Source organism: Mytilus californianus, unplaced genomic scaffold, assembly GCF_021869535.1.
Source record: "Mytilus californianus isolate M0D057914Y unplaced genomic scaffold, xbMytCali1.0.p SCAF_9, whole genome shotgun sequence".
NCBI classification, from domain to species: domain Eukaryota; kingdom Metazoa; phylum Mollusca; class Bivalvia; order Mytilida; family Mytilidae; genus Mytilus; species Mytilus californianus.
The window spans coordinates 19,248,513-19,352,251 of NW_026262745.1; the positions used below are offsets into that span (position 1 = coordinate 19,248,513).

General features: G+C 31.9%; 2 protein-coding genes and 1 long non-coding RNA gene across 3 annotated transcripts; 1 reads left to right on the plus strand and 2 right to left on the minus strand.

Annotated features, from left to right (window-relative positions):
* The first annotated feature begins 3,371 nt into the window (after nucleotides 1–3,371).
* Nucleotides 3,372–49,565, plus strand: LOC127715799 (myb-like protein X). The gene is made up of 26 exons (XM_052221938.1): nucleotides 3,372–3,785; nucleotides 7,868–8,066; nucleotides 8,244–8,356; nucleotides 10,302–10,322; nucleotides 19,940–20,071; nucleotides 21,139–21,297; nucleotides 25,083–25,198; nucleotides 29,012–29,144; nucleotides 30,426–30,434; nucleotides 31,594–31,991; nucleotides 36,375–36,401; nucleotides 36,876–37,505; nucleotides 38,037–38,128; nucleotides 38,730–38,757; nucleotides 39,300–39,416; nucleotides 39,725–40,060; nucleotides 40,314–40,700; nucleotides 41,111–41,233; nucleotides 41,685–41,798; nucleotides 42,390–42,494; nucleotides 43,147–43,233; nucleotides 43,600–43,840; nucleotides 44,057–44,139; nucleotides 44,723–44,812; nucleotides 45,048–45,342; nucleotides 48,978–49,565. Exons 1-26 carry the CDS (start codon nucleotides 3,734–3,736, stop codon nucleotides 49,268–49,270), a joined length of 4,380 nt encoding a protein of 1,459 aa, XP_052077898.1. The 5' UTR covers nucleotides 3,372–3,733; the 3' UTR covers nucleotides 49,271–49,565.
* Nucleotides 49,566–82,188: 32,623 nt separating this feature from the next.
* LOC127715503 (uncharacterized) lies at nucleotides 82,189–84,456 on the minus strand. Its single transcript, XR_007988453.1, has 3 exons — nucleotides 84,447–84,456; nucleotides 83,058–83,351; nucleotides 82,189–82,458 (listed from the first exon to the last, which is right to left on the minus strand). It is a non-coding gene; the product is annotated as an uncharacterized LOC127715503 (long non-coding RNA).
* A 666-nt stretch (nucleotides 84,457–85,122) lies between these two features.
* On the minus strand, nucleotides 85,123–95,717 carry LOC127715800 (uncharacterized). Its single transcript, XM_052221939.1, has 7 exons — nucleotides 95,553–95,717; nucleotides 93,337–93,511; nucleotides 91,962–92,065; nucleotides 89,275–89,409; nucleotides 88,286–88,486; nucleotides 86,663–86,766; nucleotides 85,123–85,311 (listed from the first exon to the last, which is right to left on the minus strand). The coding sequence occupies exons 1-7, from the start codon at nucleotides 95,611–95,613 to the stop codon at nucleotides 85,123–85,125; spliced, it is 969 nt and encodes a 322-aa protein (XP_052077899.1). The 5' UTR covers nucleotides 95,614–95,717.
* Nucleotides 95,718–103,739: the final 8,022 nt, after the last annotated feature.

Consider the following 103,739-nt stretch of genomic DNA (forward strand, 5'->3'; position numbering starts at 1 on the left):
CATGATGACGACCGTAGAAATCTATTTTCATTACATGTTTTATGACAGCTATATTTTGGTTGTTTTAAATTTTATCATAAAGTTTTTCTAATTGTCAGTCAATAGTGCTTTTCCTTGTCAAATCATAACAAAATATGAGCATCATGCTTTCTAAGTTGACCTTAGATGGATTTGGCTCTTACTTTTATGTTCCGTTTTGTCCTATAACTATTCACGTGTTTCGGTACTTATATAAACTGCATTTTAGCAAACTTAAAAGATTCAACCAGTTTTTGCTTATACTATCAATCTTCTTTAATTACTTCAACAGTTTCTATATAAATAATTGGTACTTACTCCTCGGGGGACAAAAAAAGATCATAAATCGAAGAAAATACACAGGTTAATAATATAATAAAAGAAAAATTCACGGAAAAAAACTGAATACCAAAAACCTTATTATGAAATCGACTTAGAACGTTTTCCAAAAGTATTTGTAGCGTTTGGTTAGATTTGAATAAGGAAAGGAAGACATTATATAGAGGCTTCGACAAATTTCTCTCCACGAGAACCACCCATCATCTCCTAACTCCGTTGTGTTTGGTGATTATTGAAGATCAAGGAAAGGACAACAAGGATGTATTGGTGGCAGATTTCCTTAAAAGACAAACAAATCATAATTAATTCTTTTGTACCTGTACAACTTTCGGTTGTTTTACATTAACTTCACCAATACATACACTTAGCAGAATAGTTTGTTGTACGCAGCAACCTGTTTTGATGGAAATTGTTAAAGAAAAAAAGTACTGTGCATGTATATCGTATCAACTTGGAGATAAAAACTGAATGTTCTAATCAAAAAGGGGTTTGTTCGAAAAACAAAGTAAACAGACTTTGAATAAGTGAAATCGACACATAAATATCTATTTCGAAGCGTAAAGATAAGGATAGTGCTATAATAGCTTCTTTCCAATCCTGTTGAAAAGCACTATGATACAAATAAAGGAATAAATCTGCAAGAAGATGGGTATATTTAGTTCCAAGAAATAATTTTGTTTTTGGTAGATTTCAATTAACTGTCAGTTTTATATAGATATAAAAATAAAACATAAAAAAACCAATGTTATAATTTTCCCTCAAGTGTTCATCCAGACAAGTGTACGAAGTTCCATGCTCATTTTAGGTGTATCAGTACTATCACTTTTATATATTTGATTTGTAAGCTGATTATATATATTTTTCATCTTGAGTGATTTGAAATCAAATGTTTTTTTTAGAGTTTTGCAAAGAAACTGTATAATTAATTCATAATATCAGCGTAAACATTCCCAACAAAGAAGGCAGACCCAAGCGGAAAATCTTCTCAATGGAATATATTGTATGGTAAAAAAGATTAAGAGGTATTTGATTTAAAAGGAATACACAGCCTTTTATTGCAAAAAAACCGAATGGATGCACATGTCAGTATTTACAAATGCATTTAAATAAGTGCAGATGCTCATGTATAATGTATGTCGCATTTTAATATAATTTGAAGAGGTTTGTTCAGTTTAAAAGGATTTACTGTACATGTGGGACCTATCTTCAAACATATATTAGCAATACAATACAAGTGGCACCTTAAAGATCTTGTTGAAAATACAAGCGTAATAGATGTTATAAAAATGACCATCAGTTCTAAAAATGACCGAAATGAAACTGTGATACATTTTGACCCCAGACAACGAACTAGGGAAAGCAAACTTACACTGTACTTAAGCATAAATATATTCATAAAAATGAAATATAATACTTTAAATAAGATACTTAAAACATATTTCCTTTTGTCCTTTAATTTTGTATAAGGTATTAGTCAGTACTTTAATGGCCCTATTGATACACGAACTTCTCCCCCAGACGCTTGTTGTTGTAATATATTGTAAATATTTTCAATATTTGTAGAACAGATAATTTTTCTGTACTATTATGGTAATGGCCTGTTGACCCTTCATGTCTGGTGCATAACCGAGCTTACATAGCTAGTGATACCGCCGGTAGTTCCTTCGTACATTGTAGACCTCTTGATATTAGATTGTTATCTTATTGTAATTATTCCATTAGTTAAAACTGTTTTTGTAATGCACGTATGCAACAATTGCCTAATAACAATAAAACAACCTCATAAATGTAGAACCTGAACCTCATTTTGCCTTATAAACTTAGCTTGACACTTAATTCATATTATTAAATTCAATGTCATAATTTAGAAGATAATGAATTTCAAGATCAATGGCTAATAATAACATTGTCACAAAGAAAGTACATGCTACATTGTACCTGAATAAGTCGTCACATGACAAATATTACTTTGTAAGAAGTGTAAACGGGGGAGGAAGTCGATAATTAACAATAGTAATGGATTTTTTTAGCTTAAACAATTAAGAAAAATAAACCCAAATATGTCAAGTCTTCCAAGGAAGAATGTAAATAAAATAAGTCCAGTATGACAAACAATGTTCAAGCTCTTATCGGATTTCCAGCTGAAAAGTAAATTTCATTGAGAAACCAATTATGGAATCAATAGCAATTAAATGAAATTGTATTACACTTTCTGCTGATAAAACACTTGTACAAATTAGCGGAAATATATATTTATTTTCAAGCTTATTTACCATGGTTTAAATTGATCATGCATTGGGTAGCTTTAAATACACGAGTTTTCTCCCTTCGTCTAGTAAAAAATGAGACTTTCACATTTGTATTTTTCTTTGGATGATCCGAAAACATTTTATATTAAACTAAGCATATGTATGTAAGATGTAGTATGGCAGTATTCAGAAGTATAAACATTGAATAAATAGAAAGTACATACAAAAGTGAAATTTTCTTTATTGAACCTCATTTCTTTCTTATTTTTGTAGGTCTAGAACGGAATTTGTGAAAACTATCTCTTTGTATGAATAAAGTTTCCACATCTTTTTTTTCAACTAAGATATCAAATTCATAAAAAAAAGACATTAAAGAGTGTATTAATTTAATTGTTAATTAAAATGTTTTCTATTAGATTTATTTTTAAAAAGTGATAAATAAAAATAAATATCTAGCTTGAGAATTGATATCAAAATCGATGAATGTTAAACTATTTATCTAATGTGGAATACGTTCTTTGTAAAGTGGATAAAAGCTTTTCTTTTCCATTCTTCCACAATTTTAAAAGATCTTTTAAAGTCTTTAATCACGATCCTATGTGAATATAAATATGCATATTTGTAAGGACAATAGGGAGAATTATGTAGACCACATGAACTTATTTGGTGACTAAAATAAATAATTATTATCTTTGACTTTTCTTTCCGATGAATTTCAATTAAATAGCGCTCAAATGCATTCAAACGGAGAATCACTCTTAACTTTGAATGATTTACATTAGTCGAAACTGAACCCCGACTTTTCCATACGGTAAAATCAATGTGCGTGAACTTTCGATCAGTATTGGGTTCTATGTGTATTCCCGTCGTGTTTACTGTAACAAAGGAGTAGATCAAAAAAATAGTAATACAATACTATTATGATTGACTTGTCAAAACAAAAATGTTTTCAATTTGATACTAACTTAACGACACAAAAGAAATTAAAACAATAGGATATGAATTAAACATGGCTCCAAGGAATAATAATAAATATTAGCAATTCTGTTTTACATTTTGGATTATGCTACTATAAAAAATAAAATGATAAAATAAACAAATTGGAATACACCAGCTTTTAGACAGTAATGGTTTGGATTTTCGTTATATGTGTAATCTTTACGAGGATAGCTGTAATTGGTAAGTATTGAATGCATACATATTCCAATTGTTGGTTAGTTTATTATATAAACAAGTATTAGCACGCAAAACATAATTCTATATGCACATTGAGCTTTAAGTTATAGTTCCGAAGAGTTGCAGTTTAGCTATATGTATCTATGCCGACACAAACTCGATGTTTATCAATTTGTCCTTAGAGCTATATAAACTATCCGTACATTTTATCTTACCATCTCTTACTGTTTTAATCACAAGGGCAGTTAATATGAAAGACAAAAACGGCAATTGTTTTTAGCCCCCGTCATATATCAAAGCAGGGTAAAGAAGAAAGAAATGTGTCCGTTCTTTCGTTAGTCCGTTGGTATTTCGTATCAGTTATTCCTAATAAACCAGTAGATTGTCTTGAACGTTTGGGAAAATATGCGGCTCCTAATAGTACTATGCACTGCCTGTTTTATGTTTTGAATAGTTACATTTTTTGATGTTCCATAACAAAACATGTACTTAATAATATTTGCGAACATGCCAATGGAGTAGGTTTTTTTGTATCCCCAATTCGCCTAGACAAATATTCGGATTGCTATGTACCATTGAACAATCGTTATTACATTACACCAATGTGCATCTCCAAAATATGCTTTTGATATTATTTATATACACAAAATAACATTGAATTAACCATATCAAACATGATTTATGTTGGTAGGTATTTGCCATTTGATTTTCAGCCAGTGTATCAGATTCATGTATGTATATACACATATGTAGCGGTTGTGATTTTATCATCTACATGTATACTGAGTCTCGTAGTTTTTCCTATTATTCTTGGAATATAGCTTTTCACATAGAATATGTCTCTGGCACTTATGAGATGTAAACATACCAAGTTGAACTCTTGTAAGATTGGAGATGTTCATGAATTAGAACTCAATAATACTGTCTAGCATGTGATAGGAGACAAGGTAACATAATCTGTATTTGAGGTGTCCTTATGACTAGGTAACATAATCTCTATTTGAGGTGTCCTTATGACTAGGTAACATAATCTCTATTTGAGGTGTCCTTATGACTAGGTAACATAATCTGTATTTGAGGTGTCCTTATGACTAGGTAACATAATCTGTATTTGAGGTGTCCTTATGACTAGGTAACATAATCTCTATTTGAGGTGTCCTTATGACTAGGTAACATAATCTGTATTTGAGGTGTCCTTATGACTAGGTAACATAATCTCTATTTGAGGTGTCCTTATGACTAGGTAACATAATCTGTATTTGAGGTGTCCTTATGACTAGGTAACATAATCTCTATTTGAGGTGTCCTTATGTTACATAGTGATCGGTATCATTTGATATTTACCATTATAAGAACCGAAGTCAATATTGTCCCTTCATTTTCCTTCCCTTCATCGTTTCATGAATTACGAATTGATCTTTCCCCAACCTATATCAAAGATGAGGATGAAATTAAAGTAAACTTCACTTTTGCTACGTTCGAATGCGAAATTGTTGGTTAAGATGTCTATATTATTCAACAAAGAAATGGACTTCCATAACATAGCGAATTCCATCTAAATATAAAAGTAAGAAGATGTGGTATGATTGCCAATGAAACAACTTCTACCAGAGACCAAATGACATAAAAAAGTTAGCAACTGTAGTTCACCGTACAGCCTTAAACAATGAACAAAACCCATACCGCATAGCAAGCAAAAAAAGGGGGATCCGACATAACAAATGTAAAACAATGCAAACGAGAAACGGCCTGAATATTGTCCAAAACAATAAACGAAAAATCAATATTAAAACAGCAACAAAAGACAATCACTAAATTACATACTCTTGACTTGAAACAGAAGTGTCAGAGTTAAACATGTTTAAGTCTATTTTATCAGTAAATTTGATATTTATAGATAAATGCATGCCTTTTTCAATCTAACCAGTTAATTCCCGAGATCTTGATATCTGTCAGAGAGCTTAAGCTCGAGGGGGGCAGATATATTTTATAAATCATAATAGCTATCGATAGAATAGTTATTCAGATTATAATATTATATATTATGTGCTTTTATCATCAAACCCACAATTTTGTCACCAATCTGCAGGACTATATACAATGTAGCAGATGAGGAAAAATGTATCATACATTTAAGACTGTACTGTAAAAGGGATATAACAACTTGCACATACGTCCTCCTGTTATATCCTATACTAATGTTTTGTTATGGTAACTGATGTCTTGATTGTGATTTCAATATGCTTTAATTCGTTAAGAAATTATGCCCATGACCTTAGGAATATAAGATAATAGGAAAAGTCACAAACGTGGTATCATAACACTTTTAATTTTATTTGTGCAAAATTATGACAGTAGATATCCTGCGATTGTGAATGCTAAAATATATATGTTGCGTCCTTACTTTTGTATGGTCTCTAAACTGTGTATTTGCTGTTGCGTTCTGTTAAGGTGGAGGGGGGGGGGGGGGTCTTAATTAAAATCCATAGAATTCTTTAATAATTTGTCAAAATGTAGTTTTTATCATGCATTTTTCCAAAATATAGTAAAAAATATGGGTCACAGGACTTTTTTTCACGCTACAGGTTGTGCAAAATTGTCAGATTTTGTATAGATTATGCATGGAAAATCTAATTTTGTGTGATAAAAAGAAAACTGCACCATAGAATTTTGAGATAAAATGTGAGAATATAGCTCTTATAACATGCTTTCAGATAAGAAAAAAAATGGGGTCACCGGACTTGTTTTCTTGCTACATATTAAAATAGGTAAATTCACAACACTTTCTATTATAAAAATTACTTTATCTGAGTTATCTCCCCTACTATTTGAGTTAACTCCCCTTATTTGGCAAAGTTGAAAAAAAATGAATCAAACAAAAATATTGTGTTTTTTTTACAGACGTAAATATGATAAAATACATAATTTTCTATATTAACATGAAAAGTTTTACACATGAATTACATACTACTCTCAAAATTTGCACATTTCATTAAAGATATATCCCAATTGTTAACTGCTTCTTCAAAATCTAAGATGGAGGAAGACACCCCAGCCACGTTAATTGGTCTTTATAGTTTGATCCGTCGTTTAAAATTGCGCTGATATCAATTATTTTATTCATAACCGTCAACTTACTTATCGTCTTTCACATAAATATTATAGAAATATATAAAAGATATGTCACTTTTCTCAATACTCATCCATTTCATAATATCGTTATATATCATGTGTATGCATATTGATGTAGATATATGTACTAATAGAATTAATCAGATGACAATGTTATGTTATAAATGATGGTCTAAACAAGGAACACACTGGGAACAAGATGGAAATCTAAAGTTAATACACTTTCACTCTTCTGAAGTTGTTTGATTCCTTAAAACCCAATTTAAACTCCTTCAAAAGTGATAAAATTGACGCAATAATTATGACCCATACAAAATTATGTATGATAGATAAGTAAATAGTCACCGTTTTATCGAATAAGATTAACAAAAGGAAATTAAACAGACGAATAGAAAAGAAAAGTTAATAAAATTATTTGTCTGTGAAGTGTCTTCGTTTTTCATGTTGTTTCTTTTGGTTAAAGTATTGTCAACCCTTGTTCATTTGTCTTATTGATATCTTCCTACTTTTAAGTTATATATACGTTTGTAATCATTATCATAAAGAAGAAAACACATCATAATAAAGTAAAAATAAAACTATCTACTTGAAAGCTAAGGACCATATCCATATCAAAATTAGTTTTTTTTTTAACAGCAGAAATATGATTAATGAAGAATATTGAAGATGTTGTCTTCTAGCTGTCTTTTGATTGCTATCTCGTTGACGTAAACCTCACGTTTTTGATTGGTCAGTGGTAACCTCATGATACGCTGTATTTAAAACCTATCAAATACGTTCTTTCTTTGAAGACAGTAAACAAAAGCCCGCCATTCCCCTACCCATCCACTCCAACCGTTTCCTGTATTTGCACATCGCATATTTTAATCTTCTCTAAGTATGTATTAAATAAGTACATTGCAATAAAATGAGCATTAGTTTTCGGCTTTATTTATGATTAAATTCCTTTACAGAGCCAGCATGTTCTAATACATTACCGTTTCCTGCATCATCAACTTGGAGAACAAGTAGCCGAGGAACATGGACAATTTCTGCAGATCAGTTACAAATAAACAATTTTGAAGTTACAACAAGTAGTACGGCTGGACCTTTCAAAACCACAATGAATTGTGAAGATGATACTACAGATACTGATGGATACACTTTACTTAAGTCAGTATACTAATTTATAGATGTCTGAAATGTGTAGTAACACTGATATCATTTATTATCATAGATTTTTTTACTCAGTTAAAGTTAATTTTATTAATAATACGATATAAAGAATCTAATTTAGTTGTATTTTTTTGGATGTGGTCTCATATTGCACTTTGTTGTATTTTTATTTAGATCTTCAGCGACATACACTCTGTTTGGCGGAGCTAAATATATCTATTTATGCGTGAAATTTGAACAGAAAGATGCATCGTCAACGGACTCGTACTTGTATTACTTTGGATCAGGTATGTGATTGTCTAGATGCTGTTGTTTTATTGCCTTTTTAGCTCACCTGATTCACAGGGTCAAGTGAGCTTTTCTCATTACTTGGCGTCCGTCGTCCGTCTTCGTCGTCGTTAACTTTTACAAAAATCATCTCCTCTGAAACCACTAGGCCAAATTAAACCAAACTTGGCCTTAATCATCTTTAGGGTATCTAGTTTAAAAATGTATCCAATGACCCCGCCAAAAAATCAAGATGGCCGCCATGGCTAAAAATAGAACATAGGGGTAAAATGCAGTTTTTGGCTTATATCTCTGAAACTAAAGCATTTAGAGCAAATCTTATATGGGGTACAATTGTTCATCAGGTCCAGATCTATCTGCTTGTAATTTTAAGACGAATCAAACAACCCGTTGTTGGGTTGCTACCCTAAATTGGTAATTTTAAGGAAATTTTGCAGTTTTTGGTTATTATCTTGAATATTATAATAGAAAGAGATAAACTGTTAACTGCATAAATGTTCAGCAAAGTAATATCTACAAACAAGTCAACATGACCAAAATTGTCAAATGACCCCTTAAAGAATTATTGCCCTTTAAAGTCAAATGTTCACAATTTTTCATAAATTTGTGTTATCTTCTCCTCTGAAATTACTGGGCCAAGTTAAACCAAACCATCCTTAGGGTATCTAGTTTAAAAAAAAATGTATCCGATGACCCTGCCCACCAAGCAAGATGGCCGCCATGGCTAAAAATAGAACATGGGGTAAAATGCAGTTTTTTGCTTAATATCTTTCTGAAACTAAAGCATTTAGAGCAAATCTCAATTTTATTATTTTCCAGGGGGTGCAAATTTTTCCGGGAGGGGGGGGGGGGCGGTGCTAATAATTTCTCCTTGATATGTTCCATTTTCAGTGTTACTTTTTCTATAAACCATTATTATATCTTTTCTTTCAGCATACTTATGTTGGGTGAATGCCCCCCCCCCCCCCCCCCATCCCCCCCCACTCGGCGGGTTAGTCGGGGTCAGGGAACCCCTGCCCAAATTTGTTTGAAAGGTGTTCCATACAGACATTTAAAGGAATTTTCAGCATTATACAGGCCCTGGTTGAAATAAATTTTGGAAACGGAGGGAAGGAAATTTTTTATTTTTTGTTAAATATCTTGAATATCATCATAGATTGAGATATACTGTAAACAGCAAAAATATCAAGCAAAGAAAGATCTACAAATAAGTTAACATGACCAATAGGCAATTGACATCTTATTGTCCTTTAACTTAAAGTTATTTTCTGCAATTTATTGGTAATTTTTGTAAATCTTCTGCTTTTAATTTAACAACTGGGCGAAATTAAACCAAAATTGGCCTCAATCATTATAAGGGTATCTATATAATGTTAACCTTATTTTACATGAATTTCAAAACCACAGTAGATACAGGTGAGCGACACAGGCTCTTGAGAGCCTCTAGTTAAATGTTTTGCTGTTTTTTGTTAATATTAATGATGTAAAATGAATGCAAAAGATATTTCTGTATCAAGCAAAGGAGGTGTTGGGTCCAGATGAATAATCACTGTTCCTATACAGTATGTGTGAATGTTATATTTTTTTAACACTAAAGTGGTCTTTAAATTAAGGCATATTGTATTAAAATTATACAAAACAGCCACGAAAACTGACACATTATATGGTTTCAAATTCAGTTATTTTATCAGTTATTATTTCAAGTACTTTCTTTGATATAATTTTATTAAATAAAACAAGTTGGTCCATTAATCAGTTTTATTTAACTCAATTGCTTCTCATTACTGTTAACTTAGGATCTTACTTCGTTTCGGTATTTTTTATAAACATTTCCTATCTTTTAATTTTACATTTTTTATATTTCTCATTGCATCTTGGTTCTTTATCAACTTTTCCTCAATTACAACTGATGGAAATTAAGTCATTGAATTATTTTCGTCTTAGGACTGACATTCGATGTACAAGGTAAACTGCAGCAAAACGTTCTTGATATATTAACAAAGCTATTGGTGCAGCAATTTTTTTTTTTTAATTTATAACAATCTTAAAGTTGCATTTGTATGTTTGATTTAGAAGTGATTTTTCTTCTTCTTCAATTTCATATTAACTTGTGCAATTAGCTTCTAATAAAAACTCATTAGCCTTATTAATCACACTATATAGCGTTGTAGGTTCTAACGGAATGTATCTCTCAAAATTTCTAAAATTGAAAAATACAATGTTGAACTGAAATTGCAGCATAGCAATGAAAAGATGACTTTAGCCGATCCTATCACAAAAAAATAATGAAATCATTTAACATGTTTCAAAAGAAATCTGTTCGTGTTCACAGACATTTATAGCTTTATAAACGCCTATCCATTTTTCGAAGACTGCTTTTTGCTCGCATAAGGGGTTTTGGTTATTTTTGTTTTTAGGTTGTTTTCTACTTGACGTATCATACCCACATCTCTTTTTTTCATATACATGTTTAAATGAATCTTTACCTTATAAATATAGAAATAAGAAGACGTGGTATGATTGCCAATGCGACAACACTCCACTAGAGACCAAATGATGTAGAAGTTAACAACTATTGTATTTTCACATGTTCCGTTGATTGATAGCGTATGTCTTTGTCATTTTTTATGGACTTCCACTTTTTGAATTTATCTTGGAGTTCGGTATTTTTGTTATACTTTTTTATAGATCATCGTACGATCTTCAACAATGAGCAAAACCCATACCGCTGTTGCAACTATCAAATAAAGGCAACAGTAGTATACCGCTGTTCGAAACTCATGAATCGATAGAGATAAAAACAAATCCGGGTTACAAACTAAAACTGAGGGAAACGCATCAAATATAAGAGGAGAACAACGACAAGACAAAAACACAACTTTAAAATGTAACACACACACAAACGAACTATAATATAACAATGGCCATTTTCAAAGTTTATCATCAAAAACCTGTTTAAAGAAAACTTGATTAAAGTCACCTGTTGTCTCTATCACAGTTTATTCTAGTAAATTGGTTAAAGAAAGGGTTGGATTTCAAGGGGAACATGGATAAATAGTAAAAGGATTCCAAACAACTTAATTCATCGTTATAACACTATCTATACCTACAATTTGTCGATGCTTATATTTATCTAAAGTTATGCATCTCATCATGTTTTACATAAAACTTGCATGGACTCTGATGAAAGTTGGTCAATCAAAGTTTAGTTTATAAATGATGCACGTTTATATACAAAAAAATAGTTAATGGTCAGACAAGAAGAACTATATAAGCAGGATGGCCACTAATTCTTGGACCCATTATGTCGATTTCTTCAATTTCAAGCATTCATAGCATTTTTATCTTAAGTTCAAATAAAGTGACAACCATCTTTTGTCAAGGCACTACCTTAAGTTGTTTTGTGCTGAAAAAATCAACATACCTTTAATATCATATGGAACTTATGAAATACCTCAACAGATACTTCAGATCTGAGAAACAGGCATAGTACACCCTTCTTTTTAAATTTCATGCAACTTTTTTATTATTCAAGATTATCAGTCAAACAGTGTTCTTTAATGATCATCAGACATTACGCGTTCATTTGATACAAAACTTACCAAAATTTCTACATCTGATGAAGGTTACACCTTATATGCGTAGGATCTATTCTGTTTGAAATATGTACTGCTAGTTAAGTGTTGCGTCCGTATACATATACACAAGTTTGATTGATTTAGGAACAAAGGCCTTTGAGCCAGTGACTTCTGTTCTAGACTTTGTGTATTGAATATACAAACGACTAGTTTTAGTAGATAACAGTGCTTTTCGATATGAACATTAGCATACATTGCATTAGTACTGTTATTTTACACTAATTTTCTTACATTCTTTCATGTAAGCAATTATACTAAATGCTAACATTAACCATTTCAACATTAATTTAGTTCCTTAGCTTTGCTTTTGAATTGCTTGAGTTAACATAAAGGAACGACCATTTGATTTTCTTGAGGGGAGGGGAGTTCGAATTTTGGAAATGGATATCATAGACTGGTGAGGACTGTTAAGAAAAGAGGGACAAAAGATACCAGAGGGACAGTCAAACTCATAGATCGAAAACAAACTGACAACGTCATGGCCAAAAATAAAAAGACAAACATACAAATAATAGTACAGATAACACAACATAGAAAACTAAAGACTAAGTAACACGAACCCCACCAAAAACTGGGGGTGATTTCAGGTGCTCCGGAAGGGTAAGCAGATCCTGCTCCCCATGTGGCACCCGTTGTGTTGCTTATGTTATTACAAATCCGGTAAATAGTCTAATTCGGTAGGTAAAGCATTGCCCAAAACATGATGAAAATGAATTTTCTGCATCAAATTAGGCAGGAAGTAATTGGCTCATCTATAGGCGAAAATGAATATTCCGACTGCAAAACATCTTCCATGACCCTGATGGTCGTCACCTGACATAATATTATTTACAACTATATATATATATATCTACTTCCAATCTGTATGTCATGACGAACATATCGTTTTCCTTTTACCCAAATGAAAACTTGAAGACTATGCATATCCAAAGTGTACAGCACAATGTGTTTCGAATAAATATTTTACCGATTATCTTCAATTTCAAGCATTCATAGCATATTTGTATAAGATCAATGATAGTGACAACCATTTCAAGTCAAAGCGCTACCTTAACTTGTCTTGTGCTGAAAGAATCAACACACCTTTAATATAATATAAGAGCGTACTTGGTCCAGGAATTTAAGAAATACCACAACAAGTTCTTCAGATCTGAGAAACAGGCAGTAGACGCCCAGCTTTTTAAATTGTTAAAATTGCATGCGAATTTTTATTATTTAAAATATTTACAACTTTCTGGTATAGTCTGAATTAGTAGTGTTACACTTTCACTCTATCTAAACTTAGAAATCCGCCTTTTATTTGACCAACCATCAGGAAAACTTGGAGAGTGAGCTAGATTTCTTGTTCAAAGTTTCCCTGACCATTTTTTAATGAAAAACTTTGATAGTGACAACAAGGCTTAACACGTCATTCTGGGTCCAAAAGATCATATCCTCAAAAATTTGCTTCATTTAGGGAAAAAGGCCTTTGCGCCCAAGACTTTGGATTCAGACTTTTAAGTATTGTTTAAACAAACGTCTAGTTTTAATAATTTACGAGAATGCTTTCATTAGTTAAAAGTGATTTTGCATGTAGCGCTTTTTGATATGAAAATTTGCTGAAATTGCATTTAGTACTCCTATTTTACACTCATTTTCTTACATTTTGTCATATACTAAATGCTAACATTGATTATCTAAACATTAATTTAATACATTAGCTTTACTGTTAAGTGTTTGCTTGAGCTAAACCAAAAGGGACGACCATTTGATTTTCTTAGGGGAAAGGGAGTGCGAACTTTAGAAATGTATAGCATAGACTGGTTAGGACTGAAAATATACAATATTGCTCAAAACAGGATGAAAATGAATTTTCATAATTGTGTTCAACTGTAAGTGAAGATGAATATTCCGACTGCAAAACATCCTCCCCAACTCAGATGGTCGTCCCCTAACATAATATTATTTATAACTATTAAAATTAAAATTTAATATATATATGTATGTCAAATGCGTTTTGTTAAAATATACTTTTTCACTTTTTTGGTCTTTTGGAAAATGTTGTTTGTGCTGTATTTAGACCCCTCTTACAAGAAATTTGTTTTGCATGCACACGTATAAAAATTGCGGTTTTTATCCAACGCAATCATAGGTTTGAACGTTGTTTTCAAGACTTGTTTATATATATATATATATATATATATATATATATATATATATATAACGTCTGAATAATAGTCAATGATTTTTCCCACGAGGGCGCTGGATCGTTACGAGTAACGATACACGTACACAACAAATAAATTATATAAACGCCTAAAAAGTGTACACAACAACACCAATAACAAAAAAAGGAACTATAAATGTAATTATTTATAAATATTTCGGATAACAGATATCCTTCATCAGTAAATATGATTGTGATGTTGAATGAATCATATATCAGTCTACTTAGATTAAACTATACCAATCTTGAAATTTATACAATAAAAATGTCAAACCGAACATCAGGTAAGACGCTTCGAAATTCTAAATATGTGTTAAACACCACATAGGTTATATGACTAATTACAACAGAGAATTCAAATATATGCTTTAAATAAAAATAATAATGTGCGATATGAACTAGCACAATTCTAAAGCTTTAACGGTGACGACAGTTATGATGTTACAAGAACGATTGCGTCAATAAGAATTCCAAATAAACAGCACTGAACGATCTAAATTTGTAAATATTTCAAATTTGACAACGGTAGAGTAGTTGCAACAGAGTCTGCGTATTTAAACATCGCAAACAAACGGCCGTTAAAATATAATAATAAATTTTGACTAAGGTTAACTAGTTGAACGTGGCTTGGTACTTTTACATCCCTCAAAAAATTAAGCAATTTAAATTGGTATATTCAACAGATTTATTTTAGAGATGAGTAAGGTAAAGAAATAGAAACAGAGACTATAATAAAAAGTAATATAACCCAAATGTGAAGCACTGCATGGAGTCGAACTACATCTTTTCATTTATCTCATTTGGTGCCAAAGTTGTTAATTTTCTTATCCAAAATCTTTCCCGAGTGAGTCTATCCTCCCTAGACCAAGCAGAGTTGTGGTCAATGATTGTAATGGTCAGTCGATTGAGATCTGCCTTAGTGTGGTCAGGGGATCTTAAATGTCGACTGAGAGGGAGGTCTGGCTTGCATTGGTAGTCGCTACGATGACCGTTCATTCGTTTGTGAAACGGCTGTTCTGACTCGCCAACATACTGTTTACCACATTTACACTGTAGGAGATACACAACATTTGTAGTCTTGCAATTAACATTGCAAAATATGGTGTATTCTGTACCAGTGGAGTGACTGTTAAAAGTCTGGGTAACCAGTATTTGTTTGCAAGTCAGACATCTTTATCAACCCCTCTCTTGGTTCCGATTTATCGATGATATTGACATGAAGTGGGATAATACTGAACAAGAACTAAACTTGTTCATTCAACATGCCAACGATGCCCATCCCTCAATAAAATTCACATATGAAATCTCTGACTCTAAGATCACATTTCTTGACACTTCAACGCAAGTGAGGGATGGAAACATATTTACAGATCTGTATTGCAAGCCCACAGACAAACATCAATATCTATCTCCTTTGAGTTGTCACCCTAAACATTGCACCAAGAGCATTCCCTACAGCCAGGCCATACGAATAAAAAGGATTTGCTCCACCAACGATATTGCAAAAAAAAGACTACAAGAACTTCGCGGTCACCTAAAACATCGGGGCTACAAAAGAAAAGACATTGATAAAGGTTTTTCTCGTGCTAACAACATCAGCCGAGATGAACTTTTACAATATAAAGTCAAAAAGGTCAACAGGAGGGTGCCTTTTGTGTTGACTTACCATCCAAAATTTGACAACTTATCTCACCTAATCCGCGAAAATTGGAAAGAAATCGAAAAACATCCTAAACTATCCAAGATCTTTCCCGAGCCACCTGTACTGGCTTTCCGTAGGCCCAAAACCCTTAAAGACTTGCTGGTGAGAGCTGATTTATCCTCTCAAGCAGGCTCTTCGTCTGTGGGCTCTTGCAAGGGTTGCGGAAACAAACGATGTCTGACTTGCAAACAAATACTGGTTACCCAGACTTTTAACAGTCACTCCACTGGTACAGAATACACCATATTTTGCAATGTTAATTGCAAGACTACAAATGTTGTGTATCTCCTACAGTGTAAATGTGGTAAACAGTATGTTGGCGAGTCAGAACAGCCGTTTCACAAACGAATGAACGGTCATCGTAGCGACTACCAATGCAAGCCAGACCTCCCTCTCAGTCGACATTTAAGATCCCCTGACCACACTAAGGCAGATCTCAATCGACTGACCATTACAATCATTGACCACAACTCTGCTTGGTCTAGGGAGGATAGACTCACTCGGGAAAGATTTTGGATAAGAAAATTAACAACTTTGGCACCAAATGGGATAAATGAAAAGATGTAGTTCGACTCCATGCAGTGCTTCACATTTGGGTTATATTACTTTTTATTATAGTCTCTGTTTCTATTTCTTTACCTTACTCATCTCTAAAATAAATCTGTTGAATATACCAATTTAAATTGCTTAATTTTTTGAGGGATGTAAAAGTACCAAGCCACGTTCAACTAGTTAACCTTAGTCAAAATTTATTATTATATTTTAACGGCCGTTTGTTTGCGATGTTTAAATACGCAGACTCTGTTGCAACTACTCTACCGTTGTCAAATTTAAAATATTTACAAATTTAGATCGTTCAGTGCTGTTTATTTGGAATTCTTATTGACGCAATCGTTCTTGTAACATCATAACTGTCGTCACCGTTAAAGCTTTAGAATTGTGCTAGTTCATATCGCACATTATTATTTTTATTTAAAGCATATATTTGAATTCTCTGTTGTAATTAGTCATATAACCTATGTGGTGTTTAACACATATTTAGAATTTCGAAGCGTCTTACCTGATGTTCGGTTTGACATTTTTATTGTATAAATTTCAAGATTGGTATAGTTTAATCTAAGTAGACTGATATATGATTCATTCAACATCACAATCATATTTACTGATGAAGGATATCTGTTATCCGAAATATTTATAAATAATTACATTTATAGTTCCTTTTTTTGTTATTGGTGTTGTTGTGTACACTTTTTAGGCGTTTATATATATATATATATATATACAAGTCTAAATTGAAAACATAGGTTTGAACGTTGTTTTCAAGACTTGTTTATATATATATATATATATATAAGTCTAAATTGAAAACAACGTTCAAACCTATGATTGCGTTGGATTTTCATAATTGTGTTCAACTGTAAGTGAAGATGAATATTCCGACTGCAAAACATCCTCCCCTATATCAAAGTATATTTTAACAAAACGCATTTGACTAACAGGTCGAACAACAAATGTTCTTAAACCCTGCTGACTGTCATTGGCGATTGCCAAATAAACGGATCACCGATGTAATAAATGGATCTTAATTTTAAATTTAATACTAAACAGAAAACAATAAACTTGCGAAAAAGATGATATACCGCAAACAAAAGGTGCAGAGGTTTTTGTACACCATATTCGGATTTCGACAAATAATGTCTCTTCAGTGATGTTAGGAATCGAAACGGTATTAGGAAAGCCCAACAATTTACCTCAATTTAGGATAGACTCTTGAATTTTGAGGAGTCAAAATAGGATGAACGGATCATATAAGCCCTAAGGCAAATATAATACAAGCCCAAACGAAAAAATATAAACAAGTCTAAATTGAAAACAACGTTCAAACCTATGATTGCGTTGGATAAAAACCGCAATTTTTATACGTGTGCATGCAAAACAAATTTCTTGTTAGAGGGGTCTAAATACAACACAAACAACATTTTCCAAAAGACCAAAAAAGTGAAAAAGTATATTTTAACAAAACGCATATATATATATTATCTTCTACCAATCTGCAGTTATTGACGAACAGGTCGTTTTCCTTTTATTCGTATGAAAACTAAAAGAATATGTCATAAGCAAAGTGAACGGCACAATGTTTGTCGAATTAATATTTTACTGATTGTCGATAATTTCGATCAATACAAAACAACATGATTTTTCAAACAAGGACACGCAGGGACATAAGGACAAAAGTCAAACTTATATGACAATCACTCCTTTTCCTGATATGGTTTTTATATTTTAGTTCTGTTCGGTTATATCAGCTCTTTAAAGTTTGTATAGTTTTATGGATTTTCTGCATCACTTAAGAAACATTCATTGTCGGAATACGACCAACAACGATTTGTAGCTAATAATATTTAAAGAATAATAATAATTTGGTTTTAGTAGTTATCAACACTGTTTTTATTTGCGTTCAAATCACTGTAATAATTATTTTGTTGTATGAATGACGTCGCGTGAATTTCATTAGTACATTGACGCGGATAGATATGCAAAAACGAAACCTCTGCATAGTCATATGAGGTATCCGATTTATACTTTCACCGACCGGTTGCTTACTTATAATCAGGGTGTTGTTCGTCTGATCTCAATTTTCATTGGTCAAAAGTCAATTGTTACGTCAATTTTTCTTGCTTTCCTTTACATTTGCAATTAGTAGACGTCACGAAAAAAATCAACCTTGTATAATGACGTCACATAGAAAGAATACATCTTTTTGCAGATCATAAGCGTTGTTCAATTATCGTCTAAAATCATATATAAAGAAACAGATTCCACCATCAAACCTCGTGCAATACGATATTTTTCGCCTCTTGATAATTACTACTGGTAAATTTTTAAAAATATTTAACAAGTAACTTTACAATATCATAATGCTAGGTTTAATCTTCGGGGGGAAAAGGGGAAGTAAGGGGGTGAAGTGATTCGATCCTTTTGTGGTAGAGGTACGCATCTGGGACATGAAACACCCCACCCTTTTCATATATTTTGAATAATAAAAACTCATACCCATCATATATTTTTGACAACAAAAATATAACTATAGCTATCAAGAATACGCTATTTCGTGGAGTGATAAATAAATTTGACAAAAATCGGATGCGTGATTTACGACAGTGGGTGTAATGGCATCTGTGACAAAATAACTTCTCGTTTGTTTCAGATACTCATGATTTAATCAGAAACATCCTTACACATTCATGTTAATTTCTTGACCTTATCATATATCACGAAGCTGGAAATAGTGACCTATCCAGTGGCTCGTCCTTACCACTCATCAATAGCCCCCTTTTCCCCTAGGGAAATCGCTCAATTTACCAATTCTGATAAGACATCCACTTTTATTAAAAAAAAATGAACATATCACTAATAAACAGTTTTGTATGCCTAACACTAATTTTAAACAGGATAGAAAGTATGTATATCCATATTATTTGAAATAGTAAGGCCGATACTTTTATAGACAAATAGTTATTTAGTTTTTGATAATTTACTTCTCTAATGTTTTCAAAACCATTTCATTTATATGTTATGATATAAGTATTTGTTTTTATTTAACTTCAGCTAATATTAATAGAATGAAATCGAGTTGCATCCCAATATTCTCGAAATGACGATGAACTGTGATTTTGTTACCAGCTAAGACATAATAATCTTTAATATTACTTAAATGAAATTTAACATTTATGTGATATAAAGATGTAGTAACTGGCTATGCATGAACAATTCTAGTGATGCTTCATCTGCTCTGTAGTTGTTTTGCTAATCAAATATCGTATTTTTCACCACTCTACCTTTAGTACTGAAATGCATTCAAAGAATTGATATTACAAGTCAAGCGGAATATTTTATACATAATTTGATTTAGCGCCAGTAACGACATATGCACATACATGTAAAGTGAAATTCAGTTTCTTCGGAAAGGAAGTTTAATACATTTGCACATCATACAGTGATACTACAAATTTATAATGATAACGTATATTTTCAGGTTCTACGCAACTTTCTGTTGGTGTATATGAAAGGATTATTCTGTTGCCAACAGCATCTACATTTACTTTTGCTACCCTTTGTGCAGATAAATCAACAGCGGCCGAAAGGACACATGTTGCGATAAAAGATGGTATTCTTATTCACTCATTAACGAACTGAAATTGAAAAGTATCTTTAGATATACATTTTCTTGACATTTAATAAATAAGCATATGATCCAAATGAGGAAAACTGTACCAAAACATCAAACCTCTCCATCAATTGTGTATATAATAGGTGACATGGCTTGCCAGAGAGACATACGATTGTACAAACATTCTTTGGGGTACCACTTTTCCTGTTTCCAGTGCCTCGTTACTGGCATGACTTAAATGATGCATTTTGTTTGAACATGCTTAACTAATTACCAGAAAAAAAGTGTTAACAAAAGTACTAAAGTCCAAGTTATATTAAAAAAAGTCCGTAATACCTAACTAAACCAGATGCTCGACTATATCAACCAACGGAACGAAGGAAAACAACTTTCATACTCCTTAGTTGGGACTTGCATTTTAGAAAAAAACAACTGAAAAAGGTGTACTTCTTCCAAATTTTCAATAAATCCTTTTTCAGCTAAATATGAAAAAGTTTTAAAATGAAAGGTGTTATAATAACACTAACTTAAAATACAAAAAATATAAGTTGTTTATGTCTAGATATTTACTACATGGTATAACAAACTATTGTTATTTCATTCAGTTATTAATTTCCCAAAATAATTTTGGTAAAACAAAAAACTTAACGTTCAGAATACCAAAATGATATAGATTTTTTAAATATACTATTAATCTAATGATACTCATAAAGTCCATATTTGGCTCCTTTTAATATATGTCTTATTCTAAATTATGTTAAATGTTTCATTACAATACTTGACTAAGAGAAACGAAGAAAGCACTGAAATGAAATTCATTTTAAATTAAAGAAAGAAAGAAAAAAAAATCAGATGTTCTTGAAGAACTATTAGTCTTGTACAAATGGCCATAGAGAAGAATTGAATATACAATGCTTAAAAACGAAACATTATGCTTACATAACTTGTCTGTTCCATTCATAGACTGCACAAGAAAGTTGAAGATAGTTTTAAGTATATGACATATTAGCTAAGACGTTAGTTTTGTAACAACACCACATATGCTTGATACTGTTGTGTTTCAGGAACTGAAGACAATGCGGCGATTACATGTCCGACGTCAATACATGGGACATTTTCGTACAGTGATACAACTTGCACAAGTACTTTTCTAGACGTGTGTTCCACCCTTACACAGTTTTACTTCAATTATACTGTTTGTGCTGATGAACAAATATTTTCTGGTAAATTCAAATTTATTATTTTATTTATATGATATCTTTATTGAGATTTATCATAATATAGGTCTTCAAGTACTTATAAGACATGGCTATCACATTAGTGGGTTTGAACGATCTGGTGAATGTTTATCGAGACAAGGTCCTCCGATGTACCAAATGTAGTGTCATTTTCAAGTATTTATAAAACATGGCTTTGACATTAGTGGGTTTGAACGTTCTGGTGAAGGTTTATCGAGACAAGGTCTTCAGATGTACCAAATGTAGTGTCATTTTCATTTTCTCACAGGATCGATACAGTTGCTAGTAAAATGCCAGTTCCTAAGGGTATCATCAGTACAATAGACAGTGCTTTGGTGTTGACGTAACTTTTTACATACCTTTGTTGTAAATTTACACTGTTTTAAGAAACTAAGGTTCCAACTCTGTAAGGCAAAGTATTATTTAGGTACAAATGGCTTTTTCGGTCCTATTTGGTCATATAACTCCTCAGGCGATAAATTATTTATACATCCTCGGCTTTCAAATTATTTGGTTTTAGTGTTCTTGGTGAAGGTACAGAGAAGTACATCGAACGAACCATGTTGATAAAATGGAAAACATATATAAAAATTTAACATACTGACACTTTCTAAACATTGTATCAAAAGTTTAATCCAATGGCCTTCGTTCATAACAGCTTGGTTGGATAGATCTAAGTCTTTGCAAATGCTGAATATCAATATAAAAATGAACTTAAAAAAATCGGCTTGAATAGTTGGACAGAAAAACATGTTACAGTTAATCTGTCTCAGTGTCTAGGAGTATACATTAATATGAAGTAAACCTTCTTGTTTCTGTGGTATCTCGACGCATGATGAACAACACACAGATTAAAACAAAAACAATTATAGGCATTAAAACACCCAACATAGCATTATGGAAATATTCATTGAGCTACGACAACCTTACGACAATCCCAAAAGGAAATGAGTTCCTTCTCAAACAATGTTTTGCTGAAAATATAAACAAATCAAGTTAGAAAATAACTCCAGTAGAAAAATTAAGTTAAATTTTTTGTCTTGTCTTTGGAAATGTGTTGTTTTCATTTTTTCTCTTTTTTGAGATAAGAAGGAGCATTATTATAACCCATTGTCATATCTGTTGTTTGTTGAAATGCCCTTTGACTTAATTAATATATCAAGAACAAAGTCTGCATATTGAAAATAATTCAAAAATTTTAATGAGTAGAATTGGTGTTGCTCTTACCAAACATAACCTTTCTGAAACCTATTTACAAAATACATGTAGTCACTTTCTAATATTTCTTAGAGTCCGATTGATAATGTGACGTTCAAGTAGAATATTTGGTGTAAAAATGAAAAGTTTTAAAGGGGCATTAGCTGTCAAATTCATGTTCAACGATTTGACTCAAAATTTCATATTTGGTTGATAACATACTAAAACTTATATCCAAATTACAAAAAGTCTAAAATAAGCAATTAACAATGCATACACTCGATAATATGTATCAGCATTTCGTGTATATTTAAGTCTAGACGCCATCTAATTGACCATCGAGATGACCTCCGAAGACTACCGACGAGCATATAACCAGATATAAACATAAATATAAATATAAGTAGATAGCGAGCACGTGCAATTGGATTATTCTAAGTCTGCTTGGTTTCATGTTATAGATAAAAAAAAATAATATGTTAATCATCGTTTTTACCTGTATAAGAATGATTTTTTTGTGGATCTAATCAGTCAACGAAATGGTTCATCCGTTTGCCACTTTCAATATTGACATGCCTTTCCTTTTAATAGCTAAGCACGCATAATACATGTGTAATCCGTCACCAGGAGAGGTGATAAACTGTAGGTCACATGAATACGGATTCAATTGAGGTTGAATTATTGACTTACAAGTCAATAATACATCAGCGATGTTTTTGAGCTAATTTTGACAAATTTGGGCAAAACTGACTGCTTCTAACGAAATATTATTTTTAAATTCCGCTTTTATCAATACTTATAACAAAGAGAATCGTATTTTAATTTTTGTGTAATCGTAGCCCTTTAATATGACTGAAAATTGTTGACTGTGATTGAGAAGACCAATCATTATAAAATATTTTTATATGCATGTTTATGTACTATAGTCTTCTTAAATTTGAATTAATAGTTTTCTAAAACATCTTCGTTGGTTGTTGACTGATGTTTCAGATGGATAAGTTGACTCAATGTTGAATCCAGCAATCAAAATAAAACATTGAATATACATCGGGATACTATTTGAGGCTTTTTAAATACGTTTATCTGGTGTAATGTAAAATCACTGTACTTTTATTTTTTTGGCTTGTTAGACTTTCACTTACATTCGTTAGTTTACTGGTAATTTGTTAAAAATATACCATTTAAAATCTCATGGTCAAATACAAATACATATTATAACGATGATGCATGTAAATGTGTCGTTCGTGTCTGCGAATCTATGTAATTTAGTATTTGAGAGTTATGAAGTGTTTGATAATGATATATATAATACTTAATAGATGTATAATTACATTTAAAGGGGCATTAACTGCCAATTTGATTTCAACAAATTTGACGCAAACTCTTTAATTAGACTAATAACATACTAAAACATTTAACAAAGTTCAATAGGAAACAATAAACAATGCATGCAAACGTATTAAATTATCAGCATTTCGTGCGCATTTTCGGATTTGATGATATTTAATTAACTATTGAGATGACAACGGAAAACATCCGATTGTCTAACGACCCGAGTTAATAATATAATTTGTAGTAAAGCATGTGCAGTAATATAATGACGAAAGTCTGTTCGATTACATGTCATAGATTCAATGTTGAAATTTTTTTTTTTTTTTTTAAATTAACATGCTGAGTACATGCGCAGCCAATCTCCAACTAAGAGTCAAATAAATGATTACATGCAAACGTATTCGACTAATGTAGAATTAATGTCTTCCTAAACTATTGCCGTCTTATTGCAAGTATAGGCAACAATAATTAAAGGACTTCATTAACAGGGGTGTGCTCCTAACACAAAAAAAAAACTATCCAACAGAGTTATGAGGAAGTACGGCTCAAATTAAAACTACATACGTTTTACGGTTACTATCATGATTCGGTTCGGCGATACGATGTATTGGCGGCTGAATCCACTAACTACTTGTTTTCGCGGTCTAAATAAGATACCAGTATAGTCGTCTGATCTCCAATTTAATCCTTTTACCGATTGTTTTTTACTCATGTTGTCTGAGTGTGAATTTGCATGGTAGGTCATGCATGCGTAACAGGATACGCTTACTCTGTCGACGCACCTGGTCTCGCTCCCTGGAGTTCATGCGAATCCCTCAGTTTTTGTTTGTTGCCTTAATTTGTCTCTTATTAATCGTTTTACGAAATTTTATAACATCGGTAACCTAGTGTCGCTTTTATTTACCGCTGCTAAAATTGCATGAATCGATAAAGAAGACAAATCAAGGTAACAAACAAGCACTGAGGGATGGCCTTATCTTGGCTAAAGTTGGGTAACCCATGACCTGCCAGCATAAGGTAAGATAAAGAGCAGCAATACACGTACTTTTTAAAAAATTTAACATACAGTTATTGCGTATTTTTTTATGAGATTGTTGTGTAACAAACGCCAACTAAAGATCATTTGCCAATGTACAAAATAGTGAAGATGTTTAATTTTTTTGTTGGTATTATAGCGGTTGACTTTCTATCATAGAAACAGCATACTATATAGTTATTGAATATTCTTTTATATGTTTTAGCTGGAGGTCAGTTACTATGTGTGTATAGTAGTACCAGTAGCAATAACAACTACCTCACTCTATACAACAAAGATGCATCGCCTGATGGTACAACTAATTATCAGTATGCCTGTTTAGTAAGTAATCATTTACATAGTTGTCCACTAAAGCAAATGTGTTGTTGATATAAGCGATACGTCTATTTTTGCTATTGTTAGTTTCTGGATCCACTAGTATGGTAGGAATTGTCAGGTACACTTAAATTCATCACCGTTTTAGTGGGGTTTACGGTATGTTTTAATATTTATTTAAATTTGAAGTAGATTTTGTTTAAGTTACTTTGTTGTTTCATTTGGGCATTCTTTAGAACATTAAATCTAATATTTATAAGCTTGTGTCTGGTTACTTTGTTTTATATATATATATGTGTGTAGGACTCTGAACCGCGATGGTACTCCGAACCGCGACGGTCACGCTGAGGTACGATAGTTTGACACTGAAGTGCGTTTTTTATCACGCTGAAGTGCGATGGTGGCATTGTGACACTATCTTGTTGATAGCTACGCCGAAGTGCGATGGTGGTAACGCTGAAGTGCGATGGTCTACACAAACTACATTTGCAATGTTTTTCATGTCGAGGTAGAAGTCAATGTGTATGTTAATTGATAAGGGGCTTAAAAAATTTTAATACTACGCGAAACGGGGAGGATTTTTTGGTGGATAGGCGAAAGTCAACCTCCTGCAGCGATTTTTCTTTCGAAATCTACAAAAGGTTCTGTTTTACGTACGATGGAGCGTGACATTCTCTTAAATACATACAGGTCTGCAGACAAACTCTTTTCATTATGATATTAAGGTAAAAGAGGAACTCATGAGAGAAACAACGTATAGATAAAATGCTAATGCAGAATTATGTCCACATGTAGAAAATCGAAGACAGCGATCTCTCATTTAGTATGAAACTGTAATTAAGGACAGCCATAGACAATAATGAATGTAAGTTTATATACTAACTATTAATAAATCTACTTTTCATGATACTTGCACGTCTGTATAGATTTTAAACTAACAATCATGCGTCAAATAGACCATCGCACATCAGCGAACGGACCATCGCACTTCGGCACAGACCATCGCACTTCAGCATGACCATCGTACTTCAGCGTCCCCATCGCACCTCCGAGTCCTACATGTATATATGACTGTCTACGTTTATATTGTTTAATAGTGTATTGTATTAAATAAGATTACATGAATTTAACTAAGAACCATCTTGAACTTGCTGTGCATTTTTAGTCTTAGTAAAGTCTATAGAGATGTTCAAGAAACGTTCACGTGCCTCGTCAATATTTTGTCATTCCGTTTTATTCTAGAACAGATATGTTTTTTTTTCTAACCAACAACTAGAAAATGGACATTTAGTGTTCTAGTCATGTATTTATTTTGTATTGTTATTAAACAGCAAATGTCAATGAATTTGGAGTATTTTGTCTAAGTATATAAAGCCTATCGTATTTTCATGGAGAAATATATGTGAATGTACACACAACAAAATCAAGCCATGTAAATGTTGATATAGAAATCCGGTATATAATAAGTGAAGCTTTTAATATACACAACCTGAGAATAAGTTCATTAGAAATAATCAAACACCTGTTATTATAACCAGTGTCCCTGATAGACAAAGCAGTTAGTGACATACGAAAATATCTTTTTGAAAGATCATCACATGGAACTGCCAAATTAAAATGCAACCGGTTTAAATAACTTTATAAATAAGTAAACTCACGCTTCTTATCTAGTATAAATGTTCATTTCGCGTAAAGGATTAAAGGATCTTATGTGCAGCTTCGGTACATTTACTGTTTATGGAATGTTGAATTATTCGCAACACTAAGGTCTTTCTACTCAAATGTTTCTGGAATTTTCTATTTTGAATGCTCTTCAATTTCGTACATGATTTAGTCTTCGAACAGTTTTGAGTGTCACTGATGAGTCTTATGTACATGACACCCGCGTCTGCCGTGTAAAATTAAAAGCTTGTAATTTTAATGAGTTTTTACAACCACTGCTTCAATGCAACTTCTGGTGGACATTTCATTCTCGATAGTATCGCCTGCCCGGTAGTCTGCACTTGTGTGCTGACATGAAATATCATTGATATGTTCATTTTTTTAGCTCACCTGGCCCACAGGGCCAAGTGAGCTTTTCTCATCACTTGGCGTCCGTCGTCCGTTGTCGTCGTCGTCGTCGTCCGTCGTCGTCCGTCATCGTTAACTTTTACAAAAATCTTCTCCTCTGAAACTACTGGGCCAAATTTGACTAAACTTGGCCACAATCATAATTGGGGTATCTAGTTTTAAAAATGTGTCCGGTGACCCGGCCAACCAACCAAGATGGCCGCCATGGCTAAAAATAGAACATAGGGGTAAAATGTAGATTTAGGCTTATATCTCTGAAACCAAAGCATTTAGAGCAAATCTGTCACGGTTAGAATTGTTTATCAGGTCAAGATCTATCTGCCCTGAAATTTTCAGATGAATCGGACAACCTGTTGTTGGGTTGCTGCCCCTGAATTGGTAATTTTAAGGAAATTTTACCGTTTTTGGTTATTATCTTGAATATTATTATAGATAGAGATAAACTGTAAACAGCAATAATGTTCAGCAAGGTAAGATCTACAAATAAGTCAACTTGACCAAAATGGTCAGTTGACTCCTTGAGGAGTTATTGCCCTTTATAGTCAATTTTTAACCATTTTTCGGAAATTTTTGTAATCTTTTACAAAAATCTTCTCCTCTGAAACTACTAAGACAAATTTAACCAAATTTGTCCACAATCATCATTGTCCGATGACCCCGCCCGCGAACCAAGATGGCCGACATGGCTAAAAATAGTACATAGGGTAAAATACAGTTTTTGGCTCATATCTCTGAAACCAAAGCATTTAGAGCAAATCTGATGGGATAAAATTGTTCATTAGGTCAAGATCTATCTGCCCTGAAATTTTCAGACCAATCAGGCAGCACGTTGTTGGGTTGCTAAACCTGAATTGGTAATTTTAAGAAAATTTTGCAGCTTTTGGTTATTATCTTGAATATTATTATAGATAGAGATAAACTGTAAACAGCAATAATGTACAGCAAAGTTAGATCTACAAATAAGTCAATATGACCAAAATTGTTAATTGACCCCTTAAGGAGTTATTGCCCTTTATAGTCAATATTTTACAATTTTCATAAATTTTGTAAATTTTTGTAATTTTGTACAAAATATTTTCCACTGTAACTACCGGGCCAAGTTCATTATAGATAGAGATAATAGTAAGGAGCAAGAATGTTCAGTAAAGTAAGATCTACAAACACATCACCATCACCAAAACACAATTTTGTCATGAATCCATCTGAGTCCTTTGTTTAATATGCACATAGACCAAGGTGAGCGACACAGGCTTTTTAGAGCCTCTAGTCTATATATTTACTGTTTGTGGAATACTGAAATACTTGAAATCTTAGGTTTTTCTACCCTCAGGTAAAGATAACCTAAGCCTTATTTGGTACAACTTTTTAGAATTTTCGGTTTTAAATGCTCTTCAACACCGTATGTAGTTTACCCTGCCAACTTCTTTGATTCGATATTAACTAATGAGTCGTGTATAGACGAAACGAGCGTCTAGAGTACAAAATCATAAGCCTGGTATTTTTGATGAGTTTTAATGTTGCAGCTGCATGAAAAACAGACTTTACTGTGTGTCCATCATTTGAAAAGTCCATCATTACCCCAAAATCAATGGAGCATATCTTATTTTGTAATAATTGTAAAGTGCTACCAAACTGTATTTAAAAAGAAAAAAATGTGCATTAAATGAGTTTCAGAAATCTATTGCGGTAGATATTCGTAGCAACTATTGTAGGTGATAGATGTTTCTATAAATCATTATTACTATTTAGGTATATTCAACTTCTGGTACCATTGTATCAGCATCTATAAATCCAAAGGAGTGTTTTGATAGTACACTTCAAACTCCAACATCAACAGCACACCCGGATGGTGTTACAAGAACTTTCACAAATTATGGAGATTGTAAGTATGTTATAAAATTACAAATACAGTATCAGCAGAATATTATAATTTAAGCATAATGTTATATAATTAGGTATATGTACCTCATGATTTAAGTAATTCGTAGAATAATTCATATGTACTGATGATTTGTCTTGGTAACAATGTTTTGTATGCGATGTTTCTTTTAATATTTAAAAAAAGTGTAGTCTTCTTTACAAAAAAAAACAATGTTTTATGTATTAGTGCTGAAAATCAGTATTGCTATTTAGGTATATTCAACTTCTGGTACCATTGTAACAGCATCTATCAATCAGAAGGAGTGTTTTGATAGTACACTTCAAACTCCTATATCAACTGCACATCCATTGGCTTCCTAAGTTTTGGATCGCAAATATCGGAAAAAGGTTATGCAAGCAACAATTGCGGGCGTCGTATTCGTTTATTTGGTTCAAACATACTAGAACACACCCGCGATATCGCGGGCATTTAGAGCGTGGTTGAAGTATGCAAACTGTTGTGGGATGAATTTGGGTAAAACAAATTATGACTGGAGAATTTCAGGAAAGGTATCAGAAGTCATAGGTACTTTTGGACAGGACAATTTATTTTAGCCCTCCCCCTTTTTTTCCAAAATCCGTTATTTTGTTTTCTATTAATTTCTAAAAATAAACACTATAGATAACGTGTATTTGCTATTTATTATCAATTCCAAGGTAAACATCAACGGCGTTCACTGATATATTATATAGAGAGTCTCCATATCATATATCAGTGACCGCCGTAGATAGTAAACTTGGAATTGATAGTAAAGAGCAAATTCATTTTATTTATAGTAGATTTATGTTCATAGTATACAGAAAAATTCGAAAAATAATTTTCCTGTCCCCAAGTACCTATTATGTATAATTTTAAACAGCCCTAAACGGAAGTCATGATTATTACTTAAAAGTCCGTCCGATGACGCCTTTATTTTCGTTTTCCTCCCAAAATACCCCAAACGGAATAATCATAAGCGAGGATGACAAATGCAACATGCATGGTACCTTTAGGACACAGAGGCATGATGATTAATTTATTGTGGAAGGAGAAGATGCGACACACAAAATGAGGTCTTCTCGTTTAATAGTAAAGATTCTATTCAACGTACAAAGCGATATGATGATAGAAAAGAGAGGCGAAAGATACTAAAGGGATATTCAAACTCGCAAGTCTTTTCATAACTTTTCTTATTGTAATTTTCATTTACCAGGAACGATAAACGAATTGATATTAAATTGATTTTTTTATTTCTTATTTCAGCTGTATGTTGTAAGTATAAGTTTTTATCAATTCTCTCCAACAATTTTTTCCAAGCATTTCACCAATTTACCTGTAATCCAATATCATTTGTATGCAGTTTACAAATAGATTTTTCGAGTTCGTATACGCGACATACATGTAAGAAATGCCTACCAGTTAAGAGCATTTGGTATTCCGTTCTCTTTAAGAGTACTTATGGCCTAATGTTTTCCCATTCTCAGCTGTTTTTATACTTCTCCTGATGTTGGTATATGCGTATATACTGATGATTTTGACTTCTTTTGTGAAATGACAACTTGGCTTCGATTTGTTATTCCTTCTTACATTGATAACTTGAATTTTCGACACGTCACTACTCAAAATAACCTTATAATACAACGTTTGAGGCTAGGGCAACTTATCAGGAGATATAAGCAGTTGTAACTCATCATTGTTTTCCGTTTCAACAAGACAGGGATTTATGATTTTAAAATTCTAAAAGTCATTTGAATGTTTTATTTTCTCTTCAAACTGCTTGTTTACAATGTTTTAATCATGAAACATGCGCAGGCATTGTTGTACAGTATGTTAACACTTCTGTTTTGCCTATAATATTATTCATAATATATCGTAATAGTAACAAATAAGGCATAAATGATGAATGGAACATTTTTTTTATATTGAATCTGTTCAACATGCACTGAAAGGGTTTACCAGTACCTTCCTTTAAAACATACAAAATCTAAAATAGCAGCTAATATTTGTAAGTTTTCTGACATACACACAGTAATACCGAACTGTGCTAGTCCACCTTCAAACTGACTGGAGCTTAAGTGATATTAGTAAAGACCAATATACGAAGTAAACGTACCAGGCGGATTATTAATTTAGTATTTCAAAAGGTACAAATTCAGCTATTTTAACGCAATTCTCTAATGAAACTTTGAAATCCGCTAGCCAAATTTGAAACTTTGATTTGTTAATTAAGTTATTATTCGGTTCTTTAATTACACACAAGATATCATTAATTGAGTGCATTTTTATCAGTTTCAGTTGAGTTAATAGCAATAGAAAAATGTCAAAAGCAAACATGTCACTTTTCAATTTTCTTTCTTTCTTTCTTTCTTGCTTTCTTTTTTTTTTTTTTTTTTTTTTTTTTTGTTGTTGTTGTTGTTGTTGTTGTGTTTAGCATCTTTGGTATTCATAAAACATCATCTTCTCATGATATATGTTATTGATCAGTATTATGTATTACATTCAGATCCATCGTCGACGACATCCACCAATTTATTATGGCTGTATATATTAATAGCAATTATTATTATTCTAATAATAATTGCTATAATAATATTGATTTGCTATCTGAAACGTAAGAAGAAACGAAAAGAACAAAAAAAAGCAGATGAAGAATCGTTGCATCCATCTGAATCAGAAGAAGAAGAAAAGAGACATGATGAAGAACAGAAACGAGAAGAACAAAAACGTGAATCGAGCCCCATTCCAGTGAAGGATGAGGACAGGACTTCTATAGACTCTGGAATTCAACAGGATAAGAAAGATGAAGAGAAAACCAAGAAAGTGGTAATAGTGAGTGTGACTGTAGTTCTTTCTTTAATACTATAGTTTTTGTGTGATATGTATCTACATAGTTTGATGCTAGAATTAAAATCATATAGACATTTCAAATTAGAAAACTAACACAATAAACTTTATTTGAACACTTTCTTTAATCTTTGGATTAAAACTTAAGTGTGTGCTTTTCTGTAATTTCTACTGCTTTTTTGTAATAAAATTTATATCTTAATTTGAACATATAGAATTGTTAGTTAGAATATTCATTCCCTGAAAAATGAAAAAAATTGTTACAAGTAATAGATATTGGTAAAATGAAATATTAGAGTCGAATAAAGAGAATTTAGTAAAAGGAGTGAGAGTGGGTAGTATTGTTTCCGATGCCTTGTGCATTAAATTCGTCAAGTTTTACTTCGATTTACCTGACAATATAAATGTACCAAAGCAACCAGAATCAATTTTTGTTTTAAACTTATACCTAAAATTACTCTAATCTAAATCTCAATTGCTGACTTTTTTTTACTCGGCCTTTATTACATAACACAAGGAATCATATAATTCAATACAATGACCTCTATTACTGACACACAAGGAATCGGATCAATCAATACATTGACCTCTATTACATAACATACAATGAATCTGATTATTAAATACAGTAATCTTTATTTCATGATATCCTTCAAAAGTTGGTTGATCTGACGTCCATAATAAGACTATTTCCAAAGTTAGGACTTGAACATTAATAAATCAATTTTGTAATTTAATCCAGAAAATTTAATTCTCATGAAATTCAGATTGTTAACTGGAAATGTGAAGGATATTCATCTGCAAATTGCATGTTAGATTTTACCTGAACAATTGTCAATCAAAAGTCCATAGAACGATTGAATCTTTTCTTCTTGGTTTAAATACACAAAATTAGCTTCTCTATCAACAAGGTATTCAATATAAAAAACGATTGAAATTAAAAAGGAAAGCTTTAACAAGTGCTTCAATATTTTCTTTTTAAAGTTATAGCCATGATTTAAAGACAAAATTGTTTAAACTTTATCGATAAATAGTTGTTAAATTCAAACACAAAGTTTATGATTTAAAACCATTAGACTTATTCAATAATGTCGGATAATAGTGAAACAGATTACCAAGGTGACGTTCATCACAATAGCGATTCAGAGGTATGTGAATGTTTATGTAAATTTAATCTATGAATATATTTATGTATACTTGTTATTAAGTTTAATTGATTATTCTAAAACGTGAATATCGTGGTTTTGGTATTCTTAACGGTTCTTTGCTTTCTGTTCATACAAGCCTTTCATCATTTTATTTCAGTTCGTTCGAAAATTGTAAAAAAGCTTGTTTATGTAATTTCTACTTTCTGACGTTAAAAAACCGGCATTTCTTTCATCATAATGCATTTTGTTAAATTTCTACCTAGGGAATACCGGAAGCACTAAAACATGTCCGTAAACACAAATAAGTAAATTATTACAAAGATGAATATCTAAAATATGTCTTAACATTTGTATTATTGATATCAGTGGCACATAATGCACATGTGTACAATACTAATCATATGAATAAAATGAGTTGTTGTGTATTCATCAATGATACAAAACACAATAAAATCCAAAAGATTGCTGTATTTGTTAAATGTAACATGTAAATTCCATTCTTTACTTTCAATCATAGACATACTTTTCCAACAGTTTGTGAGTAAAGTACATCTTATTATAGTATTAGCAAAACCATGTCGTATGCGTATCTATCCGGCATGCTAATCAACTATATATGCGCGATAAGTCTACAAATTGGATCTTTCTTCATTACTTGTAAATAGGGATTAGAGGAACTGCTATTTATATGTAACACTATCTTATCTGACTATTGAATTAATTCAATTTAAAATGAAAGACGATAGATCATTAAAATCATATGACAATGAAATAATGAAGAATGACCTGCAATTAAATGGCTTTGGTCTCAAAATTACAAATCTTATCCAGTTTTCTTATATTTAGTCATACTGTAATTTGGACGATATTAATGACTGGTGCCACACACCTGGAAACACAGCCCCATGACAACATTGCATAACAACAGTTCACAAGAAGATACAATGCGAATCAATTAAACATTGTTTGCAATTCAGTTTCCTTTTAATAGATTCAATAAATTCACATCTAAATAGACAAGTTGTCCTTCATGAATTACATTGTCATTGTTGAAAAAGTAAATACAGAACAACTGTAAACTTTTACGAATCAAAATTTCAAAATTCACTGTTGTTTAAAGAGTGATAAATTTATTGAAACAACTTTCATTAGTAAATTTGTTCTCTGCTTAAATTTGATAAAGAATTGAAATGGTAAGGGAACATAATCTATATGAATATATTTCATCTATTGACCATTTTATTAAAAGGAGATAAGTTTTTGTTTTGTGTATAAATGTTTCACAACAAGATATATGGGAAACTTTATGAATCGGGAAAGTGGGGTAAGAATATTTATTTTAAAATAATAGTGTATGCATTTGCTTTTTTCAAACATGAATACATTTACTCGTGGCTGCATGTTGTACAATCCGGTTGTTCATCTCTTGGTAAAATTTTAACCAAGGGTTAAATATCATAACCATTGGTTAAAATTTAACCATAGGTTATTTTCTGTTGTTCATCCTGTGGTTAGATTTAACCCTTTGTTAAATCCTTGGTTAAATGATTCAGATTTAACCTTGCTTGGGACCTCTGTTAAAATTTTAATCAAGGAATAATTTTGTCTAAAAATACGATTCTCTGTTCATTACTAGATTGGAAAGGTCACTAAACGTTTGATACAACATATTCTTCTTTTTCTACGACCATTAGTCATCAAAATCTGATCAAAACTGATCAATTTAATAATTACGTTTTACAGTCTTTCCCCCTTTTTTGCATCGAGGTTTACGTCTACCTATCATACATGTTCAAATCGACATTTTTTTTTACCCTGTCATCTTCTATGTTAATAAACAAACTTATGCAGCAAAATTAAACATTTTTAGTAAGATAATGTATTTATCTACATAATCAAATAATTTACGATCAACGCGTCTTTTCAAACAAAAGGTGCTCTCTGTCACGTCCGCGTTGCTGTTGTTCTATTTAATGAACTTAGACGCTAAAAAGCGCATTGTTTTTATAAGAAATCATATTTATTGACCAAAAAAAAGTGTACATAATCCTTATTTTGATAAAAATGAACATTCAATGAAAATTTAACCATGGGTTACGTAACCAAGGATTAAAAAGAAGTTGAACAACGGAATTGTAACCCTTGGTTACGTAACTCTCTGTTAAAAGATTTAACCTGGGTTATATTTAACCAAGGGTTATATTTAACCTAGAAATGAACAACCGGGCCCTGGTATTAAGTATCAATGTGCATAATTTAACAAGAGTTCATCACTAAAGTTTACGATTATGTTTCATATGAATAAATGGAGTTTTGGGATATTTCATGTTCATAGTACTCAAATTCGGTCCCTAATTTATTGTATTTACTTATGATAAAAAATATACCATTGTTATCTCAATTGCATGTTTCCACTATACGGACTTCAGTTACCGACGTGTGCATTTGACACAAAAACGGTCACAACCGAGTTATCACGAGGAAAAAAAACGACTGGTATCAACACTACATAAGTGTTACGATCATCACAAATTAAGCGATACGATGTGTCTGTGTCTCAACTCACTACCGACATGTTTTCGCTTTTTGAGATATTGATTTACGTGTACCATTATAGTCGTCTGATCTATAAATATACTGAATGTTTCATATTTAAGATTATGACATTTTATCTAAGTGTGGATTCGCTTGACGGTTGTTGCAAGCATAGTTGGGGACGCTTATCCTTTCGACGCAACCGGTCTCATTTATTTTGGAGTTATTGATATTCCCTCAGTAGGTTTTTATCTTGATTTGCATTAAAACGAAAAGATGATAACAAAATCAACAGGGAAATGATATTACTAGCAATCACTTTCTCCAAACACGTAAAACTACTATTCTAAGGAGACTTTCTTTACCAAAAAACATATTGGTGTTACCGACCATGGTGTTCTGAAAGAGAAAAAAACTCATCAAAGATATCAGGCTTATTATTTTAATCCCTATCAAATATTTCAGGCACACTAATTTTTAATCACACATGAGGTTTGCAATCATACCGATCATGGATAATTTATTCATAGCATTCTCTCCATATGAGCACTATAGAAGGATATTTGAATTGAAATACTTAACAATGAACTTGCATGTCCCCTCTACGTTGTTTACCTTTTATACGAAACCATATAGATCCCTATGTCAGAAAAACAAGAAAGTACTATATTGTGTTATTTTGCAGGAGGACATAAAAGATGATAAGGAAGAGGTAAATATAAAACATATGGCACATTTTGCACAGATGGGACTATACATGTTTATAAACAACATGAGCGTGATAATGAGTTTTCCAATAGTTTATTAAAACTCTATATACATGTAATAGATACCTTGTTTACTGAGAATGATAAGAGATGAATATTTAGATCCTCAATTATACATTAGCATGATTTGCAATTTATTTACTCAATTATTGAAACCGTTATTTCAATCAATTAGGTTGTCTGTTCATTCGAAAAGGAAAAGGGACCAAAATATGTTTTTACACAAAGCAAAAATGTCAAATAAAAGATTTACATAACTGGTGAAAAGAATGATAGAGTAAAAGAAAAAAAAACAATATGCAGTCTATGGGTTTTTATGATAGTGAAATTGTATGTACAAGTATTTCGGTTTTTAATTCAGATACTGCTATACTGATTTAAATAGTTTACCTTGACATATGTATATTTACACTTTTCAGGAGCAACAAAAATCTGACGAGAATAGTAATGAAATGTCCCAACAAAACGAAAATTTAACCGACGAAGCTATTAATGATAAAGAAAATCAAAACAATTCAATTATAAATCATAACACAGATGATAAGGAAAAAATAAATAACGAAGCTATTTCACAATCTGAAAATGAATATATTAATAATGAAAATGTAGAAAACTCTGTAGGGAAAAATGATAATGACATGGGAGAAGATCAACAAATTGACCAAAAAATAATAAACAATGACCAAAATGAACAAATGGAACAAAGTAAGGAAATTGAAAACGATAATGAAACTGAAATAAAAATTACCCCAAAAGATAATACAATTGATGAAAGTATAATTTCTTCACAAAATAATAATAATGATTTAAATGATAAGGAGGATGATACAAAAGATAATAATGAACAAAAAGATGAGGTACATGAGGACCAAAATCCCCAAAATGATACTAAAAATGAAACTGAGGATGAAAATCCTGATCAAAAAGTAGTCGAAAAGCAAAATCGGAGTGTCAGAATTTACGAAAGAGTTGATTTGGATGACAACTTGGACCAGCGTAAAACAGATGATGTCACAGGCGTAAAGAACACTGAACAGAACACTCAAACAGTATTGATCACTCCTAAATAGTAGAGATAGACGTTTTCCCAATTCCTATACAATAATTCTAAATAACCACTATTTCTATAACAAATAAAAGCTCTTCTTTTCACATACTACTAACTGTGTCGAACTAACAATGAAAATAACTATTTATCTCTCTCTCTCTATATATATAAAATATATTTCTGCAATTTGTATATTTACTAATCTTTTTTCTGCTTGAACAGCATGATCTACTAGAGCCTCATATAGATCCGTTTTAACTTATATCAAACAAGATAATATATTAAAGTAACAATATTAATTATTTTTTTCTGTCAAATGAAAATGTAAAAACTAACAGTTAATTTGATGTCTCTTAATTCTTAGTTTTATGTAATTTACAAAAACCAGTTAACGACTAGAAGTTGTAAAGTTAGTTTTGTACAGTTTGACATTCGTAAAATATTGTATGACATTATGTATATGTATGCTAGTTAAATTTTAGTTTTCTGTTCGCTTCAACATTAAAATACTGGTTTGTATGTTTCCTTTCAGATTAAAGTCAAAGCACGAGAAGAGGAGGTAATTACCATTGCATTTGCTGAAACGTTATTTATGAAAATATCTGCCGAGATTATATGTCGAAAGCATATATAAGATATAACATCGAGATCAACACATGTTTAACACTTCTCTCCCTTCTCGCTGAGTCAGACCTGTTACTTTACTTCTCTATATAACTCAAAAATAAAACCACAACATGCTTCATTAACTTCCATATAAACCAACCAGTCCAAGAAATAGATAACAAAGACAAAGACAAGCAATCAAAACTTGGAGATCTTCCCGGATCATTGTTTTAAAGCTGCATTGTAATTATACAAGGTTGCCACTGATGTAGAAGCTACTCACGTAGTACAGCCTTGTAACTACGTAACTGTTTAATGCATAATTCTAATTGTTATTCCTCGTCATGCTATATTTCAAAATTTATATCAAGAGTCACTTGACATCTCTAATAGAAGAAGGATGTCTGTTCACTTCAAAAATGTTCTAATGATCAATCCGTAGTTTTTGTCAGTCATTTTTTTTTTTTGGTTTTCTACTTTTAAATATTGTATTCATTAGCTTATTACTTATCTTTATAAAATTATCTTATAGTCTTAACGGTAAAATTTCAATTGGGTTTTTTTGTTTTTTTTGCCATTGTATGCTGTAATTGACCTGATGAATTCATTTGTTTGTATTTTATCAAAAGAAAGACGTTGAAGATGAGGTATTAATAAACAATATGTTTTTCTTTCCCAAGCAAGATCAATATATAATTAGATACGGATAAAATCATTCCGTACTATAATTTGTATAATTTGGTCCATAATGGTCTGCTTGTGAAGAATGTGTAATGATTGCCAATGAAACAACTACAAAAACAATGTGACCAAAGGACGAGAATGTAAACAAACATAACAACCATGTTAAAGTTGGAATAGATAATGATATATACCTATAGGTGATAGCTTGTACAGTATCATTCTGTAAACAATTATTGTAAAATATACCAGTATAACTTTTAAAACACCCGATAAGCAACGCACATTTTGACAAGACATTTACTTAATGTATTTGCACCATAAAAGGTTAAAAAGTTTTATTTACAATTGAATTTGAGCAAACATGGAATCTTTAGTATATCAATACCACATTGATATTGTTATCTGTTTTTAAAGACATTGTCATTGATTTTTAAGCCAAAAAGTACCATATACCCGATAAAAAAATCCTTTCTTAACTAATAACTAATCTTAAATGACTTTGCAGGCTGAAAGCTCTGGGTCAGAAGAAACTCCACCGTCGAGTCGTGTTACTACTCCAGATCCAGAGGAAATCGAAAGAAATATTCGTAAAATAGGGATGAAAAAGTCAACAGACTTCAAGGTAGGTAACCAGACGTTTCAAGGGCTAAATTCAAATTGTTACTCTTGCTAGCATCGCTCGTATTGCAATCTATTATAAGATCAGGTTTTAAGACGTTTTAAAATTTCTTCATTTTTTTCTTTTCTGTCAAACAAGCCTTATCAAATATATAAAAGCTTTAAAAAGAAAAAAATCGATGGAAATATAAAACAATTAATAAAATTCCCTTGCCTGTCTATTAAACATATCCTAGTTACAAGTTATGTTATCGTGTAATTTTATAAAGTAGTAATAATAACACATATTTGAAGATTATATAATTGTTTTAGCCACAAGGCGAGTTAAGCAAGGTTCTCGTATCGCGGAAAATGGAAGAACAAAAACGAAAGGACAAAGACCACGGCAAATGGACAAAGATGAAAAATATGTTTCGTGTTAAGAGCAAAAAAATTAAAGTAGCTAACCAGCAAAATAATGACAAAAAAGAAGACGGGCGAAGGTCACCATATGACTCTGACGACGAAAGGCTTCATCGAGAAAAGACTATTGCTCCATTCATGAAGGAATATCAATATAAAAAACAGATGGATCACGTATTGGATGAACAACATGTGAGGGAAGGGGAATCTGATTATAGAGAGAGAATTAAATATTCAGATGATGAGGTAAGAGATACAGTATACACATTTATCAAACTTGTCACATTGCCTTATATATCTTATCCATTTATTTCAACTGTCTCTAATAAGTTGGGAATGTAGAAATCTAGGCTGGATGAATATGAAAAAAATTACCAGTTAGAAATCTTCGACTGGCGCACATGATTGAAATACGTGTATTTTAACATTAACAAATATGTAATCTTATTATACAATCAATTTATCATATATATCATTCGGCTATTATACTTCTCTGCAGGACTTTGCTGACATTTTCGATGATGATAAGAAACTTAAAGAACAGGAAAAAATCGAACAAACTCGAATAGAGCAACTAAATGAAAAGAACAAACATGAAGGAAAGAAACCTTTACAGTCTTCCAAGAACGCAGGAGAGAAAGGGCATACAAAAGGGTCAGATAAAATGGGAAAGAAACAAATGAATGGCAAAGAAATTGATGAACTAGAAAGAGCAAAACGTAAACAAATAAATGAGGACCAAGGAAAGGATAGTGGTGTCGATAGTCCGGACTTTAGAAAAGAAAATACGGCAACAAGTTTTATTGAAAACAACGAAGAAATGGAGGCTGTTGAAATGACAGAACCTCCGCCAGGTTATATCAGAGACAGCACAGGTCAAATCATTGTAAGTAAAACACATTCAAACAAAGAATACCGGATTTAAATATTTACAAAGTCAAATTTCCAATTTCAAGCCTGATATTATTATTTTTTTTTTATTTTATGAAGAGGAAACTTTACTGGTTATCAGTTATGAATAAAAGTCACTAGAGATAATCTTTTATATGCCTCATACATTTTTTTTGACAAATATATTCATATATTTTACGAAATAAATCTGTTTTTCATGTAAATATATTGTTTCCTCCAATAAAATCAATCGGTTATGAAAATTATAGCTCTGTATGTACGAACAAATGTATTGACAGCAAGTTTTTGACACAAAATTTCATCAATTAGTGAAACATTTCTACGTATTTAGTACAAGCATGTATCATTGTTTTGTTTTGAAGTACTGTCGTTCTATTCTTAAAGCGTCTGTATGATGGAAAGGTCATGACACAAGAAGAAATGCAATCTATATTTCCAACAGCTAGACTTGGTGTGTTATTCCATGTGCCACGATTAAAGCGAACATCGCATGGACGTCCTACAGGCGTAAGTAATATATATATATATATATATACAAGTCTAAATTGAAAACAACGTTCAAACCTATGATTGCGTTGGATAAAACCCGCAATTTTTATACGTGTGCATGCAAAACAAATTTCTTACTAGAGGGGTCTAAATACAACACAAACAACATTTTCCAAAAGACCAAAAATGTGAAAAAGTATATTTTAACAAAACGCATTTGACCAGCAGGTCGAACAACTGATGTTCTTAAACCCTGCTGACTGCCATTGGCGATTGCCAAATAAAATGATCACCAGATATATATATGGCATTTATTTTGAATACTTTCCGGTAACTATTTAATTCCTAGATACCATCAGTATTTTAAAAGTTTACAACTACTGCATCCCTATATAAACTAGTGTTTTGTGTTGACAGACGTTACAAACATGTTTAATATATTTAAAATTATATGCTGCTCTGTTTTTAGGAATATATAGAAGATTCTTTCGGTCCAAAATTGGAAAATGATAAGGAAAGCATTCGCAACGTCGAATTAAAAGAAGAACATTCTAAACCAAAGCATCCTAGATCTTCAAAAGGGGTAAATACAGTTTACATATTCATTTTAAAGGAATCTTATCGCAATAATAAAATTAATTTCTAGCCGAGCTAAAGAATTTAAATTTTGTCCTTCTTCTATAGAATGGATAAATGATAAACTTATCCATGATTCCATAGAAGGCATTTTTCTTAATAATTGCTTCAATTGAAATCTGTATATTTATTGTTAAACCTACCATGCCATCTTGGATTATTTATTGTCAATATCTTTGGTGATGCAATTTAAATCAATAAATGTGTTCAATAAATCAAATATTTGTCGGAAAGAATTCAAAGTGGTTCTGAACGTTTGTTTCAACGTAAAATGACGTTACAGTGTCAACTAACGACACGCTAGCGTGGGGTTATAGACCACGACGAGGCTTAACAAGAGTTATTGCTCACCTTCCAACATTTTGAAAAAATAAACTTTGTTCAATTAGAAAAAGTGCAAAGGTACAAAGTTAATGTTGGAAACATATGGTATATGTTGAGAAATACACATTTTCTGTTTTCCTCAAGTATATAATATATCAAAAGCCGAATGCATAAAATTGTATTTAAAAAAAAATAATAATAACAATAATTGTAGTCCGCACGGAGAGATCTTAAAGAAAAAACAGTCGCTTTCGAAATGGATGATAGACAATCAATGAATTCTGATATACTAATGGTTGAAGATGAGGATGAATGGAAGGTATGATCTGTTAACTATAAACAAACTTTAACTTGTTTTATAAAGAACACATAGTAATAAACGTATATTATATGTGTGCTTGAATCACATGTTGTGTGAGTCTTTTCATATATGGGCATGACGCTGGAATCGGTCACTTTATTATATGGGAAAAATGTCATTTGGTTGCAATTTTACAAAGGTTATAATATGTCAACGGGTCAGTAATTTTCATTATAAGATGTCTGTTAATACTGTGCACGATTCTAGTATTATCTCAATAATATGAATGACCTCATTTGCTAAACATCATTTATCTGTTGAAACTTTAATTGACCCAAGTTAATAAACATTAACGGTACCAGTTTTACTTAACAAGAAGCACATTTCAGCAATTACTGTCTTTGCAGTGATGCTCGAGACCAAAATATTTGAAAGTCAAGCCAAAGCCTAGTGCAAACGTTGAAGGGCTGATAAAACCAAAAAATGACCAAAATTAATGCCACAACCTGGTCAAGGAATCAAAGCTATGCATGAGGGAGATACATTCCTTAATCAAAATCTATTTCGTTATTTGGCTTTTTTATACGTCTGACGGTTCAAAGTGCAATTAAATGTTTGTTCCAAACAATACAAACTGTAAATAATACAAAAGAGATATAATTATTTGTAGAAACGCCGAGACAGCTCTACGACAAACAGAGAACTTCTCCGTAAAAGACTTTTCAAAAACAAAAGGAAGACACGTTCACATGGAGGGGTAAGATTTACAACATTTTTTTTGTAATATAATTGTTTTCATCAAGAATACCAATTTGATGTTAAATTTAAGCTATTTATAATATACATTTCAACCGTAGTGAATATCCTCTTTTTACGATATATAAAATTAAGGAGATGTGGTATGATTGCCAATCAGACAACTATTCACCTGGTTCCAAATGAAGTGGTTGTATGTTTTGTATCATATCTGTCTAATACTAACATGCATTATGATTTGAAAAATGAATTACTGTAACATTTGGCAAGAAATTTGGTGGTTACTTAAAGAAAATATCGCTTAAAATGATTGAAATTTTAAGATGATTGCAGTATAGTACATTTGAATTTTGTTTTTGTCATATAGGCTGATAACAGAATGTTTATGTCCGATGATGGCCGACCTAGAGAACTAAGTGAGCTTGTTCGTGTTATTCCACAAAATAATGCCAATAAGTATTTATTAAATGGTCGTGCACCTATTCCTGGGGCTGTTGTTTCTAGAAATGATAGCATGAAAAACAAATTTGATCATGAACAGCAGCAGATGTACAGAGAAGGTCTTGCCACTGATAAAAAAATTCTCGAACGTTCGCCGTCACTCAAACGTAAGTTGATATTCTAAAAGCACAAAATTATTTAAACAAAAAATATTAAAAAAAGACAAATTAATAAAAGAACTTAAAAAAAAATCAATAAATGATTCAACACCCACAAAAGATTTTGCAAATCAAATTCTACTATTTAACCTGAAATATATCCATAAGTTGTCTGAAAAATAAATTTATTTTTAGTAATACATGTGTTTTTGGTATATAATGCAGGACCTCCGGGAGTCCCACGGCAAGCTTTTACAGAACAAGATCCAGATGATATTCGAGTTTCAATTGATAATGAAGAAAATGAGGTATATAATAGTACAAAACAGGTTATATTTTTACAACAGTGTTATATGTACCTTCATAGCTTTCTGGCTTAAGGTATGGAAGATTGTCGATATTTTCTGACTTTCATGCAGAGTTTATCAATATTAATATTGACTTGTCGGTTTGGGTTTCCCGAACTTATGTTAATATATGTATGGGGACAGGTATATTTTGGTTCAAAGTTGGACATGACGTTTACATCGAATACAAAGCATCTAGTATTAACATATGTTTGGGCTTCGGAAATTTATTTTTAATTTACATGTATTGTATGGCGCTAAAAGTTGCTAAGACATCAATTAATTTACTAGGTTCTTTATTACATGTGCTATCCACCACAGTCCTACATGTAATGACGTGCATGTAAGGACATATAGGTCATCGTATACACAAGGCCTTCAACTCGTACCGTAAAGTCGCCTATAAAAGGCATATCAATTTGAAGTACATATTATACTGAAACCTTAGACATTTATTTACCAATTTTGAGATACACTTAATTCATCATAAGGATTTGTATACATTTGTATATTTTACCTTATATCTTATAATTTTCTGTTACAGAATCGTTTACAAAGACAGGAAAATGGCATTAATATTGGAAGTGATGACGAATTCTTTCTAGTCGGTGAAAATAGAGAACAGCAACCAGAGGTAGACTCTTTGATTTGATTTTTTTTTTATCCAAAGTAAAATGTCAAGGCAAACACATCTCTCTGTACATTATATATATTAAACGAATGCACTTTTCGAATAAATAAGACAGGAGGGGGGGGGGGCTTAAAATATTGAACGTATATATGTGTGTACAGTTAGGAAGTACAACACTTTCAACTTAATATAATTTGTGACAACACGTTTGAAATATGCATTTTCCTTTTCTTTTCAGCGGTTTTTTACTCATGCACGACGACCTGGACAAACAACTGTTCGACCCCTTCCTGGGAGTCATGACATGTTTTGTCCTAAACATGACATGCGTCATGCGTTGCCATGGTCTTTAATAAATCAGTACCAAATAAGAGAATCTTCCCTGTTGGACATTAATAGTGTATCCAAGCAACACACAACATCAAAATCAGCTAACAATGTCAAACGAGATATGGACGATAGACGATTAAGAGAACTTTTAGAAGAGTTGTACAAAGACAAAAAGTATTTCGATCACGTGATAGATACAACTGGTAAGTGCATCAAAATACTTTAATTTGTTTTTTAATAAAAACTCATAACTCATTTGAAGTACAGTCATCCATGAAATTAAAACGTGGTCTCCAGACGCATTTCTTAGCTCTGATAGGTTAATTTTGCTAAACACTAAAACGCAATACTGTTTCTAAAAATACTTTAAAGAGTCACTAGCTACCAAACTTATTTGATTGAATAAGCTTTAATAATTTAGGCTTGTCCATTCTTGACAAAAGGAAATTGATTGTAGAGCTTTTGGTGGCTCAAGTCCTGTACACACCTAGTACTAGTATACAATCTATTCAACTAAACATTTATGTAACCAACTTCAACACCATAAGCTATTTTAAACTTGATCTTTGTTTTATTCGAGCGTCGCTGATGAGTCTTTTGTAGACGAAAAGCGCGTCTGGCGTACACAATTTTAATCCTGGTATCTATGATAAGTTTATTGATAAATTAAGAATTTCCAAAAGAAATGTTCAGACATACTATTTTTTTTTCCTTTGTGATATTTTACATTTCGTCCTTTAGAATTTTCATTGTGTTTAATCTTCCTATCTCTATAGTTAGTTCTCGAAATTTTTCTTTAAACGCCTGTTACATCAAGACAAACATTTTGTATTGGCAAATTCTTATAAATATATTACTCGAAGTAGTCTTTTGGGAGGATTTCATAATTGTATACTATGCCTCTGATGGTAAACACAATTCTTCGAGTCATTTTTTCTGACTCGTTAAACTTGACAAGATAGTCATGCTTACTTTTTATAAAGATTAACTCTTGTATTTGTTGAGGTAGAGACTTTTGGTTTGCGAATAAACTCTTTAAACATTATTTCAGTATTTTGATTTCTAATCTATCTTTGGCTGGAATTTGTTGCGGCCAATGCTGAAGAGTCAGTGTTTTGTTACATTGTCGATGACATAATTACAAAATGTACATAACATGTATCTATACAGAGCGAGCAATATACGAATGTTACATTTGCGCTTGTACGACTTTGCCCCCAGCAGAGCTATAGAAAAACAGTACATTAACGGGTGTTACACGGACACTTTTTAGATGATACACGGACACTTTTTAGTTGTTACACGGACACTTTTTATGAATAGAATCACTCGTGCATGATCAGTGAGTTCATGGGCACTTTAAATTTCAATTAGATTTGAACTTTTTGTTTCACCGACATATTTCCTGTCTTTTTAATTAAAAATATTTACGTTAGCATCAATAACTATATTTTTTTTCAAACAATTCCAGTAACTATTCATATTAGTACACTAAGGGGTTGACCATTTAACTTCAAAAGGCCGGTTATGGTTTTTTCCTAAAAAACACATTTTGATCCCCAATTTTATGAGAAAAAAATATATAATGGTCAAGCAGATGACACTGAAAATAATGTTCTGGCTCCTGATTTTCCGAATACCGTATCTAATAGTGCTGATTTCGAAAAAAAAAAATATTTGGGCGATAGCGTTGGAAACTAAATAATTTTCTTACTCAGAAAAGAACACACCCCCTTTTGAAGCTAAATGGTCGGTCCGTAAATGTATTTTTTTTCAATATATGGACATGAATAGTATTCTGGACAATGCTGAAAGAAATGCTGGTACCAACGTTTATATTTCAATAAAAAGACAGGAAATATATATATAAAAATCAAATCTAATCAAAAGATAAAATCCCTATCAACTCACCAATGCACGATTGATCCTATAAATAAAAAGTGTCCGTGTAATACATGTTCAAATATGCAGCAAATCGTAAAGAAAATCATTCAACTTACGTCATCAATTTTGGACGGTAAGCTCTGATTGGATCATATAGTGACACGTGTTTAATCCTGATCAACACTATCAGAGACATAAAAACCTATAAGCATGAACATTTTTTTTAATCCAAAACATATGCCTATATATATATATTATAACAAGACATGGACATGGCACATCCTGCATTTTTTCAACAAAAAAAGGATGAAGCCTGTTTATTTTAAATTTATTTTAACCCCCCCCCCCCCCCCCCCCAAATAAAATCAAATGGTAGCTTGCTTACCTCTGAAATCTTTTTTATACATTACTTACTTGCGAAGTTGCATTTCAAAAAGTCTCAAATGTGTATAACATTCACCTTTAACTTGAAATGGTTCTTTTTACAAAGTTATTAGATTCTTGAATTTTTTGAGAAAAAACTCTCGGCTGAAGGGAAGTGAGAAAAAAAATTGAGTTTAAACTGTAACTTACATTAACTGGTACAATGTATATGGCCATTTAAGTTTCTAGTATCTTTAGTTTTGCTACCTCTTCTAAATGCAAAATGTACTTCTTCCTTCTTGAAACGTCGTACAAGTCAGATACAAAACAAAGGTAACAAAAAACAGGCCGGAAACAACCTGCCGTATAGTTTGTCTGCACTTGTAGTCAGATCAAGGTCCTCGGCTGTCGCCTCGGACCTTGACCTGACTACTCGTGCAGAAAAACTATCCGGCAACGGTTGTTACCGGCCTGTTTCTTTGTTACCTTTGTATTGTATCTACTACTTATTTCCCGTGATAACAAACATTCTTTGGTATGACATTAAAACGAAAATGTTATTGCTTTGTCCTCTTTTATACCGATATGATAACATTGTGCACGTCTTTTGATTGGCTGAAGGTTTTTTGTCTATCAGCACATAGACATAATTTAGTCATGTGACCGTGACGTCATCAACGTTTTTTCATGATTTACTCCTTAAAAATGGAATTCAGAATTAAATTATAAAGAATGACTAATATTTTTTTCTGTCTATGAAGAAATAACCTCATAACTGTGGTGCGCTCTTTCAAATAACCCGCTAGGGGTGTTATTCAGTGTGCACCCCATTTTTTATGTTATTTCTTCATAGACAGAAAAAAAATATTACAGTCTTTCCTTAAATAATTTTATAGAAAAAAATATTACAGTTATTTCTTAAATAATTTTATAGCAGCTTTTCGGTTTGATTTTAATATAACGTATCATGTATTCTTCCTCTTGTCGATACAATTAGAGGATATAGCTGGGTACTCACAAAGATATTTAATCATGGCACATGTTTAAGCGCCTGTCCTAGAGTAGGAAGCTTGTCAATGATTATCCACTTTTGTATTAAAATTGGATGTTGATAGGTGGTACCCTGATGATACATGTAATTCATAATGTTGGAAAGTTTATTGTAATCGCATGCAAACGTTTCATAGACCTACAGTTATTTTAAAGTTCCATGTCTTTGTCAATAGGAGGTTGGTAATGAATAAAATAAGTTTTCGTAACTTCATATTAACTTAATATGACATGAAGTGTAATTGTCTTATTTAACGCCAAATAATTCATATCGGGGGAAAGAAGTAATAAGAAAGTTCTAAAGAATATTTATTCTTTTATTAACAATAGTTCCAACAATTATATGTAGATTTGTTTATCAGCCTTACAATTAATAAATGCAATTCTAATATAGGAATGTTATGCCCTCGTGATATAATTAAAACAGAACAAGTAATATTAGTTAATTTACAGATTCTCACTAGTCAAGATGGAATTCAATAAACCAATATTATTAAGTTCGTGATAGTTGAATCATTCAATTACCTCTTTTCAATTTCAGAGCCAAACACAGAACCAATAATAGATGAACGAGATTTAGCAGAACATGGACGAGGATTTTTGCTAGATCGAGCAGAATACTGGGATGGAAGAGGCGTTCATATACCTCGCCCGCCTACAACTGCCTTAGGACTACGTTTATCTAGAATGAACACTAATTTGCCTGACTCTGGTCGTGTATCTAATATATCATACGCGTCCACAGTAACCCCGCCACCTCACCCTGAACAACGACAAGATGAACCAAAACAGCCCACACAAGCTTTCGTTAAACGTGAACATACTGTGTGCTGATAAATCATGTGCACTTCTTATTGTTGATGTGTACATTAATACAATAGGTTTTAATCAAAATTATGTCTCGTATACGCGAACATTATTTTAATCACAATATTGTGTATATGCAAGAATTTTGTTTCTTCAGTTTTTAAAACAATACTTTACAGGTTAAAACAGAATTGATACATATAAAAAAAAAGTATTATGAACAATTAATTACTATAGACTAAAAAGTATTATCAAGCTTCCTGTGATATTTTTTCGTATCAATCATTGTTATTTATTGATATTAAATGTATTTGTTATAAAATTATTTTGTTTCTTTTCAAAATATCCCTTTCCTCTGATCCTACACTTTAAAGGGAAACAAATGTTACGTTTGGATAGCAAGAATATTGAAAGCTGAACTTTAGGAAGAACCTGGTGGCAAACTGGTCAAAATGAAAATGTATCACAGAACATATTTAGTTGTTCTATCTTCATCTTTAACGTTGCATAATAGACAAAAAAAGAGTACGGGGTATCCATTATCCATGACACAAAATCGGTACATGTACAGCAAAAATGGATTTACAGGTCGATGAACACTCACTCAGCATAAGTCTGATAAGACCCCAAACAACATAATTTTTGCTTCAAAAACTATATGGCTTTATTGGTTTAAGAAGTAGATATTAAAAGAAAGGCGAAAGATACCAAAGGGACATTCAAACTCTTTAGTTTAAACTGACGACGCCATGGCAAAAAATAAAGAAATAAAGACAAGCTGACTATGCGGTATGAGCTTTGCTCATTGTTGAAGGCCATACGGTGACCTATAGTTGTTAATTTCTGTGTCATTTGGTCTCTTGTGGAGAGTTGTCTCATTTGCAATCATACCACATCTTCTTATTTTTATAAAGACCAAAAGACAAACAACAGTACACAAATCACAACATAAAAAACTAAAGACTGAGCAACACGAAATATTATAAGCAATCTCCTTGAAATGGAAGGTCGAACTTTGTCCCTTCAGTTGAAATCCTTGTTGTGTCGTCTTTTGATGGATAAATGTCTCATTGGCAGTTATTTCACATGATTTTAACTAAACTTTGCGACAAACATGATAACTTCTATCTTGGATTAGTGAACCTTTCATTATGTGTGATAACAGTCTAGCACCACTGCATATGGAACCAGCATATTTCCAATCAGACAAGATTTTCAATACATGTTTTTTTTCATTATTCCATTGAAAATTTATTTCTATAAGTAAATGAAATCTACTTAACTTCAAAAGGTAGTCATGGATAAGTTCTATGTTTCCTAGAAAAAAATTGGTTTTCCTTTCCTCATTTTTTAACTAACTCCGAAAGATAATTCACAACAGACGTGTAATTATCCTGAGCAACATAACGGGTGTCAGTAATGGAGCAGGAGCTTTCAACAATTCTGAGATACCCGAGTCACTTCTCGTATTCTGTAATCAATGTGTTGTTAATACTTTACTATGTTTTGTTGACTTTATCTATGGTTATCGCCTTTTTCGTTTAGCCAATGCCCTTCGCAGATTTGTCGATTCATTGATTTTTTTACAAAATAACCAAAGACGATTCCTGCCGTCGGTTTAAGCGGCACTAGTTGACATTTACTACTAATCGTTACATAAGTCATTGAACATATATAAACGGGAATACTGTGATAAATTGTATGACGCAAACTGTAAAATCTTACTGCAAATACGCTACCCGATAAAAATACAGATGTGTCAAACACACAAACACATAAACTACCACAGAGCAAAATGTATGAAGAAGAAATTAATGCAACTAAAACTTCCGATGTTAATTAATGTTGTTATCAAATAAAAGAGAGGTCCTACCAAGGATTTGTATAGTAAATCCTTGGTCCTACATACATAAGATTCCACTTTAACTACATGTCATTCCCCTAAAGTTAAACACGCCGCAATAGTATCGCCAGGAGTAATTAGCACAGTCATTCTTCAATACTACATGACTTGGGATCAAATATACATATATCTTCTTCCGCACAATGTTTATTTGTCCAAATTTACCTTGGTTAAGCACGATACTTAGTTCTATTTACATTGGGCAAAATGGAAATATCACAAATTAAGATATAAAGGAAGGATCACATGAATACAACATATCACATCAACCACACACACTACTACCATGCTTACCATTTTTTTGACAATCAATTTGATTTTTTTTTTTGCACCTTACACTACTATTTTTAAATTTAGTGATTTTTTATATTGTTATTATTACAATTATGATACTATTTTGTTTTGTTTGTTTTGTTTTTCGGTGGTGTTTTTGTCATTTTTTTTTTTTTTTTTTTTTTATATTGTAAAGACATATTATGAGACGGATACTTTATTCCAAATCCAAGACACCCCTCTTCAACAACAAAATATTACAGAATTGAAATTCAGATTGTTGTACATATTCGAATTTTACAAACTTTCAGATTGAATATTTTGTTCGAACTCTCATTAAATTTTATTTAAAAAAAACAAATCATCCGATGAAGATCGATTTTTTGTTGATTTCATCTTCAGGTGGGTGTTTATTCGACCTTGATCATACAAGACCGCCATTCAAATACAATTGTATTTACTTATTCTATAATATGGTATATACACGTCTACAAATATATAAAAAAAAATTGTTTGATATAAATTCAATTTCAGTTTTATCCGATATCAAGTTCATTCAAAGCAAATTTTATTTGGCCTCGCTTATTTATTGTGTTGGCAGAGTTTGAACTTCTAAATGGCCATTCAGTTGAATGAAAGTCGATTCTTAATATCATATATACCTGTATATATTAACAATATTTAAAAGTAAATTAAAAGTTGAAGAGCTAAAAATGTTGATGCTTCTGACCATAATGTTATGATCGATTGTTGAATAACGCTCAGTGGCAAATACTTCATGCAAATTCTTGATGAGAATAGAAAATCAAATAATCCAGCTTTACAATGTGAATGACCAGGATTGAGGGCATGAATATTGGACTGCCACTAGCAAAAGAGGACATTTTGGATAGAAAATCCTTCGAATTTCAATTGGTACTTTATTGGAGCGATAGTGACACATGATCCCTTACGCGAGGCATCGGTTTTGACACCTTAATTTGGTTCCATCATATAAAGAGACCGGAGTTCCTATGAAATAAAATCCTTTGAACACGTCATTTTGTCATTGAGAGTAATTTGTTCCCAAGGCTCATGGTTCTGTGGTCTGTATTTAAGTAATATTCGTTTGTCATTGCAAAGAGGTCACATTAAAACTATTCTAGGTAGACCAGGTTTTGAATTAAACATTCTGTATAGTCCTTCTACATTTTAATTTGATTTTTTATGTAGACAGAAAGCAAAATACTCTTCGTCAAAAGAGACCTACACCTAAGTTTAAAATCATAAGTCTTCTACAGTTAATATACACTTAGATGATGGAAAGTAAAACTGAATAGTTATAGCATATACTGGAACAGTATACATTTTGAATTATTTTATAATATCATTGTGTGGTATCAAAAATGTAATACTTTTATCAAATACATGTTAATATACTGTAAAAGTATAATTAAGTAATGCTAATATTTAGTTACCAACAATCTGCATTAGTTTTTTAATTATAAATGACAAATTGAAATGGTATTGTGTACGAATGGTAAGCTTTACATTACTGTATTAAAGAAATGAAGTAATTGTTCAATTGTCCATAATATGATACTTTCAAATCAATATTTTCAAAAAGTTATGAATGCTGCATTACACTTAATATTTAAGTTGACACCACCGTGGTCTTAACGTGGGTTTAAATAAACGTCTGTGCTTAAATAATCACATATTGAATGCTGAAAAGGGAAATTTTAATAATTTTCTTTTATCTGTAGTCAATACAATATCGATGTTTAAAACTTTTAAAAAGTGTTTGAACCTTTTTGAATAATGGTCACACGTATGGATGAATTTCTTTTATTTTATCGTGTTTTGGCAATCATTTCTAATACTGTAATGACAAAGCTTGAAAGGAAATCACAAACCATATAAACATATTAAATATTAAATTAAATGAGGCATTTTCTATAACGCTTTTTAAATGCATTATTTAATTTATGAAAGGGGTACATGAACTTTTAAGAGACAAGTATTTAAAAAGGGGGATAAGTATCGCAATATATTAAGATTTGAATTCGGGTTACAATGTGAGGGATACGGTTTGCGTCAATAAGACGTCGTACGATTATGTATTTAGTCGTGTCAGATAAGCAGTTGCGATCAAGAAAGAATTTTGACTGATAACTAGGTCATTATGTAATTTCCGTTAATTGTTAGAATGTAATGTTTCATATTGGCCTTAAATAGGGTCGACCAGTCTGATTTCACGATAGTTCTTATTAAGAACAAACTTATACGAAGAATCAGTTTTAATTAACAAGAGCCTAAGTAAAATTTAGCCATGTAGAAAATTAGTAAAAATAAGATGCCACATTTTTTTAAGATAGTTAAAATCTGTATGTTAACTTAAACAACAGCATGTTTTATTAACGTGCACTGTAATAATTTAATAGTTTTGCTTTAAAATAAGGAGATGTGGTATGATAGTTAACAAACCAAATGAAAAAAAACAATGACCTTAATTATGACAAACAATAAACGAAAAACAAATACTAGACTTATGGGTAGCAACCAAAGACACCCACAGAATTGCAGGCTCCTCACTTTGGACTTTTTTTTACAGTATTTATGGTTGCATTTGTCACGTGCACATAACCGTTTAATTTTCAGTTTTATGACTGAATTTCTCGACTAAGAGAAACTTCTTTTGTAATAAAGGATTTCAAAATAAAATATAGTTTTTTAAAGAGCTTTGCAGTACATAGTAATTACTCATCAAGTTCTGAATTTTGTAGTACAGGAAGTAAAAAATTAAGCAATTAATTTTACGCAGAATTGTTTGGTATTCGATCAAATACAATAAGTTGCATAATATGAAAACACTTTAATGTCCGTCTGATAATTTATAATGTGTATGATATATTATATTATACATGTCAGGGATAAATAAATCGTTTTCATCGGGTAGGTGATATTATAAAAAAATGAGTTTGAAGGGACACTTGAAAAAGAACACCTGTCATGAGCAATTATAGTTATAATATAATGCATATTTTAATTCTTTTGAATTTATTTAAAGTGCTTCTTTAGTGCCATATCAAATGCATGTCTGGTGATATTATTCAGGACACTCATTTACGCCCAAGTTTTATCGAAATTAGATCTAAGAGTTATCTTTCCTTTTGTGCAACCAGAACAAATAAATTTAAAATTACTGATATATGAATGGCGATAGCTGACACAAGTATATCCATTGTACTGACAGTCCTTGCAATTGGTGGCTGTCGGTAAAAACATCCAATTTTGCGTTAAAAGACTAAAATCAGACAAACAAATTTAAAAAAAAACACAATAAAATGAACATGCTCATTATTGTTAGCCTTAGAATACAGTGATCCACAGTTGTTTACATTCTTGTACTTTTGTTTCTGGAAAATATTTATGAAATACGCAATCGTATCACATCTCCTTATTTTCATATATACAATGAGAGAGAGAGAGAGAGAGAGAGAGAGAGAGAGAGGAGGCCATTAGATACCATGGCAACACGAAAACAATACGATGATTGAAAATTAAGAATTGCATTAAGAATATACAATAGGTACATCAAATCCTTACAACTGTACAAAAAAATGTGTTTATGTATGCACGTTAGAAAAAGTGTTATTTTTTAGTTATATCTAACACTAAGGTTCTTTAGTATAACACATATTCATGTAATAAACTTTTAGACAGTGACCATGAAAAGTCTAAAATGATTTTATTGGCACTCATTTCATTCTGGTACATGTAGAAATGTGAACCGAAGGACATAGAGTAAATTAATTATTAACGCAGACATGTATTTGAAAGGACATTTATGAATTGCACTTTTAAGATACATTGTATGTACTTATCAGGAACAAAGTGTTCAAAGCACTTTACCAGCAACATAATACAATACAATGCAGACTTCAATTGACATAAGTATTCAAGCAATGAAAATGAATATAAAATCCAAGAGGTTTATTAAAGGTAAATGATCAGTGATAAATGTTAGAATTTTAATTTTTTTCCCAGTATCAATGGCTTAGTGCCTTGATCTTTGACTCGTAATAATTTGTTTCGTTTAAAATACTCATTGTGTAACAATTCAGACACAATTGTTATTTCAATGATGTTAAAGAGCAAATATATCAACTAGACTCTACAATTATTTTCATTCTCTCAGCGTTTTAAACCATATTCCAAAGTGGTTATCAATGGAGCATAATGTTTTTATTCCCCCTTGCTCAGGGGTTGCAAAACATAGTAATATGGTTGCTAATAATTTATTGCGCACTGTGAATAAGAGGAGATGTGTTGTATACCTCAATGACATAATAGCCAAACACTACTGCTTATTTCTACATGTCACAAACAATAAGTAAAACATTTTTTTTATAAATAGTTGAGGTATAAAAAGAATTATTGTCACATCCATGTATTTTTCGGTGAAAAAACAGTGAAAAAGGATACTTAACAGAATAAGACTGCAAACATTGAAACACGCTACCTGAAGAGTATATTAATTTGCATTGGACACACATTGACACCCCTTACCATAGATGACCCTTAAAGCAGATATGGCATAACATTTTTAAATTTTCCATTTAAATACGCTAAAAATTCCCTCTGTTATAATTTGAGTACCACCAGATGTAACGTGGTTACTTAATAATAATGATTGATTGATTGTTGGTTGCTTATCATCCAGTTGCAAATATTTCATGCATGTTGAGGACGAGAACAAATTAACAATACATACAATAGGTAGGTCCTGTAATAGAGGCCGTTAAGAGTTGTTGCAGGGGTTCTTTACATGCAGATAGTGTGGGTCTCTCTTTACACGAGTCATCGAATTTAACGTCCCCATTCTGACCGGACGTGGCTGCGTACTTGTACATCTTGCACCTTCAAACGGACGCCCCGCTTTGGTAAGGGTTTTGCTGGTCAAAAGAAGACCTAAGGGACAATATTTCTTTCTCATTTTGCAAATAAGCACAATTTGTTTATCCAGATAACTCATTCATCATATAGTGGCCTTTATTTGTTAGAATAAATCTTTAATAGGGTCGACCAGTCTAATCAACTGATTATACGCGAAATCTGAAAACGGACACGTATTGCGATTAAGGAAAGTAAAGCAAAAAGAAGACGATAAAAATATATCAAACTAAAACAATTTCTAATGCATTCGAAACTAGAAGCAAGATACTAAATGGATTAAAAATCATAAGTCAAAGTCAAACATTCAACACCATGACCAATTGTAACAAAACTAAGAGATGAACATCAGTCATCACCACACTGTACATGAAACAAAATGATTCAGATACATGAAAAAGTATAAGTAAACGAAGGCGCGCTGGAAGGGTACGCGTTTTTTTTTATGGTAGAGGCGCCTGTTATACTGTGCATACCGATTGAAACCTGTTGGCAAGATTCATTCGGTGACAAGTCATAAAATATGAAATAGGACGAGATACTTGCTACGACACATATAGCACATCCGTGGAAAGACGTTAATCGACTTAAAGCGTTTTTTTTTTGTGTCTCCAGTTGGTTTCTTGTTATCGTTTACCCAAAATATACACCCTTCTTTTCATATTCAGATAGTCAATAACACAGTTGTTTCATACATATGTATGACAAAATTTGACATTTATTGTAATGCTTGAAATAACCAGTATTACACAGGGAAAAAATCACATTCAGTTTATTCAACAAAAAAGTCTTCTTTAGGTGTAATACCACCAGATCATACTACGTCACATACGGTTGCATACGAAAAAGGGTCGAAAAAAATATTCTCTTGAATTTGACAGTTGTAGGAAATTAATCCTACATTTCATGGCAGTAAAAAATGTCAGAGTCATAAACATATATCTTGGGTGCTTCAAACCACCATTATTTTTTTAATTGGTGTTTCTACAGAATATTTTGGAAACTTGAGGTTACATGGTTACTAAAGCTTGTACACATGGAAAAAAAGGGGGGAAATTTGATTGGTTCACTTCCAGTGATGGTTATTTTCTTATATGCAATGAAATAATATGTGAATTTTTGTCTATAGTACTGAACAGGATAAAACTTTACTCATGCCAAGTATTTCTTTATTTGAAACAAAGATAAATTCTGCACAATTTTTTGAAAAGTGCAAATTTAGCAAAGACTAATAGGGGAAAATCAATGATGGTATTACACCTATATATATGTTACATTTATATAACAAGTGGTTTAGAGCACACAGTGCAGGCGGTGTTGGTAAGAAATGTCATTTTAAGGAAAATAACTGTAACAAGCATTCGAAGAGTATTTCGTGGCAATAAATGCATGACATAGTCTCCTACCAGTTATAAAATCATTATACTGGAACAAAATGCTTACTTAATCTGTAATTTGTAATATATTCTATATTAAAAAAACTTAGTCCAAATATTAAACATTTGATCTGTTTATAATATACTAAAATATATAAAATATTTTTCTTTTGAATTAAGTACTTCTAAACAAGTGGTCTAGAGCACACAGTGCAGGCGGTGTTGTCTCGATTACATAATTACTCTAATCGCCGGGATTCGAACTCATGCTATTGGGATATCGAGACAACACCGCCTGCACTGTGTGCTCTAGACCACTTGTTTAGACGTACTTATCAAAATAATTATTAGTGAAACTTAATTCAAAAGAAAAACATTTTATATATTTTTGTATATTATAAACAAATTAAATGTTTAATATTATGACTAAGTTTTTTTAATATAGAATATATTACAAATTACAGATTAAATAAGCATTTTGTTCCAGTATAATGATCTTATAACTGGTAGGAGACTATATCATGCATGATTGTATTGCCACGCAATACTCTTCGAATTCTTGTTAGTTATTTTCCTTAAAATGACATTTCTTACCAATTTTTGGAGTTTTTATCTATTAACTTAGAAGACTATCAAAGATAGTTTGAAACTTTGAAAGCAAAAATGAATAAAAATGATCTACAAGGCAAGATCTATTAAAAAGTCAAAATTGATGTTATCGTTGGTCCACTCCTTATTGGAGTTATTGCCTTTTAATGACAATTATTTACCACTTTTGTCTCGCTTTTTTGTCGCGGAAGGCAAAACATGGATTTTGCTTTTCCTGCGAAGGCGGCGTCGTCAATTGTTAAATTTTTCTACTTAATAGATCAATGATATTTTGTTATGAAGTTGCAGTACTTAACTATCATTCAGTACATATCAGTTTGACGACTGTTTTGAGTCCCCACTTCCTAGGTCATGGTCCAGTGGCTTTGAATTAATTAGCAATTTTCAATGTTAAGTTTTCTGCTTAAGTTAGTGATAGGAACGTTTACTTCTATGATAGATCATAGATATTTTCTACAAAGTTGCATTACTGTCAGTTCCTATCAGTTTGACAACTATTTTAAGACCCTGCTCTATTGGTCATGGTCCATCAACTTTCAATTAATAAGCCATTTTCAATGTTAAGTTTTCTGCTTAAGTTAGTTTGATAGGAACTACTTGTGATAGATCAATGATATTTTTTTCAGAGTTGCATTTCCATCAGTACGACATTTATTTTGACTCCCTGCCACTGTAGATCAAGGTCCAGTGACTTTCTTTAATTACCAGTTTTCAATGTTATGTTTTCTGCTTAAGTTAGTTTGATAGGAACTACCTACAATTGACAACAATATGATCTATAAAGTTATATTAATGTCTGTACATCTCAGTTTGTTAATCATGGCCCTACCCACTAGTTCATGATCCTCAACTTTGAACTAACTAGCAATGTTGCTGTCCACTAGATTTGTCTTTTTCTGAATTTTTTTGCAGACAGGCGAGACATATCTCTGTGTCCACATGGTGACGTCAATAGTTTATTTTGTATTTTTGCCTATCATCTTGAAAACTGCAATTAGACAATTATCGATAAATTGAAACTTAAAGAACCCTAGATTATCAGCCTTACTAGATCTACAAATAAGTCAACATAGCTGTAATCGTTTTTGTCCCCCATGCAACGAGTTGCGGTGGGACACAAGAAATACCGGGCGTCCGTCCGTCCGGTCTTGTTAGCACTCTCACGTGTACAATTCTTGGCAGATTTAAAAAAAAACTTATATCGTTGGTTTATATCAGCAATGTCTTGGATGAGTTCGAATCAGTGAAGACACAAATTTTTATGAATTAAAAGAGTTATGCCCCTTGGAAATATTGATTATATGGAAAATTGCATCGTTAGCGCTCTCATATGTATTATTCTTGCAAGATATTTATGAAATTTATATTATAGGTTTATATCATCAATCTCTTGGATTTATGAGTTTGATAATCTGTGCTGATCAATTTTTTTCAAAAGAGTTATGCCCCTTGGAAACATTAATTTAATGGACAATTGCATCGTTAGTGCTCTAATGTGTACAATTCTTGCCATATTTTTATGAAACTAATATCATAGTTTTGTATCAGCAATATCTTTGATGAGTATGAAAATTAATGCCGATCAATAATTAAAAGAATTGTGGCCCTTGGAAACATTAATTACATGGAAAATTGTCTTATGAAGTTATGAGCGCTTTAATGTGTACAATTCTTGCCAGATTTTTATGAAATTTGTATTATAGGTTTATATCATCAATGTTTTTGACCAGTTAGAAAATCAGTGCACATCAAATATTTTTAAATGAGTTATGCCCTTGGAAATAGATTATATGGAAAATTGCATTGTTAGCACTCTCTTGTGTACAATTCTTGCCGGATTTTTATGAAATTTATATCATAGGTTTATATCAGCAATGTCTTTAACACTTTCAAATATTTTTAACAAGTTATTCTCTTTTATTGCATTTGCTCTGAAGCTTTCATTTCTCTTAGATATTTATAAATTGTCTTAAAAAACAAGGTTTTCTTTAGTTATTACCCTTGTTCCTTGGATAGATAAAATATGTGCAACACGGGTCTCACGCTAGCAGGCGACTGGGGCGATGAAGTCGCTTTCACGTCCGTCACTTCGCTTTATCCCACCGTCAAAAGCGATATCTAGTCGCCCTGTTGTTCACCATACTCGCTTTCAGTCGCTTTCGTCATCGATGAAACGTCAATTTTTCATTTATAAATAAAGAAATTCAAAGACATAAACGATTTAATGACAATTTTTTAATCACTTCCGGTTGTTACTCGAGAGCGTACATCAAATCATTCTAATTTTCGGCAAATTAAGTTTGTTACTTCATTGGAACGTGATGAAAGTTGCCTTCAGTAAATGTTTAATCCATTCATTGCAATAAAAACGTCATATTCATTTCCAAACAGCTTGTCAAACATCGTTTATTTTTGTAAATTTTCTACTGTTACAGTAGTAGAATTTTATAAAAGTTATTTCTTCTTGGTGTCTAAAGTTCTATATCTAGCCACACGAAGGGCATATACCATCTGTCTTGATATGTCTTCTATTCGATGGAGTAAGTGAATATCACTTGTATACCGGGAAAGTAGCACGGAGTAATCCAAGATTATCTGTATTAGGTCATCAGTTGGTATGATCTTTATTCTGAAGTTTAAAAGATCGGAAATTAGTTCGTCAATTTGGTTGAGATATTTTTCTCTAATGCATTGAAGTATTTTACAATGTAGTAAAAAGTGAGAACGATCTTCGACATCTATATCACATAGTTTAAAGATAGGTGTTTCTTGATCTTGATCTATGAGATTGTAAAATGTACGTATCAGTAATAACCTTTAATTTCACGGACATACGGACTGCCTCTCTAGTTGGGTCACTTGTATTACCAATGGATAATAAAGTATGACAATTCCCTTGTGATAAGTTCAATGTTCCAAGGTATTTCAGTGAGTACAACTTTTTTTGTATTAGTACATTTTTCCAATAGGGGTCGATTGCTACACTGACGGATTTCTTCCATGAATTTTTCGTTGGTGGATCATTCAGTAGTAGGATTGGTGATGGTAATTCGTATTTGAATAGCACTCTCTTGATCGCTATGAACCAGCTGTTAGTGTCTTTTTGCAATTAATTGCCTTCATGCTATTTTCTTTTCCAGATTTTCCTTATTTTGGTTACAAATGTTAATAAATAGATTTAATGATTTCTGATCGATTTGAGCTTCTATAGGTAGGATGCCAGATAGGATGTAAATACAAGGATCTGGAGAAGATATTGGTACAGATAATATTTGTTTTAATAGCTTCTTCTGAAATTTTTCCAATTTCAGTAGATTTTGAGAAGTTGGTAGTATAGCTTTGAGACCATATGTTAGGATAGGTTGTACAAAGGTTCTTACTAGTTGAATAGCAGTACTAGGATCAAGGCCGTTTTCTCCATGCATACCAGCTGACATTAAGCTGAAAGATTATGTCTTCATCATATGAAAATCAAGTACAATCCCTCCAGTTAGGGGTTTAGTATCATACCATCATAAAATATATGAGAAGAACATAACCCGTATCATGCCAACAACTGGTTTTAGAATAAATGTCTTTATTTCCGATGCAAAGACCCTATGAGTGAATTAATATTAATACCAAAATATGCAATCCTTAATGACTTGACAACAGTATCGTAACTATATCCTTTCCGAATAAGCCTGTTTAAAGGTTTGGTTAGCTCTTGAGGTGAATGCCGACATTTTTGTGCTTTGTAAAGAATATTACCATAAAATATTGGATGTGAAATACCTGAACGTATAAGATGTCTGCATGTTGATTTATATTTACGAATGATGTCCTTGTACCGATGATAAAATTTAGTAAATGGTTTGACTAGTTTGTGATACCGAAAACCCTGGTGTAATAATTTTTCAGTAATACTGAGATTTCTTTCGTTGAAATCAAATAGGTTGTTACATACACGAGCGAATCGAACAAGTTGCGATATATAAACACCATAAGATGGCGACAAGGGAACGTCACCATCTAAACATGGATAATTAACAATAGGAAATGAAAAATCACCTCTTTTATCATACATTTTGGTATTAAGTTTCCCGTTAAAGATAAAGATATCAAGATCCAGGAAAGGGCAGTGTTCATTATTAGTATTAGCTTTATTTAAAGTCAGTTTGGCAGGATAAATCTCTTTAGTGTACATACTGAAGTCGTCATTATTGAGAGCCAATATGTCATCTAAATATCTAAAAGTGTTATTAAATTTTTGAATCAGATGTTGTTTCGATGGGTCTTTGCTGATTTTAGTCATAAATTGTAACTCATAACAATACAGAAAACAGGTCTACAATACATGTAAGTGGTGCACAGTTAGTCCCCATGGGAATTCCGATAACCTGACGATATACGGAATCTCCATAGCGAACAAAAATGTTATCTAGTAAAAGTTCAAGGGCAGTTATAGTATCAAAGCAGGTCCAATTGACATAGTTCTTTTGTTTGTTGTTACTAAAAAATTACCTATATATATTCGCATTCCGACTTTTTAAATGCCCATTTAATCAGGTGTGTGATTTTTTTCTTAATAAGATTATGAGGCAACGTGGTATATAGGGTAGAAAAAATCAAAACTTTGAACAGTTTCGAAATCACCAATATAAGCATACAATTTATCAAATACTTCCAACGAATTTTTGACACTCCAAAAAGCAATTATACATGTATGCTAGCATATTTTAAGCCATATTTAATATGTATGCATGATTTAAAAAAAGATGTGAATATAAAAAAGAAGATGTGGTATGATTGCCAGAGACTACTCTCCACAAGAGACCAAATGACACAGAAATTAACAACTATAGCTAGGTCACCGTACGGCCTTCAACAATGAGCAAAGCCCATACATGTAAGTGTCCATAATGTATTTAGAAAGCAACCCAATTAATAAAAAAAAAAAAAAAAAAACAATATACTTCTAAAGTTCAACATACGGTCTTCTACAATGGACATGTCTAAGCCTTTTATAAGTTTTGTAATCCACTACAATCTATAAACAAGGCTATTCTGAATGAATTAAACTACAAAGCGAAAACATTTTCCACTTTCATCAGCTAAAGACGTCTAGCTTTTTAGAAAAGCTATTACGTGTTGAGATTGTCTATTGAAATATTTGTTCGAACTACGGATCAGAGGCGGGATTAATCGGAAACGGACCAGCTATGAACGAAATCCGTATTCTTTCGATAATAACTACGGATGCATGAATGGCACAGCTGACAGAAGATTATTGATCCAAAAAGGAAAAAATACGCATTCCACACGCATGAACAGACTTTTGGTTAGATCTACTTGATTAATGCATATATTTCCATGTAGGACAAATTATCATGCTAGGAAACATCCACTCAATTTTGATTTTTTTACATCTTGATAAAGATATTTACAAATTATCAAAATTTAAATTTAAAAAAAAAAAGATTTTCTCACAATTGAGATTAAAATATAACCATATTTGGAAAAACGAAATATTTTCTGATTTTAGAGATGGTAATAAGACAAATAAATTTCGTACATATTGACTGTTTAAATCTCAATTCAAATTTGAACCATATTTGGATTTGAATAATGAACAAAGACATATGATTACTAAATTTCGACTACGTGCACATAAATTAGAAATAGAATCAGGAAGATACAAAATTGTTATTGTGAATGATAGAAAATGCCAAATTTGTAAAAATAATATTGAAGATGAAATACACTTTTTACTTCAATGTCCAAAATATATAGAAGAGCGCAGGCAATTTTTCATAAAGAACAAAGGGTGCCAAATATAAAAACATTGGCTGATGAGTCTGGCTTATGAGCTCTGAGGATCCCAAGATTATTAAACTTTTAAATGAATATCTTGTCTTGTTATTTATAAAAAAATACAGGAATTCCTACAAGTACCATAGTTAATCGAAAGATTATTTTTTCAAATAAAATTATATTTATCTTTTATTACAATGATATATAGTTAGAAATGGTAGGTGAGTTTGGTCCAACTTGTCAATATTATAGAACTGGGTCACTGTACCTAATATATTATTAAATGTACCAGCTGGTTTTTATTGCTGGTCTTAAGGTGGCTCGGGTGTCTTCCTCCATCTTTGATTTTGAAGCAGCAGATAACAGTTGGTCTAGATCTTAAATGAAATGTGCAAATTTTGAGAGTAGTTTGTAATTCATGTGTTAGACTTTTGATGTAAATATAGAAAATTATATGTTTCATCATATTTACGGCCGTAATTTCTAAAAAAAACTCCATAATTGTGTTTGATTCATTTTTTTCAACTTTGCCAAATAAGGGGACATAACTCAGATAGTAGGGAAGATAACTCAGATAGAGTAATTTTATAATAGAAAGTGTTGTGAATTTACTTATTTTAATATGTAGCAAGAAAACAAGTTCGGTGACCCCACTTTTTCTTTTTCTTATCTGAAAGCATATTACAAGAGCTATCTTCTCACATTTTATCTTAAAATTCTATCGTGTAGTTTTCTTTTTATCACACAAAATTGGATTTTCTATGCATAATCTATACAAAATCTGACAATTATGCACAACCTGTAGCGTGAAAAAAAGTCCGGTGACCCATACTTTTTATTATATTTTTGAAAAAAACATGACAAAAACTTCATTTTGACAAATTATTAAACAATTCTATGGATTTTAATAAAGACGCCCCAGCCACCTTAATTGAATGGATTGATTTATTTCTTTTTTGGATTTATTTGTATTGTTTTCCTTGTGTTTTTTTTCATCTGCAATTGTTTAAACTATCATTGTAATCATTGTAATCATTGTAATCATTGTAATCATTGTATATAAATTTAATGTAATTATTCAGCTCAGCTTTGGGCGCTGTGATTAGCAATAAAACATTATTGTATTCTATTCTATTCTATTCTATTCTATTCTATTAGCAATAAAACATTATTCCATCCCATCCCATCCCATCCCATCCCATCCCTTCCCATCATTCTATTTTTTCTATTCTATTCTAATCTAATCTATTCTATTCCATGTATATGCATTGTTTCAATTTCACTCTTTCTTATGTCCCAGCTTAACTTTGTTAAATTTATATATCTTTTTTTAAATGAGAAACACTGAATTTCATATACTAGTACATGATAAACAGAATAGTTTTTTAATTGAATTGTAATTCATATAGTTATACTTTCTTTTCTTTTTTGATATAAACAAAAATCTTTTTAGTGCTAGATATTTAGTTGGTAGTTTCTCACAAGAGGACTAATATAATTGTGCAACTAGATGTGATAAACTTAAACAACTTTGAATATGAACTGCTACTTTAATTGTATACTCAGATATGAATGGAACAATATAAAAAGAAAATAAGATACATATGGCCCTTTATTATATAGTAAAAACCAAACATTGTAGCGCCGCGAGCAAACAAGCACTTCTCTTTCAAATCTCACCACTTCTCCCTATGGAATATATTTTTATCATGACCAATTACAGATCAAGGTTAAATTTTGTTCCAGTTTGATGATTTTGTGCCGAGTTATGGTCCTTGGACTTAAAAAATTCATGCAATTAATCATCACTTTTCCTCAATTCTTTTCATCACGCTTGGAGATATTGATTTGATATTTGGTATATATGGTAAATTTCTATTGTATTTGATTCAGATGATTTTTTTTTTTTCAGAGTTATGGTTCTCGCACTTAAAAAATTCATGCAATAATCAGTTTTACGCATTTTTTTGTTATGCTTGAAGAAATTGATTTGAAATTTTTTATATAGTTTAACCATGACAATTTACAGATCACATTCGAATTTTGTTCGGTTCAGATAATTTTTTGACAGAGTTATGGTCTTCGGACTTAAAAATACGCAAATAATCAGTTTTCCTTACTTTTTCATCATTTTTGAAGATACAGAGTAGACAAGTTTGATATTGGTTATATATTTTAACCATGACAAGTTATACATGTGGATCAAGTTTGAATTTTGTTCTTTTCAGATGATTTTTTGGCAGAGTTATTGTGACAGTCCTAGGACAAGTAGGACTTAGGAAATATAAATTAATACAAAAATTTAAATGTTGATACAACTCCATTAGTGATACTTAATTCAAAATAGAAACTTTTTATATATTTTAGTATATTATAAACAGATTAAATGTTTAATATTTGGACTAAGTTTTTTTAATATAGAATATATTACAAATTACAACGTCATTTGCAATCATTCATTATGAATGTCTATAGATCAGTGTTTTTTATAAGATATGAATAATATTAGGATAAAGATACTTAAACTGTTGTTTGTGTTGAATAAGAATGCAATTATTTCTTTATTTCAATGATGTCATTGTTGAGAAATACCAATATTTCTTCTTTTTATCAAAATAATGCACTGTTGTTAGCAATCAGCTGTTTTTATTGAATTAGGATAAGTAACTTTTTATTAAATTTAATATATTATTTAATAAATATTTATATAATATAGAGATTAAGATATTTAAACTCTTTTCCGTCTTGAATAACAGTGCATTTCTTTTTCATTTCATGAAGATTTAATTACATAAAACCATCATCGGATATAATAAACTTTTGTTGGGTTGTTCCCCTAACCAATATGGTGAATTTTGAAGGAAAATTTACTTTATATTTTGTTTGCATTACTTTCGAGTGTCCAACATGCATATTTCTTTATTTTATTGAAAATTATACAACGAAATTTGCAATGAATGATCATTTAATCTCAAATTTTAGAGCATTTAGAACAGTCGCGATACACACCGTCTAAGCACTCATCGGGTTTGTGAATAGCCTTAATATAAACGACAATGACAATTCTTTAATATATATTTCAACGTAGTTTCATGTGCATATTTCTCTTCTCTTTTAATTCTTAAAACTTACTAAATGATTAATAATAAACTGTCAAGCTTCTGTACATGAACGACTCATATTTTTCCGTGGCGCCATTTTAATTAAATGAAACGAAACTGAGATTCCGCAATTTGTATGAGTTCAACATGTGACGTAGTTGAGTTCAATCAGTCAGAAAGGTCAATCCGACCGATCTGTCCGATCCGTCTAATCAGTGAAAATTTTTTAATATAAGTCTGACGGATTGGAGACGTGAGTTTGACGTGAACTTGACTGATCGGTGATTGATCGATGACCGCTGATTGATCGCTAAAATAGTAACGCCTAAGGTTGCCTGATGCTAACATATGATGAGGACATAATCTTTCAATCAGTTTAATTGAGGTCTGGAGCTAGCATGTCAGTAACTGCTAGTAGTCCTTTGTTAATTTATGTATCATTGTCATTTTGCTTAGTTTCTTTTGTCCCTTTTCTGACATTTCTTTATTCTACATTAGCTAGAGGTATAGGGGGAGGGTTGAGATCTCATTCAACATGTTTAGCCCCGCCACATTTTTGCGCCTGTACCAAGTCAGGAGCCTCTGGCCTTTGTTAGTCTTGTATAGTTTTTAATTTTAGTTCATTTATATGTTTTGGAGTTTGGTATGACGCCCATTTTCACTGAACAAGTGCAAATTTTTATTTAGGGGTCAGCTGAGGCCCACCCCCGGATGTGGGATTTTCTCGCTGCGTTGAAGACCCATTGGTGGCTTTCGGCTGCTCTTTGGTCGGATTGTTGTCTCTTTGACATATTCCCCCTTTCCATTCTCAATTTTAAGGTGTACTATGGTATCGTCAGCAACGAATCTAATCCTTGAGCGAATACCTTCTGGTATGTCATTTATGTAGAGGAGGAACAAACTGGGATCTTGTGGGACGCTGATTGTTTCTGTGCCCAAAACCAAATATCTAAATACACGCTTAGATTCAGCATATCAAGAGAAACCCAACCATTCTTTTTCTTTAAAATCAAACAAAGTTTAATTTTGGACCCTTTGGACCTTAATGTGAGCCGACCATGCCCCAAATCAAAAATCTAAAAACACGCTTAGATTCAGCATATCAAAGAACTTCAAGAATTCTTTTTTTTTTGTAAAAAAAGTTGTATTTTGGACCCTTTGGTCCTTAATGTTGACCAATTTGAAGAAAGGCCTCAAAATAAAAATAATAAAAATACACAATAACAATGGAACCTTGTATTAAAATTTCTTAGAAATCCAAACTCTAATACACAAATATTGCCTGAAACATGAAACATGTTTCTTTTTTACCCCTTTTTGGTCCTTAATTACTAAACAGCTACAACAATAACCCCCAAAATAAATCCCAACCTTCCTATTGTGGAATGGAACCTAGTGTTTAAATTATATACAGATCTATACAGTTATACTCAAGTTATTGTCGTTGAACCAGACAAATAATTGTTTTTTTAGGCCCTTTTTTACCCCTAATTCCTAAACAGCTACGATAATAACCCCCAAAAATAAACTTCAACCTTCCTATTGTGGTATGGAATCATTGTGCTAAAATTGAATAGAGATCCATACACTTGTACTCAAGTTATTGCCTGCAAACCAGAAAAATAGTTGTTTTCTGTCCCTTTTCGACCCTAATTATTAAACGACATGGGCCATCATTCCAAACTTTCCCTTTGAAGTATGGAACCTTGTGGTAAAATTTCATAGAAATCTGTACTCTTATACACCAATTATTGTCCTGAAACATGAAAAATGCTTATTTTGGCCCCTTTTTGGCCCTTAATTCCGAAACAGCTACGTATACGACAATAACACCCAAAATAAATCCCAACCTTCCTATTGTGGTATGGAACCTTGTGCTAAAATTTAATTGAGATTCATACACTTATACTAAAGTTATTGTCTGTGAACCTGCCAAAACAAATTGATTTTATTAGACCCTTTTTGGCCCCTAATTCCTTAACAGCTATGACAATAACCCCCAAAATTAACCTTCCTATTGTGGTGTGGAATCTTGTGCTTAAATATTGACCGAATAAACGAATAATTGTGTTCGGTCCCTTTCTGGTCCCTAGTTACAAAACCGCTAGGACAATAACCCCTAAAATCAATCCCAATCCTCCTATTTTAGAATGGAACCTTGTACTAAAATGTCTTACACATCCATACACCTACACTAAAATTATTGTCTACGAACCAATTTGTTTTCCATGAACCAGTAAAACTGATATTTTTGGCTCCTAATTACAAAACCGCAAGGACAATAGCCCCAAAAAACAATCTCAACTATTCTTTCGTCGAATGGAACCTTGTGCTAAAATTTCATAGCGATCCATGAACTGATACTCAAGTTACTGTCTGCGAACCAAAATGTCTTCAGACGCAGACGAAGACAACACCATAACATAATACTATCGCAAATTTATTTGCAAATTTGCGATATTATTATGTTATGGTGTTGTCGTATAAAAATCAGTGGTGTTTATAGTGGTTCTTCTACGTAAAATGGAGGTATATTATAACTAAATATTATACCTCCATTTCACTATAAACACCACTGATTTTTATACGACAACACCAGTTTTAATATACTTCTATTTTTTTCTTGTCTCTGGTGTTAGCTGTGGGTGTATAGATTGGAAAAAACCCTATTAGCGGTATGTACCCGTTTCAGCGCTCGACTGATACCCTGTTACTTATTCGCTACTTATTCGTTCCTTATTCACTTTAAAGCAACATATGAAAATCGAATAAGGATTAAATAAATAGCGAATAATTAACAGGTATCAGTACAGCGCGGAAACGGGTACACATGCGCTAATGGGATAATTTCACCTCTACGAACCAAGAACCAACACCAGAGACACTAAAATAAAGTAATTCAAAGGTGCAACGTTTAAAAATCGAATAAAGAACAAATAAGAAGGGAGTAAGTAAGAGGGGATCAGTCGGGCGCAAAAAACGGATAGCTACGAGCTAAAAAGGTGATTTCAGCTCGATAAACCAAGAACTATTACCAGAGATAAGAAAATAAAGCAATAAAAGGGGGATACCTATTAAAATCGAATAAGTAACGACTAAGGAATAAGGATTAAGTATCGAATAGGTAACGAATAAGGAATAAATAACGAATAGGTAACGAATAAGGAATAAGTAACGAATAATGGATAAGGAATAAGTAATCAACTTGACGACCCTCAGATTTCTCCCTTCTACAACTATCACTTGTTTCCAGCCAGAAAGAAAATTTTAGATCCAATTTTGTTTCCCTCTGATGCCATGGTGGCCCAGTTTGTGTGTTCCTAGACTGTGACTAATTTTATCGAAGGCCTTTGAAACATCCATAATTATGCAGTCAGTTTGTTTCCCTGTATCCATGTTTAAGGTAATATCCTTGATAAAGTTGATCAGTTGTGTTTCTCAGGATAGACCTATCCTGAATCCATGTTTTAGTGGATAAGTTATTTTTATGTTGTCCGCATGGGTCAATATGTTTATAGGTTAGTGATTTTTAAACTAATCTTTGTTTGAAACAACTTTAATATATATATTGAACACTTAATTAAAATCCGAAAGTTGTAAAACAAGTATTTTTTATTTCGATCCGTTATTTATTGCTTCGGTGCATTAGTTTCAGTCAATAACTGAACGGATGAAATTATATACAGATGTTCTGACAGTATAGGTATTCGAGACCCGTCGAATCGAAGAATATGTCGATATGTGATCACATATCGTTGGATAACCGCTAATAGTCAAAATTGATACATTTATAATGACGCATGTTCTTTGCTTTAATCTATATAACTAACATTAATTTCATTGTATGATTTGTGTTGTGTAGTGTAAATATCTTATCTTCAGTTATTACATATTAGAAACTGATAGCTCTGTTTACAAATGCGTTTACTCAATGCTGACCAATATGCTAGATTTAGATATTCATTTGTTAAAAATAATTAGTTAAACAATCAAAATATACAATTTACAAAAGTTAGTCTCAACCGACACTAAAAAAACATTACAAAAAAAAAAAATCAACCGACAACAACGTTGCAGGAATAACCCTTGCTATATGGTAAATTAAAGCATCAATTTATGGGTTACAATTGTTGTGTTCTTTAAGTGATAATGAAGTCGATAGTATCAATTTTCGTGTACCTTACAGAAATTATTTAATTCATTATAGAGAGTAAATATATGCAGGTTTTTTTTTAAATAAACGGCATCGCGTGTCAGCCCTTTCAAGGAGATTCGCATATAACCTCCTTCGTCTAATGAATAATCTGTTAGTTTATCTATTTTATGCTACATTATGTTTTCACAGTTTCTTATTCTGACCTCAAAATGGAAGCTATTCACTGTTTCTGTCGCATTTTATATCCTCTATTAATACCGGTACATATGAAACTGAAACACCAAAATAAAAGTATCCTAAAATCTAATATAATTATAGTAACTACTTTTGAAAAAAAGATGTTATAAAAACCGTCGTTTTATCTCAAAGCTGTAAAATATCCAATACAATACAGAACAAAAGCTGACATTAATTTCTGACACTGCGAAGGTTAAACTTGTTTTAAAAAATTATATGTGTGGTATTATTATAAATGCATGATATAAAGTATGTCTAGATAAGAAGAAAAAAAATCAAAATTGATATGAATGTTTTATACCATGCAAATCGCTCTCACCGAGAAGGTGAAATTTGACAAAATTAATTTTTATCTGTCGTTAATGATTATAGCTTTTAAGTGAAATATATTCTAGTCATGTTTTTTTTTTTAAATTTCGTGCAGTTCCATAGAAAAAAGTTGGTAACAAAATAAAGAAATTTCTAAACCATGCTCATTTACAGAGGGCATGACTATCATAATTCTAAAGTTTCATCGAAATAGTACGAGTGTATACTCACATGTATCAATTTTACGAAATTTAAATGAAGCTATATAAAAGGATTATGAGATACTTTGTAATGTATTTCTATTGAAATGCAATAACTTATCATTTTAGGCGATTCTGCAACATAAGGAAAGCATTCTTGGTTGGACTGATCTTTCGGCTTTTACTCGATTCTTTTAGACACCCATTTATCAGCAAACTGTGTAATTAATATATTTGACATAGCACAATTTCCAAAAAGAATTTAATTCATGATAACCACTTCATTGTTTTCCCGTTATAATAACAGGTATAATAAAATATAAGACCAAATGGCGTACATGTTAGCAACTATAGGTCACCATTCGGTCTTCAGAAATGAGCAAAACCCATACCGCATAGCAAGCTATGAAAATCCCCGACATGACGAAATGTAAACCAATTCAAACAAGAAAACCAACGGTCTGATTTATGTAAAAAACAACAAACAAAATTTACAGCTACAAACAAAAACCACTGAATTAGAAGCTCCTGACTTGGGACAGGCACATACAGAAGTTAAACATGATAGCGAGCGCCCAACCTTCCCCTAACCCGGATGTAGCAGCAAAACATAAAAAACACTATAAAACCAAGTTGAAAAGGGTTTGACTCTTCAGATCGACACAAAAACAATTACACGTAGTAACAAAAACAGTAAATATAAAGTACAGATCTGAGAGTATTCGCAGTTACTGAACGCTAGTTCAAAACCAATAAAAAAAACTTATAAAAAAAGCATGTATCCAAGACTAAATATCAATCAGTACACATCCGATGGATTTAGTACAAAGACGACATAAACAGTTTAGGAAGACATACACTTGTGCTATGTCATAATGCGAGTATCAACAGGATGCAGAACCGGAAATGTTAAAAACTGTATAGAAATTCATATTTAGTTATGTTTCGATTTATGATAACAAAATCAGTGTAACTACCGATAATAATATTCAAAGATCTTATTCCAATGTTAAATTGATAACCTTTTAGAATACGTGTATTCAAATGATCGGTAGCTTACATGGATCGTATATATTTACGGCCTATATTTCTTATCCAAATAAACGTAGATTTGTATTGGTTAATTTTTTTCATCAGATAAGTCAAGTTTGCACTCTATTGACACATTGTTTGATCTATAGTTTCAAAATACGATGTTCACTAGTTTTATGGCTTATGAAGGATCCGACGGAATGTTAGATTTAAGAAAAAATCTGACATTCCGTCGGATCCTTCATAAGCCATAAAACTAGTGTACATCGTATTTTTAAACTATAGATCAAACAATGTGTACACTAGTTTTATGGCTTATGAAGGATCCGACGGAATGTCAGATTTAAGAAAAAATATCATTTGGAAACTGCCTTCTATATACTTTGACAAATTGCTTTAATAGTCGAGACCACATACTACAAAAAGGACAGCTATCTGCATATATTTCAGTTTCTTTTTTTTAAATAAAATTTGAAGATAATTTTCTAAAAAATAAATTGTTGTGGTTCTCAATACTTATTAATTGCATTGAAAGTGCAATCAAATTATACCCGTATAATACATTTTTTTTCGTACAAATGGGATGTTTTCGAATTATGACCAATACACATTTTGATGAAAAAAATAAAAAAATACTTTCTGTTAAGATTTCAAGTTGCATTTACTTATGAAAAGTCAAATAGCATGTGCAAATACTTCAGATATTTGTCTAATGGTATACTAAAATGCCACTATCCCTTCTACATTTTTCAATTGGCATTTACACTAAACTAAAGCAACACTTTTAGACATTTAGTTTGAGCCTCAGTTGGAATTGAACCATCAGTTAAAAAATACATGCATTGAATATCTTAGCCACTTCCTGTTTAAGTCTGATCAGTGAAAATAACAGAAGATTTATAAATGTAAATTGGAAATTAGTACACAAAAGGAATTTAAACTCCATTATTATAACAATAAAACAAACAAACAAAAACACGTACCAGCAAATCAACAATAGACAATACCGTCTCATCTACTATTTGCGGTTTTTGGTGGGGTTCGTGTTGCTCAGTCTTTATTTTTCTATGTTGTGTTTTATATACTGTTGTTTATCTTTTTGTCTTTTTTCCTTTCTTTTGCCATGGCGTTGTCAGTTTGTTTTTCACGTGTGAGTTTGAATGTCCTTTTGGTATTTTTCGCCTCTCCCATTCTTAAAGCAAGCTAAAAAATACATATGCCTTTATATTGGTAGTTGAACTCATGAAGGCCGTACGCAAAACAAAGTCATTAGGTTTTAAAGATAAGATGACCTAAAAAAATTGAAACAGTTCTACAGTAGTCATATCACATTTGTTTGCCCTACTTGAATACAGTGCAGAAAAGTAAAGGACAATAGGATTTAATAACTGGTCAGCTTTTTAAAATACGGTTAACATTGTTCACACACCTTGCCCCGAAAAAAACCTAACAGATCTGTTACATTTATAAAGCTGACAAATCAAACGGGTAAATCCCTTTGTTTTTAAAGGTGGTTAATAAACTTGTGGTGTACTGTCAACTTTAAAAGTTCTTTTGAGAGAGATTGAAATCTTATATGTTATATATTCACTATTTTCGCATGCTTTGGTAAGCTCATAATGTGTTTCATTTGACGGTTTCACTCAATGAGGATTCACTTATTAGGGTATAAACCCTATTCATAGAAACAAAGGTCGGTCGGTATTAATTTAATTCATGATTTGGGGAGATATTTTACCTATATTTAGTGTATTAATGACAAGATTTCAAAATGAAGCTATATTTTGCAGAATTCCAGTTTTGAAGAAGTGGAGGTCGTTTGAAGCTCTAAAGCAAATATGTAAGACTCAATTTAGAAATATTAATACTGATTTCTTTTCTGTCAGCCTTTCTTCTTAATGACTTCTGAAGGATGATAGCTGATAAATTTATGATACGTCTTGATTTTCGAATTCAAGGGACCAAATAAGTGGCTTTATCATATTCTCTCCATTCAAAATTATCTTTCAAAAATACGGGGTCATTCAAAACTCATAAGTCGAGATATACTGACGACGCCATGGCAAAAAAACGAAATACAACGAAAAGACAAACAAGTCCAAAAACATCACATAGAAAACTTAAGACCGAGGAACCCGAACAGCAGCAAAAAATGTGGGGTGATCTCGGGTGTTTCGGAAAGGTCAACAGATCCTGTTTCACTTGTGGCATTCGTCATGTTGCTCATGTAAGTAAAAATTCGGTGATGAGTCTGATTCGGTGATACCACAATCGTGGAAATGAGAATGGGATTGTGGTTCCGACAACTGGAACGTATTTGTGGTCATCTGTGACACCGATATCTCAAAACGGTTAATCAATTCGTTATGGCATCAGTATGCATGATCTTAATTTTGTGACCCTCACACGAAACAGATGTCTAGAAAATTTCGTTTTTCGAGTTATACTACGGTATATGCCATGTCGAAAGTCGCATCTCTTTATACAGTACACATTACATTAAATGTGTAATAAAGATATAAAATTAGAAAAAAATTCTATATAGAATTAAAAGAAACAATAAATATATCTCAGACTCCGCCTCGTCAAGGTAAGTTTTCACTTCTCACTGTTTCGATTTTTGCAAAAAAAAAGGCCTATACATAAATCGCATTATAATTTTACAACATGTTTCAGTTCCAAACTTTAATAAATGAGCTGCGTCGGATAGAACTCGAACTTATCCAAATGAATTGCAATACTGCTGCTGGAATGTTGCTCCTTAGAAATGGAAAGTTCACAATTGGAAAGCTGAAATCATCTCTTTTGTCGTAAATTTTTGTTCTCAACCAATCCTATTTTTTCATTTCTAGGCGTGATTCAAGATATGAGGCAGACTTAACAGTATCTGTTGTATCCTTTATTTCACGTACGTTGTTAAGTATTGTTAGAATAATATGATGGCATATGAAAACTGTTATTTACATTGTACTATTATATGTTCAAGTTCACAGGAATAAATCGAACATTTATTAGTAAAGTCTATATAATTATTTCACTGAAAGATATACAAACAAAAATATATTTACTGAACATCAGTTATTTTTGTTACAGTGTATATATATTTGGTTTAATGTAAAGTGATGTTAAAATGTGGGTGACTTTGAGTAATATACTATTTCCTTCCGAAAATTCTAATCTCGAGCTTGTTCGTTCAAATGTTTATTGTAACCATGGATGTTTCCCGTCTTACAGGTTATTTCTTTCAGAACGGACGTTCACAATACAAAAGAACATATTTTTTTTTTATTTTTCTTTTGAATGTAATATTAAAAACGTTTGCAAAAAATGCTATGCAATTTTCAGCTTTTCATATAGAAACAATAAACACTGACTACGCAATACCTTCTGTCTTAGTTAAAACAATTATAATGAACACATATAAATTAACTAAAGTAATTAAAGACAACTGTACATGAACCCATACTTTGATCCCTATTGTACATGTTCATTGTTGTGTTTATCTAAATACAAGTACCTCACCTGATTGCTTTTATGATTTATGGCTAGTAAACGCGAAATGAATATTTGCTTTTTTTGTATATGACCGAAACTGATTAGGGGTTTTGGATAACTAGCCCAAAGGTACAAAAGACATGCAGAAATATAACTTTGAGCGGATATATTATATCGACACGGACCTGACCAGTCTTGCACTAATTCCTTTTCCGAAATGCAGAAAATACAAAATTGAAAGTCTTTCTTTTCACTAGTAAGGGGAATCAAAACCACAACCTCTCGCTCTCATAACTGTCCATATGCAGCTAGGTTAATACTAAATATTTTCAGTCGCTCTAATTTGATCTGGTTTACGGTGATTATTTATATTGACTGGTTACCATCTAGATATTAATTGTTGTTGAATTCATAAAATATATACACATCAGTTACAAAATAGATGTTTTTTTATTTTAAAAACGTATGACAATTTATTAATAAACATGTACTATCAAATACCCATTTGATTATTAGTAAGTGTTATTTCTATTCTATAGGCAATCGATGTATACATTGTACGTGTATTAGAATTTAAACAAATCATATTTAAGTCATATTAAGCATAAAATATCCAGCTGCAAGATTATTAAATTTCTCTAATTCGTCAATGACATATCCCAGAAATAAGATATAACCAAATATGACTCTTTCCAAACTTGCAAAAAGAGAGGGGACTAAATTTCAACTGAAAACTCAATTAATCTACTCATTGGAAATTCAAAAATTGCAAATCATTTTATACTTTTTAAAAATATTTAAAAACCCTAATCTCCAAAACTTTTATTTCGAATTAAATCGAAACCAAAACTCGATTATTGATAAACAGTAACGCTAACCTTTGTGTATGTATTATATAAACAGAATTATAGTTTGGAAAGGTAAATACAGATGTATATTTCGTAAACCATTCTCGATAATGAACGTATTATTTACTGACCCTACCCGACTTATGCAATTCGCGGAAGACCTGAATTTGAAATAACGTTATCCCTGACCGTCTTATAAAAAACCCAGGAGGACCAATCTGTGAATTTAAACAAAGTCATATGATAAAGGAGTAGAGCCAGTAACCCCAATAAACAGCCCTGTAAAGGTTTATTTTAACTTCAATTATTAAAGTAAATCTAATTGGTATGTATTGCTAAATGTATGATATTTAAAGGTATAATAAGAAAATTGTATGTCTGCTTCACATTTATAAATATATTAGCCTGAAATAGGAATAGATTTCATTTTCGTCCACTTTTCTAGAAATGCGTTAACTTTTTCCACCTTTTTTCATGATTGTGTATGTGGCGCCATCCCTCGACCATTGAAATGTTTGTTAAAAGTAAAGAATATGGTATATAAAGAATATTTCAGCAAAAATATTTGTGGGCGAAGGGTGGCGCCACTGTTAATTTTTCAGAAAACTGTCATAAATATTGCAGAACTATGCCCAAAAAATCAAGTTTTTAAGAAATTCCCCTTCATTATGACGTCACAATACGTCACTGATGATGCAATTGGTGAACATATGTTTTAACTGAAACACCTGGACATTTTAACATATGCTTTAATCAAATGTTCACTAAATTATCACAGTGAAATATTTTCAGATTTCTAGGGCCAAAATTATGAGTTAGTGATATTTGTTTATATTCTTATTTTATTGATTATGTCAATTTTCAAAGTTTAGCACTTTATCTCTATACAAATAAGGGCTGAAATACAGTTTCCCGGCTGTGAAGTGGAACATTGAAAATATCAATGGAATTCAGCGACAATCTCCAGCAATTCATTTCACAAAAAATAATCGTTAGTCATACACATTGTAAACATTTCAGTATAACTTACGATCAATTTTTATCTTAAGATTTTTTGTGAAAAAAAGCTGCTGACCTTGGCATAAATTACAAAAGCGCTCTTGTCTATAAATGCCAATCCATCGTTCAACACTAGATAATTTGTGATCCCCTGACTTTAATCTACAAAAAAATCTATGTGTGTCGGATAAAAAATCTACATAATTTTCATACTAAAAAATGTCTTTTACAATATCTGTAAACCATTTCTGAGACAGTCTAGATGAGAAGTGTGTTTACATGTGAACTTCCAAGCCTGGAAGAGGGTTTGCCTACCGAAATGTTTGAATAAATTTACTGCATGTAATATTTGCTCCACACTATTACTTAATCACCTACAATTCAAGTAGTTTTTGTTTACCATATATTACTTTAATCACATGTATTAACTTATTTTCTTTACAGTTCATCTTTTCTGACTTGATAATATTTGAATTATATGAATTTGTATTAAATGTATTTACATTTATTTTACTTTCAATTTACAGTGTTTACCCCAAAAAAATCATACTAAATTTGATATGAAATGACATAGAAAATATTGACAGTTTTCCATTTACAAAAACGTTTGCAGTGATTTACTTATTTAAAGGTGTTCCTAAAAGTGATTTTGAATTTTTATCAAACGGTTCATATTGACATTTCACATTTAGATTGTGCACTCCTCTTTTTGTTAAAATATTATACATTGTTTGGTGACTTTGGCACATCAAAAAAGTATCATCCACATAAAGAAGAACAAATAATTTGATGTCTAAATTTAGCTTATTTTCTATTTCATAAAAACCGAGCTATTTACAATTATTGGACTGAAAATTTCATCGAATACCTTCGAGTCAATGAAAACAAAAAAGGGGATACATTTTTCACTTGCCGTCTATTGAAATTGTATTGATGGCCTTTTCTGAAAAACGAATTAAGCAAGTAATATTCTAAACACAATTTGTTTCACATTTTATGAGTTTTTCTAAGTGCACTTTTAAGATTTATTTGAGATACTCTCATTACTAAATTATATAATGCATTGTAGTCTTAGATACATGCTTTTGTAGTTGTTATTGGCTTTGAACTAGCTGTCAGTAACTGCGAGTACTCTTATATCTGTACTTTGTGTCTATTTTGTTGTTTGGAATGTATAGATTTCTTGCTACGTCCATTTATATTTTTGTTAGTTGTTTTTCTGGTTTGTATCGATCTGATGAGTCAAGCCCTTTTCAACTGATTTTTTTAGGTTGTTGTGTTGTACTGTTACACCATTGTCCCAGGTTAGGGGAGGGTTTGGCGCCAGCAAACATTTTGTATCCACGCCATATTCTGTATGTGTCCCAAGTCAGGACCTGTAAGTGGTTGTCTTTTGTTGCTGTATATCATAGTTGTTTTTCGTTTATAGTTTTGTACATAAATCAGGCCGTTAGTTTTCTCGTTTGAATTGTTTTACATTTGTCATTTCGAGGCCTATTAGCTTACTATGCGGTATGGGTTTTGTTTACTGTTGAAGGCCGTACGGTTACCTATAGCTGTTAACTTCTACTCAAAACAACAAAGTAATTAAAAAACAAATTATATAATAATTACAAAATCGAGGAGTACGTCTACATTTTTGTGTAAGTTTAGAAAAACGAAAGACAAATAGCCCTGGAAATATGCAACATTAGGAAAAACATTTTATGATTTCTTTGGTCTCTATATTTGTGATTCAATAAATTAAAAATGTTACCCAATGTATTATATCTATATTCCTGTAAATTGTAAAACATGTTTTGGTAATGAAAAAAATAAATCCATTGAAACCTGAGACTTCACTGCAAACACGCGTAAATCGAACCAACTGAGATGGACACACTGTAAAACGACTGTAATTTTCATAAAGTTGCAGTCTATAAATACATAAATACAGGATAACGAATACTATATAAATTTTATTCCGATAGCCGCATTAGTCAAAATATTAAAACTTACTATAGTCATCTAACATTTGCAAAACAATATATAAAACAGCATTTTAATACAATAAACAGGTTAGAGGTAAATTGTTACATACATGTGTGAACAATCTGGTTTTCACAAATATAACTTTGATAAATGTACATGTTTTGTCTTATATTACACTATTTGCAGAGATGATTAAGCTGATATATTTTACGATTTGACCAGAACTACTGAGGTAATAACTGCTTTCTTTCGTCATTCCTAATCGGTTTAACAATTAATGATATAATGGCACTCGCCACCAATTTCAATTTAATTAGAGAGACGACCGAGTCTGTTTTTTTTTCTCGACTTGTAAACACTTTCTTTTCAACACCGTTGCTTTTAATGCATCATCAATAGTTTACAATGAAAATAAAAAGCACTTTATTTTTGTTATAGTTTCAAATTTAAGTGGTTTGTAAATGCTTAGTTTGAAATCTTAGATTTGTTATTTCTTCAATGTTACATGTTTTTAAGAATCTTAACGCCCTCCTTTTCTCACAAAAGTTTGATCCGTGCAATAATAGAAGGTAAGGAAATGTATAAAGAAAAATTGTGAAAGAAAAGGAATGATAACAACAACAACACAATAAAAAACAAAAACAAAAAATTAAACAAGTACCAGCAAGACAATAATGGACAATATCGTCCTAAAGAAAGATATCGTTTACTGAAATCAAGCTAAAACAATTATGCTCTAATATCGGAGTTTGTATGACGAAAATTCAATATAAAAAAAGTCAGGATATTGTTTAGGACTTAAACAATAAAACATATACCAATAAATGTAATGTAACAGTTCTACTATATTCATATCATATTCGTTTGACATATTCTAATGTAGTGCAAAACGTAAGAGGGAATAAGGATTATTATATCGTGTCAGTTTTTAATATGGTTGTTAACACAACCTTACCACTGAAATATAAAATTTAAAAGAAATGGTACAGTTTTTGTAGCTGACAATTCAATGGGGATAAATCCCTTTCCTTTTTATGTTGGATAATACAATTTTATGTTTCATTGTCAACTTTAAAAGTTCTTTGTAAGAGAGATTGAAATCTGATATGTTATATATTCACTATCTATGCATGATTTAGTAAGTTCATAATGTCTTCAGTTGAACAATTTACTCAATGAGAAATAACAACTATTACAGTATATTCCGTACACTGTCTGAACATATAAGCTCGTTAGGTATTGTTTGTAGAAGATATTTTAACAAGAAGTATATCTCTAACAAGATATATTATATCTACACTAAGCTGAGCATTATAAAAACAATTGACCCAAGTTAGTAATGATGTTATTTGCAAAAAAAGTAAGGTGATTATGCATATTCCTAATTTCAAAGGGTTATTTATTTCATTATATCAGTTATGTATCGGTGGTAGTGGCTTCGTACGTATGGCTGAGCTTGTTGGTGGTCGCGGTTGTTCCGGTAATGGCGTTAGATTTCTTCTCAATGCCTCATTTAGAGGTTCTGGCTGTTGGTAAATCCTTGATGTCATAGCAAATGGAGACATTGAGCTTGCAAGAGGCTTGGTCTTTTCATGTAAGGTTCCGTCATTTTCCAGACATTCAACGCTTAGTTTGTTTTGTGGAGAAACCTGTTTTACTCTCGAGTTATAATCTTTTGAACTTGGATTTTCTGTAAGAAATATAACTATTTGTTTCAATATATTTTTTTTATTTTCATATAATTAACATTTATAGATATAAAAAAAAACATTAACAAAAGACACACGCATGCATTAAATGTTAAAAGTTAACAATTAAAAACAGTTATTATAAAATCAATTACAAAAATATAAATGTCTTTAACATCATAAGTAATTTCTATGGCTGAATTGTTCCATTGGTATTGCTTTGTCACGTGGTGATAAAGAGTCTACGACTAAATCATCCGACATGGTTGGTTCTCTCTTCAAATTTAATTCTGAAATGAAGAGAGAACTGTTGTTGTATGTCATCAGTATCACCTCAATTACGTTTTATAATTACAACTACAACTCTCATTTATTTTTGTGTACTGTCAAAATGTCGTGTTGATGTCTTTCTTCAACCAATTTGCTGTTTTATATTAATGTGTCTCGCTCGGTATTGTTTTTATGCTTTCCTGACAACTTATATTAATATGTGTCCCTGCCTTCGAATTATATTATTATATTCACAACATGTTAGAAATTAAAATAACGATCTATGCACATAAGTAAAACCTTTCTTTCATAAGTTAAATAACGTTTTGTATGTATTTATATACTGTTTCTGAATAATAATTTTGATTCATTATAGTTTATTAGTTGACTTTAACTAGTTTGATCGCATCTATATCATTGAACTTGAAATAAAACCCTTGGACAAAAGATACGAGTTCAATTTTCCAATTGCTAACTTATTTTTATGATTTAAGGATTTTTGTTTGTTCCCACAAAAAAAACCGACAACTGTAAAAAGCACAACCTTTTAATAGTCTGTTATTAATGACTGGTAATTTTTTGAATTTGTTTGTTGTTTATTTATTAAATGCGCGCTTACCAGAAAGAGTAAAATCTGAATCTGGTGGTAGAGGCTGCTTTATATCGGTGCAATTTCCTTTGAGTGACTGCCTATGTTGAATTTGTGATTTCTTTCCTTTGAAGTATTTCTGGTATATGAGGAAAGCAATAATAATTATAGCTATCAGCAATAGAATTGACAGGACAGCACCAACCACTGCTGCTGTATTACTACCCCCTGAAGAACTTTCGCCTGTTGATGGGTTAGTATTGCTGCTATCGTTGTTAGATGTCGTTGGCATCATGGTAGTAGTTGAAGTTGTTGTTGTAAATACTGTGAAAATAATATAAATATTTCGAAAAACAAAAAAGAAAAAATCGTGTTTCTTAATTAACTATTGTCGCCTTTAGCCTTATCCCACTACATTTTTTTTTTGTAAATTCGCAATTATTTATGTCTGTTGATTTTCTATCATGTGCCTAAGCTCTTTTAGTAGTATCTAAGAATCATACGGATTTCAATCATTCATCAGTTTGCGATTAACCTTTCTTCGCATTATTTTTTTTTTTATTTTGGGTGGTTAATCTTATTATACAAAATGTATTTTTTGCACTGTTGTAAGTAATGTATTGCATGCTTTTTATTCTTAAAAACATGTCCAACTTTTGTGTATTCAGGCACCTTTAATTAAATCAAAGAAACATATTTTAATTAAAAAAAATCATGCCATATTTATTGTCTTCAAACCAAGCTGTCAGTTTTTTCCCGTTCGTATTACAGGTTGGTTTATTTTTTGCATAAAACCCGAAATAATTTTATTACCACAAGTATAACTATTGTTGGAATAACATAAACGGTACCAATTTTTTCTGCACCAGATGCGCATTTCGACAATCAATGTCTCTTCAGTGATGCTCGAGGCCAAAACATTTGAAAATCCAAAGCTTATTAAAAAGATGAAGAGCTATAGACCAAAAAGGAAAAAAAAGTTATAGCTTAAGCCAGGCAAGGAATCAGAGCTTTGTATAAGGAAGATACATTCCTAAACTTGTAATGTATATTGAATCAAAGACTGGAAGTTCTCACATTTTCAACAAATATCGAGTTCAAAGAAATATAAAAGCGAAACTCGAATTTTGAGAAATTCCGTTATGAAAACTTATATCAGTACAGTTGTTTATGATCAGCAATTGTAAATTATAACAAATGATTTTAAAAGTTGTCGTGACTTGACACTAATTTCTAAGAATCCTCACATTTCTCCCAGATTTTGATAACAGGGCTATATACTGATCAATACAATATGTTTATCATGCGTGACAGCATCAAAGGGCATGTGTGTCTTCTTTTATGTGATGTCTTAAGCATTTATTCAAATAAATTTAACAATATCTGGAACATCTAAAAGCTCTTAAAGACTCTACTTACGACATGTTTCTGAAAATACAAACATAAAAATAGTCAATATTGTACCCAGAGATGATTAAAAACTGATATATTTGCTATACAAAATTTCAAATTGTTTTATCATGTATTACGTAGGAATTAAACGACTAGACAAAGTGTTTCTATCGTTATATTTATTTATGATAGAGCGCCATGTAGTTTAGAACATTCAATAACAGAATTGCGACAGTTGTTGAAATCTCGTTAAATGGGAATCTCAGAATCCAAATATAATCATAATTATGAAACATCCTACTGAAAAATAATGATTTGGCTAAGAGAACTTGTTATTACTAAGCTTCTTTCTTCTCTTTACTTATGTACAAAAAAGTATAATTTGGTATTTGGTGTATTAAGAATAAAGATACGGGAACTTTTGTTGTATTTTGCAAACGTTAAACGCCATCGTGTGAAATTCATTTATTGGGTAATTGTACTCGTATCTTTCTTTTCCAATTAACATTAAATGTTTTGGTCATATACCTTCTTCTGGTTGGAACCAGATCTCTCACTGTTCCGTTTTTTAGGATATCGTACTGTGGGAAGATTTAAGATATATCGGACCAGAACAACGGATAACGTGGTTGTAATTAGATAGTGAATACATTAAACCAGAATGTGGTATTGGGCTAAGTACTTTACGCAGACAGGTTCGGTTTTAATTGGAAATGCATTGATTTTCATTTTTGCATAAATCATAGTATGGTATTTCTAATAACATACCATATTCTGTCAATGCAATGAGTACACTGTCAGCATGTGATGTTCGACTTGTTGAAACTTGATTAGCTGCACATCCACCTGGATTTGTACTAATGGAACGGGTACTTCCAGATTGTGATACCGCCTGCAAAACAAATTAGCTATTTATAAAAAGAATTAAAGATACAGTTAATATCAACTCATTTAGGATAATACAGAACTTATGGAATATGATTTGCAAGCTATATAACAACGTAATTCTTTGGTTTTCTGACAAAAAAATCATCTGAACAAAAATCATAATGACTGACAATAATAAAAACCTATCATCTCAAATGTGCGAGATTGCTTCACAAATTTGTATACCAATTTTGCATTTTCGTCCATTGAAATTTAGTAGACACATGTATCATGGCGGTATCTCCTTAAGAGGTTTATTTTTTTTCAATACCTATAGTAAACTCTATGAAAATGTCAAAAAGTGGAATAAAGATCGTGAATTAGGTTTTCCGAGCCATGAAAAAAAAAACGATACAAAATCAGACAAATTATATATAGGTTGAAGTGTTGAAACAGAGATATTTTGCTCTAGACTCTCGTCAATTAAGAGTTTGACATATAAATTAAATTTAGGAGATGTGGTATCATTGTAAATGAGACAACTATCCACTAGAGTCCAAAATGACGTGGATTTAACCGATTATAGGTACCCCTAATGCCTTCAACAATGAGCAAAACTCATACGTGAATTAAGCTATGAAAGGGCCCGGCATGACAAATTGTGATACAATTCAAACGACAAAAGCAACGTCATGATTAATGGCAAAACAATAAACGAAAAAAAAAAGATATAAAAGAGGCACACAACGACAACCACTCAATTACAGGATCCTGATTTGGGACAGGCAAATACAGAATGTAGCAGGGTTGAACATGTCTGTGAGCGCTCAACCCTTCCCCTAACCTAGGACAATGGTGTAACATAAAACGAACAGTAAAATTCAGGTGGAAATACTTCTTTTAAAGATTATTGTTGACCACTAAATGTCGTTTGGTCATGATTGGCGTAAATTCGAATTTCATTTTTCTCATACAATATTTATAGTCTGGTAAAAGTATTTCTTTTAAAAGACCCATGATTAAAGTTACATGTATTCACACTTGAACGAATTCATCCAAACTCATTGAAGCATGAATAAGGGGACAGGGCATCATTTTTTCTATTATATTGAAGTACATACAAAGTAGATGTTCAACAAAAACATACTTCAGTTAAAACACACACAATCATAAATCTCATAAACGTAGAGTGGTCGACATCTACCTTGAGTCGTTTTGGAACTTCATTGAAGTGTAAGCTTTTGCTCTAAATTTAAGGTTACACTTTGACTGTCAGATGACAAATAGCAGTCAAAGTGCAGTTATATTGCTTTTTTTTATTCACCTGCATACAGCAAAAATATTCAAAAACTTGTTTTATAGTTATTTATACTTACAATACATGTGAAAATTGGATCTGTTCCATCAGAATTGATCAGAATGGTGTAGTATGTTGATCCAGATTCAGTCACGTTTGCCACATTGTAGAATACTCCACTGGCTAAAATAAAAGATAAACTGTTGGAAAATAGGTTAAATATAAATTAATATAACCCTTATGAAAAATTGAAATCACGTTAAAGCAAACATCGTTTTAAATTAGTGAACCTCATACATATTACACAAACTTACGGAAAAGTGGCGTAACTATTGAATTATACGACTCGTGAGTTTGAATGTCACTTTGGTATCTTTCGCCTCTCTTTTATTGAAAGATATCAAGGATGTTACCGTTGCCTTGATAATTTCGTAAGGTTGAGGTGACATCTTTATAAAAGTTCTACGCCTGTCACAATTCAGGAACATCTAGCCTTTGTTAAGTTTTGTGTGTGTTTTTTTTTTTATAATTTTGGTTTATTTGTATGTTTCGGAGTTTAGTGTGGCGTCCATTTCGTATTTCTCTGAACCAGTAAACATTATTGATTAAGGATCAATTGAAGCCCGCCTCCGGATGCTCCGGGTGCGGAATTTTCTCTCCGAGTTGATGACCCATTGGTGCACTTGGGGCTGTTTTCTGCTCTTTGGTCGGGTTGCTGTCTCTTTGACACATTCCCCGTTTCCATTTTCTATTCGATTGCATACAGAAAGCAGCGTTCTAGGTGAATGCAGAACTCAAATTAAGGTCACTGTTTTATATTTGAATATTAAATGCTAGTCGACTATTTTTACACTAAATTGAGCTGTAATTAAGAAACAAAACTGTTTGATATAAGGATAAATGTGTATGTTTGAATTCGATTGATAATAATATAACTTTCAATTAAGGGCATTTATTTTTTTGAAATGACTTACAGATCAAGTTTGCGTATTTTCCGGTTGACCCGATGTTTCGCAGAATTTTAACCGACTTCAGACCGAAATTTTATGTAAATTGTACTTATTCAGACTTTTGCATCATGCCTGCAGAGGTGCTATTTTTTGTTAATGAATTACGGGTCTAGTTTCAGTTGATCGACTGTTTGCGGAATTACAAATGTACATATACGGCCCCTTGACCTTTTATGAGATTAAGGGAAATTGTATTTGTCCAGGCTATGAATCTAAGAGGGTGATAAAGAGTTATTTTCTTGCAACGTGTTTTGCCATTTTTATTTCATGTGCTTCCGTGCATGAATCTCGTTATTCACCGTGTTTCGTTAAATTGGTAAAACAGAAGTCAAGTGCGAGCACTTGTTTTTTTTCTTTTTTTTTCATCCAGATGTGGCAATTTTATTTCGTGTTTGTCCGTGTACATACCGCAACCTCTCCCGACCATTTTGTGAATGAAATATAAAAAGAGCCATTATGAGTTCATATATATATATATATATATTTTAACAGAGATGATGAGCTCATGTAACTAAGCAATATGGGGAAGACGACTGTCATTCTGTATATACATCTTAATTCAAACAATAGCATCTGAAAATATTTTAACAGGTTAACTGTTTGTTAGATTACGTGAGTGCAATTTCGTTCAGATCATTTAATTTGTAAAACATGCAAATTAAATATTTTAATTCAACAAGAAAAGAACTCACTTGAGCCCATGACCGATGTTGCACACTGCGTGTAGTTTAAAACAGCAGTGGTTCTGTCTATATCTCCATTAACATAGCATCCATCCCAGACTGAGTCTGTACCTGCACATGATGTACTGGTACCGTCATTAACAGTGTAGGAAAACACCCCAAGCAGAGGATCAGGAAAATACTGTTGGAGGTGAACAGATTGTTGCATATCTTTAAAAATATGTAAATTATGTCATATACTGGTATTTTTAGATAATAGATGATGATCTAATGGCTGTTAAATGTTCATTTGTAAATTAAATGCATGCTTTCGACGAGAACATTTTAAGGCAATTTGAATATGAACCCTGTTTTGTATTAGACCGACACGCTGAGTCGGATTTGTAACGTGCTTGTTCATAAGATAACAGTCCGCAGAAGGACATGTCACCCTAAAAGACACATTAATATTCTAACTGCGAACCGACCAGTATTTCTCTTACTCCTTAATGCCGCGAGCTTAGTAGGGATGTAACAAATACCAATTGTACCGGGATCGAACCGATGACTTCCCGCCTTCGAGACGAGCACGATACTATGATACCACCGAGGCTATTAGAAATGCTTTACCCACAACTTAACCGATCATTTTGCAATTTATGAAATAAACTGTAGCCAAGTTTTCTATCTTTTTATTTTTCCTTTTTTTTTTTTTTTTTGTTAATCGTATTATATAAGTATTTCTTGTGGATAACAGTATTGTACGGTATGGTTTTACCACAAAGTAATCTGAGAAATCTCAAAACGTCAAACAGCAATTTCATATTTGTTTTTCATTGTATATGTACCCGTTTTGTGCATCCCTATATCAATAACACAATTACATGGATTGTTAAATGATTAAGCATTTAAATCTTATATTACGTATGCACGGTACATAATACTGAATTTGAATTTATGCAACACACGATGATTGTCAGATTATATAATAAATAATTAACGTGATCACTATTACTCACTTTGCTTCACTAAAACATTATATTCTCTTGTGTCTGGGCCATTCGTATGATTACAATACTGTGCAGTACTGGTGTAACTTGAATCTTGTAATTGATCTAATAGGAATACTCTCTTACCAGTGAAATCTTCTACGTCTGGAAACAGAAATTAAAACCAGTCTCATCAAGAAGATGTACAATAATGAACATAATAAACATAATTCTACCGTAGACCTTATGAGATTCAACCGTACAATGCATGCAAAACCAAATTCCAAAGCAAACACAACGACTGTACATTGTCATTTCGGGGCCTTTTATAGCTGACTGTGCGGTATGGGCTTTGCTCATTGTTGAATGCCGTACGGTGACCTATAGTTGTTAATTTCTGTGTCATTTGGTCTCTTGTGGAGAGTTGTCTCATTGGCAATCATACCACATCTTCTTTTCTATATGTAGATTTCTTATGGTTATATGTGTGACTTTTCCTTAACATTTCCTTTTATTCACATTAAAAATTGAAAACTATTGCAATTTCATACGAAAAAAAATTAAATATATTCACGCCACTGACATCATAGTTTACAAATGCAAAATATGTTTATACAGATTCTTGCATATAATTTTAATGATATCAATTTTATTTAACATAGTTTGAATAGCAGGCGATATTTATTTGAAACTAAACAATAATTATAGAAATGAGTCTCTCAAGGAAGGAAATTACCGAAATTGTATATTTAAATCGTGAACATTTCATTAAAAGTTAATTGCAGACGTATAATTTAAGCCTTTTTAATACATGGACTTTTTTACAATTGTATTCTTACACGGATTATAAGATGGAAATAATTCATAAAATACGTGTTTTGATTTAAAAAAAATAGTCCGTAAACAACTGATTTTTTTACAGGAACAATGAGAATGGGGCTTCGAAAATGCACTCAATAAATTCTGTTGAAAAAAAGTTTAAAAATCAATGATTCATTTCTATCTCTGTCCACGGCAACAGTCATTTGAGTTTCTATCTCTGTCCACGGCAACAGTCATTTGAGTTTCTATCTCTGTCCACGGCAACAGTCATTTGAAGAAGAAAAATCTTAAAACTGAGTAGACATCACCATGTCCAAAATTAAAAACGACAGTAAAACAAATAACAATAACGAACCATTACATAAAAAACTAAAGAATGAGCAGTACGAACACACACAAAAACCGGGGACGAAAGAGCTCTTGAAGAGTTAAGAATATTAAAATGCTCCACTAAAGACACCCGCTATGATACTCCTGTTCACATAAGTTTGCGAGTCTTATATGGTGATACGGTATCATACAATAGCGAAAAGGTCAATATTTCTGATCTTATCCTAAGACATCATCTCATTAACCATCGGTCATGTACATTCTCTAACCCTAAAACTTGACAGAAAAAAAAAGTTTGAAATTAAAATATTGTTTTCAGTATACAGGATAGAATAGACTTTTACCGGTAGAAACAACACAGTACAAATACAACACACAAATTAGGTAAAAGCAACACGAACCCCATTAAAACAAAACAAAGGATGAACTTGTGTACCCAGAAAGGATAAGCAGTTCCTGCTCAGCTAGTGGCGCTGTAATGTTATGGGACGGCGTAAACTGTACCATTAGGAATCCTTTACGCTATAGCATCATTGTAAGCAGTAACCCTCTATCAAGGAAATCATGACAGGAAACGCAAGCCGTGTAAAATTGTATCAGCTTAGAGATATTTACTCCATATACAGGCGCTGCGGAAACATTGCTACACGGAAATGGAAACAATAGACTTAATTGAAATCATTTCTTTTATTGTAAAGATTAGTTCTCAATTGATTGTCAAGTACTAGATGTAAGTAAAGTAGCAAACTTAAATGTATCTGTGGTATCCTTTATTTCAAGTTCATTGGGACAGATGCAATCAACTTAATCACATTGAACTATTCAGTGAAAGGACATCATCTATATAGAGGAACGTTAAGTAAAAAGATATTGTGTAATTCTTTTCGTTTAACTCATAATTGCAATCTGCCTCATCATAATGATAAAGGAAATCCAGCATCTACTCAGGAGTTCCAATTTAGTAAGTGTCGTGAGAGTATGATATCTGTGGGTTTCACTTTAGCTAACACATTTCGTATAGAAACGGGTACACCTTTAACATTAAAGATTGTTTGGGTCGCTGCTTTGTTTTTAAACTTATAGAAGCAAAAACAAATAATAACTATTTAATAACCTTTAAAATACACATTAATAGTAAAACTAATCATAAAGATCAGGTAAGAACATGTTTAATGAGTCATCGATACATATTAGGCGCTTTTATAAATGTTTTTATATCTTGTACACATTGAACATTGTAAAGTGTGGACATATTAATTATGTAGGTTAAACAGTTTGTTCACTTACATCGTCTTAAAGTCATATGATCCTAGAAAATTTAACACAAAAATATTTTATTTGACTTTAGATACAAATTACAAATAAATGTGAACAAAATGTAGACGGCAATATTGTTGTTAATTTTATGTTTTCTGGTTGTTGTTCTCATTGGCTTTTACCCGACTTCTCCCTTATATTCACAAAGCAATTAAGCATATTTGGTCAATACCATGCTTTCCCCCCCCCCCTCTCCCCTTTTCCACCAAAAAAAAACAACAACAAACAAAAAAGTAGTGACAACTTACTAGACCGCACATAGTATGAGTAGCTGTTGGTTGTTAGGCTACTATATTCTAGACAATAGATGGCATAATAATCCACTCCAAACAAATGGTTATGCGTATCACTTCTGTGAACATAAGACAAGTCATGTAATTTAAATTTATAATTTAAACAGATCAATATTTATCATAATTTTTAGATTATTAATAATATGCGAATTAATCAGCTGAAAATGATAAAAAATGCTGAACATTGAATCAGTAAAAAAAGTACAGTCGAGACAGCTCACTAAGATGAAAAGAATACAAAAACACCATCATAACAATTTAGAAAGAAAACTGACAAATGCCAACACAAGACTGCAACAAATAGCCTGATCACCCTTGACTATATATGTTAGACATAATATCTAGAAGCCCAAAAGTGTGAAAATAAACAACGTATCATCTGAATTGAATGTTATATTAACAAAGGGTAAGCATCGTGTCATTCTTTGATTAGCCTGAAATTCAAGGCATAAGTAATATGTGTCGATTCTGTTTAATTTTGAACTGGTGAATACAATTCTGAATAGGCACATTCATACATGTAGTACTAATTCTGCTGAAATAGATTTTATAAATTATTTACATTAAATCGTTAATAAGTTTCGAATTGATTATTTAGTTGGTGGACAATAGCACAAAAAACAATTTTTAACCGCTTCTAATCATTCATGTAAAAGCCCATTTAATTGAAACTTGGTTTCAAATATAAAATGTTATATCACTGTGTTCGTTCTTGGTGCATATAGAGTATCAGCAGAAATGTAAATTGTCAGTTGAAACACGGGATGGCATTTCAGAGCCTAAAATCATTAGATTTGTTTTTCAGCAAAAGAACTGTTTTCCTAAATTAAATAGTTACATGAATCTAATTATAAAACTTGCACTACAGTGTAGCCCTACAGTGTCCAGACAAGTAATTAAATGCATTTTTATCTGTGTTACAATTCACAAAAAACGATTAGAATTTATTTAGTAAATAAGATTCATGTTTTTTTTTTTTCAATATATTGTTTTTTGGGGTTTTTTTTCCTAAAAAAATGGACGACAGTATTGCTTTTCAATACTTTGTCAATTATTGCATTTTTTATTTGTCCCTTAAGTTTTATGAAAGTTACAGCGGGTACGTGAGTAGACGTAGGAACACAAAATAGAATATCTATGAGTAATTCTTTTCGTATGTATTTCGTTTAACTTTACTCAAACAAGTCACATGCTTTCATTGAAGAAATTGTTGTCGAAAAATACATTGATAGTTGCTTCGTTAGTAAAAATGTCGGGAATATTTTACCATATTCATTTTGTACTAAATTGCAAGGTGTTGATTTACTCCATGGAAAAAAAAAGATCATACCGAAATACTAAATAAGAAGAATCACTTTCAACACAGGTAAACGTGTTCCATACAGCAGCATTTATTGTGAGTTGCCAGCCACTTGTAACTGCCAATGAACTAAAAGTTACAACTCCATTGGTTCTACTGTCCCACCAATTTCCGGTCAGTTGTGACGGAAGAGTACAGGCACACTCTGGAAAAGAATGGATACAATGAAAATTATCTATTTTCTCTTTATTTTAATTGTTTACTTAAACACGTCTGTATTCTGATCAATTCATGTGAACAAAAATAGTTTTTACAGTAAACTACTACGTCATTTGGTAGAGAGTTGTCGCATCGGTAATCATTCCATATCTTCTTATTTTTATATTACTTGATTTGATCTGTTTATGAAAATTTTATGTGAAATCTCTGTGTACGTGCAGCGGCTGATATTAGAGTGTGAGAACCCACGATTTCTTGATCGGAAGTTAAATAACTTTGAACTCGCTATCAACGACGTTGAGATTTTTTTTTTACAATACATTTTCTAGTTTTAATTTACTTCTAACTAGTTTGCATAAATAAAAGGAGATGATGGGTGTACGTCAATACGATAGTTTCCCAACGACAAAAATAACCAAAAGACATCTAGCGCTAATACACAATTTTCAAAAACATATATGAGGCCATACAATATGTCAAGCTCTAATTCTTCCAGGGTTTATAAAAGTTGTTAATACATTTAACAAAAAAAAAACCAACAAAGATCTGCAACTGAATCCTAATTCTCTAAATAACTAATACAATAAGATATGACATACGACAACTACTGTTGCGGTCCCTGACATGAAAATGTAGCGGGATTAAAATAATATTTTTATATCTCAACTCTTCATTTTTGTTTTTTCTCAATCAGTTAATTAAGTAAACGTACATGTAGTACTTTAAATTGCACATTACAAATCTACTACAGGAAGAGCACTTAACTCTAAAATGACGGGATAAAGATAACAAATAAACTCAAAACAAATAACCAACTATACTGTGTCAAAAATCGCTTACAGTTACAAAAAACCAAGCGCAAAGTTCTTAACCTGCTGATAAGAAATCTTGTCGTCCTACACTTAAGATAGGTTGCTGTACGTCAAAGCAGATTGCATACAGCAACTTCATTAACATTACAAGAAAACATGCAGGATATTGTACAATACCCAGAACAGTATATACAGAAAAGCAAAAGAATCATTTTAGTATTGCTGGAGACGATTAAATAAGCGTATTGAAACATGTGTAATACGAATCGCAGAAATTGAACAAAACAGTATAATTTTATCCTTCATCAATAAGTCTATTCAGTCAATGAGACATAGGTCAATTCCTAAGTGTGTTATCTTTATAAACAATATAACCGTTAAAACTGGAAATGAAATACTACTTTTTTATTATTAAATCAATTAAAAGTTCACCATTCTTTGACAAAATGAATTCCTGGCAGATACGACATAATATGCAAAATGCTTTTCTTGTACTTAAATTCTATGTGAATCTTTCCCCCCCCCCCCCCCCCCCCCCCCCCCCCCCCCCGTTTGTTAGACTCCGGTCCATTTCTTCCCTATTATTTGTTGTTTCGTTTTTTTTTAACCGTTAGCCAAATGGGTTAGAGAAGTAACAACAGACAAGGAAGGCGAAGCAAGAGGAAAATCAAGAAATGGGACAGCTCGGGCTAGGCTGTTATTAGATGATATGAATTTGCATTTTTATTCCATCATTATACTACAAACATTCCATTATTATACTACAAACAATCTTAAATCTAAATCTCAACTTCTTCACTACATGGAAAACAATTCTTTCTTTTATCGACTATAAAAGGTTTCGTTTATTGTTTTACAGAAGTTCTAACCAAAAGCAACTGAATTCAAAGCACATGAAGTAAAAAGGGAATACTCGACTTCTTCAATCACATCCAACGCAAAATGGGAGCAAGACTGATCCAGATGTCCAGATGAGACTGATTAGAAATGACAATTGAATACGTTATTTTACGAATCCGTACTTTCAAATTTAGAAACTTGTTTAAACGAATAAGTATATAAGTATTACTAGCTTTTTGAATCTGTGTGTAATATCGAGAAGCAGCTTTTATTGTTGAAATGTCTCAAATTGGTAAGTTAATACGGTGAATATTATTTGACGACTATAGTATTATATCAACAGTACCCGTTAGATAGTACAATAAAATGACTTACCAGATTCAAGAAGAAATGTAGAGAAGAAATAAGTTACAATAAATGATATTCCTCTGTACATATTGTATATGCCAGTTTAATCACTGTCGAATTATAATCTTCACATTTTTAAAATTTTGTTAAATATTATGATTATGACTGTATCACCACGTTACACGAAATGAAAATCACCAATCCGTGCAAGTGCTTTTGAACAATGAAAAATGAACTTTATTGTTTTAAAATCAATGGGACAAAATTCTTTTGTTTATAAATTTGATCGTAAATGGGTGAAAAATATAAATTATGAGGTCATCTTCAGTCTTACACTTCTGTATTTAGACGGTGTTTTCTTTTAAGTTTGGCAAAAGTACGAGAAAAAAGTTAAAAGTTTAACGCCCTGGATGATTCCATTTTCTCTTTTTCTTTTTCATTGATCCCTTTAAATTGCTTTTCTGCTATAGGTCTAACCCTATGTTTAACATTGTCATCAAATTGAAAATTACAATCTTGAAGGTTATAATACATAAATAAAGATGAGAACCATCCTGTAATAATGAAAGTATATTGTATGCGATTTACACATAATATCATACCTACCATTTCCTTCCAGTAATAAGTAAAGTTGAATCACTCCATAAATTATCTTTCTGAGAATATCAAACGTGCGTTTTGTGTTTCGTTGTACTGTCATGCTTTGAAAATTGAATTTATATTTCTGAAACACTGCAACTGACCTAACAAAGTAGATGAGATTTTACCAGCAAAGTAATCATGGTAAACTTCTGTTTAAATATCAAGCAAAAGTGCGTTCAAAGTTTTGAATGATATGCAATTGCTTGTTTGCGTCTTCAAATTACTTTTAGTTTTTAAAAATTTCTTTTTTCAGATAAACAGCTTGCACGAAATGAAAACTACAATTGGAGAAAAAAATAATATTCAGAAACAAGTTATTTACTTTTAGAAATTGATCTCTTTATTCGTTCCACACTTGATAGTTCGACAAGTCATAACCAAAATCCCTTCGACCACGGCAATATAAAATAAATAAAGGTATTGAGAGCAAATCTCACTAGATGTTACCACCACCCTTGCTTGCAAAGTCATTGCTTTAATTAAGGAAATTACGATCGATACGGGGTTTTGGGTAAATTGCGGATACAAAATGGATACCCCAAATAAATCAATCGCTAAGTCCATGCTTTGGTAAGGTAAACAACAAGAACGATTCAGAAAAAGTAGGAGGTGCACAATAATATTTTATGGTTAAGATTGTTAGAAAGTTACAATAAATTATATTAGGGAGAGTTGCTGATACAAAATAGGTACCTGAAAGTAAAATAGTGGCACCGTCCATGCTTTCGAAAGTAAAGCCCCAAAAAATAGTTCGCATCAACAAAAACAAAAAAATAGGAAGAGCACAATGGTATCATATGGTAAAGATTCTAAGAAAGTTTTATGAAATTAGGATTAGGGGTTTAGGAGAAGAAGCGATATAAAATAAAATACTATAGTGTGCAGATATGACGAACATCATGTCATCCCAATGTAAAAATAAACAAGAATGTGTCAATAGTACATGGATGCCCCACTCGCACTATCATTTTCTATGTTCAATGGACCGTGAAATAGGGGTCAAAACTCTAATTTGACATTAAAATCAGAAAGATCAAACCATTGGGAACATGTGTACTAAGTTTCAAGTTGATTGGACTTCAACTTCATCAAAAACTAACTTGACCAAAAACTTTAATCTGAAGCTGGACAGACAGACGGACGGACAGACGGACGGACGGACGGACGGACGCACAGACCGAAAAACATAATGCCCCTCTACTATTGTCGGTGGGGGCATAAAAATCATTCAGATAAAGAAATGAAATAAGAGGCGCAAAAGTACATCATAAAAGTAATGTTCTGTGAAAGTGTCAATAAATTCTGTCAACGGTTCAGGAGAATTTGCGGATACAAAAGGAGATATCAGTAGCATGGAGACGGACATGGGGACTCCCCATCAATACAATCCGGAAGGGGGATGTATTATAAGAGGATCTGTTGGGATCGCCAATAGGACAACTGTCGCTAAAGAAAAGGATGTTAACAATTACAAGTAACAGGTCACCATTGCATTCAACAACGAGCAAAACTTAGACCGTACAGTAAGCTTTAAAAGGCTCTACTATGACAAAATGTGAGACAATTCAAAAGAGAAAAGTAATTACCTGATTTATACTAAAACACTGAACAAAAAACAAACAAAGTAAAAAAGCGAGGAAATAAAAAACAGATCTTTATATTCACTTTCAGATCTATTGATGATGTCCTGAAACTCAGTAACCCATATTTCAGTGAGTGCTTGCATTTCATATATCCAAGTGAACTTGATATTAAGGATACAACCGAAACTTAAAGCTCTGCTTTATATCTTGTTATTTTCCTTGATATTGTCACAAATAGACGACTCCACCATGGAATCTTTGTCAAACGCAATGATTTAAACTTTCCATTAGTCAAATTACCTTTTTTGCCTAGTAACACACTCTCTGTCCCACAATGTGGCGTATACATATCTTAATTCTTACGTTACGCTCGTGTATGTTCACAATATCCGGACTTCATTAACAGAGCTATGGGGAAAAAGACCTCAACTCACCAGCGAACACCATGGAATCTATGTCAAACGCCATGTTTTCGCCATCTTAGATCCTCAGGTACCAGAATTGTCGTCTGATCTGTTAATTAACCGATTTATTCTATCCTCGATTGCGACATTTAACTGAGTTTGAATTCGCATTGGTTGACGCATGCATAGTAGAGGATGCTTGACGCATCTGTTTGGCTCCTTTTGGAGTTACCTTTAGTGTTTGTAGTTACCCTAGTTTGTATCTTCTAAATGGATTTATTAGAATTGAATATCGGTAACCAGCTGTTGCCTCTAATTAAGCCATGCTGGTTATTTTCATGTATTTGAGAGGCGTTCATTTGGTTTTGTGGGACCAATAACAAAAATACGCAGCCACATCCTGACGGAATAGGGACTTTGCATCCAATACCTTGTGCCAGGAGATTGTCACGATCTCCTCACGTTAAAAAGGCCTTGCAATAACTCTTTTAAAGGATCGTGGAAAGCGTATTGTTAAGCAAAATTTCTCCCCATCTCTAATTTCCCCTTTTTCCTATGGCAGATAAATTTACTTACCTTCATTCTTTTTTGATTTTCAGCTTTTAAAGTTTTGATAACATGAATAGTTCTTGTTGGTAAAACAATTTAAATCCTACATAACGTGTACGTGTTTAAATGACTTCAAAATATTCATAAATACAGAAATCACGTAAGTCTTTTGATAATAGCATACAAGCTTAAGAATATAATTTTGTTGTTTGTAATTAAAATGTTTCTACATGCCATTGTAAAAAATAAACTAACAACAATTATTTGTAAATTATTTCTCCGTAGGAGGTATTTTTTTAAATTCTCGTAGAATGTACAAGTTGTACATGGCACACTTGCTATAAAGCTAGATTTACAGTAATTTGAATAAGTAATCACGCACTAAAAGAGAGGGGGAGATACAAAAATGATATCCTAACTCAAAAGAATCGAAGAAGAACTGACTACGCCATGGCAAAAAATGACAAACAACTTTCTTACAACGTTAACCTAGAAAACAAAACACCGAGCAACACGCACCCTACCAAAAACCGGTGGTGATTCTAAGGAATTATTATGAAACTTTTGATTTGAAGTGCAAAATTTATCTGAGCTTATGAAGTCGACTGGACAACAAATCATACACTGCTATTATTACCGAATTCAATGCCATATATGGGAACTGTGCTCGGCATCATGCGGGGACAGCAAATTGTGTTGCTTCGAACAAGATAGGTGAGTAGCAATCTTCAAATATTTAATTATTTAGGTCGTTTTAGTGAATAAAAAGTACTGCACGGAATGCACAGATAAAAGAGGTATTCACAGGACCAACTTTGCATGCATTGTCTATACATAAAATAGTAGCACACTCGCGCAAAGCATCAGGATTTCCTTAAAAAGAACAGGTATGATAAGAGTCATTATTTGGATCCTACAATTGCAACAATAGTAAACTTGACCAAGCCTTTCAAAATTATGTCAATTTTATTGGTAAAGAATCGGGTTAATATAATATTGACACCTTAGTGCATATATGTCACTTGTGATGTCACTACGACGTCATAAAAGTGATGAAACTTACGTAATTGACCTAAATTTGCCATTTCCATATTAAATTGTCCGTTATAAAGAAATCGAGATTTCAACTGCCTCAGGCAAAGTTGACCTCAAACTGATTTGGCTATTTTTTTAGGTTCTTTTTGATCTAAGAGCTTTTCAACTGTTTCGGTTCTTAAACATACACATTCTTGTCTTTCAAATATTCGCCTTTGAGCGTTCCTGGTTAAGGTAAATACAGAAAAATGCTTCGGACGCGTGCAATTTATAACCTGTTGTTTTCATTTTTTACAGCACTTGGTCAAAACTGCTGGTGGACCATCAGTCCCCGAGCGTATGCTCAGCTCAGTTGTCAGTACTTTGGTTCTGACATGATTTATAACTAATCTTTCTGAAATTTTCCGTTTATAATTTAAAATTATAAAGAAACTTGGATTTCAACACCCTCAGGCAAAGTTGATCTCAGACTGATTTGGCAATTTTTCTAGGTTCTTTTTGGTCATATATCTATTCAACTGTTTCGGTTCTTATACATCCTTGGCTTTCATATATTCGGCTTTCAGCGTTCTTGTTGAAGATAAATCAAGAAAAGCGCATCGGACGTATGAAATTTATAACGTGTTGTTTTCGTTTTTTACAGCACTGGGTCGATACCTCTGCTGGTGGACTATCTGAATGCAAATATATTTGTTGCAACTCATTTAAAGCATCCTTACTAATGAGAAAGGTAAATATGCTAGATATACTTACTGGAGGTGTGATGAGTTGAACGAAGCTGTAAATTTTCTTCTTGATTATATTTATGTACGTTTCGCCAATAAAGTGTATCGACAGATAGTAGATATTCCTATGGGCATCAATTTAATAGCAGACTTGTTCTTGTGCTGTTATGAACCACAGTTTATGACCAAACGCAGGAAAAGACTCGTCTAAATTGCATTCAATTGATAACTTCAACAACACTTACCGTTATCTTGATAATATTTTTTCGTTAAATAATCAGGAAATTTCTAAATATATTGCCGAAATTTACCCAAAGGAACTTACTTTAAATAAATCAAATTTAAACGGTAATAACTGTCCTTTTCTAGATTTAGATATTTCAGTTTTACACGGAAAACTCTACACTAAAATTTACGACAAAAGGGACGATTTTTCGTTCCCTTTTATTAATTTTCCATTTTTGGACGGTGATGTTTCCTTAGCACCATCTTACGGTGTATATATATCACAACTCGTTCGCTATGCCCGTGTCTGTTGTGACGTTTTGGTTTTCAATGAACGTAATCTATGTATTACTGGTGAATTATTGAGTCAGGGATTTCGGTACCACAATTACTTAAAACCTTTACTAAATTCTTCCATAGATACAAAGACTTGGTTTGGAAGTTTGGTTATACCTGTAGAAAACTTATTTTAAAAGGGATAGCACATCCTAATTGTTACGGAGATATTGTTATCCGAGCCCGGAAATTTAGATACGATCCGGGTAAACTTATCGATCCATTTAATTAACTCATTCTAAAACTGTAATTAGATCTTTGAATATTGTTTTTATTGGTATTATTATTGATTTTGTTATAAGTAAATTAAAATCAAACTTAATATTATTTTTCATATACATACATGTATATGCACATCCATGGCTCTACAATCTGTCGTTACCTGTATCTTGGCAAGCACAAGGTCATGTTTTTCTCTGACTGTTAATGACGTCTTTACACTAAATCCATTAGATGTTGGATGTGTACTGATTGATATTTTAGTCTTAGATGCATGATTATTTTATTAGTTGTTATTGGCTTTGAACTAGATGTCAGTAACTGCGAGTACTCTCAGATCTGTACTTGGTGTCTTTTTTGTTGTGGGGATGTATAAGTACCCTGCCACGCCCGGTCTGTGTTTTTGTTTGATGTATTTCTGCTTTGTATCGATCTGACGAGTTATGCCCTGTACAACTGATTTTTATAGTTTGATCTTATGTTGTATTGTTACACCGTACCACTTTCCCGGGTTATGGGAGGGTTGATGCCTTCAAACTAGTTTAAATCCGCCACATTCTGTATATGCCTATCCCAAGTCAGGAGCCTGTAATTCAGTGGTTGTCGTTCGTTGCTGTATATCATATTTGTTTTTCGTTCATTATTTTGTACATAAATCAGGCCGTTAGTTTTCTCGTTTGAATTGTTTTACATTTGTCATGTTGTGGCCTTATATAGCTGACTATGCGGTATGGGTTGTTTGTCATTGTTTACGACCGTACGGTGACTTATAGCTGTTATCATCTATGTTATTTGGTCTCTGGTGGAGAGTTGTCTCATTAACAATTATACCACATCTTCGTATTTTTTATATCAGTCCCCGAGGGTATCATCAGCTCAGTAGTAAGTACTTAGGTACTGACATGATTTTTAACAAACCTTTCTAAAATTGTTCCTTTATAAATTTTGAAATGGTAAAGAAAACTAAGGTTTCAACTCCCTCAGGCAAAGTTGACCTTAGACCGATTTGGTTATTTTTAAGGTCATTTTTGGTCATAAAGCTCTTCAATTGTTTCGATTCTTATACATCCTAGGCTTTCATATATTTGGCCTCGAGCGTTCAAAATAGTTTGAAGTCCTAATGCTAATTCAACGTTCTTGATGAAGGTAAATCTAGAAAAGCGCCTCGAACGCATGGAATTTATAACGTGTTGTTTTCATTTTTACAGCACTTGATCGTTACCTCTGCTGTTGGACTATCAGTCCCCGAGGATATCATCAGCTCAGTAGTTATTACTTCGGTACTGACATGATTCATACCAAAGTTGACCTCAGACCGATTTGGCTATTTTCAGGTCCTTTTTAGTCATATAGCCTCAACTGTTTCGGTTCTTATACATCCTTGGCTCTCAAATTTTCGGCATCGAGCGTTCAAGATAGTTTGAAGTCCTAATGCTAATATGTTAGACAAATGCAAACTAATCTTCGATAGACTAACGTGTTATGATTTTTGCCCCCACTTTTTGGCACGCAAAAAGTATTTTGAACTCCCCTACGGACACACATTTCAATCTACTCCAACGCCACTACCAAATGTTCACTAACAACTAGACTTTGTTTTGTCACCTGAAATTTTACATTTCTACAAAAGAAGTTAAACGATGGGGACGGTGATTTATTTGTGACAAGGGAACTGTGGTTGTTATATTAATAAGGTCCAAAGAGATTTATGATAGTCTTATTACATTAGTAATTACGCAGTGTATATAAATAAGAAGATGTGGTATGAGTGCCAATGAGACAGCTATCCATCCAAGTCACAATGTGTAAAAAGTAAACAATCATAAGTCAAAGTAGGGCCTTCAACACGGAGCCTTGGCTCACACCAAACAGCAAGCCATAAAGGGCCCCACAAAGACTAGTGCAGAAACAATTCAAACAGGAAAACCAACGTCCTCATCTATATCAAAAAACGAGAATCGAGAAACACTTATGAACCACACCAACAAACGACAAACGACAACCCTAACCTGAAACAGTGGTGTAACATTACAACATAAAAAGACACACAATAAAGTATCAATTGAAATGGCTTAACTCGATCAAAAAGACATATTCACAAAAACAAGTAAATATACACTGAACGAATAAGTTTGTTCTATGACACAATATAAATAAGAAAGATGTTTCAATGTTAAAAATACAACTTTAAACTAGAACAAAATGGTGTTAAATAAAGTAACGTACATAGGTAAATTTAAACATAATAATTTTGTTGTTAGAAGTACCGAAACCTTTTTTTTAAATTTTTTAATTTATTCTACAACGATTATGTCAACATGATTCCAAATGTTTAGTCCGAACCCCCAAAACAAGCTTGTGAATCGCTTTTGTTTAAATAATATGAACCAACGAATGCAACTTTTGAAGTATGAATTTGAATTTGATACAACACAGCACATGACCACGATAATATTTGGTCTATGATGTCTTGGATTACAGTCTTAATTAGTATGT

Bases quoted from the DNA above. Each gene is read 5' to 3' on its own strand.
- LOC127715799 (XM_052221938.1), top strand. From the start codon at position 3,734: ATGGTTTGGATTTTCGTTATATGTGTAATCTTTACGAGGATAGCTGTA. The intron at 21,298-25,082 runs GTAAATTCAAAT...TATATGTTTTAG, and splicing joins TGATGAACAAATATTTTCTG to CTGGAGGTCAGTTACTATGT. The intron at 43,234-43,599 runs GTAAGATTTACA...TTTGTCATATAG, and splicing joins AGACACGTTCACATGGAGGG to GCTGATAACAGAATGTTTAT.
- LOC127715800 (XM_052221939.1), bottom strand. From the start codon at position 95,613: ATGTACAGAGGAATATCATTTATTGTAACTTATTTCTTCTCTACATTT. The intron at 93,512-95,552 runs GTAAGTCATTTT...ATTCTTTTCCAG, and splicing joins TACATTTCTTCTTGAATCTG to AGTGTGCCTGTACTCTTCCG. The intron at 92,066-93,336 runs GTATGATCTTTT...TTATGTTCACAG, and splicing joins TCTTCTTATTTAGTATTTCG to AAGTGATACGCATAACCATT.